We start from the raw sequence: 144179 nt of genomic DNA, 5'->3' as shown, positions 1-144179 counted from the left end.
TCTTTTTCATTCAAGGTAGCCTGCAATTTGGAGGAGAGAGAAAATGGGTTAAATTTTGACTCAGTATAGTGTCAGCCAACCTATTGGGATTCCCATCTGAACCCCATTATTTACCAATATCAAAAAGGACATTATCATGTCCACCTGTCTAGCTCCAATGTCTGACTCTCTGTTCCATCTTAGGCCACAACGAGATAATATTAGGTGGTGACCCTCTAATATTAACCAATCATACACCCATATACTTTGTACTCAATGAAACTAAGCACAGCTCCCCTTCTGTCTGGACAAGAGAGCACATTAGTGCTGTTTCTTCCCATTGGCCACTAAGAGGCACTGTGGCCTCGCTGTCTATCTAGAGTCCAGAGGGACTGAACAAGCAACTTGGAAGGAGAGGGTTTAAGGGTTAAACCCTGGGGCTGGGTTTAGATTCAGGGAGCTGTAGCTGCCTTGAATGATGGCTGAGAATGAAGGAATTAAAGACCAAGACTTCTTCCTCTATTTTGTGGAGATGTTTTTGCTCTGAACCAGATTCTGAATGGCAGGTATGTTCGTAGTGGTTTGCTGAAGGTGTGGGAGCTCACAGAGCTGGGGCTAGTGAGGCTTACACGTTCTGAGCTAGGGAAAGCTGAGTGTCAGAGAAATCTTATCCAGCCTGACCCAAACCAGTCCCAGCCAGCCCACCTGCTCTGTGGTTCCACAGAGGGTAAAGCAAGGAGACCTGCAGATGTTACCTTGGACCACATCAGAGTGACTCTGGCCCCAGGGAGCTGGCAATCACAGGGACACCACCCATAAATCTACTTTCCAAGCAGGGACTGGGGTGGACCAGAACAACAGAATTTCTCCCCAAAGTCTTCTGTTCTCACCAGGAAGATGCCACAATGTACTTTTGCTTTGCCATTTGCTCCAGACTCCCATGTACCCCCAGAAGCGATGATGTCTGGGGATAAGAGATAAGAAGGTTTGGGGGCACCTGGGTGGCTCAGTCCATTAAGTGTCTGCCTTTGGCTCAGGTCATGATCCCAGGGCCCTGAGATCGAGCCCACATTGGGCTCCCTGCTTAGCAGGGGAGTCTGCTTCTCCCTCTGCCTCTACCCCTCCCCACTTCTGTTCTCTCTTGCTCACTCTCTCTCTTTCAAATAAATAAATAAACACAATCTTTAAAAGAGAGAGAGAGAAAGAAGGTTTTGCTTGGACTTCCTTTGTCCTGACTTCAAGTTCTTTCTATGTGACTGTGTCTCTCTCCCACAACCTTAGCTTGTATCCAGCTACTGCCTCTTCTGCCCGAGTCCCCTGGATACTGTAATTTATTCAATGCCTATTGCTGCTCTAACAAATTACCACATGTTTTGTGACTTAGAAGAATTCAGATCTATTATCCTACAGTTCTGAAAGTCAGAAGTCCAAAATGAATCTACTTGGGTTAAAACCAAGGTGTTAGCAGGGTTCTAGAGGCTCTAGGGACACTGTGTCCCTAGTGTCTTCCAAGCCCGTGATGACTGGTCAAGTCCGTTCTCAGGCTGTATCACTCTGACTCTGACTCTTCTTCCTCCTTCTTCCACATATTGGGACCCTTTTGATTATACTGTCCCCGTGTGCAAATTTCAGTATGCATTCTCTATATTAAGTTCCACTGATCAGCAGCCTTAATTCCAATTGGAACTTTCATTCCCCCTTGTTATGTAATGTAACACACCCACAATTCCAGGGATGAGACATGGACATCTTTGGGGGGCCATCATTCTGTCTCCCACACCTAAGTACAAGGAAGTAGTAAGTAACCTTACCTAAGTAACAAGGTAACCTAAGGTAAGTAACCTTACCTAGTAACAATGTTACCTAAGTAACAAGGAAGGAACAAACAATGATATTTTTAGAAATAGAATAATGCTCAGAGATTTACACTCTGGACCCACTAGAAACCAATAGACCCCACAAGGGAAGCAGGTACCTCAGGTAGCATAATCCAGTCTGAAAAATATCTGCTCTTTAAAATTAGCATGTGGGGGCACCTGGGTGGCTCAGTCAGTTAAGTGGCTACCTTCGACTCAGGTCATGAACCTGGGGTCCTGGGATCAAGCCCCACATCGGGATCCTTGTTCTGTGGGGAGCTTGCTTCTCTCTCTCCCTCTGCCTCCTGCTGCTCTCTCTATCTCTCACTATCTCTCTCTCTCTGTGTCAAATAAATAAATCAATAAATCTTAAAAAATAAAATTAAATAAAATTAAACTAGCATGTGTCGGGGTACCTGGGTGACTCAGTCAGTTAAGTATCTGCCTTCAGCTCAGGTCATAATCCCAGGGTCTTGGAATTGAGCCCCAAGTCTGGCTCCCTGCTCAGCAGGCAGTCTGTTTCTCCCTCTCCCTCTGCCCCTCCCTGCTTATGCTTGTTCTCTCTCTCTCTCTCTCTCTCTCTCTCTCAAATAAATAAATGAAATATTTTTTAAAAATTAAAAAATAATGAAATTAACATGTGGTCCTCAGGTTCAGAGGACTCAGCAGTGTCTCTATACTAACCACAAAATATGTACTTGAGCTGGTCCTTCTTCTTGATTAACTTAACTGACCAACCCAAAAAATAGGTTTCTCTCTGCTCTCCATAACCTCTACCATGAGTGGAAGTGCATTTCTGGCATCAGACCCCTTTTAGAGGGAAAGACTCAGTGTTACTGATTTAAAAACAATGAGTTTTTCTAAGAGTAAGAATAATATTTAAATCTGCTCGAGAATTTTATGTGCCAATCTTCAAGAATGAGAAAATCCCCCACTTACTTCATGTTGAAGATAGAGAAGTGTAGGAGATTCTGTCATATGGGCTTTGAGAATTTAATAAAGCTCAGAGATAAGTAAACTCTGAGAGGTTTTTCACTGCAAGTAAGGGTTTTCGAATTTAATCAGTTCTCAGGGCATCAGTTCAGCTCCTGGAGCCCTAACGGTGCTGTTGGTATTCTTGTTTTCCCTGGAGAGCTAGCTCAGAGCTCCTAACTAACCGATGGATGGTTTTGACCATGTGTATAGGACCAGGAGCATTTAGCCACCAGTGAGGGGAGTATGAGATCTTGTAGAGAAGCTAGCTTGTAGGGAGACATGAAGTTATCTATAAATACTTGGGAATTTAGGTTCAAATGGGATAGTTGGCTGGCTCTGGTTGTGTAAATTTGAATCTCAGGGCAATTGTAATTGGGTTTAGTTGTGCCTGATTCATCTCTCAGAGATGCAGCCACCTCCCAGAGAGCTCCTGAGTTGGGGTTGGTGGCTTATTTAGTGATGTCACTGACAGACACATCTCCTGGAGATAGGGTGTCCCTGAACTCACAACTCTGCTCATGCTCACAAGGGCCGTGGTCTGGGCTGTTCCACATCTGCCTTCACCCTGCGATGGGCACCCCGGCCCTCTGTCTCTTAGGGGTCCTTTGTCTCCTATGGGTAGGTGAATCCCCAGAATTTGTAGCCTTCTCATTCTGGGTTTCCCTGTTGTGACTCCAATATTTTTCTTATTGTCCCCACATTCTGTCCCCTCCACAGAGTTTACAGATGCTGGAGTCATCCAGACACCCAGGCACAAGGTGACAAAGATGGGACAAGAAGTAACCCTGAAATGCCAGCCTATTTCTGGTCATGAAGGCCTTTACTGGTATAGTCAGACCTCAGTGCAGGGACTGAAGCTGCTGATCTACTTCAACAATCAATCTCCTATAGATGACTCGGGGATGCCCAAGGAACAGTTCTCAGCAGAGATGTCTAAAAAAATCATTGTCCACCCTGAAGATCAAGCCCACAGAACCCCAGGACTCAGCCACATACCTGTGTGCCAGCAGTGTAGACACAGAGCTGCATAGTCACCCTCTCCCTGTACAGAAACCCTCAAGCTTCCCATTCTGCCTCAAACCCCCAGTTGTCCTGAGTAAAAGTCTTCCCTGCTCCTTCACCAAGAGAAATGAGTGGGTTTGGGGGCCTGACAAGGACAGAAAATGATAAGGTATCAACATAGAAAATCAACATAGAAAATTTCCTCATAGAGGAAATAACTTAGGAAATGGATTTCAGGGTTTCCTCCCAAGCTGTGAGCTCAGAACTCATCCCGGGTCAGATACACTTTAATGACCTGCTCTGTAGATTTTCCTGCCTTCTGCATTTGCCACCCCCACCTGTATGGTAGGTGCTCCTGATAACCAATGTCTTCAGACTCCTCTGTCCTCTTCATTCTCTTCTAACACTAGGTGTTAACAGAATTTCCCCACCCACCACACATTTTCCTGATTATAACAGAAGGCTCTTCACTGTGATTGTGGGCATTCCTTTCTAATATTAATGTAACTTGACATTTATGGGGGGCCTTTTCATTACATTGAATGAACATCTCAGATACAGGTAAAGCGAACAGTTTAGTCCATGAGCTACAAGCTACCACTTCTGGAATCTTGCGGTTTAGCAGTCTCTGTCCTGCCTGAGGACAGACAGCAGAGGCCAGTGCCAGCCGAGGGCTGTGTGACACTCAGTGCTGATGGGTCCTCTTCAGCTGCCTACTCTAGGACAATAAATACGGGCTCCACACTGAATATCTACACATGTGCAGACCTATACACACTTACTTTGCCCTCCTTCTTCCTGATCCTATGTCATGAACCAGTGTTTTTCCTCTGATTTGTTCTAGACACTTCCATTCTATTCTGCAATCCATTCTGAACGGTCATAATTACTCTCTTCTATGGTCTTATTTAAGGCACTGATCCCTTCTCAGTGCTTATTGGAGCATCTCTGGCAACTGGTGCAGAGATGCCTGAATTCTGACTGCCCAGGGCGATTCAGGTTCAATGAGTTCTGCCATACCCCCAAATTATTATAATTATCCCACTTTTTGCCATTCCGGGGTCCTGACTTTCAAGAGGGAAATGGCGAAAAATCAGATTCAGTTTCTGTTCTGCTTACACTGGGGCAGAACCTGCTTTCATGTCTGATTTCAGTGTGTTCTTTGTCCTTCTGGCTCTTCCCTGCTGTTTCTAGACCCTTTTCCTTGCCTGATCTAAAATCTGGCTTCTTGACACATATGATGTCAGAATATGACCCTTCAGTGTTGCACTTCTTTCTTCCTTTCCCTACACTTCTCCCCACCACAAATCCTGCCATCAGTCTTGGTGATGTAATTATCACATAGACAGTTTATACATTTATTAAATATGTCACCATGGCACAATTACTTCATCTCTCATCTTTTCAATTTTCTCATCTTTAAGGCGGGAATAATCATTACAAGTGCCTCGTGGTACTTTTTTAGAGATAAATTAATCCATGGAAAGTACATAAAAGCTTTTAACACATAGCCGTGTATTTTGACTGTGGTTGTGGGTAAAACCCATACGCAAACAAAAGTGTAAAAGCAAAAGCAGGAGATAGATTTGCTGACCCCAAAATTATGCTCATATATCACAGAGGCAAAGAACCAAAAGGGGGTGGTAAAGAGGAGCTTAACTTTATTTTCCATAATTTGTCTCTATTTAAATAATCTAAAAGTAAGTGTCCAAATGTTGCAATGTGTTCAATGTCAGTGATCAGAGCTATATCTCATTAGGAGTTGAACAGACCATGGTCTCTTACTTACCTCCTGCTTACGTATCAAATCTTATGAACTGTTGAGTATTTCTGAGTCATACCCAAGTGTGGTCATTGGATTTTACTGAGACTAATTCACCACCTATCCTTGGTTATTCATGGATACATAATTACAAATTCAACAATAGTCCTTTCTGAAAAGTGTAATGCAGAGATCTACTTGGCTTCATGTGTAGAAAGGACATGTCTTTTTAATCTTCCATGTAGATTATTTGAATTATGTATCTACAACATCCAACAGATTTATTTGTGTTTAGGAATAGACCTCTTCCCATCCCTATGCCTCAATTAAAGTGCAGAATATGTATTTTGGATGATACGACTGTAGGCGTGGGCTCTCCATTATACAGAGAGCTATAAAATGGCAGCTACTCTTGTCTGGATATTTTTTGAAATCCTGGTTGATGACAGCCTTCCTAGTTACTGTTAAGAGATTAAAAATACGAGGTCAAATCTAATACTGAGTCTTTCAGACAGTGAGAACATACCTATTGAAAAAGTCTCATTATGTGGCTTGTCATGGGAGAATTTATATTTCTAAGACTCTTCTTGAAAGTCAGAAAGTGTGAACTATCAGTAATTGGTGAACTCCCAGACAGAAATAATTTATTGTATGTGATAGCAAGCATAAACTGGCCAGACCCTCTCTCTTGAAGAAAAAGTAATTAGGAGGACTCTCAGGGAAAAATAAGTTAGATCATGTATACACAAAGACCCAAAATCAATCAACATAATTATTACAAAAGCTGAGAGGACAAATGAAAGAGCGCTTGTGCCTGGAACAAAGTGTCACAGTGAGTTTCATGGGCTAAAAGCATGGATGAAACATTACATGCTGCCCTTCCTCTTTGCCATCATGATAGGAACAAAGGAAAACTATTTATAGTGGAAAGTTCTTATATGGTTTTTACTATATATTCAGCATCCTGTTAGAAGCCAAAAACATTCAATTAGTACTCCATTCTACAGACAGGGAAATTGAAGAAGAAATGTATGTAATTTTCCAAAAGTCATATAGCCAAGAAATGATGGAAATGGGATTCAAACACAAGAAATTTGGGACCAGATTCTTTTTAACCATTTACAAACTACTGCAAACAAAATTAAAAATACAGATTTACTCAATTGGAGGAGGAAGGAGATTTCCTTGGGAGAAGTGCTAAAATCTTAGGAGACTTTGTGTTCTCATGTGAAAGGAAAAAGGTATCCTGAGGTCCAGGAAAGACAGATTTAAAGGGAAGAGGAAAAGCACTGGGTTCAGTTGCTTTCAGAGGAGTTATTAGAGAAGAGAGAAGTTTTCTTGATACAAAGGTAGATCAGGTAACTGGGTCCCAAGAAGTCTAAAAGAGGAACCATGCAGGATCTTAGAGGACTCATTCCATTGGAATGCCTCCTCAAAGGTGAGAGTGGCTTTCAGAACCATACCTATAAGCATGGCTACGTATAATCTAGACAGTTTTGACTGAGGAATTCCTAAAAAGATCCGTGAAAATACTCAAACTATTCTGAGTATCAGCTATAGCCTGTGCCTCGAAAGAGCATGCCTATTACAGATACAATATATAAATATATTTATAAAATTATGAATCTTAGGGGGTGCCTGGGTGGTTCAGTGGGTTAAGCCTCTGCCTTTGGCTCAGGTCATGATCCCAGGGTCCTGGGATCAAGCCTCACATTGGGCTCTCTTCTCAGCAGGGAGCTTGCTCCCTCCTTTCTCTCTGCCTTCCTCTCTGCCTGCTTGTGATCTCGGTCTGTCAAATAAATAAATAAAATCTTTAAAAAAAATGTGAATCATAGAAACAGCTTAGGGAAAATGGGGCATATTATAGGGGAAGCAGGCAAAACAATGAGAATACCTTGTAGATGGGATTACTCAGCAGAGGAAATCAAAGATATGCAATATTTGCTTTAATAGTGCTTTTCTGAGAAGACCCAGATGTCATTAATGTCACATCTCTCACTAGGGAGGATTGTAGAGATAACATTGAGACTATATTAGAAGGATTGATGACTTGGATCAGGATGCAAACATAAAATTTAAAAATTTAGTTCCAGTGATTATTACTAACATCCCTGTGTTTGGGAAGGAACAGGATGAATTTCAACTTTTGGAAATTCAACCTAATCTTTCTTAAAGGATTAAGCAAGAGCAAAGGGAAATAAAATGATTACATTTGCATCATTCTTGTAGAACTAAAAAGCTATAGTAGGAACAAATATGATTCAAGACCTGCAGCATTCCATATTTGAGCAGAGAGAGTCAGTTGATGAAAAAAAGAAATGGAATTGGACTTTCTTGGGCCCTTACTAAAATTTTTATAAAGAGAGTAAAACACATTTAGATTCAGGGCATCTCTGGGTGTTGGCATTTGATTATTGGTAGTTCATTATGATGTCATTTCATCGTGGCACTGGTCCTCGATTTTGTCATCGTGGGAAATATGGCAGGACAGATTGGGGAGGGAAAGGAAGATAGCTATTCTCAGTTTTTCAGCCAATGTGGACTTGGAGTTAACTACTATACTGTTCTGAATCATTTCATATCTTCTGAGACCCTGCTTAATTGCACAGCTGTGGTTCTGGGGGTGTCCAAAGGAGCAGTAATGATTTTGGAGGTGGTGCCTCCTGGAGGGAGCAGAACTGTCCTCACAGATGCTTACCTCCTGCTGCTAACATGTGAAATGCTTGCATAGAGCACCATTCACCGCTCTGTCTCATGAGGGCGGGTCTCCAGAGCAGTGTCCCCAGCCACCTCCCCTCCCCTGGCTCTTCTCTGCGGCAGGAGACCAGAGTGAGCTGTTGGTGACTTTTGAAAGGAAGGAACCAAACAGGCTCTGATCACACCCTCGAGCTTGTATCTTTGTGTTTTTCTTCCTGTGGAGAAGACACTTTCTGTTCTCCTGCCTTGAAACTGCAGTAAAATCAGTACGCAGAGTCTCGTCAGTAGGGAAGTCAGAAGGGTTGGCCATTCCGTTCAGAGGAATGTTAGCCAGCCCCTGGAGCTGCCCCGTGAAGCCCCACCTTTACCAGCACCAAAGCTTCCATTTAGATTCCAGCTTCTCTGACTCCAATCTCTCTCTTTCTCTCAAATGTTTTCAGTCTTAGCAACAGGGGTTATCATTTGTGAACCCCTAAAACACCAACATCTGCAGCTCCCCTTTGCACCTGTACCCGTATAACACAGTATAGGGCAATTTGGGTCTTGACAAATAAAGGTTCATTTCCCTTTCTGGCTCCTGTCCCACTGGCCACCAGGAGACACTGTGGTTTCATTACCATCCAGCAGCTCTGGGGAGGAGCTGGGAGAGCCGCCTGGCCGTGGGCTTTAGTGAGAAGCTCTGGCGTGGCGGCTGAGTCATGATCCTGATTTGCAGACACAGGGTAAGTGCTGGAGAGAGAAGGGAAGCACCCAAGACTTCTATCCTTGTGCCAATAGGCTAAGCCCCAGAGGGAGCAGGAAACTGCAGGCAAGCCTAGAATGGTTGCCAGGAAAAGGGGCCACACATACATAACACAGTAGTACCATCAGTCTGAATTAGAAAAATTTTTTTGTGTGTGTTTTTGGAAAAACAGACACGTGGAGAAGCGAACAAGCACACATGAATCCCATCCCCTCCATCCCCCAGCCTAAGTCCCATGAACACACAGAAGCATGTGTTTAGGTGGGTCAAAGATGGACTGCAGAGATCATGGCCAGATTTCTATGGCGTGGACCCCCAGCCTGCACAGGGAAAGGAGGGTGGGGTGGGGCACGTTTCTGTGACGACGTAATAGTGGAAGCCCCTTCCCCGTAGAAATGCCTTGATAGAAAAGAGGATCTTGGTGTTCTCCAAGTTAATATAGATCATTGAGCCAACTTTCTGCTAAGTTGCTGAGAAGATTTGGGAAATGAGCCCCCAAGGCCATCTGTCTATGCTCTGCAAGCACCTCTGAGCAAGCACAGGAGTTTGGGGGCCAGGAGCTGCCTGGATCAAACTGTGTGTCCGCATAGAAGCAAAACAAACTAGCTACTGAGCCAGGAACATCAGAGAAGCTGTTGGAATTCCAACCTGGTCCCAACCTACTGCAGGGGAAGGGGTTGGGCAGGGGGATAAGGCCGAGCCCTGAGGACAGCCAGACTATGTTCTAAGTCAGAGCAGCTCTGAACCTTCAGAAGTCCATTAATACATTAACATCACCAGGGCCTACAGTGACTTTAAGTCTGACTTCTGTCTCCACTAAAGATCAGGGCACCGAGGAAGGAGTTAGCCCACTTACTTTCTGAACTCATTATGTGTTTGAAGCCTGTCTGTCTTAGGATCTTGTGTATTGTATCCTAGAGGTGATAGAGCCTGGGCAGGGTACAAAAATCCATATTGGAACACTATGCCCTGATTTCAGGGTGCTTTCCATGTATCTGTGTTAATATTGTGTCTCCTAAGCTCTGTATGCCGCTCTGGTTGTGGGATGCTGCCTTGAAACAGATAAACACAGGACCAGGGAATAAGCACTGCTGATTAGCTACTGTTAAGAAAGTGTTACTATCAGGCTCCTGGGTGGCTCAGTCAGTTGAGTGGCTGCCTTCAGCTCAGGTCACGATCCTAGGGACTTGGGATGGTGTCCCACATCGGGCTCCCTGCTCAGCGGGGAGTCTGCTTCTCCCTCTCCTCTTGGTAGTGCTCTCTGTTTCTATCTCTCTCTCAAATTAGTAAATAAAATCTTAAAAAAAAAAGAAATGTTACTATCATAACTTCCAAGTGGCTAATCGTATCTTTCTCTCACCTTGAGAGACTCCCTGTTAGGGAAGCTGGAGGAGTATATAAGTCTGTACTAACAGCAGAAACCTGGAGCTCATGTGTTCCATTTTCTCTATGGAAAAAAATCTCATTACTATTCATACCCCAAGAACCAGGGGATTTTCCAGATTTCCAGCAAGAGTTTGTGGATATTAGTTACCTTAGTAGAGGGGTAAAGTTAGGTTTTAATCACTGAAGAAATTTTTAGAGGTAAGCTAGGCATGAGAAGATTAGGATTAACTGGAGAGTACTTCACTGTGGATCTTCAAGGAGAGCTAAACCTCTCATTAATCATACACAATCCGTACCAGTGCCTGAAGGATTAATGTCATATTGATTGAGCTCACCATAGAGAAGTAAAATTCCCTACGTATAGAAATGCAGCTACAGGAAGTGCGCTGTGCTGTGGGCTAGGGGGAATCACACAGCACAAGGGCTTTGGTCTCTAGCCTTCACTAGGAATAACATCATCACAATCCTGTCTCTTCCCAGGGCTTCCATTTAGGTCCCTTCCCAGCACAGTGGCCAAGTCAAAATACTTCTGAAAGAAATCTGAGGCAAAGCCCTAATTAAAAAATGAGTTATTTTGATTTTGTGTCTGGGAGGTAGAGATTGCCCATGAGAGGAATAATGAAAGTCTTGAGATTTGAAAAGTAATTTATTGATGTCAGAATTTGTAGTGCTGTTGACACACCCAAGTGGAAATGTCCAGCAGGCAGTGGACATGGGATTCATCAAGAAGGCAGAAAGCTGGAGGCTCAGGGCTGTGACAGGTACAATTGAGGAAGGTGCTTTGAATGAGGCAAACACATCCTATAGCAGTTATGATCTAATCCAGTCAATCTTCTGTGGAGAATTAATGCTCACTTTTGGAAGGAGGTCCCATGAGCAGGGACACAGAGCAATACCACTGTTGGGCCACTCTCCACCTTGTGGAACCAAGAGGAACTAGGATGCCCCGCCCCTCTGTTCATGCCCTCAAGGGCCTCATCCTAGTGAAGCCTCCTCTTGGCCACCCTGCCATGGCCACCAGGCTCCTCTGCTGTGTGGCCCTTTGTCTCCTGGGAAAAGGTGAGTGCCCAGAAATAAACAAACAATCAGCATTTTTAGATATTTCCAGTTATAAGTCCATTAATTTTCTTCATTCTGTCCCCACTTTCTGTCCCTTTCCACAGAGTTTACAGATGCTGGAGTCATCCAGACACCCAGGCACAAGGTGACAAAGATGGGACAAGAAGTAACCCTGAAATGCCAGCCTATTTCTGGTCATGCAGCCCTTTACTGGTACAGTCAGACCTCAGTGCAGGGACCGAAGCTACTGATCTACTTCAACAATCAATCTCCAAAAATGACTCGGGGATGCCCAAGGAACGGTTCTCAGCAGAGATGTCTAAAAAATCATTATCCACTCTGAAGATCAAGCCCACAGAACCCCAGGACTCAGCCACATACCTGTGTGCCAGCAGTGTAGACACAGAGCTGCATAGTCACTCCTTCCCTGTACAGAAACCCTCAAGCTTCCCATTCTCCCTCTAGCCCACAGCTGTCCTCAGCAGTCTTTTGAAGGTTCTCCCCTGTCAGTACAAGGATATGGGTCTAGTGTTCTCTATGTCTCTGGGGAAGGCTAGAACAGATACTTCCCAAGTATCACAGTAGAAAACTTTTGGTAGGAAGACAATAGGGGGTTGGCTCTGGAGTTCTTCACAAATTCTCACAGAGGGTGACTGAGTCCAAGACTGATGGTGAATGTCACCCACTGGGCTTTCGAGTGATTAAGTGAACCCAAAACCGTGCTGTCACAAAGCCTTACATAGCCCGAGTTCTCTTGAGTTAGTGGTCAGTGCTCCCTCCCACCTTTGCCTTCATCAGAATAGTTACAGGGGCGTGATCGTCTCCCCAGACCCACCCTGCCCTTCCCATTTCTTCCAACCCTCCTTGTTCCTGGTTTTCTATAACAGTCTTCCTTAATTGCAGCACAATTATTTTCCACACTCCCATTTTTTTAAACTTTTCATTTAAAAATCACTGTAGTTTCACAGGAAATTGCACAGCAGAACAAAGGAGCCCAGTCACCCATCATGCGGTTTCCACCCATGGTCACATCTTATATAATCATACTCAAGATATCAAGACCATGAAGTTGACATTGGCCATGAGGAGTATGGAAGCAGTTCTACATAATTTCTGTCACACATATAGGTTCACACAGTCACCACCACAGTCAAAATGCAGAGCTGTTGCAACACCCCAAAATCTCCCATTATAATGTCACACACACGTGTGTGCACGCAATCACGCACATCGCCCCTATCCTCTGGGAACCACTGATCAACTCTCTATATCTATAATGTTGTCATTTTGAGACTGTTTTATGAATGGAATCCTATAGTAGGTGACCTCTTGAGATGGGCTTTTTCTCCTCACCATATTGCCCTTGAGATTCAGCCAAGTTGCTGCATTTATCCAGAGTTCATTTCTTTTATTGCCGAGTTGTGTTTCAGCACATGGATGTACCAGAATTTGTTTAGCTGTTTACCTCCGGTGGGACATTTTGGTTGTTTCTAATTTTTGACTATGACAGATAAAGCTAGTAGGTATAAACATTTGTGCCCAGGGTTCTGGGTGGACATACGTTCCCATTTCTCTGGGATACATTTATGCCTAGGAGTGAGACTACTGGGTTACCTGGTGAGTGTGTTTTTACCTTTGAAAGACACAACCAGATTATTTTCCAGAGTGGCCGTACCATTTGATACTCCAAGATATTGTTTATTTGTTTGTTTATGGGAGAGAACACATGCGCACACACACGTGAGGGGGCTGAGGGAGAGAAAGAAACAGATTCCCAGCAGAGCAGGGAGCCCGACATGATGCTGGATCCCAGGACCCTGAGATCATGACCTGAGCTGAAGGCAGAAACCCCAAGATTCATTTTTTAATACTAGTAATTTCAATTTCCATGTAACATTCCACATTCCATTTCCATATCACACATGCAAAGAACTAAAAGGATAGAAAAGCGAACATGGTAGACCCAAATACTCTTTTCTTTGGATGAGTCTGTACTCTTCAGAGATATTTGAATTCTTTCTGTCCTTATCACCTGGGGGTCTGCCTCTTTAATCTACTCATCACTGGTTGCTGCTGCCTGATGCACGTCAGCCATTCAGAAAGCTGAGAATCCACTGCCAGGTGCCTGGTTCATGAAAAACAGAGTTCCCAAATGATGTCTCCCCCGAGATACTTTGTTCAACCAGTTCCAAATGCACACCCTGACTTCTCTGGGTATGTCCTTGTTGGATCCAGGACCACAAACTCTTCCCTGGATTTTGTCAGAAATTCATAGACATCATCTCGCAATTCATCCTGGTTGTGGTAATTCTCAAATTCTGCAGTTTTCTTTTTCACAGCTATTTCAATGGCAACCCACGTGCATACATGTAAGATTGTAATGCAGTCAGCAATGCTTCAGTGGCATTTGGCTCTAAGAGGTCTGTGTTTTAAGTTTCATTGGATATTCAAGATCATGTGACTATTGTTCTATAACCCAAAATCTATGTCATAATCCTAGATTTGCTGTTCCCAGATCCTGACTTCCCAGTGGAAGTGGAATGGTAAGGAATTGAGTTCCTCTTACTGGCATTAATTAGTGGTATTTTTGGTTTCTGTGAGTGACCCTCATAGGCACTGGTGTCCCTTTACTTTTCATTATTGCTTCTCAAGCATTTCTCATCTCTCCTACCTTAAAACCCCCAACATCTTAGATGGCATGCAAAATGGCCTAGATGATGATTGGGCTTCTCAGTGTGTTCATTTGCTCACTTCAATGATCATTTCCCCCAAGGCATCTCAGATACATCCACTCTTTATATTCTAGACCTGTAATCACAAATAGCTTGAACCACCTCCCAAATCACTCTCTCAAACATCCTACTCTCTCCCACAACTTCCTCTCCTTCCATCCCTGGTACTACCTAGCAGCAACTCTTCAACCCCATTAGAAACTATAATACTTTATATTTGACTTTTCCTCTTCTCCTTCTACTGTATTAGTACTTTTCGTATCTGGGCATGGGGGAAAAGGAATGATGTCTACTCTCTGCCTCTTTGAGTGGCACAGAGAATCTATAATGTTTCTGACTCACATCAAGAAGCATTACAATCATAGACTATGTCTTGAGGTCCTTAAGGCCATCTCAACTAGGAGGCCTGTCAACTTTTCCTTTATTAAAAGAGTTGGTGTTTTTTTATTGCTTGTTAGTTTCAACCATCAATCACATAGCTAAGGTTTTTGTTTGTTTGTTTTTTTAAGTAGGCTCCACGTTGGGTGAGTTCAGTGCAGGGCTTGAGCTCATGACTCTGAGATCAAGAACTGAGCTGGGATCAAAAGTCAGATGCTTAACCCACTGAGATACCCAGGTGCCCCTAATTGTAGTTAAATTCTTGATGACTAAAAAAGCACCAAAAAAAAAAAAAGTATGTTCCAGAATGTCTAGAATGTATGATCTGATCTCATTGATGTGTAGAGTGCTTCATTTCACAGGCATGAAAAAGTTAAAAGAAAACCAAACATGTTTGCTTGTTTTGTAGAGATGATCAGGAAAAACTGTCAAGGGGAACATGATTTGTATGGTTTATAAAGTCATTTAAGAAAAATTAGATTAGTAGGGGCTGCTGGGTGGCTCAGTTGGTTTAGCATCCAACTCTTGACTTTGGCTCAGCTCATGATCTCAGGATCATGAGATCGAGCCCCTGCAAGGGGCTGCCCATTTAGTGGGGAATCTACTTGGGATTATCTCTCTCCCTCTCTCTCTGTCCTTCTCCCAACTCCTGCACACTCTCACTCTCTCTCAAATAAAGAAATAAATCTTAAAAAAAAGAAAAAAATTAAATCAGTAGAATTCCCTATTTAATTTTAATACACTTGCATATATTTGTACAAAGGAAGGAGGAAGTTGTAAAATGTACCTCTGATTATTTAGGATGAAACTACAGAGGAAGAACAGGAAGAAGATAGTTACCCTTGTCTTTGTCCATTTTTCTTTCTAAATTTGAAATACCGCTCACCTACTACACAAAATATAGGTAATCTACAAAGAAAAAGAAATTCACCAGTTAGAAGAAAAAAAGAGAATTTATAGGCAGAGCAAAGAAGAACCAAAGCTATGGGAACCTACCAGGTTTCAGTCCAAATCTAGGCCTCACAGTTGAGGCTGGCTTTTAGTGCCCATATGATAGAGATGACACAGGACCTATAATGACATCTCCTGCATTCATCCTGAAGCTTCCAAATTGTCACAGGCTTTATAGACCAAAAGTTATTATAACACAAAGACCCTGAAATCTGGCTAGAAAAGTGAGTGTTTGGTCAGGACTTTAAGTGCTAGATAAAACGGAAAAGTTAACAGAGAGAAACTGAAATTCTAGACTATGTCTTTTAAGTTTGTGGAACAAAATATTACCCTTCCTGTGTGGTGGAAACCATATGTCCAGAAACTGACAAAAAGGTCTATAACCACTGAAACTCTTGGGGACCCAACAGGAAGAAATTCATACGGTCCTGGGTGTGGACTTCTGCTTCCACCCAAGATGGATCAACATAAGTCGATTTAACCTCCTACTTGAAACAGCTAAAACAAGCAAACATAATATATGAAACAACAGTTTTCAAAACATTATGAATCGAGCAAGAAGGTATGGTGATCCCTAAGAGATGGGAAAGGACTGGGCTGAGGACTATGGCCATCTACCTTGCTACCTGGAGTAGGAACACTATGGGTCCCAGGAGGGGAAACACAGGTGGAACCTGGAGAGCACCCTGAGTTCAGAGTCGGAGTTGAAAATACAGGGACTGAAGGAGAGATGCTTCTAGACGCTTTTCTATTGGCCACAAGGAGGCATTATGGTGTCACTGATAGCAGAGAGTGGTAGAGAATGTCCTTGATACTCTCTGCAGTGTGGGTATAAATAGAGGAATTGCAGGGCTTGACTTCTATATTAAGGTGGGAATCATTTGCAGCCATCAGTCATCCATCTCTGATGCCAACAGCAAGACACAAAGACATTCTCTCAAGAGGTTCATAAATAATAGTTTAGCAAAAGCTCTTCCTGTGTTGAGGAACCTTTGACCTGCCTTACAGGGTGTAAGAAATGAGGAGCGAAAGGCCCAGATGAGCATGGGGCAGATATAGGAAGAGAGGCAACATGAGGAAGCACCACCTCTGCTCCACACGTGATCTGGCCAAGCCCGGGTTCTGCTGCCAAGCCAGAAGCTGTATGTAAGATCACAACAAGGAGTGACCTTTGCCTTGGTGAAGCCAACAGCAGTCATCGCAGGCAGATCTACCTGTCAGGGACCAGAGAGACTGCACCCCCATCTCTCCACCCAGAGATCAGAGTCTGGAGCAGACAGAAGCTCCATTCCTGTTGGTCCTGCCATGGCTCCCGGGCTGCTCCACTGTGTGGCCTTTTGTCTCCTTGGAGCAGGTGAGTCCTGGTCAGAAAATACGTCTTTTGACTAGAGCTATCTTGTCCTCAGTTTTGTACCTTTCTTTCATGGCAGCAATAGCAATCTCCTTCTTCACTCTGTCTCTATATTTTCTTTCTCCCTCTGCAGGTCCCATGGGTGCCATGGTCATCCAGAGCTCAAAATACCAGGTTACAAGGGTGGGGAAACCAGTGAATCTGAGCTGTTCTCAGAATATGAATCATGACAGCATGTATTGGTACCAACAGAAGCTGAACCAAGGCCCAAAGCTGCTCCTCTACTTCTATGATACAGACCTTAACAAAGAAGTAGACACCTCTGATAACTTCCAGGCCAGCTGGCCCAAAACTTCTTTCTGTTCTCTCAACATCCTCTCGCCAGGCTTGGGGGACTCAGCAGTGTATCTCTGTGCCAGCAGTAAAGACACAGAGCTGTAGTGTTACCTCTCCCCTGTGCATAAACCTCTCTTTTTCCCTGATCCAAGATCCTCCTCTAGATCAACCCACCTGCCCATCCTACAACAACAGTAGGAAGTGGGTTTATGGTGGTCATCCCTTCGTTTGTAGAGAAGCTGGGCAGAAACCTACGGAAACCACTGACAGTTAGGCCAAGAGTGGAAAAGTGGTTACACTCACCCAGCGTTCAGTTTGTGGTATTTCCCCAGGATCACCTTAGCCACTCATTCTGTTCTCTTTGGTACATAAATAGGAACTTTTTAAAGACTGTTTTGTGGGATGCCTGGGTGGCTCAGTAGCCTCTACCTTGATCTCAGGGTCCTGGGATCGAGCCCCGCATTGGGCTCTCTGCTCAGGGGGAGACTGCTTCTCTCTCTCTCTCTCTCTCTGCCTGCCTCTCTGCCTACTTATGATCTCTGTCTGTCAAATAAATAAATAAAGTCTTTAAAAAAAATAAAAGCTGTTTTGTTTTTTAAGCATAAGAGACTCTTAATCTCACAAAACAAACTAAGGGTTGCCGGCGGGAGGGGGCTAGGGAGACAGTGGTTGGGTTATGGACATCGGGGAGGGCATGTGCTATGGTGAGTGTTGTGAAGTGTATAAACATGGCGATTCACAGACCTGCCCCCTTGGGGCTAATAATACATTATATGTTTATAACAAAATTTAAAAAATTATTAAAAAAATAAAGATCAAGTGATATGATCAATGGAAAAAGAACGGTTTTGTTTTTTAATATAAGTTGGAGACCTGGAACTATGAAAAAGGGCAGGCCTGCCCAGACAAGAGGTGGCCCCACTCTCATGAATCCTTGCTCTAAGGGGAGGAAAGTGCCCTCAGAGACCCTGCTGTAGTCTCCTGGTTTTCTGGTCAAGTAGGGAAAATTCAAACTGCTACAAATTTATGCCAGACATGAAGCTGAATGAACTGCCTGGCACATGTGTTATTCACAGTGTATTTAACTATGGTGCATGATATAAATTTGCTTATGAAGCATTTAAGTGGCAGGTATTTAAGTGGGGTCTTTACTACTGGGTATTTACCCCAAAGATACAAATGTAGTGAAAAGAAGGGCCATCTGTACCCCAACGTTCATAGCAGCAATGGCCACAGACACCAAACTGTGGAAAGAACCAAGATGCTCTTCGATGGATGGATGGATAAAGAAGATGTGGTCCATATATACGATGGAATATTACGCAGCCATCAGAAAGGATGAATACCCAACTTTTGTATCAACATGGGACTGGAGGAGATTATGCTGAGTGAAATAAGTCAAGCAGAGAAAGTCAATTATCATATGATTTCACTTACTTGTGGAGCATAAGGAATAACATGGAGGACATCAGGAGAAGGAAGGGAAAAGTGAATTGGGGGAAACTGGAGGAGGAGATGAACCATGAGATACTACGGACTCCAGGAAACAAACTGAGGGTTTTTGAGAGGAGGAAGTGGGGGGATGGGTGAGCCTGGTGGTGGGTATTAAGGAGGGCACATATTGCATGGAGCACTGGGTATGGTGCATAAAAATGAATCTTGGAACACTGAAAAAATTAAATAAAATTTTTAAAATATATCAAAACAATAGATGTGGTACTCTAAAAGAAATATTAAAATGACTAGATTTTGCCCTACATTTTTAATATTATTAGAAAATATCAAATACCGCAGCTTGTTTGAAATAAAAGGGGTTTCTGGAATGTATTAGAACAGCTTTCTGAAAGCCAGTATGTGTCTTATGGCCTTTAAGAGACTGAAATACTTATTTTTTTTGACAGGTAGAGATCACAAGTAGGCAGAGAGGCAGGCAGAGAGAGAGAGAGAGAGAGAGAGGAGGAGGAGGAGGAAGCAGGCTTCCTGCTGAGCAGAGACCCCCCAATGTGGGGCTCAATCCCAGGACCCTGGGATTATGATCTGAGCTGAAGGCAGAGGTTTTAACCCACTGAGCCACCCAGACACCTTGAGACTGAAATACTTATGATGGCCGATCGAATAAATACATATATCATCATTTCAGAAAACAAAAAGCAGAGCTGTAGGATGCTTTCTTCAGAGGTTGGAACTGTGTCCTCATCTTAATTCTGAAGAACACACAGATATTCCTACTAGGCAGTGGCTCGCCACATCGCCTCGTATGGTCATCAACAGCATCATATGCTTCCAACTCTTTAATCAAGAGGCCAAGAAGTACTACCCAAGATCTGATTTGGTAACTAAGTAAAATTCAGAGAAGCTAAATGCTGTCATCTGAGCCACCCACCATCACTACAGCCATCTGTTTTCCTTTCTTTTGCTCACTGTATGTCCACACCTCTTTCCTTACAAACAGTGAAGGCTGTGTCCCTATGCTTCTGCCTGTTTCAGAATCTTCTGTCAAAGGAGATGTTGGGGCTAATGTCTCAGAGCCCCTTCCCTCATTTGTGATTCCATGACAAGATTTAGGAAATTGATGTATCTTGAGCTAAATGGCAAAAGAATTCAACCAGGGGACAGATTAGACATTCTTTAGGTGATGTGAACACTTGACATCCTCTTGAGGAAAGAGGGGAAAGAAGTGAAGAGCAAAGATTCAGTTCATTCCAGGCCCAGATGAAGCATGAGGCCCGGAGCTGGAGATGCAGATGCTCTGGGTTCCTTGTGACCAGATTGATTCTTACTGCCCAGATGAGGGAGGAGGGAGGAGGAAGGCGGTGGATTTGCTGTAGCCAAGCAGAGCAGTAGAGAACTGTCTCGTTCTCTAGTAGGTATGGTCCGTAAAAGTGTGAGAACACACCTAGGGAAGGAGGAAATTAAAATCTTAGGAGAGGGGATGCCTGGGTGTCTCAGTCGGTTAAGCGGTTGCCTTTGGCTCAGGTCATGATCTCAGGGTCCTGGGATCAAGTCCCACATCGGGCTTCTTGCTCTGCAGGGAGCCTGCTTCTCCCTCTGCCTCTACCTGCCACTCTGCCTGCCTGTACTCTCTCTACCTCTCTGACAAATAAATAAATAAAATCTTTAAAAAAATAAAATGAAGTCTTAGGAAAATCTGATAGAAAAAGCTACAAAACACACACAAAACCACAGTGTTGGATGCTCTAGGAGTTTGAAGAGAGTTGGGGAGCAAGCGTGAGTGATATCTGTATTGTATTGTATTGTATTGTATTGTATTGTATTGTATTGTATTGCATTGTTTTATTTTACTTATATTTTATCGTGGCCAGAACACTTAGCATGAGATCTACCCTCTTAAAATTTTCCACCATATAGTATATACATACAATGGCATGTTATTTAGTCTTGAAAGAGAAGGAAATCCTGCAATACATGATGACATGAATGACCTTGAGAACATTCTGCTGAATGACCTAAGCCAGTCACAAGAAGACAGGTGCTGCACGATTCCACTTACATGGTAAGGAGTGGCTTCCTTCTGGATGATGTCTCATCCCAGCTGCAGCCTCTCCTGATCTCTCCCATTTATGCTCAGGGCTTTCATTTCCCAGCAGCCAAAAGAGAACGTTTTGTAAGAATAGAACCTCCATGAAGGTCCAGGGCCATCAGATGGATTTATAGACACCAATTATTTTCTGGAACTGACAGTTACTTCAGTAGAACTTACTACAGACTGTGACCCCTATGGAGGACCCAAACCAACCTAAGAAAGAACCATTACTTCAGACCCTCCAAGAAGTAGATGCCAAGCTTGAGTCAATCATGCAGGGCATTTAGCTGAGAAAATGGGAAGAAAGCTGAAGGAAGCTGGGAGACCATCATGCCGTGATGCAGATCTGACATCTGTAAGGAGAGAGGGAAGGAAGAGGGAGGAAAGGAAGAAAAAGGGACGAGGGAGGCTATGTAGGAAGAAAAGTAGGTCGTGGGCTGCAGTACAATTCCAAGAGAATCTCAGCAAGAATGGCAGGTCGTTAGGTCAAAGCAGAGCTATGCGACTCCCTGTCCCTGGGGCCTGCCTCTCTCCATGGGCAGAATCTCTGCACCATGGCTCCAGAGATGGGGGTGGGGACGCTGGCCCTCTCTTGCAGTGAGACCCCTCTTCTCTCAGGGTGGGGAGGTAGGCCCTACGCTTTTTGACTTATGTCTCCCAGTGTGGAACCTCCATGCTATGAGCAAAGCAGAATGAGAAAGATCGGGGACTGCACTCTTGGCCTGCTGTTTCTGGAATGGGGGTCCACCCTATGTGTGAGCACTGGGTGGAGAAAGGGAGCTCAGACCCCTGGGCTGCACTTGCTAGGAGTAGAGTTTCTACATCACAGAGCTGGTGGGGTTGAAACGAGCTGGTAGTCTGTGCCGGGAGAAACTGAGGGAACCCTGTGTCCTCAGCCACACACACAAAGACTAGAGCTTCCACCACACTGAGCTTGGGGGTGGGAGGAGTGCAGGAGGCAGGGAGACATGGCTCAAATGCCCCAAAGTCTCACTGCTGTGACTGAGAATTAGATTTTCTTAAATAAGTGGCTCCTCATTTGCTGTATATTTTGGGAATAATCTTCAAAGACTTTCAGTGGTGGCTCCTAAGTGTCCAGCAGTTTGGTTTCTATCTCTGGGAAGACGGTATCCTAATCTCCTTGTGTGGCCTTTCCAGAAGTGCCTCTCACCCCAGTAAAACTGTACACAAGCAGGGGCCAGCCCTGAGCTGTCATTTATCACCTCTTGCTCTGGCGTGATTTTGTCCCACTGAGAAAGGATGGCTACTCTGGGGAGGCTGGTGAATCTTTTCAGTTTCATCCTATACAGACACTGATTCCTCCTTAGACAAAAATTCACTATGGTCCCTCTGAACATAAGCATATTCTACCTCCCCGGTAGTCTTCCTTACTGATTCCCGCTGCTGTGTTCCCTCAAACTCAAAACCTCTGTCTCCTTGACTAGGAAAATGTGTCCTGCTCTGTGTCTCCCCCTCACCGTGTCTGGACACGGCCCCATTTTTTTCTTGCTTTAGAATAATCACAGACACTAATGACTGCGTATGATTGTTTCCTATATTCTACTTGTTTGTTCTGTTTTTTACTTGTATAGAGCAACAAGCACAGCAAAGACTGTTGGTTTCTGTGAAGTGACCACGTCACAGAGTAGCTGGTTCTGGGGGGGGGGAAGGGGTGTGAAAAGCTTCAGAGAAAGCTTCCTGCCTCTTTTCTCTCCCTAACACCATCATGTGCCCAGTATTCATTTGCTCCGTGGTCCTTTGGCTCTTGAATGCAGGTAACCCCCGTTCTGAACTTGTCAGCCCCCAGCTCTAAGCCTTTCCTTCCTGTCACCAGACTCCATCAGGGACTAAGCCTCCAACTTCCGTCTGCTTTCTTCCCAGGTGCCCTCCATGCAAAAGTCACCCAGACTCCAGGACACCTGGTCAAAGGAAAAGGACAGAAAGCATTGTGTCCCAATAAAAGGACACAGTTTTGTTTACTGGTATCAGCAGATCCCAGCAAAAGAGTTCAAGTTCTTGATTTCTTTCCAGAAAGATGCCATCTTTGATAAAACAGGAATGCCCGAGAAGAGATTTTCAGCTGCGTGTCCCCAAAACGCATCCTGTAGCCTCGAGATCGAGCCTACAGAGCTGCAAGATATAGCCGTGTATTTCTGTGCCAGCAGTGAATCCACAGTGTGAAGTATTAGCTAATCTTAATACACAAACTTTGTGGGTCTGGCTCAGGAAGCAGCTGTCATACTAGATTGGAAGGAAATAATAGAAACTAAATAGAGCTAGCTTAAGCCAAATGGGAATTTATTGCAAGGTTATATGTATGTCCCATAGAACCCCCAAAACAAGAACACAGGAATTTCTCAGGAGCGAAGTAGAATAAAGTCCTGGAACCATGACAGGACTGATTTGATGGCTCTTACTTCTTTTTCCACCTTGTTGGTCCCATTGTTCTCCCCATTATTATAAATTGTCTTTCCCAGTTTTTAGGTCTCCTAGCAAACAGAAATCACAGATTCCAATGTCTGTCCCCCCTGCCATGTTGCAAAGGACCAACTTGACTTTCTCTCATGTAAGGTCACAAATCCAGAAAACAGAGAACAATTTGATCCTGTTTTACTCAAGAGCATATTCTTGGAAAATTCAGCTTTAGCCAAGGGGTTTGGATTATTTCAAACAACACAGCAGCTGGAGGCCTGTCACTTTGACCTTACGGATCACTGATTTTGAAGACAGGAATCTTCTAGATAGGGGCCAGTACACCTAGTACCAGTATACCTAGTAGGTATCCATTACAGGGGAGGAGTACTAGATACAGAGAACATAGGGAAAAAAGAAGTAATTAGAAAGGGGATCGAGATCCCTAGTTTTTAGAATAATGTCAGATCAAGTAAGACTCTGGTTAATTTCTTTTCAAGGAGTTAAATCCAGATAATACAAAAAGCATGTTAATTTTCAGTGTGATAACTTCACACCCTACTAAGTCAGTAATTAGTTTCTATGGAGCTAAGGAAACAGACAGATTAATGTGCCCTCGGTGGAAAAATACCTGATGTGCAGACAATTGAAAACTGATGTGCAGACAATTGAAAACTGATGTGCAGACAATTGAAAAATCCTCTGGTATGTGATCCAAATTATAATGATGGACAAGGCATTCGACATCAATAGAAGGGAAAGAGGTACTCCTGCATTAACTCTAGCTGGGGAAGTCACTGCAATTACATAGAACAGACACAGAATTCAAACTACCTCTGTTAAGATTTAATGATCCATCCTGTTTATAAAACTGTTCATTTCAGGACGCCTGGATGGCTCAGTCAGTTGAGCATCTGATTCTTGATTTCGGCTCAGGTCATGATCTCAGGGTTGTGGGATTGAGCCCCACATCAGGCACCACACTCAGTGGGGAGTCTGTTTAGGATTCTCTCTTCCTCTGTCCCTCCCCCTTGTCTCTCTCTCTATGGGATGAATAAATAAATCTTTAAAAAAATACTTAAAAAAAACCTGTTCATTTCTACACCACCCACCACTCAGCTTTAGACAAGTTTATATATTCTCTCTAGTCACTTCTGTTCTTATCTCAATATAAGTGGAACCTGGTTGTCTTACCCCCACAAGTCCAAATTTACTTCATTTCTCGGGCAAAATTTCATTCTGACCTCTTGAAACATAAGCTCTCACTTTCCTGGTCTACCTCATGTTATGGCTATTTATTTCAGCTTCCTTTTCCAGCACTCAAAAGTGAGTCTTCTCGAGTGTCCATTTCTGTTCCTTTCCAAGTAACAATGCACAGTTAGTGACCCACACTTTCGCTTTCATTTCAGAGGAATTTATTCCTCTGGGTGCCGTCTTCAGCTTTTTTGTGGAATATTTCCATTCTTACAAAACTATTCTCCTGAATCTTAAAATTTTAAACTTGCTGGACCAAATGCTGTTCCTTTCTCCTCCTACTTGACCTCTTTGAAGCATTCCATAGTATTGACTTTACCCCAAAGCCTGGAAACTTCTCTTTCCTTAGCTTCACTTACCTCATTTTCAATTAGGGTTCTTATTTCCCATCTATTCTCTTTTGCAAATGTAGCTTCCAGAACTTAAATCTATCCACCAATTACTCTCATTCCTAGAAAAATGTTTCTTGTTCCTTAAATTTTAATTATCTAATGTAACGCATTAAGTGGTCTTCTCTTTTGTTAGTTTGGTCTATTAAAAATCTCCATTGAAACTGTTGTCTGAAATAACTTCCTTCCTCAGTATCACTTAAGGGACAAATTAAACAGATTCTAGGACAGGATCAGAATTTCAGAGTCAGAATTTCTGGAAGTGGATTATAGGAACACATCTACTTTTACCAAGCCTCTGGTGGGGCTTGCTCATGGTGAAGTTTGAGAACTACTGCCAATCTTTCTAAGATGGGTAAAAGCCCTCTAGCACACTCTACCATCTTCTTCTTGCTCTTGTTATTCTCACTCTTTTCCTCTTTTCCACCTTCTCTTGTGTCTTCCTTAAAACTTCATTTTTCCTGAGAGCGCTCAATTGTGTTTGGAACCTGTTTACATCATCCATGTAACAAAATAAACAGGAGGTCACACATTTGGACCAAGGCTCCCCCTTTCCCGTGGAAGGTGTCTTGAGATGGTGGGTATTCCCAGGGACTGTGGCTTCACAGCTAGATTCCACCTTGTGGAGCCAAATAAACCCAAAACATCCATTCCTCTCTGCTGTTGTGCATCAATAACCATTGCTGGAGAGCTTCATCCTGCTAGTGATCTTGCCTTGGACACTCGGTTCCTCTGCTGGGTGACTCTCTTTCACCTGGGGGGTAAACGAGCTTGGGAGTGCTTGGGAATTTGTGTCGATGCTTTCCTAGGTGCATTTTCTATGGCTTCTTTCTTCTCCCACAGGACACACAGACTCTCTAGTCAGCCAGATCCAGATCCCCAGCCACAGGATCACCAAGATGGGACAGAGGAGGAATCTGAGATGCGATCCAATTTCCAATCACATATTGGCTTACTGGTGCCCACAGAATCTTGAGGCAGGAAATGGAGTTTCTAATTTTCTTCCAAAATGAAAACATGGCAGCTGAGTTGGGATCCCCAAGGAATGGCTCTCAGCTGAAAGACCTAATGGAACGTCTTCCACCCTAAAACCCATCCCTCGGAGATGCGGGACTCAGCTGTGATCTCTGTGATGGTGGCCTTGGCAAGGTGCGATTGAGCCAGTTCCTTCCAGGGCAAAAACTCACTGGCTCCTCTCCTCTCCCCTGAGCTCTAGGGAGATGTTTGAAAAGGCCACTTCCCAGTCTTCTGCCTCAGAAGAAACAAAGAAGTAGGTTGATTGTGTGGTTCCAGCTGCAAGTAGGGGAGGGCAAGACTATAAATTAGCTCTTAAATTATAGGGTGGTCATGCTTTGCGACCTGGGCTTCTGAAACTCTAAAAAAAATGCAGAATTAGGTAGTCAGTAGATTACAAATTTGGAAATAAACCTCCCCCGCAAAAAAAGGTTTTGACTACAGAGACCTGATATCTGATATTGGTATCATCTTACCAAAAATCTAAGAAATCCTACTGATTTTCCCTCAAACATGACTCCTCTATAGACTCTTTCCCTCCACAGAGGCCAATGACTCCCTTATTTGTGGAACAATAGAATGTTGACCACTACAGGTTTATTATAATCCATTATTATAGTCCACAAGACTGACCGTCTCTCAAGGTCAGTGATTTAATGGAAATAACATTGAGGGAACAGCAATCACAACCCTCTTGAGGGGAAAGAAGCAGAAGAAACACTGATTAGTATTCCCCACTCAGAGACTCTTTCAGGAAATTCAAGTCTCAAATCCAGGGGAGCATTGAGTTTGACTCTATGATTTCCCAAATTTTATGGTTCTCTTCTCTCTTGAGATCTTGGATCCACAGAGAGTGGAATTGGAGTCAGGATACCTGCTTCCTAATCTAAACTCTGGCTTTTTTTTTTTTTTTTTTTTTTTTTTTTTTTTAGCTGCAGGATGTTGGAAAGAGCCCTCACCCCTCTATGACTCAGAATTCTCCTCTTTAAAATTAGAAACTTGCACAACTTGCTCTCCAAGATTTGACATGAGGATGACTCAGGATATATCTCCATGTTTCCCACACATGGGACCACTAGGGACTGCTGTGGAAGATATATTGCTACCATCTGGCAATTATTGAGCAAACTGGCAACGTTGATAACACACAACCAGGAAAGATCCGGTTGGAAGCGGCAGTCTGGATCAGGCACAATGCTGTGTGCCTCAGCATTGACGCAGACTGGAAATTCGGTCATGGCAAAGAAAATGGTATCTATTTGCCGCCATCTCCCCCACTGTTATCAGATGTCAGTAAAGGAGTGCGTCAGAGAGTCGACCATGTAGAGCGGTCAGATGCTCTGGTTTATCTTGGCAGCCCTGGTTCAGAGCTGTTATCCTGGGAAAATTATTAATAGCACACTCTTTCGCATATTAAAGGTTCCCAGTTCAGACAGTAAGCTAAGAAAGCCATTGTAGATTATGACACAAACTATAGCATCTCTCTGTTAAAAGTAAATCACTTATTAATATTGTACTGAATTTGGTTAAAGGAAATTTTATTCAGACATTTGTTAAAATGATAAGGCAGACTTCACTTGAAAGAAACGCAGCAGTGGAGTGCTGCCTTAGGGAGAGAGAGCGGGCTCAACTCCAGCTCCAAACAGGAAAAATGAGAGTTTATAGCCAAGAAGCAGGGAGAGGGAGGGGAAGTGGATGGACAGTTACCCAGAGGAGACAGCAGGGTACGGGAGGTTTCTGGGTATACTGAGCTAGAAGGACTCTAGCTGAAGGCACACCCGGATGCTCAGACATCACCTGGCGGACAGTCTCTGGAGACAAAAATTTGATCCTATATCAAGGGTACTCATATACTGAGGGTAGGAAATTCTGACTAACCACCTCAGCAAGACTCTTGCTTGAACACTTGAGGATTGCCCAAGAATGGGACCTAACTGAAAAAGAGGAGAATGGGCTCTTGAGATACAGAATGGACAAAATTTTAACACTTACTTGTTGTGAGAGGTGAGGGAGATGAAAGGCATGAAGATACCCTTAGGTTTCAAGAATAACAAGATGGTCAACAAATCTAGGAATAAAAATGAAAAAGAACTTTTAATAAAAGGTCATTTTGAAATTGAAGAACACTTGAGACACCCACTTGGATATTCTTATTACTAAAAGAAACTCCCTTTCTTTTCTTTCCATGGCCAATAGCCTTTCCCACTGCCACCCCACACTCCAAGGCTCACACACATGTGCTTGTGCAAACACATGCATACACCCGCTAAGATGTCCAAGAAGAGGCACACACCTGCTTTTCCTCCCCTCACTCCTCCCTAGCAGAGGGCACTACTGGATCTAAAAAGCAGTGTAATCTATTTTATTTTCACTAACAATTTTGTTTTAATACTGCCTCCACTTACCTGGATCTTGTTATATATAACAAGAATACTCTTCTAGAGAAGTAAAAACTAATCCATATTTCCACTTTTACTACTAAGGGGCAGATAATTGCCAATTAGAGTTTCTCAGGGAGACAATGCATCAAAATAATTAAATATCTAGGCATAAATAGAACAAAAGAAATGAAAAAGTTGTACACGGAAAGTGCAAAACGTTGCTTAAAAGAAATTAAAGACATAAATAAATGGAAAGATATCCCATGATCATAGATTGAAAGATTTAATACTTCTGAGATGGCAAAACTCCCCCAAATTGATCTACAGAATCAATTAGATCTCTGTCAAATTTCAAGATTCCAGCTATCTCTCCTCCCCTAGAAACAGACAAGTCTTCTTTTTAAAAAGAAGAAAAATGTTAGACAAGTCATATTTTCCCATCTCAAAACTTACTATGAAAGTATAGAAATCAAGACTGTGTTTGTTGTATTGGAAGAGAATACACAAATAGATCAATGGAACAGAATTAAGAGTTTTCAAATAAACCCATACTTTTTTTGGGAATTGATTTTTGATAAGAGAGCCAGAACCATTAAATTGAGAAAGAACAGACTTTTTTTACCAATGGTACTGAGAAAACTGGATATTCATGTGTGGAAGAATTAATTTGCAGGCCTTCCTCATACCATATACAAAAATTAACTCAACATTGATCAAAGACCTAAATATAAGAGCTAAAAATACAATATTCTTAGAAGAAAACATAGGTGTAGATCTTTAAGACCATGGAATAGACAATGATTTCTTAAATATGCCACCAACAGACAACCAAGATCAATTGGACTTCTTCAAACTTAAAAAATATTTGAACTTCAAAGGACACTCTCAAGAGAGGCAAAGATACCCCTCAAAATAAGAGAAATATTTGCAAATCATATAACCTCTCAAGGGACTTGCATTTAGAATATATATAGAAAACCTTGAAAATTCTCTGTATATTTTGGATACAAGTCCCTTATTCGGGTATTATTCATAATCTCCAAGAAAGGGAAAGAATTCAAATGTTCCTCAACTGATTGATGAATTAACAAGGTCTGGTGTATTCATACAATGGAATATTATTCAGTCATAAAAGGAAAAGAAGTTCTGATACATGCTGTAACATAGATGAACCTTAAGAAAACATGCTAAGTGAAAGAAGCCAGGCACAAAAGGGCACATAGTATGTGATTCCATTTATATAAAAATCCAGAATAGGCAAACCTCAGGGACAAAAAGTAGAGTAATGGTTGCCAAAGGCTGCAGAGAGGAGTGGATGCAGAGTGACTTCTAATTGGTACAGAGTTTCTTTTGGGATGATTACAACGTTCTATAACTCTATAGTATTGTTGTTTACAGAGGTTTATAAATACTAAAACCCACTGAATTGTACAATTTGAAATGGTGAATTTTATGGTACGTGAATTATTATCTTAACTTCAAAAACAATCTGGAAATTTAAAAAGATTCAAATACTGTAGCTTGAATTTCAGAAAAATAGAGCCTATTTTCATATGATACCATTGTGAATAAGGGAATGGGTAGTATAATTTGTATAATGTATCAACTTTATTGATGAACTTGACAATCTTCTAAAAATGTAAAACATTTTATAAACTTCTCAGTAAATGCACTCTTTAAGTGGCCTGCGTAGTTAATGATGATGATGTATGTAATAATATAGAGGAGTCTCAAAGTACAGTGTTGGAAATAAGACACAAGCAAATGCATACTATTCTGTTCCATTTATATGAGGATCTACAAAATGCAAGCAACCCTTTATTGACAGAAAGCAGATCGGTAGGGATGGGATAGGTGTGGGAAGTGCTGGGAGGGAAGTCTTACAACTGGACAGAAAGAAACTTTTTGGGGTGATGGATACATTCACTATCTCGACTGTGGTAATGCCTCCGTGTTTGCATACATACATCAAAACTTTTTAAATGTGTGCAGTTTGTTTCTATGTCAGTTATACCTCAATAAAACTGTTTTTATATTGGGATGTAATTGACGTGCAACACTTAAGCTTAAGATGTGAATTATTTTGATTTGATACATCTGTATATCACAACATGATCACCACTGTTGTATTACTTAACACTTCTATCACATAACCATTATTTCTTTCTGTGGTGTGAAAACCATTAAGATCTAGTGACTTAGCGTACTTTGAAGTTTATAATGCTAATAAATAGTGGAAAGGAAATCCAAAAGTGTGTGATGAAGTGTCTAAGTGAATAACTTACTTGGTGGGAGACAGACAAGTGAAACAAAATATTTTCTATTCTGCTTATCTCCTAAATTTACTCAGTATTTCCCAAATTAATTTTTAGTATTGATCTGTTTGTAGCCTAGACAATTTTTACCCTGCTGAGAAGTTTTTCCTCAGTTGAAGGATGGGGACATGTGACAGGGGCTTTAAATTAGAAAGGATGAGGGGAATGGTGGGGCTTTGTTCTAAGGCTTCAGCACTGGGATGACTCTTTAGCCTTTGTGTGCTCAAAGTGGAGGGAAGATACCTATAGTTTTGTGAGAAGAGCCACATTTGAAGGTCTGAAAATGGAAGTTGGGCCAGGTAAGTTCCAGGTAGCAAGGGCAATTATGTACATTATAGGAATCCTCCCACTGCCTTTTGAATTGCCAGCTTAGAGTGTCTGGCACTAGCAGCATGGACCAGATCCTCACCGTCAGTCTTCAGGACATCTGCATCTTAACTCCTGCCGTTCAAGCACATAATTCATTGCTTGCCCCTGTTGACAATCATCACGATAGCTGATCAGTAGCTAAGACCAGAGGGAAAAGGTTTGGCTTGGAACACAGAGTAATAAGCAGGAGAGAGTAAAAGGAACAGTAAGCCACCAGCTCCTTATCTAACCCCTTCTACTGGGTTTGAGGCCAGAGAGAGGGAAGACTGGTAACCTGAGCTGATGGAACCATTCACAAACTCCTTGGTGAGATTCTACACGTAAATAGAGTTTGCTTTGGGTAAAGTAACAAGGATACCTCAGCGATGAGGAGGAGACCTCTCATTCCCCCCACCTGTGCAAACTCCAGCACAGCCCTAGCAGCCTGAGGATTCGTGTGACTAACAGCATCCAGGCAGAGTCCCTGTGGGCTGGGTGTGGGGGTTCAGTGATAGGCACCTTCATCAGCAGCATTGATGAACAGCTGGAGTATCTCCAAGAGAAATAACAGATGATTCTAAGTGGTGATGGCAGCTTCAAGTGTACATTCTGGGAGCCTGCTAAACACTTGCCAAAATAATAAAGACCCTTTCAGACAGACCTTGGGATCCTGCTATTAATAAGAGAAGGCCAGGAGCACCTGCGTGGCTCAGTGGCTTAAGCCTCTGCCTTGGTTCAGGTCATGATCTCAGGGTGCTGGGATGGAATCCCGCATCGGGCTCTCTGCTCAGGGGGAACCTGCTTCTCCCTCTCTCTGCCTGCCTCTCTGCCTCCTTGTGATCTCTCTCTTTCTCTCTCTCTGTCAAATAAATAAATAAAATCTTTTAAGAGAGAGAGAGAGAGAGGCCATGAGCCACTGTTATTTGGACACTAAAAATTAACGTGATCTTTTTTATTAATCAAAGGCTGGAGTATCTTGGTATTCAGATTACATCTCCCAGGGACTCTGTAAATTCTAATATGGTGAGACTGTGTCTTACTCCCCCTTGTATCTTCCTTTCACTATGCCTAGAGCAAAGGAGGCTTTCACAAAATTTTTATTCAACACTACAGGTTAGGAAAGAAAGACAGAGAATGGAAGGAAGGAAGAGCCCTCAAATACAGGTATCCCATCCATGATTAAAGAGAACAGTACAGGAGCACCAGGGTGACTCAGTTGGTTAAGCATCCGACTCTTGATATCAACTCAGGTCATGACCTCAGGGTCATGGATGAGGCCCTGCATCAGGCTCTGCGTCAAGCATGGAACCTGCTTGGGATTCTCTCTCTCCTCCTTCCTCTCCCTCTGCCCCTTCCCCAGTCACTTGTGCAGGCATGCATGAGCTGTCTCACCCTCTCTCTCTCTCTCTCTCAATCTCTAAAAGAAACGAAAAAATAAAGTAGTGCAGACAGATAAATAAACATTGAAGGTGCAAGATGAGAAGAAGAGTTTGCAGTTTTTCTAATGGCTTTTTAAAAATTATTATTCAAAGAATAATGATAATTATTTTTCTTTGAATTACTTAGATCAAAAATTCAGGTAGAATAACAAAAGGCAAAAAAAGTGAGTTATAAGCCATAAAATAAGTTTCCCTCAAGATGCTTGAATCCATTGCTTAGCTGAGGAGGAGGAAGGAAGAAGGAAACAGAATCAAATCATTCCCTGTCTCTGATTTTTTCACTAGCAACCCTGGTTTAAAATTCCCTATTTCTCATTGTATGTACCTAGACATCACACCTCGTCACTGACTCTATTCAGCAACAGAAAATGGGAAGATAATCTGAGCCAATGTAAGGAAAATAAAAGAACAAAAGATGAGAAGAAGTAGAGAAGGGAGTGGGAAAAATTAATATTTCAGAAAGCCAGGACACATCATGAAGGTCATTTGTTGCTCCGCAGGGCTGCACAGCACTGTCCCTGTGGTAATATATATGGGACCAGAATATGTTTACAGGAAAGAAAAAAAAGATGTGCATTCGACGGATGTACGAGATGAGGCCTAGAGACAACAGCACCCCCTGGAAATGTGACCTCACAGGAAGATCCGCCTCAGAGGAGACGGCTTTGAGGTCTAGCTCCCTGAGCTACTGCCATGAGCACCCCTCCTGGGCCCTGCCTCTGGGTCCTTTTCATGCCCTCCCTGCCATGGGCACCAGAATCCTCTGCTGGGTGGTCCTCTGGCTCCTGGGAGCAGGTGAGTTCTGGGTTAACAGATCATTATCACTGGGCTTTGTCTGTGTCCTAGAGTTGACAGTCTCAGGACTTGGATCTTCAGGTTGCCCAGTGATTTTCTGAAAGTCATTGACACTTAAATGAGAATGGATAATTGCATCATGGAGTGAAAGCAAAATTCATGTAAATTTTTACATGAACATGAATTTACATGAATTTTTACATGAAAAGATATTTGAGCTCACCTTGGTTGCTGCATCGTAAGGCACTCCTTCCCTCTGCCATTATGACTCTGTCTCACATAATCTCTTCTCCTCTGAGGTCCCATGAATGCTGGCGTCACCCAGAACCCGAGACACTTGGTGATAAGGACGGGACAAGAGGCAACATTGAAATGCCGCCCTGAGAAAGGACATGATTATTTTTACTGCTATCAGCAGCCTCGGGGGAAAAGCCTGAAATTCATGGTTTACCTCCAGAATAAAAATACCATAGATGACTCAGGAATGTCAAAAGAACGCTTTTCTACTAATTTTTCCAAAGACGGACAGAGCATCTTAAAGATCCAGACAGCAGAGTTGGGAGACTCTGCAGTGTACTTCTGCGCCAGCTCCTTATCCACATCAACACAGAGTCCCATCCTCCCAATGCACAAACGTCCTCCAGGCTCCACCTCAGAAACAGCATGGGCTGGGGGACGGGAGGGGACATGTTTGACTAGCGAACGAATTAGCTAGAAAGCATTTGCAGGGTGAGCATGGAAATAAGGGAGGGCTGTAGAGTTTCATGGAACATCCCAGCCCACACTCAGGAGCTCAGACTGTCACCAGAAAAAGGTAAAGTGTTTTAAAACAGGACATCATTCGTCAGGTTAAATATTTATTGAGGAGAATTCTCTTTGTTTCACTTATTTCAAGTTCTCTATTACTACTTTCTTTTTTTAAAAACTATTTTAAACTATTTTTATTTTTTAATTTTTTTATAAACATATAATGTATTATTAGCCACAGGGGTACAGGTCTGTGAATTGCCAGGTTTACACACTTCACAGCACTCACCATAGCACATACCCTCTCCCTACCCCCCTCCCCCTGGACCCCCCTCAGTTTGTTTTGTGACATTAAGAGTCTCTGATGGTTTGTCTCCCTCCCGATTCCATCTTGTTTCATTTTCTATTACTACTTTCAATGTAGAATATCATTTAATCATTTATGATGATCAAGCAAAGGAAATACTTTCTTCATTTTTGACATGAGCAAAAGCAAATACGGTTCCAGGAGTTCACTTTCCTTTCTCAAACTCAGAGAGAGAGAAAAAGAGAATACAAACCCAGGTTTGCCTGGCTCAAATACTTGTGTGTTTTATACCAAGCTGCACTGCTTCTTATTCTTTCTGGAATAATCCTGGCTTTGTCCCTTACCCCATGCCTCTGCAGGCAAGTATGGATGCCAGGATGAAGAGCCCTGCTATAGGATCCCTGGAGGTGGTAGAAATGAGTTGGATAGATTTATCTGGAATTTAGGAGAAAGATGTGATCCCAAAATATATTTAATTAGAAACATATCACCTGGGGGCACCTGGGTGGCTCAATCAGTTAAGCATCCATCTCTTGATCCCAGCTCAGGGCTTGATCTCAGGGTCATGAGTTCAAGCCCCGCATACCACTCCACTCTGTGTCTGGAGTCTACTTAGAAATAAAGAAAGAAAAGAAACATATTGGGTGCCCAGGTGGCTCAGTGGTTTAAGCCTCTGCCTTCTGCTCAGATCATGATCTCAGGGTCCTGGGATGGAGCCCCACATCAGGCTCTCTGCTCAGCAGGGAGCCTGCTTCCTCCTCTCTCTCTGCCTGCCTCTGCCTACTTGCGATCTCTCTCTCTCTCATTCAAATAAATAAATAAATAAATAAAATCTTTAAGGAAAAAAAAGAAACATATCGCTTTAACTTTTTGTTTCTCAGTGAATTTTTTTTTAATTCTCATCACTCAACAAACATTGGGAACCTACAGAAAAGTGTTGCCCCTCACCAGGATGGAGTATAAACCATGTCACTGCACTGTGTTTCCTGTTTCTGCCTTTCAATTTTCTGAAATTATTCCACATACTCTGGTTCCTCCCTTCCCTGGTAGGATGGAGGACAATAATGGCTGGGAGCCAGCAGGGAAGTGGGGAGACACCCCTGAGCAGGACTGCAGGAAGCTTCAAGAGCACACCCCATGTGAAGCACCAGGCACATAACGTAAAGTGTAGTCTTCCAAAAGTACAGCTTCTGAGGGAGGGAAAAAAAAAGCCAAAAGAAAAGAAAAAGTTTCTTTGGCAATATGGTAATGACGGGAAAAAAGAAGAAAAAGTTTCTAAGAGAACTTGGAGTTTTCCTGCAAAACAAAAAAGAGTCACCAAGTGAGGGGACTTTCCCTACCCCCACCATGAACATCAACCAACCCATGGTACCAAACCAACCAACCCAACCCGGGCCTTGCGAGAACAGGGGGAAAGGACGCCATTAAGCTGGGCAGTGTGTGAAACACCCCAACATCATAAAAATGAACAAGAGGAAAGTAAAATCCATAGAATAGAGAAAATCCCACAGACTTGCCTTTCACAGACTCCCTCCCACCAAAATGATCATGAGTCAGAAGAAAATATAAGTCTACACTCCAAAGGGAATTAAATACACTCAAGCAAGCAGATAGCGATAGGAAAACCCATCTGTAACCATAAGTTAAGAGACAAATGAAGGGAAAAGTTGATTAAACTCTGTGAAGAAATGAAAGAAAAAGACAAAATTATCTAAGAAATGGAGAATAACTGAAAAGATACCCAAGTTAGAATAAACTCAAATAGAAAATTAGTAAGGGAGTTGAAGAAAGTCATAGGGACGTGAAAGTGAATGAAAATGACAGAGAGAAACCAAACCAGTAGGGGAGAAGGGGTTCAGTGAAAGTCAGAGCTTGGCATGCACGCAGGATGAATGAGAGTGGGGAGCTATGTACCCCGCGATGGGATTAAAGATGGATTCTAGGTTCTTGTATGACCCGTGTCTATAGGCGGTCCCAGAGTAATGGAACCATACAGTAACTGAGAAGGTCAAAGCAGTGGCCAATCAGAGAGAGACTCTGGCCTGAAACTGCCCACCCACTCAGCCCAGGGGGAGGCAGTTTGGAAAGGGAGGCCCAAGAGTGTCCAAGTGCTTCAGCTCTCCTGTCCATCTCCTCATCCCCAAAGTTACGGAGCCCTTCTGGGATACTGCTGGGATCCTTTCCAACTATCCATTCCATCTTTTGGACAAGTTCTGCCTATTAAGCCAGGGGATCCCCAGAGCTAAGTTTCTTTTCTTATTTGTCTTCCAGAAAGTGCTTAGAGCTGCAAGGAGCCCCCTTACCGTTATGGGTAATCAGGTGATTTGCTGTGTGGCTCTTTGTCTCCTCAGAGCAGGTGAGTCCTGGAGTTGGGGAGCAAATTCCTGTCCAAAGGGTGCAAAGCTCCAGATCTAAGCCTTGCCCCCATGACATAAGCAGTCAGCACCTTCCCAGGCTGTTTTTCTAGACCCTCTCTTTCTTCTATAGGCACAACAGATGGTGGAATCACTCAGACTCCAAAATACTTGTTCAGAGAAGAAGGACGAGAGGTGACTCTGAAATGTGAACAGGATTTTAATCATGACTGTATGTACTGGTACCGACAGGACCCAGGGCAAGGGCTGAGACTGATCTACTACTCGTTGCTAAAAGATGATGTTCAGAGAGGAGACATACCTGAAGGCTACATTGCCTCGTGGAGGAAGAAGACAATCTTCTCTCTCGCTGTGATGTCGACACGAAAGAACCACACAGCTCTATATCTCTGTGCCAGTAGTAGAGACACAGTGAAGCACAGCCACATCCCCTCCATGCGGAAATGTGTCTTGAGCCCTGCTTCCCCATGAGGTGGCAGGGTTTTGCTGTGTTCAGGGCCCCGATCTGCCTGCTTTCCTCCACCTCAACCAGACCCCTAAAGCAGTGGCTGCCATCAACGTGCTTTGTGGAATGACACAACACCTTGGCGATCCACTACGCTGGTTTTAAGAATTACATCTATAACTATCTACATCAGAGAGAGGGAGAGACAGAGAGAGAGGAAGAAGGAGGAGGAGAAAGAAGGGATGGAGGAGGGGGAGGGAGGGAGTGGAGGAAGAGGAGGGGGTGTAGGAGGAGGAGGGTGGAGGAGGAGGGGGGTGGAGGAGGAAAGAGAATAGACAAAGGAAAATACGAATTTTACATCCTAGCTCTTCTTACCAAATACTGGAAAACCAAAATGAACAAAAAATGGTCCCTTTCTTCAGAATAATAAAAGCCAAGGAGGAAGAAAAATGTGTAGAAGACAAATATGGTGATCGGGTTTCCTATTAATGTGTGCTTTGATGAGAGATGTTAACGGGCCATAGGAAATAACGTGGCAGGTTCTGTCTGGTGGCATCAGGAGAGGCTTCAAAGAGAAAGCAAAAGCATAAGATGAAACTCAAATAATGCATGAGATTTCACCAGGTGGACAAGCAGTGATACAGCTTAAGGAACTAGCAGGAAGGAGTGATGAGATAAAATCAGGAATGAAGACGGTCACCTCTGTCCCCGGAATATGACGACAGGAGACAATTTGGAAGAATGAGTGGAGCGAGATTATTGAATTCAATTGAGTTTCTGGTTCTAGTGGACCTTCCTTGGATATCTGCATTGAAATACCTAGTAGGGGAGTGCCTGGCTGGCTCAGTCAGAAGAGTGTGGGACTCTTGATCTTGGGTCATGAGTTCAAGCCCCGCGCTGAGTATAGAGATTACTAAAACTAAATAAATAAAAACTGAAAGAAAAGAAAAGGAACACTCAGTAGGATTGCTTGGTGCTTAAGAGAGAGAGTTGGGCTTGAGAGAAACATTTGCATGATTAATCAGCAGACAAAGGATCAGTATTATTTTACAAATGCTCATTTTTCTGTATGGTTTCTCCCTCTGTGGTCTGACACCTATCTATCAAATTAAGGCAAGTGGTGTTAATTCTTGGGATTTCATTTGTTTGAAAATATGTATTTGCAGAAATGAATGACTGTCTATATTATTCAGACTATCTCTCCCACTGCATACACACAAAAATGCTGAATTAAATGTATTCTTAAATATTCTTGGAAGCATTTAAGAACCTCAGCCTATTCTCCTGTATGACCCTGTGTTTCCCAGGACAAGCAATTCTTGGGAAAATATGGGGAGTCCCCAACCATTACATATAAGCCCGGGCTTCCTGCATTTTATTTGGATTCCTTTCCAAATTGTTAGCTTTGGATTTCTTCTCCCATGTATTGCATGGAAGCTTGACTCACACAGAGACCAAAGGACTGAGTAACAGAAATGAGCAAGAGACACTAATCTACAGCCCTGAAATGTGGTATGATGAGCACTAGCCCTCACTGCCACCAATGTCATCTGACAATAGTAAAGAACCCATTAGGAATGGGATGGATCTAAGATGCTTTACTTTGTCCAGACCATGTTCATTGATACCTACAGATCAAATGTTTCCTAAGCCAGCCAATAGTCATGGGCCAGTGGGAGACACAGCCCCAAGAGTTTTCTGCTCCCTGGGTACAAGCCATATTCCAGAGATAATGGGATGGGGTGAGGCTATCCGCCCAGGAAGAGGGAGGAAATTAAGGAAGCACAGTAAGAGACAGACAATTTCATTTTTCTTTATTATCTTGGACATAAATTGAAGGGATACAGATTTCCTTTCAGTTGACGAATTTAAAAACAAAGAAAATGGACTTTACATGATTTTTTAAACATCCATTCTAAAAAATATTGAGTCATTTACTTTTTCAGAGTGGGCTTAATATTAGGAAGGACTTTTTAGCTGTGAAATTCATAATAACCTCCACTCTCATGACCAAGTTATAAAAAGTAATTGTATGAAATGAAAGTACGAAAAGTCAAAATATCACCAAATCTTCCCTTAGCAAGCTTTGAGGAGCCATTCTAGCTATTAATGAGGAAAAGCAATTTATAGAAAAATATTGTCAAAGAGCTATAATATTTCTTGGCTACAGTAAAAATAATTTCTGAATTCAAAATTACACTGGAAGCAATCAGTAGTAAATTAGACAAGTCAGAAAACCAATTTGCTAATCGTATGCAAACTCAGGGAATATTCCAGGATTCTGAGGAAATAGAAAAAGATGTGTGAGAAAAATAATCTCAAAACAACTTTATTCATGATGGCCTCAAAAGGGAAAATGCCAAATGTCCATCAACAATACAATAGACAAATAGCATTATATTTATATAATAGAATAAAATATAGCAAAAAATCAAATATTATTTGCAAAATTATGGTGAATCCCATAGACGTGTTATTGAATAGAGAAGCCAGACACAAGGGGACATACTGTATGAAGTTAGAGCAGTGACTGCATGTGCAGGTATTTTTAATTTACTTGGAGGGAGTAGGAGAGAGATTTCTGGCGTTCTGATAATGTCCTCTGTCTTGATCTGGGTGTTGGTTACCTGCCTAAGTGCATTCATTTGTGAAAATTCGCTCAGCTGTACACTTAAGATTTGTGTGGTCTATTATGTGTATTTTATATTTCCCTTTAAAAGCTTAGAAAAACAACTACCACCACCACCATCCCAAAATACAATGACTAAAAATAAAAATGTATTCTCTCTCATGGTTCTGTGGGTTGAATGGGCAGTTAGTAGGCAGTTCCTGCTTGGGGTCTCTCATGTAATGACAGACAGGTAGTCGCCAAACCTGGAGATATCTGAAGGTTCAACTGGGCTGGACATCCCAGGTGACTTCTTTATACATGTATCTGATGCCTCACCTGGGATGACCGGCACATCTGCAGACCAGCCCCGCATGTCCTTCTCCACATAACCCTTCCATGTGGTTAGGTGGGTTTCCTCGCAGCATGGTGGCCTCAGAATAGTTCAAATTATTATATACTGGCTTGCTTCCCCAAGAGTCAGCATTCAAGAGACCCAGCTGGAATGTGCAAGGCCACATATGAAAATCATACAGTGCCCGTTCCATCACATTCAAGTCAGCCCCGATCCTTGTAGGACTGTGAATGCTAGGAAGTATGGTGATTCATCCAGGTGCCATCTCTGAGGAGTAGCTACCATTATATAATAAATTGGTGCTACTGATCTCATCCCTCACCTCCTTAGACCAATGATGACTTCAGAGCAGAATGACATCTGTTTCATGTGCAAAATTTTTCTTGAGATCAATTCTAATCGAGAGCTATATACCACAAAGAAAGTTCTAAGAAATGTAATTCTTCCTTAGTTGACAATGAATATGAAACACTGTAGGTGGATATATAATGTGTGTGTGTGTGTGTGTGTGTGTGTGTGTGTATACATAAAATGGCTGGTTGTCTGCAGAAAAAGTAGAAAGACTTTCTTCTGATCCAGGAACTGCCAGACACTTCATCCCATATACGTCATCATGTTGTGGAGAAGTGATATGTTGCAGGCACATTCACCTACTCTTGGCAGAGGAAAAATAGAGTTGTGGTGGGAAGTGACCTTGTCATAACGTGGTCTTCCCCCACCATGAAAAAAATACAGTCACAGGAACATATCAGATGCGCTTGGATATACATATCTGTATTGTGCATATGGTAATATTTAGTACACAATATTATATTTGCTATGATAAAAATCTATGTCACTATAGTACAAACATAATTTGATGGATCAGGTCCAATCTCGCCTTGCTGCGATACTCACTCCAGACAGAAAGAACTAAATACGAATGAAGCACAACAGGGAGGTTGTTGTAAAAATGAAGTATAATGCTTTGGAGAAAACTCTTCAGCCTCTTTGAAACTGCTATACATTTCTGAGCGTGAGCCATTTAAATAAATATTCCAGCATGTTCAAAGTTAAATAATCCCCCAAATCTCCTAGAACTTATTGCCACTGGCCAGTACTTGGCTTATGACCTCTATCTTGGTGATAGAGCTCCTAGCTTCCACAGTGACTCACGCAGAGATATACAGACTATGATAAATAGCTATGCTTAGTATTAAGTCCATCAAGATGAGGGAGACTGGCATGAGATAGTCACGAAATACATATTTCATTTAGAAGATGAGACATCGTCTTTATCAGTATGAAGACACATTGAACTTAGAGCCTAGGATTTCTTAGGTTCACATGCTCCCAACTCATAACTTGTCTTAGTTACTCTGATACACGTTACAGAAGTAAAGGACTGGCTATAATTCCATTGGCTACACAAGTATATAAACTTTTTCTTGAATAAAGCTAAGAAACTTGTTTAAATCATTTCAATGATCTGGGTCTTAGTGCATGTTCTATAGGGTTAAGAGTAGAATTAGAGGTATCATGCTTAGCGATATAAGTCAATCCGAGAAAGACAACTATCATATGATCTCCCTGATATGAGGGAGAGGAGATGCAACATGGGGGTTAAGGGGATAGGAGAAGAGTAAATGAAACAAGATGGGATTGGGAGGGAGACAAACCATAAGTGACTCTTAATCTCACAAAACAAACTGAGGGTTGATGGGGTGAGGGGGGTTGGTGCGGGGGCTGGGGTTATGGACATTGGGGAGGGTATGTGCTATGGTGAGTGCTGTGAAGTGTGTAAACCTGGCGATTCACAGACCTGTACCCCTGGGGATAAAAATATATTATATGTTTATAAAAAATAAAATTTAAAAAAATTTAAAAAAAAAGAGTAGAATTAGAACCTCTGAGGCCCTTTTCGGTCCAGTATCTATGGCTCTTTGATAAACAGTGATGATTCCGCACCACTGGCCAAAAATATCACCACCAGGGGGCGGTCGGGAGCACCGTCAGGATTACGTAAGTCGTGGTCGGTCTTCCCAGCCCCGGCTAAGGGCAGAAGGAAGAGCGGGATCCTGAGCGAGGCGCGGTAGGAGGCCAACACCTGACATGCTGCTGCTCCTGCTGCTCCTGGGGCCCAGTATGAACCGTGTTATCTGAGGAGTTGGGGCGTGTGTGTGTGTGCATTGGCTTGCATGGAGTGGGGGCCGGAGGCTGTGGATTTTTTTGTGCTGCCCACAATGAGGAGGGACGTGCTCGCTCTCTGGAGGTCCGAAGGGTAGGGTGAGGCGTCCCCAGTCAGGGCAGATGCGGGGTTACGGCCGGAGGGCATCTAGCAGGGAGATTTCACGGAGCAGCAGGGATCCCTGGGAGCTGGGCGGAAGGCAAGGGCGTGTGTCAGTTGGCCTCCTGGGGTGGCGTCCGAGGGTCTTCTGGCCTAGGTCACCGCCTTGACCTCTGTTTTGGCAGGCTCCGGGCTGGGTGCTCGGGTCTCCCAGGATCCAAGCACCGCGATCTGCAAGAGCGGCGCCTCCGTGCAGATCGAGTGCCGAGCGGTGGACTTGCAGGCCCAGACCGTGTTTTGGTATCGTCAGCTCCCGAAGCAGGGCCTCACGCTGATGGCGACTTCAAACGTGGGCTCCAGCACCACGCACGAGCCAGATTTCCCCGAGGCCAAGTTTCCTATTAGCCATCCAAACCTCACATTTTTCTCTCTGACGGTGACGAGTGCGAGTCCTGAGGACAGCAGCCTCTACCTCTGCAGGGCCTAGTGGCACAGCGCTGGGCCCGGATCCGAGACCCAGACAAGAACCTGGAAACAGCCCCCTCGGCCCCACCTTACCCAACCCTCGGAGCCCCGTGGAGGGAGGTGTGGGGAGAGAAAAACCACAGACTGAGACATCTGTGTGTGTGTGTGAGAGAGAGAGAGAAAGAGAACACCTGAATACAGAGTGTGGAAGAGGTAGAGTGTTTGAAAACCAGTAAGATGGTAATGGAGGGGGCCCTAGGAAGTGGCAAACTGACATGAAAATATCATGATAAATTATAAATTCTAGTTTTTTTCCTGACTGCCCAACACACACACCTAGGTCATGGGGAGAATTCCACAGGTTCCTAGGAAGTCAGGTCCTTTAAGTCCCCCATATGCTTGGATATGCCCATTCTGCGTGTCATTTCTTACCTCACACGGGAGAAATCTGCAAAGGCTGTGAGTCCACTGGAACTGTAATTCAGTGTTGCACAAAAGTAATTTTCAAGACTAGCTTACAGGAGTCTCAACCCGGTTGCCATGGTACCTACCCAAACTCAGGCAGCCATGGTGAGTGTTGGCTTGGTGCCATCACAACCTCCTACCCCTGCAGAAGTTTTTCCATTCTAGAATATGGAAATCCATCTGACTACTTCGGACTGACCAACAGTCAATTTAAAATACTCTCTAAAATCTGAGTGCCTCGACTCTCTGGTACTGTTTTTCAAAATCAATTAAGTTTCTCTTGTTTTCTCTAACAAAAATGGATTCTGGCTAATTTAGGTGACTCTTGATCAAATATTCCCTTGAGAATTTGAAGCCCCTGATATTATGTATTTAATGATTATCCTCCTTTTAAGAAAAGGTATAAGAGAGGCGCCTAGGTGGCTCAGCAGGTTAAAGCGTCTGCCTTCAGCTCAGGTCATGATCCCACGAGCCCCGCATCGGGCTCTCTGCTCCGCGGGGAGCCTGCTTTACCTCTCTCTCTGCCTGCCTCTCTGCCTACTTTTGATCTCTGTCAAATAAATAAATAAAAATCTTTTTTAAAAAATAATAATAATAAAAGAGAAGATATAAGAAAAAACATTGAGTATTATTCCTAAATACCTTATATCAAGATCCGTGTGTCCTTTTAACCAGAGATGTTATTTTCTCCTTATAACAAAATATAGGACAAAAAATGTTTTACAAGATCCTTTGAAAGATCTCAATCCAAATTATTTTTTGAGGGAATGATTTGTAGTCCCATGAAAGAACAGAGTCATAAAATAAAACCACTTCAAATAACTAATGACATTATGATTAGATGCCATCTTTGTCATTTTTCCTTGCTCCAGAAATGTTCATGAAAACAATCAAAGTAACATCTACCTTTGAAGCAGGTACTTGATTGTGAGTAAACCCTCTGGGTTCACTATCCTCAAAGAGGTGGAGGTAGAGATGGCTCAGGCTTTTGAAATATTCCCTCTTACAAGCAGAGGGCTGAAGCCAGGAGAAGCTACAAGTGAATGTTACTATGTCTTCATTAGAAGCTGAAAAGTCAGTAGAAAATCTCTTAGGCAGTTTTAAGTTTCTTAGTGGCATAAAACTTCCAATTCACTGTTTAAAAGGAAAGCAAACATTTTATTCTGATGTAGTCCCACTTGTTTATTTTCGTTTTTGTTATCAGTGCTTTATTGTTTCAGGTCTTTTTAAGTTTTGATTAATTTTAAGTTGAGTTTCATGAATGGCACAAGATGGCGTCCATATTCATTCATTTGCATGTGGCTCTCCAGTTTTCCCAACACCATTTATTGGAGAGACTGGCCTTTCCCCTTGAGGCACCCTTCTGGAAGGTCAGTTAACCATGTATACCTGGGTTTATTTCTGGGTTCTCTATTCTGTTCCACTGGTCTATATGTCTATGTTTATGCTGGTACCATACTCTTTAATTATTGTAGCTTTGTATGGAATTGGAGAAAGTATTTGCAAACCACATACCTAATAAGATGTTAATATCTAAAAATATATAAGAAACTCACACAACTCAATACCAAGTAGAAATAATAACCTAATTTAAAAATTACCAAAGGATTTGAATAAACATTTCATGGAAAGAAGACATGTAAATGGACAACAGTTATATGGAAATGTGCTTGAGACCACGCATCATCAGGAAATGCAAATCAAAACCAAAATAAGCTATCACTTCACAAGACTATTTTTAAAGAAACAAAAGATATATATTGGGGAGGATGCAAAGAAATTGGAACCTTTGTACACAATGGGTGGTGTAGCTGCTATGGAAAACAATATGGAGGTTCCACAAAAAAATTAAAAAAAAAATAGAACTACCACCCAGCAATCCCACTTCTGGGTATATGTCTAAAAGAATTGAAATCGGGATCTTGAAGAGATATCTGCACTCCCCTGTTTGTTGCAGTATTATTCATAACAGCAAAAATATGGAAGCAACTCAAATGAACATCAGTAGGTAAATGGATAAAGAAAATGTGGTATATACATATAATAGGACACTATTATAGGAAATCTTGCCATTTGCAACAACATGGATGAAGCCGGAAAACATGCTAAGTGAAATAAGCCAGTCAGAGAGACACAAATTAAACATGATCCCAGTTCCATGAAGTAGCCAAAGGAGTCAAAGTCATAGAAGCAGAAAGTAAAATGGTGAGTGCCAAGGTCTATGAGAAGAAGGAAATAGGGACTTGGACTGATATAAGGTTCAGTTATGCAAGATAAAGACTTGCTTGAGATCTGCCAAACATCAGAGTGGTAAACGTGGTAGCTACAGTTAACAATACTGTACTGTGCACTTCAGATTTTGTTAAGAAGGTAGGTCTCATGGGGCATCTGGGTGGCTCAGTGGGTTAAAGCCTCTGCCTTTGGCTCAGGTCATGATCCCGGGGTCCTGGGATCAAGCCCCGCATCGCGCTCTCTGCTCAGCAGGGAGCCTGCTTCCCTTCCTCTCTCTCTGGCTGCCTCTCCGCCTACCTGTGATCTCTGTCAAATAAATAAATAAAATCTTAAAAAAAAAAAAAAAAAGAAGAAGATAGGTCTCATGTTAAGTGTCCCTGCCACAAAACCAAAACCAAAAACAAACAAACAAAAAAAAAAAATGAAGGGACAGAAGAAAATTTTTGGAGGCGAGAAGTATGTCTATTAGTTTGACTGTGGTGTTGGTTTCATGGGTGTGTGCCTGTCCCCAAACTCATTAAACTCTATTAACTCATTAAACTCTATAAATCAAATATGTGCAGATTTCATCCATCAGTTATATCTCAATAAAGCTGTTAAAAAATAAATAAAAAGAAAGTAAATCTGATACAGGAGGAAAAGGCCTCTAAAACATTATCTTTCATGTTCAAGGGAATTGGTTGCCTGGATGCCAGATGAGCTCAGAGGGATGAGAAAAGAGACAACTGACCAGTTTAATGAGAACAGAAACCTTAGCCCTGTGTTCCTAAGCAACGGGAGCTCATACATCTTCTTTCTGAAAGATAGGCAAAAAAAAAAAAAAAAAAAAAAGCCTCAGCAACCACTACCTTTGGTCTCTAGGTCTCTGTTAAAGTTTCAAAGTCATGGGGGAAAATGGTCTCTGCCCTTGTATCCATCGGGCTACATGGATAGCCTGATGTAGTTCCACTTGTAGGGTATTGTGTGGGCTGGGTATGGTGTGGAGGCAGCTGCCTCTGCCTATGACACAGGGGGACCTAACAAAGAGCAGGTTCTTAGAGGAAGTCATGTTTAAGATGGCATCTTAAAGATGAACTGGAGGTAATTATGTGGGACTGGCGATAACGAACTAACAGGCATGGCCCAAAGATCCAGTGCAACATTTCTCAGGCAGGAAAGAAATTGGTGTGTTTAATGAACGGGGTAGTTAATAAGGTGGCATGAGCAAAGAGGGAAGAAACTGGCAAGTACAAGGTGAGACCAGAGAGACCCGAAAAGTCAAGACATTCAGCATGACTGGAAGAATGAAAGAGCATATGATCCCTCAATGGGACATAGCAAGAGAAGAGCAGAGAATCTAGGAGAGAAATTTGAGAAGTACACTCGAACGGTGGCTAGAAAAGGTTGAGAAGGCAAATTATACTGACAAACCATCCAACAATATTAGGTTAATAACTGAGCAAATGTGTAACAAATACTAGTAGCAATTCTATGTGATGTGGAGTCACATACCACACTGAGAGCTGGTTGTTCTCCCATCTGGCTCTGATACAAGGTGCCTGGCTACTTCTTCACAATGTGGGACTGGCAACCCCCACTCACCTCCAAGGCAAGTGATGGCAGTATCAGAGGGCGGCTGGTGAATTTGCCCCTTTAACCACTAGGAGGTGATGTGGGTCTTTCTATAAAACACCTCTGGTGCAAAAGAGCAAGCTTAGACCCTCCTTGTTCTGGGAGGTGGTCACATACCTTGTGAGCTATTTAGCTGCTGGTTGGGAGAATGACTTGCAGATATCTCGGAATGCTGATAGGCTCTTGAAATAGTGGGATCCAATAGTATTTACCACATCCGGTTCCTATAGTTGTCCAAAGCACACATAATTGGTAAGTAAGCGAATAAATGCCATCATCATTTCTGTTCAATGTTGTGTTGAATCTCCAGCCAATGGAAGAAGAAAAATAGAGTGAGAATGAGAAAGGAAGAAGAAAAGGTGGTTATGGACAGATGACGAGTTTAATGGAAGACTCAGAGGCAACTGACTGGGTGGCTCAGTTGGTTAAGTGTCTGACTCTCGATTTTTTTTTAAATTTTCTTTTATGTTTTTATAAACATATAATGTATTATTAGCCCCAGGGGTACAGGTCTGTGAATCGCCAGGTTTACACACTTCACAGCACTCACCATGACTCTTGATTTTGACTCAGGTCATGATCTCATGGTCATAAGATCAAGTCCAGCATCAGGCTCCACACCCAGTGTGGAATCTGTTTAAGATTCTCTCTCTACCACCCCTCACCCCACTCTCTCTCTTTCTCTCTTTCTCAAAGAAAAAAAGAAAGACCTAAAGGAATCTAAAGAATCATTGTATTGTAATAATAAAATCTAATAAGTTTTCAGTTTTCTGAATTCAAAATAAATATAAAAAATCAGTTTTCTTCACCTACTAGCGACAGTTAAAAGCTATATTTTTTTTTAAAGAGAGACCATTTATAAATAGTAACATAAGATGTAAAACAGTAGAGAACAAATCTATTAATAGCAACACCTTGGGGCGCCTGGGTGGCTCAGTGGGTTAAAGCCTCTGCCTTCGGCTCAGGTCATGATCCCAGGGTCCTGGGATAGAGCCCCACATCAGGCTCTCTGCTCAGCAGGGAGCCTGCTTCTCCTCTCTCTCTTTGCCTGCCTCTCTGCCTGCTTGTGATCTGTCTGTCAAATAAATAAATAAAATCTTTAAAAAAAAATAGCAACACCTTAATACACTTTTTTAAATTTTAGAAGTAGACAATGTAAAAATCTGAAATAAGTGGAGATACATACCATGAAAATGAATAAGTGAACCCAAAAGTAAGAGTATTCCTGTTTCTGCAATATCATCTGTGTATTCAATGCAGCACTAATTAAAATTGTCCTACAAATCATGCAATTATTTTATAACTTAAGGTAATAGAAAAGGCATAAATAAAGAGACAAATGGAAAATAATACTAACATTAAAAATAACCCCATGCAGGAGGAGTCAAGATGGCGGAGAAGTAGCAGCTGAGACTACTTCAGGTTGCGGGAGATCAGCTAGATAGCTTATCTAAAGATTGCAAACACCTACAAATCCAATGGGAGATCGAAGAGAAGAAGAACAGCAATTCTAGAAACAGAAAATCAACCACTTGCTGAAAGGTAGGACTGGCGGAGAAGTGAATCCAAAGGGACGGGAAGACAGACCCCGGGGGGAGGGGCCGGCTCCCGGCAAGCAGCGGAGCAACGGAGCATAAAATCAGGACTTTTAAAAGTCTGTTCCGCTGAGGGACATCGCTCCAGAGGCTTAACTGGGGTGAAGCCCACGCGGGGCCAGTGTGGCCTCAGGTCCCGCAGGGTCACAGAAGGATCGGGGTGTCTGAGTGTCGCAGAGCTCGCAGGTATTAGAACAGGGAAGCCGGCTACAGAGACGGAGCCGAGGAGTGAGCTCACAGCTCGGGCTTACCTTGAACCGGTCGCAGGCTCGGTGAGCTCGGAGCGCGGCCGGAGGCCAGGCAGACGGGAGTAATTGGACGCTGTTCCCTGAGGGCACACTGAGGAGTGGGACCCCTAGCTCTCGGCTCCTCCGGGCCGGAGACTGGGAGGCCGCCATCTTCCTTCCCGTCCTCCGGACTCTACGGAAAGCGCTCAGGGAACAAAAGCTCCCGAAAGCAAACCCGAGCGGATTACTCAGCCCGGCCCCTGGTAAGGGCGGTGCAACTCCGCCTGTGGCAAAGACACTTGAGAATCACTACAACAGGCCCCTCCCCCAGAAGATCCACAAGAAACCCAGCCAGGACCAAGTTCACTTACGAGGAGTGCGGTTTCAATACCAAGGAGAGCAGCGGAATTCCAGAGGAGGAGAAAGCAAAGCACGGAACTCATGGCTTTCTCCCCATGATTCTTTAGCCTTGCAGTTAATTTAATTTTTTTTTCTTTTTCAATTTTTTTCTCTTCTTCTGCTAAATTTTTTTAAACTTTTACCCTTTTCTTTTTTAACATTTTTTAACTAGTTTATCCAATATATATATATTTTTTCCTTTTTATATTTTTTTCATTATTGGTTTTCTTTTTTTTATTTGTTTCTTTTTTCTTTTTTATTTTATTTTTTTTTCTTTCTGAACCTCTTTTTATCCCCTCCCCCCCCCCCCCCCCCCTTCGGCTTCTTTTCTCATTTGGCTAAAGCATATTTTCCTGGGGTTGTTGCCACCCTTTTAGTATTTTACTTACTCCTTCATATACTCTTATCTGGACAAAATGACAAGGCGGAAAAATTCACCACAAAAAAAAGAACAAGAGGCAGTACCAAAGGCTAAGGACCTAATCAATACAGACATTGGTAATATGTCAGATTTAGAGCTCAGAATGACGATTCTCAAGGTTCTAGCTGGGCTCGAAAAAGGCATGGAAGATATTAGAGAAACCCTCTCGGGAGATATAAAAGCCCTTTCTGGAGAAATAAAAGAACTAAAATCTAATCAAGTTGAAATAAAAAAAGCTATTAATGAGGTGCAATCAAAAATGGAGGCTCTCACTGCTAGGATAAATGAGGCAGAAGAAAGAATTAGCGATATAGAAGACCAAATGACAGAGAATAAGGAAGCTGAACAAAAGAGGGACAAACAACTACTGGACCACGAGAGCAGAATTCGAGAGATAAGTGACACCATAAGACGAAACAACATTAGAATAATTGGGATTCCAGAAGAAGAAGAAAGAGAGAGGGGAGCAGAAGGTATATTGGAGAGAATTATTGGAGAGAATTTCCCCAATATGGCAAAGGGAACAAACATCAAAATCCAGGAGGCTCAGAGAACCCCACTCAAAATCAATAAGAATAGGTCCACACCCCGTCACCTAATAGTCAAATTTACAAGTCTTAGTGACAAAGAGAAAATCCTGAAAGCAGCCCGGGAGAAGAAGTCTGTAACATACAATGGTAAAAATATTAGATTGGCAGCAGACTTATCCACAGAGACCTGGCAGGCCAGAAAGAGCTGGCATGATATATTCAGAGTACTAAACGAGAAAAACATGCAGCCAAGAATACTATATCCAGCTAGGCTATCATTGAAAATAGAAGGAGAGATTAAAAGCTTCCAGGACAAACAAAAACTGAAAGAATTTGCAAACACCAAGCCAGCTCTACAGGAAATATTGAAAGGGGTCCTCTAAGCAAAGAGAGAACCTAAAAGTAGTAGATCAGAAAGGAACAGAAACAATATACAATAGCAGTCACCTTACAGGCAATACAATGGCACTAAATTCATATCTCTCAATAGTTACCCTGAATGTTAATGGGCTAAATGCCCCAATCAAAAGACACAGGGTATCAGAATGGATAAAAAAACAAAACCCATCTATATGTTGCCTACAAGAAACTCATTTTAAACCCGAAGACACTTTCAGATTTAAAGTGAGGGGGTGGAAAAGAATTTACCATGCTAATGGACATCAGAAGAAAGCAGGAGTGGCAATCCTTAGATCACTTAGATTTTAAACCAAAGACTATAATAAGAGATGAAGATGGACACTATATCATACTCAAAGGATCTGTCCAACAAGAAGATCTAACAATTGTAAATATCTATGCCCCTAACGTGGGAGCAGCCAACTATATAAACCAATTAATAACAAAATCAAAGAAACACATCGACAATCATACAATAATAGTAGGGGACTTTAACACTCCCCTCACTGAAATGGACAGATCATCCAAGCAAAAGATCAACAAGGAAATAAAGGCCTTAAATGACACACTGGACCAGATGGACATCACAGATATATTCAGAACATTTCATCCCAAAGCAACAGAATACACATTCTTCTCTAGTGCACATGGAACATTCTCCAGAATAGATCACATCCTTGGTTCTAAATCAGGTCTTAACTGTTATCAAAAAATTGGGATCATTCCCTGCATATTTTCAGACCACAATGCTCTGAAGCTAGAACTCAATCGCAAGAGGAAATTTGGAAAGAACCCAAATATATGGCGACTAAACAGCATCCTTCTAAAGAATGAATGGGTCAACCAGGAAATTAAAGAAGAATTGAAAAAATTCATGGAAACAAATGATAATGAAAATACAACAGTTCAAAATCTGTGGGACACAACAAAGGCAGTCCTGAGAGGAAAATATATAGCGGTACAAGCCTTTCTCAAACAAGAAAGGTCTCAGGTACACAACCTAACCCTACACCTAAAGGAGCTGGAGAAAGAACAAGAAAGAAACCCTAAACCCAGCAGGAGAAGAGAAATCATAAAGATCAGAGCAGAAATCAATGAAATAGAAACCAAAAAAAACAATAGAACAAATCAACGAAACTAGGAGCTGGTTCTTTGAAAGAATTAATAAGATTGATAAGCCCCTGGCCAGACTTATCAAAAAGAGAAGAGAAAGGACCCAAATAAATAAAATCATGAATGAAAGAGGAGAGATCACAACTAACACCAAAGAAATACAGACAATTATAAGAACATATTATGAGCAACACTATGCCAACAAATTTGACAATATGGAAGAAATGGATGCATTCCTAGAGACATATAAACTACCACAACTGAACCTGGAAGAAATAGAAAGCCTGAACAGACCCATAACCAGTAAGGAGATTGAAACAGTCATCAAAAATCTCCAAACAAACAAAAGCCCAGGGCCAGACGGCTTCCCGGGGGAATTCTACCAAACATTTAAAGAAGAACTAATTCCTATTCTCCTGAGACTGTTCCAAAAAATAGAAATGGAAGGAAAACTTCCAAACTCATTTTATGAGGCCAGCCTCACCTTGATCCCAAAACCAGACAAGGATCCCATCAAAAAAGAGAACTACAGACCAATATCCTTGATGAACACAGATGCAAAAATTCTCACCAAAATACTAGCCAATAGGATTCAACAGTACATTAAAAGGATTATTCACCACGACCAAGTGGGATTTATTCCAGGGCTGCAAGGTTGGTTCAACATCCGCAAATCAATCAATGTGATACAACACATTAATAAAAGAAAAAACAGGAACCATATGATACTCTCCATAGATGCTGAAAAAGCATTTGACAAAGTACAGCATCCCTTCCTGATCAAAACTCTTCAAAGTGTAGGGATAGAGGGCACATACCTCAATATTATCAAAGCCATCTATGAAAAACCCATCGCAAATATCATTCTCAATGGAGAAAAACTGAAAGCTTTTCCGCTAAGGTCAGGAACACGGCAGGGATGTCCGTTATCACCACTGCTATTCAACATAGTACTAGAAGTCCTAGCCTCAGCAATCAGACAACAAAAAGAAATTAAAGGCATCCAAATCGGCAAAGAAGAAGTCAAACTATCACTCTTCGCAGATGATATGATACTCTATGTGGAAAACCCAAAAGACTCCACTCCAAAACTGCTAGAACTTGTACAGGAATTCAGTAATGTGTCAGGATATAAAATCAATGCACAGAAATCAGTCGCATTTCTCTACACCAACAATAAGACAGAAGAAAGAGAAATTAAGGAGTCCATCCCATTTACAATTGCACCCAAAACTATAAGATACCTAGGAATAAACCTAACCAAAGAGACTAAGAATCTATACACAGAAAACTATAAAGTACTCATGAAAGAAATTGAGGAAGACACAAAGAAATGGAAAAATGTTCCATGCTCCTGGATTGGAAGAATAAATATTGTGAAAATGTCTATGCTACCTAAAGCAATCTACACATTTAATGCAATTCCTATCAAAGTACCATCCATTTTTTTCAAAGAAATGGAACAAATAATCCTAAAATTTATATGGAACCAGAAAAGACCGCGAATAGCCAAAGGAATATTGAAAAAGAAAGCCAGAGTTGGTGGCATCACAATTCCGGACTTCAAGCTCTATTACAAAGCTGTCATCATCAAGACAGCATGGTACTGGCACAAAAACAGACACATAGATCAATGGAACAGAATAGAGAGCCCAGAAATAGACCCTCAACTCTATGGTCAACTAATCTTCGACAAAGCAGGAAAGAATGTCCAATGGAAAAAAGACAGCCTCTTCAATAAATGGTGTTGGGAAAATTGGACAGCCACATGCAGAAAAATGAAATTGGATCATTTCCTTACACCACACACGAAAATAGACTCAAAATGGATGAAGGACCTCAATGTGAGAAAGGAATCCATCAACATCCTTGAGGAGAACACAGGCAGCAACCTCTTCGACCTCAGCCGCAGCAACATCTTCCTAGGAACATCGCCAAAGGCAAGGGAAGCAAGGGCAAAAATGAACTATTGGGATTTCATCAAGATCAAAAGCTTTTGCACAGCAAAGGAAACAGTTAACAAAACCAAAAGACAACTGACAGAATGGGAGAAGATATTTGCAAACGACATATCAGATAAAGGGCTAGTGTCCAGAATCTATAAAGAACTTAGCAAACTCAACACCCAAAGAACAAATAATCCCATCAAGAAATGGGCAGAAGACATGAACAGACATTTCTGCAAAGAAGACATCCAGATGGCCAACAGACACATGAAAAAGTGCTCCATATCACTCGGCATCAGGGAAATACAAATCAAAACCACAATGAGATACCACCTCACACCAGTCAGAATGGCTAAAATTAACAAGTCCGGAAATGACAGATGCTGGCGAGGATGCGGAGAGAGGGGAACCCTCCTACATTGTTGGTGGGAATGCAAGCTGGTGCAACCACTCTGGAAAACAGCATGGAGGTTCCTCAAAATGTTGAAAATAGAACTACCCTATGACCCAGCAATTGCACTGCTGGGTATTTACCCTAAAGATACAAACGTAGTGATCCGAAGGGGCACGTGCACCCGAATGTTTATAGCAGCAATGTCTACAATAGCCAAACTATGGAAAGAACCTAGATGTCCATCAACAGACGAATGGATAAAGAAGATGTGGTATATATTACACAATGGAATACTATGCAGCCATCAAAAGAAATGAAATCTTGCCATTTGCAACAACATGGATGGAACTAGAGGGTATCATGCTTAGCGAAATAAGTCAATCGGAGAAAGACAACTATCATATGATCTCCCTGATATGAGGGAGAGGAGATGCAACATGGGGGGTTAATGTGGTAGGAGAAGAGTAAATGAAACAAGTTGGGATTGGGAGGGAGACAAACCATAAGTGACTCTTAATCTCACAAAACAAACTGAGGGTTGCTGGGCAGAGGGGGGTTGGGGGGGGGTTATGGACATTGGGTAGGGTATGTGCTATGGTGAGTGCTGTGAAGTTTGTAAACGTGGAGATTCACAGACCTGTACCCCTGGGGGAAAAAAAATATATATATATATGTTTATAAAAAATAAAATTATAAAAAAAAAAGAATCGAACCAATAATTTAACAGGGAATGAGAAGATATGAGTAGAAAAAAATTCATGTAAATTTGGAAAAAAATAATACTTTGAAAAAGTGTTTAAGAACAGTTAAAAAATGAATTATGTTATCTAGTTTGATAAGGAGCCCTGTCAGAAGGTTACTCTTATAAACTACTTATGATAGTGTCAGCTTGACAATGAGGATTAGAACCTTAAAAGTCCAATAAAGATCATCATAATTATATAACTATAATAAGCATAATAGGAATTTGGAGGCACCTGGGTGGCTCAGTCGGTTAAGCGTCTGCCTTTGTCTCAGGTCATGATCTGGGGGTCCTGAGATCAAGCCCCAAATCGGGCTCCCTGCTCAGGAAGTCTGCTGCTTCATCTACCCTTCACCCTGCTTGTGCTCTCTCCCCGCTCTCTCTCTCTCAAATAAATAAAATCTTTTTAAAAAATAACAGGCATTTGGCTTCAAGTCAAATGGAAGTTGTTATTGTACTTGCCTACATGTATAAGCCATTGTTAAGTCTGATAGAAGTTTTTAAGGCAGCAGTTCTCAGGCATTAGACAGCAGGCAGTAGAGGGTTGAGGAAAGGGGCTTCACATTTGCTCCGGGTCCCTTCCTTAGAACTGCTTCTGGACTGTAGCACGGGAGTCTTGCACAGAGCAAGTGGCTTCGATGCGACAGGAAGAAAGCAGAGGTCAGGGCTATGCAAGTGGCTGCTGTTTGTAGGGGGAAGTTTCTGGAGAGAAGGAAACTGTGCAGAAAATTGCTCCCAATATGGCATGGGGGTCAAACACTGAACAGCAGACACGTACAGAGCCTCCTGAAGACTGACAGCAGGAATGGGCATTCTGGGGGCCACACAGTCCTGAAGGACATATGAATCCTGACCAGCCAGAGTGGAGAGAGGTTGCTGAAGCCCCTGGGAAAATATACTTGGCACCCCAAGGCGGGGGTGGGGGCGGAGGGATCATACCTCAGTCCTAGAATTAAAGCCACTCTACAAGTGCCCTAACAAAATTCCACAAGCTTCCAAGGGATCTGGGTGATCCACCAGTAAGTTAACTGTCTTTTAGAGAAAACTATCACAGCATTCTATAAATAAAAGCAGGAAGAAAGAAAGAAAGAAAGAGGAAAAGAAAGAAAAAGGAAGGAAGGGAGGGATGGATTCACAAAGGGAAATTTAAAAAAAATATTAAAAATGGAAAGATTTATCATGTTTATGGATTGGAAATTTCAAGGCATTAAGATAGCAGTTTTCTTGACAAATAATGTTGGAATAACTAGATGATCATGTGAAAAGAAACATATTTTACTGATTACCTCATACTGTAAACAAAAGTCAATTTGAGATGGGTCATAGACCTAAGTATAAAAGCTATAATTACAACTCTTCTAGAAGAAAACAGGAAAACATCTTTGTGAGTTTTTCTTATGACACAGAAAGCACTAACCGGTACTAAAACTCTTGTGTGCCTGAGGACATGTATTACACAGATCAATGACTCACAAATGAGACGACAACTTTGTGTTGCTGGGATCACACCCATGAACACACAGCACACAGGGAAAACCAGGGTTTGGGGGGAGACTGGGCAGTTTGTGTTCTGCCTGTGGTGGGGGATGCATCAGAGGAATGGGTTGTAAACAAGATTTGGGAAAAATAAAATAAGACAAAATCAGAAAGGGAGACAAACCATAAGAGACTCTTCCCTCCAGGAAATAAACTGAGGATTGGTGGAGGAAGGGGGGGTAGGAAGATGGAGTAACTGGGTGATGGGCATTAAGGAGGACATGTGATGTAATGAGCAATGAGTTCTTATATGCAACTTACAGATCACTAAACTCTACCTCTGAAACTAATAATACACTATATGGCAATCTATTGAATTTAAGTAAAATAAAATTTAAAAAGAAGATTTGAGTGATAAGGCACAAGCCATCCCAGAGGAGGGGGAATACTGGTCCATGACATCAAGGACCCTCTGGGTTGTCCAGAATTGGAGTGTCTCTCTCAATTCCATGCCCATCCAACTATGTGTCTCCTCCGTTGCTTCCTCGGATAATGGTCGCTCAGTCCTCCTTTGGTATAGATTCTGCTCCCAGGATGATGTATGCTTCTCCTGCCCTTGCTGTGCACCTACAGACTTATACGGTAGGACTCCACTGGACCTCAGCAGAGAACACCCCTGATAATAGTTCATATTCACCTCCCAACTCTCTCTTCCACTCCAGTCACTGCCTACAGCAGGGGACAGAAAACAGCATGTTTGCGTTAAGAACTGCAAATGAAGGACAAACTCAGATGGCAATCTACCTTATAATTATCCTGTTTGTATTAATTAAGCCCCTGAATAAGCAGTTTACTGGGGGGAAAAAATAATCCCAGTTTCTACTGGTGGGATTAATGAACCATTCTGTCCAGAGAGAAGGGAGAATTACACTGGAATGTCATACAGAAGTTATACACTGGCTGTGAAATGTGCCAAAATAAAGCAATGAGTGTGCAAAATAACACGAGGGGGAGAGAGAGAGAGAGAAAAAGGGAGAGAAATAGTGCAGAATGAACAAGAGAGGCCATGAGTTGGTAATTATTGGAGCCAGGTCATGTGGGGACATGGAGGCTCATTATATTACTACATCTACTTTATATATGCTGTAAATTTTCCCAATCAAAAGAAAAACTCTTAAAAAGAAGACTTTCCCAAAGAGATCTATGGCTGGATTGATTAGTGTAGGATATTCAAGGTTGAGGAAGAGGCAGGACAAGCACAGACTTGGAGGGCAAAGTGGACAGATTTATGATACCAATGTTTCATACTATCTTTGTGGTTGTCCTGTATTTGTCCTTTGTTACATTGAAATACTGAAGACTTTTCCTCCTAAAATCAGCAACAATTTATGTTATACTAAAATCACCTCTTTAATGAACAAGTTCCGGTTCATTCAAAATAGGAAAGAAAATATTAAGTATTTCGTTAAGAGAATGTATTCTGAATGAAACTTTTTCATTACCCACATTAAGAGAATACCTTCCTACAATTAGCCTGTACTTTCGGTAAAGATCTGCACCCAGGAAACATTGACCAGAAAAGCAATGTCCATTAAAGAACAATAGAAATTTGGAACAAAGGTAGTAGTGCTGGTCCCTTAGGAAAAGACAAAACTAAACAAAACTCTCGAACTTGACAGTGAATAGATTGAAATTTCATGGCTTACCTAGACCTGAGTTAGGAAAAAAAAGGAATCAATGAAGAAAAAAGAGAAATGTTACAGTGGCACAGTCTTCCATGGGGACTAGTTTCTCTGTATTTGAAAAGATTCTGAATTTACTGCCTCGCTTATTTCACTGGGGCGAGGGTATGGCCTTGAAGGACTGTAGTAGATAAGATGCGGGAAGAGGAAGAGAGACCGCTGTCCGGTGGGTGGCAGAGAAGAACCAGAAAGAGGAGAGGAGGGAGTTGAAGACTCTGCATCTTTGACAGGATGCACGGAAACTAAACCAAGGCACTGTCTGCCTGAGTAAAGAGGGAGTGAAGGTTAGGCTCTGGGGGAAAAGGGGTGTGGGTGTATCTTTCTCGGAGCCTTGGTACACTGTAATGGACAACATCACTGACCGAGTATTTCCCATTTCCTATTTCTATGCCCTGTTTCCCCAGTGCTCAGAGTTGGAAGCCTCTACCCTGCCTTTCCCTACCATGGGCTTCTTGCTCCTCTGCTGTGTGGCCTTTTGTCTCTTGAGAACAGGTGAGTTTGGGAAACATGGGGAAGCCTTGCCTTGAAATTTTCCTGGTCCTGGCTGAAGCTTCTCCCTTGAGCCTGTGGCAAGAGGACCCGTCCTAGGCTCTGTCTACAGTTTCTGTCTTGTTTCCCAACAGGCTCCATGGATGCTGGCATTACCCAGACCCCAAGGCATGGGATTATAAAGACAGGAAAGAGCATTTTACTGAAGTGTTCTCAGACTAAGGGTCATAACTATATGTACTGTTATCGACAAGACCCAGGACTGGGGCTACGGCTGATCTACTACGCCTACGTCAGTGATATTAATGAAGGAGAGGTCTCCAGTGGGTACAAGGCCTCTCGAGAGGGGCTGGCAAAATTCTCCCTGTCCCTAGGGGCTGCCGTCCCCAACCAAATAGCTCTCTACTTCTGTGCCAGCAGTGATTAACACAGTGCTTTTTGGCCACCTGCTCTCCATACAGAAAGACAGGCACATTTGCTCAGATGGGCACACAAGGCTTCCTCCATGTGGGACATGGGGATCCTTAGGGGTCTGAATAGTTCTACGCTGTGTGAGTCTCAGTCTGAGCTTAGGGCTATGTAGGGTCGATGCCCCCAGGCCATGTGGTGACTGAAACCACAGGCTGGACTGAACCTATCTTCTCGGTTGATTGACACTCTTTCTCTCTTCTAATGGGGCTAACCTAGTAGTGTCCTTCTAGGAGAATGAACCTGACATTTGGCAATACCACGGTTTTCAAAAAGAACATTTCTTAGGAGCTCTGACACAATGTGGTTTTTCAGGGTTCTTTTGCCTCTGTCTGCCACCCACTTTGTAATGTACTCCACTCCATTCTGGTCCTATTGACAGTCCCTTTATCCTGCTGTCCCCTTCTCAGTCCTGGTTCCTCCAAGCATCACGCACTGTTCAGCTCTGTATTCGGGTGCCTTTCTACCAGGAACAAACTGACTACCTTGTTTCCTAAAACTTCATCCTAAGTAAATTTTTTTTGCTTTATTTTTAAGATTTTATTTATTTATTTGAGAGAGACCATGAGAGAGAGCATGAGAGGGGAGAGGTCAGAGGGAGAAGAAGACTCCCCACGGAGCTGGGAGCCCGACACAGGACTCGATCCTGGGACTCCGGGATCATGACCTGAGCCGAAGGCAGTTGCCTAACCAACTGAGCCACCCAGGCGACCCTAAGTAAATTTTTTTTAAAGATTTTATTTATTTGACAGACAGATCACAAGTAGGCAGAGAGGCAGGCAGAAGTGGCGGGGGGTGGGGGAGAGCAGGCTCCCTGCTGAGCAGAGAGCCCGCTGTGGGACTCAATCCCAAGAACCTGAGATCATGACCTGAGCCGAAGGCAGAGGCTTAACCCACTGAGCCCCCAGGTGCCCCAGTAAATTTAATTAGTATTTAAATCTGACTCAGAAGATGAAGTTTATCTAGTACTAGAGATTATGATCTATAAAAGTTACCTTTCATCTACAGCCCCACACTCGGATCTCTGCTGAGAATAATCTTAACCTGCAGGAGCAGAGAGACTGTGTCATATCTGGAGGTACTGGCTTCAAAAAAAAAAAAAAAGAAAGAAATGCCAATTGCCTGCTCCCCAGCATGGAGCCAAAGCTCAGAGCTTGGAGATTCCTCTTTCGATTGAGGCGTGGGAATAAGCCCCTCAGTTCCCCTGCAGAGAGGACCCTCCTGGGAGGCACAAAAATACTCAATCAAGGGATGCCATAGCCTGATGTAAAACCTGCCTAAGAGTCAAACTGAAGGCTTTCTTATGTGCTTTGTCTTTGCACCCCATGGGCCTCAATTATTTCAACAAAAGAATCCATGATGCAGTGACAGTTCACCCAAAGAATGCAACTTATTTCATTTTCTACCTGTTCTGATCTGAAAAGAATGTCACACTTTTTTTAATCTCCTGTATGAGTTCTATCTCATCTTTCCCTTTAAAAAGTCGGTTTTCTAGACTTTTGCTCCCTGCTTTCTATGCACACTTCACCAAAGTCTCATCTGTAATAATCATTCTTCTGTCATAAGCTATTAACCGTTCTCTTTAATTATTTATTGGACATTTCCAGTAGATTTTTCTGGACTTTCCTTCTACCTTATTTTTGCCCTTAGTATAAATATTCTTCCTTAATCTTCCCATCCATGATCACAACAATTTCTTTCATAAGTTCCAAACTGGTAGACTCACCTGTCTCCTAGACACTTCCAGCTGGATGCTCTACAGTTCAAACTCAAGTGATTTATTGCCGAATTTATTGTCCCCTAACCCTGAATGTACCCCTCTGGCCCATACACAGTATCTCTTCTCAGTGACTGAAACCATCATTCTAGATTCCTCTTTCTATAAGCCCTCACATTAAGTCCATTTGCAAATCGATTACTTCTGAGGTACAAATGCGATCTGAAGGGGCACCTGTACCCCAATGTTCATAGCAGTAATGTTCACAATGACCAGACTATGGAAAGAGCTAAGATGTCCATCGACAGATGAATGGATAAAGAAGATGTGATTCATATATACAATGGAATATTACTCAGCCATCAAAAAAGATGAATACTTAACCATTTGCATCAACATGGATGGAACTGGAGGGTATTATGCTGAGTGAAATAAGTCAATCAGAGAGAGACAATTATCATATGGTTTTGCTCATATGTGGAATATAAGAAACAACACAGAGGATCATAGGGGAAAGAGGGAAAAACTGAACAGGAAATAATCTGAGATGGAACAAACCATGAGAGACTCTTAACTCTAGGAAACAAACTGAGGGCTGCTGGAGAGGTGCAGGGGGCCATGGGGTAACTGGGTGATGGGCATTAAAGAGGGCACATGATGTGATGAGCACTCAGTTATATGCAACTGATGAATTATTGAACTCTGCATATAAAACCAATGATGTACTATATGTTGGCTAACTGAACTTAAATGAAAGAAAAAAAATCTATTATTTCCATATACCATATTTCCATAGGTTTGGTTTTCTAGGAAGCCAACTTCTCAGGGGAGATTAGTGTTCAGTGTGTTATTAGAAAGTGTCATTTTCAGCCAACATGGGTAGAATGGAAAGAAACAAGAAGGAGAGGCTGAGAAAGAAGCTGAGCTGTCCTACAGCCTTAACAAAAGCCCTCGCTGAGCCACGGGGAGCCTTGAAGCCATGATGGCCTTTAGAATGACCCAAAGTTGAGGTAAGCAGACTAGCTTTTATATAAACTTTCCTTGCAACCATGCCAGTGTGATGGGTCGCCCTGAGAAAGGGCATACCTTAGAAGGTGGTGATGGCTAAAGAGACAGGGCAATTCACAAAGAGAGCTGTTTATCAGCAGCATTCCTAGCAGAAAGGGAAACTGTCCTTCTTGCCTGAAGGGAGATGTGGATGACCCATCACAGTTTACAATACTCGTGTTTATCTGATTCAACAGCTCCCTCCCTTCCCTTCCTTCTATGTTAAGGCAGACTCCCAACATCCATTCCCTAGAAAAAAATGCATTGCCTTTCTCATGGGTCTACTAGCCTCTTCCTTTATCTGCTTTACTTGGCCTTAGACATTGCCAGTAGCCAGAATGCATCTGGCATTCTTCACTTGGCACACAAAGCCCTTCGTGAACAGATCGCTGTCTAAAAATATGGCCAGATCTTCCATGCTCCCTTCAGCCCTTTAGACTGTAGTTCAGCTGAATGTTTTATGTTTATGTTTCCCTGAATAGACCAAGCCAGCCTAGTTGCACAACTACAACTTTGCAAATGATTTTTCTCATTAGAAATGGGCTACTACTTCTTTGCTACCTGGCTTGCTCTTGCATAGGCTTCAATTCTTAGCTTAGAGATTAGTTTAACTATAAAGGCTTTTGTGGGGCACCTGGGTGGCTCAGTCAGTTAAGTGTCTGCCTTCGGCTCAGGTCAGGATCTTGGGGTCCTGGGATCAATCACCTTGTCGGGTTCCCTGCTCAGCGGTAAGTCTGCTTCTCCCTCTGCCTCTCCTCCTCCCCCTTCACTCATGCTCGCTCTCTCTTTCCAATAAGTAGTCTAAAAACAAAAAATAAAAATAAATAAAGGCGTTCGTGATTCCCACAGATAGAGGACTCAATTTTTATTCATTCCAAATACTATAGTTATCGTATTCTTTATGTGGTCTTCTGGAGACTATATATTCTTTAGTTTAAGAGTGATATCCCTCCAATTTTATATTCCTAGAACTGAGTACAATGTCTGACTTAGTAAAGGAAAGATGGAAGAAAGGAAGGAAGGGAAGGAGGAAAGGAAAAAATGCTTTTCAAGTAGTTCCTCAGGATTTTCTTCCAAGTAACATGTTTTCTGAGTTCTGGTGCATGTTTATTTAAGTCCTCCTCACCCCCCACCTACAAGTCCTTTTAAAAGAAAGAAAATATGTTTGGTTAGGCATAATTCTATAAGAAGACTAAGAACATTAGAAAATGAGAGAGGATGTTTCACTGGACCAAACGTGTGGAGACATATGTAACGATTATTTTTGATAATTGCTGTGTCCTTAATTGTTGACATTGAGAAATTCTCAGCAGCTGCTCCAAACACTTTCCAACTATATCAGAAGGTGGCCATGTGTAACTCATTCCTGCCCTGGCAACAAGGGTTGGAGAGTCATTTCTGCCTTCAAGCACCCCTTCATCCGAGTGGGACCTGAGCCTCTCATATCTCCTCCCAATCCAACATCCACCCCTTGGGTTCTTCCCTCTCTTTAACCCCTTCTACCATGAGAATCAGATTTTGCATCCAATTACTGCTGGGAACTGTTATCAGCTCATCATTCATCCTTAAATCTTCTCATACCTGGACCTATTTGGGGCTTCTCCCCTTCCTATTTCTTTAAAATTCATCAGAAAGACCCTTCTCAAATCTCTAAGTGTCTGTTCATCCTTTCCACATTTTTTTCAGCAGGGGGCAGTAAAATTTCATTATTATTTTTTCTTCTTGGGTGCCACCTATTAAGGTAAGGCCAGCTTTCAAAGGAAGAGCAAGGAACAAATGTCATTCCATTTTCATGATTAGCCTTGTCTTAAAGAAGTCTTAAATGAGACAAGAATATCTCAAAGTATGGCAAGTCAAAATTGTTATATTCTTTTGGGACATAGGAGAGAGCAAGAGTGAGCAGGACCCTGCAGTTCTCATATATAAAATACATAAAAGTGATCTTCAAAGAGTGGAGCCAAACAGTCAAATCCAAACCCCCAGGTCAGCAGCAGCTCAGCAAGAATTTGACTGAATGTCAACTGTGGATCCCAGCAAACCAGGGCAAAGGGAGCAGAGGAAGGGGGAAGGGATCCAGGGATTCATCTTTGTGATTCATGACTAAAGGAAGCTAAAGACTTCAGTTGAAAAGCAATAGAGGAGAGAGGGTAGGTTTTGGCTTGGAGGTTGTTTACTGCAGCATTACCCAAAATATTTTAGGCAGCTTACGGAAGCATGTATTGGAAAGAACCACAGGTTTGAATTTTCTATTTTGTCATGATTGATGGTGCACTTAACAGAAAGATGAACTGAATGTAAAGGAGCCTAAGTTGATAAAGCTGGTGAAATCTGAACCCTGAGTTAATGAGAAACAAGATAGAAAAGGTGGCCTAATTATCATACAATAAGAACAATAACTTTTCTGAGAACTCAACAACTGTCAGTTCCTGCCCTAAGCCCTTCACACACGTTATCTAAATGGGTACCCCCATGTGATCCTCTCAACGTGGACTCTCATGCCAGTCTGACGGAGCCACCCTGGTCACCGCGTCCTTCTTTTGAGCTCTTCTCTCACAGCTTTGCGGAGGAGCTCGTTCCAACTCAACCTTCAGGACCCACCTCAAACATCACTTCCTTTCCTGACCTTCCAGATTCGGTCAGATCTTCCTGTTACGGCCTCCCGAAGCTCTGCAGTCCTCATTTTCACAGCTTATAAAACAGCTGCAATTTAACGTGTGGCAAAAAGAGTAGAAGTTGAGTTAAAACAAATAAGCAAAGATCTAGCCTACTTTGGATGAGAGAAATAAACAAAAATATTAGTCCTTTAATGAGTAAAGGGATAGAGATGACCCTGTATCAACAGGATGGCTGTGGGGCCCACATAGTTTGCAGGGACTATGTTGTCACACAATGACTTCATCAAGAGCCCATCCCACTTCCCCAGAACTGGGAGATCCCTTTCTGGCCCTAACTGTGCTATGGCTGTCAGGCTCCTCTGCTATGTGGCCCTTTATCTTCTGGAGGCAGGTAAGTCTTGGACACAGATTTCTCTAAAATTAGAAAGGAACACTTTCCCTTGTTCTGGTTCTGCACCTGGTTCCAACATCAAGGCCTCTGTTGTTAATTTTTGCCTCCTTTTCTCAGGCCTCGTGGATGCTGGTATCACCCAGAACCCGAGATACTGTGTTTCAGGGATAGGAAAGAAGATTGTTCTGGAATGCTCTCAAACTATGGGCTATGAGAACATGTACTGGTATCGCCAAGACCCAGGAAAGGCATTACAGTTGATCCATTATTCGTATGGTGTTAATACCACAGAGAAGGAAGAGCTCTCCTCTGGATCAACTGTCTCCAGATTAAAGAAGGAGCACTTTCCCCTGACCCTAGAGTCTGCCAGCCCCTCACAGACATCTCTGTACCTCTGTGCCAGCAGTGAATACACAGTGCCACACAGGCACCTACAGCCTGCATAAAAAGCATAGTCACAAAGGTGAGGAAGCCCCACCTAACCTCATCAGAAACTACAAAAGCCACTGCGAATCTCCCCAGACTCATCAGCTCTGAGAAGGCAGTGTGCTCTGAGCAAGAGTCTGGGTGCAAAACTGATCCTGGGTCTGTCTCTACCACACTGGGGAATGGCCCAGTCCATGGTCAGGTACTGATTTCAACCCAGCATCTTTGTTCAGTCTAACTAGAGTTCATTAGTTCTGCAGATGGTTTCCAGAAAGCAACCTTAAGCTCCACCATGGATTTCTATTTGATTGATTCCAAATTTGATCTTTATTATTCCTTCCTTATTCTTATTTTTTGTTCACTTTTTGCTTCTCTTTACAGTTTCTGAAGGTGGAAATTTAGATTATAATGCAGAACTTTGTTTTTTTTTTTTTTCTCTCTCCTGTAGTCATTTAAGGCTATAAATATCCCCTTAGTCCCTACTGCATTCCATGTGATTTGATATATTTCTGCCTTCATTTGGTTAAAAATATAATTTTCCTTGAGATTTCTTCTGTAATTCATGATTCATTTAAGAGTATGTTGTCAAATTTGCAAGTATTGTGGCATTCCCCAAATTTCCTTCTGTTGTGTATTTTTAAATCGTTTGATCAGAGAAGATACTTTGCATTTTCTCAGTTTTTTAATATATGCTGAAATTGTTTTATGGCACAATAGGTGGTCTATTTGGAAAACATTCTATGTTCCTGAAAACAATGTGTTCTGTTGTTGTAGAGTAGAGTGTTCAAAAACCATCAGTTAGGTCAACTTAGTTAATAGTGTTTTTCAAGTCTATTTACCCTGACTTGTTCTCTATCTAGTTGGTATGATCAGTTTTTGAAGGTGGACTATTGAAACCACTAAGTATATTTTGATATGTTCATTTCTTCTGTCATTCCTGTCTGTTTCTACTTTATGTATTTTGGAACTCTATTGGTTTGTGTCAGGAGATCCCCCCAGAGTGCTCTTCAGGCAAATGCTTTCTACACAAAAATGAACTAAATTTAGAGATTTGTGGAATGCCACCAAGTTTACCAATTATGCAAAATGGGAGTAAATGACTCATCGTGTGTGGGGGATTGGCAACATGGCTGACTCCTGACTTTTCATCAGAAATGATGGAGGTAAGAAGATAGTGTGGAATGCAGCAAGAAACAAACAAAAGTCATCAAGAATTCTATACCTAACAAAGCTATTCTTTGAAAATAAAGATGAAATAAAGACATTCCCAGATAAGCAAAAACTAAGAGATTTCATAGTTAGCAAACTTGCCTTACAGAAAAATATTAAAGTCATCAGCTTAAAAGAGAATGACACTGACAGTTCCTTGAATCCACAAGAAGAAATGAAAAGCATCTGAAAGAGTAAATATAAAAGGAATAATAGATAGATAAACATAAAAGCAAAAGTTAATGAGATAGCAAATTTTGAAACAGTGAAATTAAGAAATAAATAAGCTAATTTCTTAGGAAAAGGAGAAAATTGAGTGCCAACTAAAAGAACAAATACACTGAGTAAGAAATGACAAGAGGAAATAGAGTACATTTTTTAAAACAGTATTTTGTACAATTTTCTACAAGTAACTTCCAAGCCTAAGTGGATCACATTTTTGGAAAATACAGTTTCACAAATTTGGAAAATACAGTTTCACAAAACTGACTCTAATGCAGATAGAAAGTCTCAGCAGAACAATGTCTAATGGCTATAAGAGAAATACATTCACTGCCACCATTCCAGCAATCATCCCAGCAGCAATGAAACCGAAAGGTGGGAAGAGAGTTTATGGTGCATTTGACAGAATGTACATTCCCAGAATCACATTCCCTAAAATCATCTCCTTTACTGGAAGCAAACTGGTAGTCAAAAGAACAGAAAAAGCTAAAACAAAAATATGCTCAGTTGGATGAAATAACTTGCTATAAACAGAAATGTTTACATGAAGACCAAATTCTTCAGAATTCTCTCCTAATTCTCATAATAAGAGACCAACCTTGTTACAAGGATGATTCCAAGTGTTAAGAAAGTAAAAGGAATCACTTAAGACTTGCTGAATGCTAAAGGACATTTGTTCAGAAATAAGAAATAGGACAACTAAAGGACAGAACCTGGACATGGATAGCAACAGACCTATAGAAAAGAAATCCTCCAAGAATTTAGAATTTAGAATTCAGAAAAAAAGGGGGGGGCTTGAGTCAGCTACCTGCTAAAAGTATGTTCATGGTTTTCGACAAGAATAGAGAGATCTAGCCTAGGACACCTGAGAGTAAAGGATATTTTGCATTTCAGGCAGATGGGGGATGACATGCCAAGTGTGGTTTTAGATTTAGAAGTTAGAGTAAATTGAAAAATAATTCCTGCAAGAATAAGTCTCCCATCAAACTCTTAAAGGAGAGAGAGGAAGAATCTTCAAGAAATTCATTATTCGTTGTTGAAAATACAGGTTTTGGAATTAGACGTATGTGGTCACTTTCTAGTTTTGCCAAGTTACTAAACCTCTCTAAAGATAACTTCCTTCCCTATAAAATGGAATCAGTAATATATGGATGGCTCCCAGAGGTTTCTTTAGTCGAGAAAATATATGTAGATTGCCTAACAAAATCCCCAGCATAGAAATTAGACTCAGTAATAAATAATGTCATCAGTAACAGTAGTATTAGTGCAGTGCTACTAGTTAACCATTTTGAGAGCTACATCTTAAGGAGTGGTTACTATATACTAGGCATTGTTACAGCCACTTCTCATTTTAACTCATTTGATCATCACCACTCCATCAGGTGCACACTTGGATTGGCACAAATCGGTGATAGTAAAACTGAAGCACTAAATAGTTCATTTACTTGCATAAGATGAGAGTAAGCGGCAGAACCAGTGTTCAAATCCAGGCACTTTCCTTCTAGAGGCTCCATGTTGACAGCTAACCTAGTGGCAATAGTGGTTGTTAAAGGATGTTGTAGATGAAAAACTAAGTCTGACTCAGAAAGAATGCAAAGGGAGAGCATGTATAAACCCAAAAGGATTGTTTCTGAATTGCCCAGGGAAGTCAAGCCTAGCCGAGTAATGCTCTGTGAAGGGGAGGAGGGACTCCATTTCTGCAGGATCCAGGACTGTGGGCGTGGGCGGACCCCTTGACATCACAGGCAAACCTCCTACTGGCCAACAAGAGCTGGAAGAAGACCTGCTCTTTCTCCGGTCCTGCCTTGGGTATCAGGCCCCTCTGAAGACAGCAGCAGGTGAGAACATAGAGCACACGGAACAGTCATATACTGGGATTTCTAGGCTCTAGCACAGGCCTTTTCATCTCCCTACTATCTACAACTTCTACACCCTCTCCCACAGGTCACTTGGGTATTAGAGTAATCCAGAATCTAGATATAAAACAGAATGGGACAGGGGAGAAACTTTTGCTTGAATGTCTTTAGGGCTTTGTTCGTAACAGAATGTTGTGGTGTGACAAAGTCCCAGCGTTGGGGTGACCGCTGATCCACTGCTCGCTTATTGCCGGCAGGACTGAAAAAGTGTCCCTGATGTGAGGAGGCTTTCTTCAGGCCCTGGAGACACCTTCACACTTGTACTAGCAGCTTATCTACGGCGATCTACAGCCACATCCTCAGGTGGCCTAGAATTTGAGGAAAAAAGATCTTCCTAGAAATAATGTTACCTGGCAAAAAGCCACATCTATGACGTTTGAACTTCAGTTTGTCCGTGGCCACTCACAGCTCACAATTTCCCAAAAATGCTTTTTCCCCCTCAAGCAAGCAGTTTTGAGAGCAATTACTAAATCACTCAAAGGCGTCAGTAGCTACAAGTTCCTGCATAGTATTTGCCCACACCCAGTTCTATCTAGTGGAACCTCCGGTAAGAGGAGTTCCTACACCAGACCCAAATCACCTGCGAGCATGTTCTAGGCACCTCCCAGATTTTCCTGGGTTTGTGTATATTTAATGGCTCCATTCTCTTCACCACACCTGTTCAGTCCCTTACGAGGCAGCCCACAGAAAGAGAAGGGACACAAGCATTACATGGAAAGCATGCTGAGACTGTATAGCAGAAATTCATGAAAATGAATAACATTAAGCCGGCTAAAGATGAGAGTGCTTTTAGAGAAAAACTTCAAGTTGGGTAGAGGGATAAAATGGGAGAGAATTTCCAGAGAAATGTTTGGAGAAAACCCTCGAGGGTCCATGCAACAGGACTCAACTTACCGTAAGAGTCTACTAAGAATTCAAGACACAAACCCACCATGTCGCAAAGGATATATCACACAAGAGAAATTAGAATTCATAGAGGTAAAAAGCTGTCATGCAAATTCTATAAGAGAACATCACGAACAATTACATGACCTGGAAAAATGAAACTGGCCACATTCTGTTACCTCTCTGAGGCTTTTGGTTCTTTTTTGAAGCAGCAAGGGAGGAGGGTGTGGTCTCTGGCCAGGAAGTAGGTGAAAAGCCTTGGCCTCAGACTAAATGCATCACAACACCGGCCAGCATTCTTCATCAGATGCTGCCATGAACAACAGGGTCCTTTGCTGTGTTGTCATTTATCTCATCAGAGTTGGTCAGTTCTGGACACCTGTCAAGGGCTTCCCAGGCTCCAACTATAGGATGTTTCTTCAGGATGGTAGGATCAGTCTCCCCTTCCCAGGCTCTGTCTTTATTTGACCACTTTTTTTTTTTCTGCCACAGGCCTCAAGGGTGCTTTGGTCACACAGTTCCCAAGACAAAGGATCGTGGGGACAGAAAAGGAATTAACCCTACAGTGTTTGCAGGATATGAACTATGTCTTGATGTACTGGTATCGCCAAGACCCAGGATCTGGACTGCGGCTGATCGACTACTCAACTGGTGCCAGAAACTTTGAAAAAGGAGATGTCCCTCGGGGGTATCGTGTCTCTCGAAAAGAGTTGCAATCTTTTTCCCTGACCCTGGAATCTGCCAGCACCAACCAGACGTCTGTGTACCTCTGCACCAGCAGTGAGCCACAGCGTTGCAAAGACCTATCTTCTCTGCACAAGAAAGGGGCAAGCCAAGGAGGAAGGGGACCTCGCCTTCAAGAGTCCTGACCCAAATTAGGACAAATTTTAAAGCCATGCCTTGACTGTAATATTCCTTACTTTTTTCCCATTCTTGTCCCTCCAAGACATCTCTCCTGTCTTAATCCAAGGGTTCACCCCTGGCTAACATTGCACTAAGACTAGAAGGCATTAACCCAAAGTGACTATTTCCTAAGACAAACTTCATTTCTGAGATGCAGATGTGGGGAAATTTTGTGATAAAACTGAATTCTGAACAAGTAAAGACAAAATGAAAAGACAAAAAGATTTACAAAGATCCTTCAAAGATTCCACGATGGTATCTCTCGATGACTAATGGACTCGTACGGGAAAATCAGCAGGGTAGTGGGGCTTCCTCAGGTGAGTAACAGAGGGTGTGGTAGGTCAAGACCAGTTTTCAGACAACTCGTGGACTCAGGATGACCGAGAAGGAGGAAAAACTTAGTGGAGGGGAGAGGGGTTGGTAATAAGAGACATGAAATATGTTTGTTCTCAGGGATTGTTAGGGAGCAGAACTTCACCTGGGTAGATGCAGGTGTAATTTTTTTTAAATCAAAACTTGTGGTGCTGAACAGACAGATCAGAGATGCAACAGGATCACGGTGTAGTTTCCCAAAGGGAAATGTTGCAGATAACGAACTGTATTCATTTTCTGTTGCTGCCATAACAAATAGTGCAAATGAGAGGCAGGTTACAGGTTCCTGTTTCCTTGGTGGTCACTGGGGTCTGCCTGCAGGTCCTTGCAGTCTCGCTCTGGTCGCCTCCATCTTCAAGGACAGAAATGCACATCAAATCCTTTAGGATGCTTTAGGAAGCTCTGTGACCTCCCATTCTGCTTACCAGCTGGAGAAAACTGTGCCTTGAAGGGCTCATGTGATTGCATCAGGACAGGTTCAGCTGGATAATATCCCTTTTGCCAAATAATGTAACACAGTCACAGGAGCAAGATTTCATTATATTTATAGGTACCTCCTACACTTATAGGGGAAGGGACCATACACAGGAGAGGGTCACTGTTGGTTGCTCTTAGAATTCTGTCTACCACACCAAAGGAGACCAAATGCCAAGAATATCGGGACAGAAAATTCAGAGAACATGCAATCAAATACACTGAATTAGAATTCAGAACTACTTGAGAGATGTTTCTGAGTCCTGGCCACACAATAGATCAAGTTTTCTTCCAACTGTTTTATCAAGGACACAGTATAAAAGTAGAGTGGCATGGCCTTTGGTAAAGGGAGCAAAAGGAAGCTATGAAGGAAGGCTAAGGAGGAAAGATCTAGCTCCTACTGGAAGGACACCAAGGCCTCAGGATAAGGAACCAAATTGTTTTGGTCTCTGGACTGAGAAAATGGATGAGAGATGAGACCAGGGAAAGGGATGGAATGAAGGTTGAGAGAATTTTTTTGAAGAGAATAAAACTGGTTGGCAGAGGGAACACAACCTATAATGAGCTTCATTCTTGTGAATTTTGAGGTAAGCTACCATAGAAATATCTTATCAGTTGATTGATTATTTGAGGAGGTAGCATAATTCTTCAAAATTCCAATGAATTGGGAAATGAAAAACCTCAAGGCAGAACCTCCAGAAAACAACAAATTTCAGGATCCAGTGAACAGGATGATATCTAGTATGATTTTAGTTTTGTTACCAGCCAATTTGTGAAAGTTTCCTAGAGAAATTGGGGGGCCATCTGGATACAGATCCGTGTCTCAGGTGGCAAACTGTCCATCTCGTGAATTGGTTTACCCTTCCAAGATTAGACAACAGAGCCCTCATCAGGGTAGCCTAAGCTAATTAGTTAAGTTAATGAGTTAAGTAGGACTGAATTGCCACCTGCTGCCGTAGTTGGAGAGTGTGATAACTAGAAGAGAGAAAAGGTACTTTTTTGGAGAGAAAAGGTACTCTCTGAGATGGCATCAGTCTTGTCTTTCTCTACAAGCTGGCTACTGTCCACTATCCCAAGATGGGGAACACAAGAATCCCACTTCGTGGTTAATGAGTCCTGGATCTGTCCTCTCCACCCTGATTCTTAATTTGAACTTAAGTCCATCCAGGACTTCTCCCACTGGAGTTGAAACACAACATGTCATCTTTGCCCTAAAAACTACCCTCTTATTTCCTGATTTGATGAATTCAAGTTTGAGTCATTTACTTGCATGAGATTGAGGTTGTGCTATGTTTCTTTTCCTCCTTGACCCTGGACATTCGACCTGTATTTAAGAGCTTTGATTGCTAACGCCTTCAGAACTTTTTTCTTTATCCATTCTCTCAGTACAACCACTGTCATGTTTATGCTCTTATCAGCTCTGCAGGTAAATTTAGTAGCCTCTTTATCCACATCTTGGGCTCCAGCCTCCCCCATCGAATGCAGGTTAGCATTCCAGTGCCAAGTGCAATCTTGCTTATTGCAAAACTCTGGCCAGGTCACTCTCTTCCCCTGCATCTATCATTGGCCCTCTGTGGTCTAACAAACATAAAATCTAAACTTACTATCATGGAAAGAAACGTACGATGATTCCTTTAATATTTTGAAAGAAAGGAAATTAAATCCCTTACCAAAAAGACATCTTTGTATTAGAATGTCAAGTTCTCATTAGAGTCTAGGATAATGATAAAGAACTGTTTATTTTTCCTTCTTGAGTTACGGATCTCTTTCTCCATTAAGTCTGTCATAGTTGGGCATGGGGAAGACATACCCATGTGCTGTGAGTAGCTAGAGTGGGCCAGTGCTTCAGACATTTCAGGCCTTCTCATAGGAGGAGGAAAAACAAATGACTTGAACAGATCCAGCCTGATTGACACACAAGATAATTATCCCTCTGTCTCCCTATGTTTACCAGTTCTTAAAGCATGTGTATACTATGCTGACAGGTTCTCTTTTTCCTTCAGTCTACCAAATCCCAAGCTTTACACAGACCAGCAGAGCCCTGAGTATGGTGGTGGGTTTGGGACGAGACATAAATAAACGACCCGGGACAGAGGCGTGTGGCAGTGGACAACATTTCCTGCATATTTAAGGTACAATGACAACCCTACAAGAAAATCCAGCCACACCTTCTAGCACTCACGTTCTCACACGCTCTACTCCAGCAACACTGAACTCGAGCCATTTCCAAACACAGAGCACATATTTCCCTCGAATGGCCCATCTGACAAACTCATTTTGCTCTTCAAAATATTACTTAAAATAGCAACATCTGAAATGTGTTCTGTTTTCCCAAGATCGTGGGCTCCTTCCTCAGTACTCCCACCACACCTTACACAATTCTTCCTTTCTGCAGATGCCAAATTAAAATGATTACTGGGACGGCTAACTTCCCTTTGGACTACTTTAAGAAGATATGTGTTTCCATCATTCCTTCCCCAGAATCTTGCCCCGTGCATGGCACACAGGCTCAGTGACTGATCCGTGTTCAAGATTATCAGCATGGAGACAAGAATGTTGTCTTTTTTGTTCATGTCTGTGTTCCCATAGTCTAAAGCAGCGCCTGCCACATAATTGATACTCATTTTATGTCTATTAAAGGAAAGGATAGAATGGTTCAGCAATGTCTACAATGACTGGACCCTAAGCTTGCCTGCTCACCTCCCCCTAAAAATTGCATGTCTTAAGTTTAATCAGTTCCCAGACTTACCTTCCTTTTCTGGCGAAGGGTTCCTGACAGGACAAGTAATGCACCCCCCAAAATATTCGTTTGCTAATCCTCAGAATCTATGAATATATTGCCTTACAACATGGCAAAAGAGAATTTTGTTTGTAGGTAGAGTAAAAATTGGGAATCAGTTGACCTTGAGATAGATAGTGAGATTATTCTGGATTACCCAGGTGGGCCCAATTAAAAACATGGGTCCTTACAGAGTGATGTGGGAGGGATCCCACCCACTGGGGCTCTATTTGAAGATGGAGAAAGCAAAGAAAGGGATTGTCCCCAGGGCCTCCAGAAGAGTACATAGCCCCACCGCACCTTGATCTCTACCCAGTGAGACTCATGTCAAACCTCTAACCTACAGTAAGATAATAAATTTCTGTGGTCCTAAGCCACTGAGTTTGTGGTACTGTGTCATAGCAGTGATAGAAAATTAACACAGAGCCCTGTTCCTGAGCCCTTGAAAGAAGGCTGCTGCTGAAGAAAGCCACTCTGCGAGAAGCCGAAGAAGAGGCAAAGGGATAATAAGGACAAGCGTTTGAATCAGATGATGCTGTTTTGGAAGGAGGATGCTGCCAATTTCTGCTGTTGGCATGCTCCATTTCTGCAAATACCTCCTCTGCACAGGCTTAGGATCAGAATGTTCCGGCAGGTGTCACTGACAGCCTCAGAGGGCCTGTTCTCCCGGGAAAAATCCTGCCTTTGGTATGACCGTCAGGGGCTAGCACCGTGGGCATGGCCTCTGCTAAGCAGCACAGAGCCAGTGAGTTTCTGCTGCTGGCGCAGGGGGCAGCTTGTGACCCAGGATACAGGAAGTCACTTTCCAAATAGCAGGGAATTAAAATTTGTGTTTATTGTGAGTATCAACAGAAGCCCACTCCCTTTGCTGCTTCCATCCCCTTGCAAGAGGACCACACAGGTGGCTCAAGCACGCAGAGGGAGAAAGAGGGAGGGAGAGGGAGACAGAGGAGAGAGAAAGAAGAAGAATGATCTCCCCTTGACCCTTAAATGTTCCAGCAGTAAGCAGATGCCCCAGTCCCACAGTTTATCAATGCAGCTGCATCCTCTGGACAAAAATGTCAAACCCAAGGCAGTCAGTGCTCTGCCCTCATGAGCCCAAGCCCCACCCTTAGACACCATGCCCCACCCAGTTAGTAGCTTTTCCTTTGCTCTTTCCTATCGTAACGGCTGTCATACTGCATCTTGCCATGGATTTTTTAGTCTTGGTGGTTGGATGTTTTCTGCAATAACAAGTTACCACACACTCAAGTGGCTTAAAACAACACAAATCTTTGATTTTCCAGTTCTGGAGGTGAGAAGTCCAATAGCGATCTCATTCAGCCAAAACCAGTGCACTGGCAGCACTAAATTTCTTTCTGAAGCCTCTAGGAGAGACGCAAATACCCTTGCCTCATGATCACCTTCCTCTGTCTTCACAACCAGGAACATTCCATCTCCCCAGCCCTTCCTTCACACTTACGCCTCCCTCCAAACACAGCTGGGAAAAGTTACCTGCTTTTAAAGACGCAGGTAATTAGGGCCCTCTGGGGGGCTCAGTGGGTTAAGACTCTGCCTTCAGCTCAGGTCATGATCCCAAAGTCCTGGGATGGAGCCCCACATCAAGCTCCCTGCTCAGTGGGGAGCCTGCATCTCCCTCTCCCCCTGCCCGTCAAATAAATAAAATCTTAAAAAAAAAAAAGACCCATGTGATTAGACTGGGCTTCCCTAGCTCAAGGTCAGCTGATTAGTACCCTTAATTGTATCCATCACCTTAATTCCCTTTTTAATGGATTCTAAACATTCACAATTGGTGGGGATTAAAATGAGAGCAACTTTACGGCTCTTTTTCTGCCTATTGCAGCAAAATGTCACTAGAGGGCACTAACAGTCCTTATTATAAAGGTTACGTTTCTGATCACGATAAAAGAGAAAATTTGATAACATTGAACACTCTACCACCAATTAAAAGATAACTCAGTATACAAATATCTCTTATGAGGTCTTTCAAAGGTTGATCATATAACAGGAAAATACAGAGGGTAGAGCAACTTCCTCAGGACCAGCATAAGTAAACTAGGGTATGAAGTACGGTGAACGTTCTATAGGGATTCTGCCATAGGAAAAATATTGCTGTGCATTTAAAAGGATAAACATGTTCTTCTACAGTGGTTTTTAAGAAAGGGCTCCTCAGTGGAGAAGAGGCAAGTGTGAATATTGGTATCCAGAGACCATTATCCAAGAAGGTTGGGTGGGCGAGGCAGCAGATTTACTGATGGTACCTCTGAGGAGGGGGCTGAGAGCAGACACCGAAGGTGGCCTGGGAGAGACAGGGACAGATGGACAGCACAGAATGAAGCACATTACATTAAAGGACAAAGGCGGAGGGAGATGTTTTGGGGCTCCTGGCCATCTACAGGTTTCTCTTTTCTTCTAGTCCCACTGTTAGTGACACAGAAGCCTGCCCCTCATTGAGGAAATGTTGCCAAACTCTGGAATGTGGTGGTAGCCTTGGGAGGACAGATCAGAAGGAAGGTTCTGGGAGGGAAGGGTGGGAAGGTTCAGCAACTGGCTTGTGATCTGAGGATATCAGGGACATTGCTTTAGTGTCCTGATTGATGGAGAGAAAGAGAGAAGAGACCAGAGCAGCCTCACTGTCCATGGGATGGGGAGGAGGTGAGTACCATGTGTCTGAGGAGAGCAAAGTAGCTCCTGGGGGGCAGGGCCACTGACTCAGATGCCTCCTGAATCTTGGATTAATCTAATATGGAGAATGTCTGAGATAAACTATGTGTCTTTGAGTTGTAATTATCCACTTCCATGGTATTGGAAGCACCGTAGAACCTGGGAAAATCCACTGGACAGGGGTGTAAATAGATAGTGGGTTCAGCTTTGCAGAGGCAGGTAAACTGTGAAAGATGTCTAGAGATGAAATTCAGGATGACAAGCTTTACTAAGCAGTAAGGAAATTGTTGGCTTGAGGAAGGTTCTTGAGAATGAAAACTGCTTTCTTTTCCCCAGAGAACACCTGTCCCACAGCTAGAATATGGAGAACTCCCAGGACAACAGGAAAACACCAAGGGCCAGAGTGGAGGAAAGGGGAGTTAAGCCGACTCTCCCTCCCCCCATGCTTTTCCTGAAAGGAACCACAGGGGTAGTGACATATGAAGAGAGAACATGCCTCCTTAGAGCAGAGTTTCTGTCCTGAGAGCAAGCATGTCTCTCTCACTGGCCTGGAATGGGGGTGGTTGGAGCTGCATCTCCAGCATGAAAGGGACTGGAAGCAAGAAAGCCATCTCTGAGGTTTGAGTGCTGCTCCAAGACTGGGATGAGGGCCCCCTTCTTGCCTGGAGATGACAATGATTTGAAAAAATAGAGAAGGACTCGGTGAAGCCCTAGCTGTGGTTGGAAACTCCCCTATCCTTCCCCCCTCTACCTCACAAGAATACTCTGGCTCCAAAAATCTCACAGAACAAACTCAAAGCTGTCCAAGATGGGAGATACTCTGGGCAACCCTAGGAAAGTCACCTCAGCGCAGGAAGAACACAGTTCCCCAGAAAAGGGAACAGTATGGCAGCTAGAACTCAGAAGAGACACCCTGATGCCCCAAGCCCCATACAGAATTCCCCGAGATGGGATCCACAGCCCAGCTGCCCATCAGCATCAGGGGACGTAGCCATGCTGCCATGGGGCACGGCCTGTGGAGACTGCAAGAAAGAGCAGACAAAGAAACCATGTTGGCTGGTTAAAAAAAAAAAAGTGAGGTGGTTGAAGTAAGCAGTGTCATCCCTGCCTGTAGACAGAGAGAGAAGAGGAGAAGGAAGAAAGATACACCCAACACCAACCTGGAGGAAAGCAGCTACTAACTAGCTCCCACGACTACGTATAATCTGCAAACAAGGAAAGAGTCTGCACCTAATATTTTAAACTGGCTACAGAACAATAAAATAATCCACACCGTGGACCTGGCTGAATTTATACTCATTAGCTCATGGCTGGAAAACATATCAGGGATAAACAAGGAGAGATATACTTGTAATTTCTTCTGCAGAGTGGACAGGAGGACTATGAAAGTATAAACGTGCACTTGTGATCAAGTGTAAGTTACATGTTCTCGCATTTCTAAGTGATTATAACATTATACCAGTTTTCATCATGAGGATTCAAAATACACAAATATTTGCCAAGTTTGACAGGAGTGTACTGGTGAGACCTTGTCCAGGGTACAGAAAGGAGCAGCCTTGAAGGAGAGCAAGGGAAAGGCTGGGGAATCACCACGCTTGCCAGCCCACAGGGGCCACTACTGAGTGTCTGTGTCTCTCCTCAGCCCTGTGAGGAAAGGGGAGGGGCTTCCCTCCTGAAAAGGAGAGCCAAGTAGCTGCAGAGATGGAGATATTAACGGAAACTACTAGAGCCCAGCCCCAGGGCCAGCGGACCCCCATGTCCCACTGCCATGTCTTTCAGGCTCTTGGGCTGTGTGGTGCTGTGTCTCCTGGGAGCAGGTGAGTTTCAGGATACGTGAGCAACTTGGCCACAGATCGCAGGTCTCAGCTCAAGTCCTTTTCTAGAGGCTGTGCCCTTCTTGGCTGTCTCTAGCTCTGTTTCCATCCCTTACAGGCCCAGTGGAAGCTGGAGTGACCCAGACCCCGAGACATTTCATCACAAGGACAGGAAGGCAGTTGACACTGTATTGTTCTCAAGATATGGACCATGATGCAATGTACTGGTATCGACAAGACCCAGGAGTGGGTCTGAAGCTGATCTACTTTTCAAGAAACGTTGACTTTATTGAAGATGGAGATGTCCCGGATGGGTACAGTGTCTTGCGGAAAGAGAAGAAGGACTTCCCCTTGACCCTAAAGTCCACAGGCACGAACCAGACCTCTTTGTACCTCTGTGCCAGTAGTGTATCCACAGCGCTGCTCAGCCAGCTGCTCTCTGCACAAAAAGAACACCACAAGAGCAAGGAGACTCCTTGCCAGGCAAGAGGAAAACTCCCTCCACCATCAGTGCCCTAGAAGTCCTTCCCTGATTCCCCAACTCCAGGGACTCTGAGCAAGGGAGCTCCCCTGCAGTGCGCTGTTCTCATGGGACCTCTCCTGACTGAGGTGCTTGTCAAAGTCAAGGCAGGACAAGCCTACTGTTAGGTCTAGTGCCAGGGGTAAGCGAAGCTTCTCCTAAAAAAGCAACTTTAAGCATACTGCAATCCTTTCTCCTTACTGGGCTTCATTGTTGCCCAAACCAAACACCCCACTTTCGGTCCAATCCCTCAACAAAATTTTGACCCATATCCCATGTCCTATTCCTGGAGGTTTGCACCCTGGGGGAAGAGCACACTCTGGGTTGTTTACAAAATCTGACGTCCCTCATCTCCTCATCTCGGCAAATGGTCCTGCCATCTGGCCAAATGCCCACGCCAGGAACGGAGGGGTCATCTCTGCCATCTCTCAGATACTATCTTTCCTCACCTAATCTGTTATTCCCCCCACCCTGCATATTTCTAGATGTTACATCCTTTGCAAATTTTACTCATGTTTCTAACGTCACTGACAACACCGTCGCCCAGCAAACGTCTCTCACCTAGGTTCCTTCACCACCTTCCAAGTAGTCACCCCCCTCTTCCTAGTTTGCTGTCTGCCTCCATCCACAAAACACTCTCTCGGGCTCGAAAGCCATCAGTGTCTTTCCTGAACCTTACTAAAGTCTCAAGTATAAACTTGAGACTTTGTAAGGCTCTCCATGATGTGGTCTTTGAGCACTTACCTACCTTCTTAACACGAACATCCTCATTGCTTCAGCTACAACTACCAGACATATCCCACCTCTCACAGGTCCCCACGGGTGTCCTCGACTGACTCACTGCCGGGTAGTCACCAATAATGCTCACTCACCCTAGAGCAACCTTCTTTTCCCTACCTACCTGGTCACCAGACTGATCATTCCTCTGGATACTAACTCAGAAGTCATTTCCTCCAGAAAGATTTCCTTGAGTCCCTGGCTGGATTAGTTCCTCTGCCACGTGATCTTATGACAGCACGAAATTCTATCCTTATGGTCATCAACACACTTAATTGTTCACTGTTTAACATTTAGGCTACTAAATATTAAGGTTAAAGAGAATAAGGATCATGCATTTCTATTTTACTTTTTTATCTCCATACTTACCAGCATGCCTGAAGGCCGTAGTGTTAAATGAATGCATGACTCAGTCTTCTCTCAGATCCTCTTTCCAGCACCCATCTGACAAGTCCAGTCAAAGGGTCCCCTGTAAGGTCCTTTCCTACACATAGTTTGGGGAGATTCTAGGGTTTTCCATATGTGTATAGAAGCTAGGCAAATCATGAGGTCTAATAGAGATTTATTCTTCTACTCTAGCCCCTTGTCTATGTACTCTAGGTCAGCCTGAGGAGGATGTTGCCTCTCTGGGTACCACTGTTTCTATGGAATACTTTTCTTTTTCTAATTGGTCCTAAACTACCTGCTAGCCACTGCTGATGGTTCTGCTCTGTACCATGTCATTCACTTAGCACTATAGTACAGCAGACTCTATTGTACCTGCCAGTGGGCCCCAACGACCCTCCCAGGTAGAGTTCCCAACAGAGTGACACCTCTATTAATGAAGCAGAAGAGGAAAACTTTTGCCCAAGGTTTTCCTTTCCCTTCTTTGTATGGGAAGAGCAAAACTACAGTTTTGTATCTTGATTTCCAATCGCTTACACAGACTTGAGCACAAAGGCTCATTCAATTACATACATTTCTCATCAACCATTAAAATAGTAGTTATAGGGGTGCCTGGGTGGCTCAGTGGGTTAAAGCCTCTGCCTTCGGCTCAGGTCATGATCTCAGGGTCCTGGGATCAAGCCCCACATCGGGCTCTCTGCTCAGCGGGGAGCCTGCTTCCCTCTCTCTCTGCCTGCCTCTCTGCCTACTTGTGATCTGTCTGTCAAATAAATAAATAAAAAATCTTAAAAAAAATAGTAGTTATATCCTAGAATAAGAGAATGGAGAAGACCTCATCCAAGATGCAAAAACCCAGCTAAGCTCAGAATCCACTCATTCCTCCAAGAACTATGGCTGTATTACTGGGTCAGTCCACTTGCCCAGCTCCTTGCCCTTATTTCAGGATGAGCTCCCTCTAGGTGGCACTTTACGCTGTTACACAGGGGTTCCCAGTGTACCAATCTCTCCTTTTTGAAAGACTTGCCCAGACATTTCTGGACTACAAAAAATGGTGTTTCTTGGGTCTAAGCTGAGTTTCCGTTACACCTTATAACACATCCCCAGTATACACAGAATTACACTAATTAAATCAGAGATGGAAGTAGAGATTATAAGACCAAAAACTGTTCCCTGTGAAATGGATCTATATTCTAATGACTTATTCATATTTCCTGGAAGTCATCTCAAGTGACCTCCTATTGCATGGGAGCCCATGGGATAATGATATAGGCAGACACCATCCTACTTCTGTATAATCCCACACACCCAGCCCTCTGTCATAGGATATAGAGATCAGAAGTAGGATGCCCTGATTCTTGATTTGGACCTGCCTCATGCACAGGTTACCCTGCTTGTTACCCTTGTTTCCTAGGACCAGCAAAGCTCTGGCTCTGCATCTTTCCTTAGAGTCATGCATCCTCACTCTGCTTTATAGAATCTACTTCCTCACACCTCAACCAATCTGTCATGCTAAAGAAATATCTACAAGATTTGAGAAGTACCTGGGTGCCTCTCTGCACAGAAGGGGTTGTCATAAGGGGAGAGGTGGTGCCCCCAGGAGACAGTGGTGCGGGACAGCCCCTGTGAATGGGCTACCACAGTCCTCTGTCCTGCACTTCCCTTCGGGGTTGGCACAGGGCTCCTGCAGCCTAGGCCACCTTAGAGAATTCACCTGGTACCAATCAGCTCCCTGGTGCCACTTGCTGGAGGGAGTGGGTCTTCAGGGACTGTGACCAGGACTGTGGGCCATCCAGCCCCGCGCATTGCCCTGCTCCCCATCACCCACGTTCAAAGCAACTCTCCCACTCCACCTCTAGACAAACTGCCTTTCTAATTTCAGGTCTTGGCCTCTAGATTTCATTGCCCCAGGGCTCAATATCCTATTTGGCGTTATTTTATAACCGCATGTCAGCTATCCCTGCCACCTATGTACCACAGTAACTTCTGACTGCATCTGTGCATTACATTGCCAGGCCCACTTAGCAACCTCATTCTTACTCTCCCAACCTCATGATTGCTTCCCATGTTCCCCAGAATGTCTCTGGCCATTTCCTGAATACAAGCACCTTCTATGCCTCTCAGTTCTACAATGGTCTTATTATGGTGTTGTTCTTTGCTCTAAGTTTCTTTTTGGGACCATATGTTCTCTGATTTAGGTAATGTATCTTCCCATGTTTGTATCACCAAACCACCACTGTGCCTGATACAGCAGATGGTGAATGGAATAGAAGCTCTGTGAGGCATGGAGAGTGTCTCTGTGGTCCGTGACTGTGTTCCCAGTACCTGGCACGTAGCAAGTGTTCAAGAAATATCAATGCAAGAATTCTAAGAGGACTTCAAGAATTTAAATTAGGATTTGTCTTCCTTATCTCTCTTTCCCAGCTAAGAGCCCTTTTAATAAGCCACTGAGATAAAAAGCTTACGAATAAATTCTTTAAGAGACAAGATTTGTGCTTGTATGATGCTATTATGAAACATAGATGTTGCCAGTTTCTGCTCTAGACATGCCCCATTTCTGCGATACCCTCACCATCATGGGTGCAGAGGCAGACTTTTCTAGTCATAGACTCCACAATCAGCTCCAGCCCCAGAGAGAAGCTATGGTGACCTGGGGTAAGGGAGGCACATTCTCCTGGGGAGAGGCCACTCATGTGAACTGCCGGAGTCACTGAACTCAGAGCAGGTGGGCAGGGGACCCTCAGCCACCAAACTGCTCCTGTGAGGACAGGAAGAAGATTGTGACAAAGGGATGCTGTAGAAGTGACCTTTACCTGAGTACCCCTCAGTTTGGAATTTTACATCTCCATAGCAAATAACAGAAAAGGCCATAATCCTCTGCCTCCTGCCAATGGTGTATCATCTATCTGGCTGCCAGAGCAAATAATATTTTAGCATCCCCTCCTCTATGCAACAATAGTACTTGTATTAACAGTCGTGTATGTAGTAATGAATCTCAGTCTGCATCAAAATCACCCATTGAGGATTTGTTTTGTTTTGTTGTGGTTGTTTTTTAAAATTGTGTGTATGTGTGATAAGAACACTTAACATGAGGTCCCTTTTAACAAATGTTTAAACATACAGTCCAGTCTCCTTAACTCCAGGCACAATGTTGTAAGACAGATGTGATCACCTTGCAAGCCTGGAGCTTTGTGTGTGTTCAACAGCAACTTCCATTTCCCCTCCCCCAACCCCTGGCAACTGCCATTCTTCTCTCTGCTTCTAGATATTTAATCCCGTGCTAAGTGAATTAAGGCAGTCACCAAAGGACGGATATTACACAGAAGGAATCTTTCATCACCGAACTTGTTTAGAATTTCTGGCACAAGATAACACAAGAAGAACAACTTTTCCTAATAATGTCCTTTATAACAAGAAGGGAAACAGATTCTGGTCTCTAATCCAATTCAGAAGTACATTTTGCATTTAGTTGTCATTTCTCTTTACTCTGGAAAGCTCCTTAGTCTGTCCTTTGTAATTCAATACCTTTGAAGAGTATAAACCAGTTACTTTATAGAAGATGGTACTTAATTTAATATTGTGGTAAAGGATGTTGAAGGTGAAGCGTTAGATGAAAATAACTTATAACTTCCATGTTTCTCTTGGTATAACATTTTCCAGCTTTTTATTAAGAAAAATGTCAATCACAGAAGCAGAGAGAATAATACAATGAGCCCTATCGCCCAGATCCAATAATGAACACTTGCCACCTTTCTGTCTTCCATTCCCCCAGCATTTTTGGTTGATATATTCTGAAGCAATTTCCCAGACATCATAATATTTTATTTCAGATTTTAGTAAGCTCTACAAAATAATATTTTGTTATATAATCATATTACAGTATCTAACAAAATTATTTGTAATTCCTTAATGTTATACACTGTCAGAATTTCATTTAAATTTATCCTATTACCTTGAAAATGCTCTTTTAAATGTTTGATTTTGCATTTGATTGTCATGTTTCCTAAATTCTTCTACTGTCCCTTCTCCCTCCCCCCCCTTCCTCTTCTTCCTTTTCTCCTTCTTCTCTTCCTCCTTCTTCTTCTTCTCCTCTTCTTCCAATTCTCTGTAGACATTGCACCCCTAGTGATTGTACCCCACCATTGGTCCCACACTCTCTCCACTACATCACCAAGTGGACAAGCACATGTGGGCAACATTGTGTCTCTATTGTGTCTCTACCACCAGCACAACAGACAGAAAAGGCAAGTGTTTTATAAACACAATTAGCCTACTGCTCATGGGAAAAATCACATCTCTCTATGCATCTACATCTATGGAGGCAAATCAGTAACAATTAGAACAGAAATAGCTACATCTACATACTTTCAGCACACTAAATGTGTACTTAAGGACAGACAGGTAAGAAATGAGAACTGAGGGATTGGTAATCCTTTGCAATACGAGATGCCACCTGGATACAAAGATGTGCTCAGGCTGGCAGGGGTTACAACAATCTTATAAAATCCCCTAAATGCTAACGCTAATCATTTCAAAAGCAGAGAACAGCACAACAGGAAGACAGACTTTGAGCCAGAACATAAAGTCAGGAATATTTTTTCTGACTGCTTGTGGTTATGAGCTCCACCAGAAATTCAGAGGAAAGAGATCAATGATCTCTTCAGAATCAAAATTACTCTGGACTTTGTATCTTTTCCTTCCAAGTAGGTGAGTAGGATCTGATGCTGTCTGGGTGAGGTTCCTATTACAGAAGTATCAGGAAGCTTAAAGAAGGGACAACAGGAATGATATAGGACACTTGGTAATAAACCATAGTTTACTGTCCATGCTACTGAAGAGGGCGTATCTAGGGTGCTTTCAGTTTTGCTGATTTGAATTCATTGAAAAACAACAGAAACACCCTTATGCTCTCTCCCTGTCTTGAGGACGCGCGCCTTCCCCATCAAGGAAAATGCAGAGCCTGAGTGCCATGGCCCTGTGCAGGGAGCCTGTTACAGACTCAGCATCCCAGCCATTTCTGGCAGCTAGTATGATGGGTTGAATTGTGTCCCCTCAAAATTCATATGTTGAAGTCCTACCTCTCAGTACCTCAGGATGTGTCTGTATTGGCAGGTGAGTTCTTTAAAGAGATAATTCATATTGAATGATGTCATGGGGGTGGCCCTTTCCCAGTATGACTGGTGTCCTTATGAGAAGAAGGGATTAGGACATAGACACACACAAAGGCAAGACTGTGTGAAGACAGAGGGAGAAGAAGGCTGCCTACAAGCAACACCTTGATTTTGGACTTTTAGCTTGGATTTCTGTTGGATTAGCCACACAGTCTGTAGTACATTATGGCAGCACCAGGAAAGCCACAGAGCTGACCCCACAGGCACTCTCTGCTTAACATATACCCGAATTCCAGACTTGAAGAAGTAAAGTATTGTTTAGCATACAATACATTGTGCTAGGAGTCTAGACAAAATGAACTGCACTTACCAGTTACTCAGTGGTGGGAACACTCCCCAAATCCAAATTCCCAGATGCCAGCCAGCCGAGAGCCTACATTGCCAGAGCCAGTCCTTGAGGACAGTCACTTCAGGTCTACTGTGTTAGCTGTTTTCTACACATGCGTACACACATGTGCACACATACACACATGCGCACACATGCGTGTGCAAACACACACACACACTGACATGTGGGATAGCGATGGCTTTCACTCTGGCAACTCTAAACTCTCTAGACTCTAGAGGATGACTAAGGGGTTATGAGCATGGGCAGGGACAGTGACATCACAGACAAGCAGCTTCTAGCCAAGCCTGAGAGAAGAACCACTCCTGCCCCAGCCCACCATGGGGATCAGAGTCCTCTGCAGTGTGGCTGCTTGCTTCCTGGGAGAAGGTGAGTCCGGGAGTTAGCAGCAAACCCCAGTGCTGTTACCTCTAGGCCCTGCTGTGGGGCTTTTCCCTCCTCAGGCTTCCTGGCCTCTGGTTTCAGCTCAGCTGTCTTTCTCTCATAGTCCTTGTGAGTGTACAAGTAACCCAAACCCCGAGACATCTCATCAAACAAGTGGAGCGAAAGTTTTGATGGAATGTTCCCAGAATAAGGACCACGAAAGAATGTTCTGGTATCGACAAGACCCAGGTCTGGGGCTGCAGCTGCTCCACTGGTCATATGGTGTTGACAATATTCAGCAAGGAGTCATCCCTTTTGGGTACAAGGTCTCTAGGAAGAAGAAGAAGGCCTTCCCCCTGACCTTGGAACCTGCCAGCACCAACCAGGCATCTGTGTACTTCTGCGCCAGCAGTTAGCCACAGCTGTGCACAGCCACATCCTCTCTGCACAAAAAGGGCAGGTATAAGGGGGGAGTGACCCTAACTCAGGGATGAGCTGTGCCGGCTCCTATGGCACATTTGTGACAGTTAGAAGGCCGTCTCCAAGGAGGAAACAAGGCCCCAGGCACACATGTCGGCCAAGAGAGCATGGATATTTTTGAGGCCCCACTCTCCTCTCCAAGTCAGGGGCCCTTCTGAACTGAACCCACCCAAACTTCCGTGTCATCCCCAGCCTAAGTTCATGAGACCTCACCTCAACGAGGAGATGTCTCTCATGTATTCACATTGGGCACTCCCTGCTCTACGACTGTTTATCCATCTTTCCTCTCCAATTCTATCCTCGTCCTTCTGTTCGCTACTTTGCCCCCGTCTTTGCTCTTGACTGACATTTTGCTAGAGGGCACTTGCACATTCTAAACTCTTCCTTTAGATCAGTTTTATCATCCACGTGCTGATTCAAGAGAAAGTTTGTGGAGTTTGAATTCTGTTTATTCCACTGAAAAAGAGAAAAACACCAATAAAAACAAATCTTTTTGAGGTCCTCAAAATGGTCAATAATGTTTTGTTGGAACATTCTGATAAGGAAAGGAGTACACTGTGACACAGAAGGTAGTAAGAATGAGTCGGGCTATATCTGTAATCACAATCATCTGGAGAAAGTATCCGTTTGTTTATTTTAGGAATGAGACAGACATACACTATCCTGTCAGTAAATATTAATTGAGCCTATTCTGCTTTGGGAATACAAAAGAAATGTAAAGGACATTGGGAAATCCCAAATGTTGGGGAATTTGCAAAAGTAGTAATGAGACAAAACAGTTATATAAAATGCTTTTATTCGGTGCTAATTTTTATGTTGTAGAATTCAGAGAAAAGAGTAAATCACGGTGTATTACAATAGTCAGGATTAAATTCACATGAGACATAGGACTTGAGCTGATTTTAGATCAAAATAAAGGCAAGAGGAAGTGTCAAAAGAAAGAAATATCCTGCAATGTTTTTGTGAGAGATCCCACTGGAATGAAAAAGTGAATTCTTTCTCTGAGAAAAAGCAGGGATCATAGGTCTCCCAGCTGAGGCCAATGTCTAGAACAGAGAAAATGCACCTTCCCAGAATAATGTTAAATGACAGAACACATCTACGAACATCTATTTTCAGTGGGCTCTCAGGGTGTCTAGGAGTCCTGTGATTTCCAATAAGGTTTTTATTTCCCACCACAAGCATTTTACCACCACAGAAGATGAACCTCAAGAGAGGAGAACAGTTACAAGCACTGTGGCTTCACTCCTGGTGCTTCCTGGGACCATTTCCCACCTCAATGGAGACCCCTGTAGACAGAGAGCCAAACCCAGACCCAGTTTTTGTCCTAACACAGTGGCACTACTAAGGAGCTGTTGCCTAAGCAGAGAGGTGGAACACGTGAACTAAGTGGAAAATATGCAGACACTGAATATCATAGATCCAGTGAATTATACAAGACATCTAAAGAGGCTGAAAGGATTATAGATTGGGGTAGGAGGTTTAAGTTTAGAAATAAATTGGATGAAGTGTTCTAAGGAGAGTTCACAGAATATGCTCTCAAAAGCACATAAAATATTAACTAATGTTTACCATAAGAGCACAAGGCAACATTCAGAAAATGTAAACCATTATTTTGGATAAAGAGACATCACATTAGGATACTGAAAAATTCATAGAAGGAAAAAATGCTATCCTAAATCTTCAAGAAAGCAAGGCTTAAAATTCTGTGACTACAGTAAATATAACAAATTCTTCTGTGTTAAATGAAAATATAAAAAGGCTTTACTTGGACATGATGGGGAAGAGGAGATGGCTTCTTAAGAAGCAGGGACAGTGAAAGGGAAGGAAAGAATATTTCCTTTTTTTTAGAAGAGAACTGAAATAATAAACAAGGTCAATGCTAAGAAGAGAAACATCTCTCCCTTTTTTAGACAAGAGTGAGATCTCCCTGAGTAATTATCTTAACATACACTTGTGACATACAAGGATTATTATCTACCAATTATAAATGAAGAACTTAAATTTATTTCTTTATTTTGTTTTGTTTTATTTATTTATCTGTTTATTTTTTTAATTTTATATTATTTTTTCAGTGTTCCAAAATTCATTGTTTATGTATCACATCCAGTGCTCCATGCAATATGTGCCCTCCTTAATACCCACTAACCCACGGAATGGGAGAAGATATTTGCAAATGACACTACAGAGAAAGGGCCGATATCCAAGATCTATAAAGAACTCCTCAAACTCAACACTCAAAAAACAGATAATCACATCAAAAAATGGACAGAAGACATAAACAGACACTTCTCCAAAGAAGACATACAAATGGCTAACAGACACATGAAAAGTGTTCATCATCGTTAACCATCAGGGAGGTTCAAATCAAAACCATATTGAGATACCACCTTACATCAGTTAGAATGGCAAAATTAACAAGAAAGGAAACAACAAGTGTTGGAGAGGATGTGGAGAAAGGGGAACCCTCTTACACTGTTGGTGGGAATGCAAGTTGGTGCAGCCACTTTGGAAAATAGTGTGGAGATTCCTTAAGATATTAAAAATAGAGCTACCCTTTGATCCTAAAATTGCACTACTGGGTATTTACCCCAAAGATACAGATGTAGTGAAAAGAAGGGCCATCTGTATCCCAATGTTCATATGGGCAATGGCCACAGTTGCCAAACTGTGGAAAGAACCAAGATGCCCTTCAACGGATGAATGGATAAAGAAGATATGGTCGATATATACTACGGAGTATTATGCCTCCATCAGAAAGGATGAATCCCCAACTTTTGCATCAACATGGACGGGACAGGAAGAGATTATGCTGAGTGAAATAATCCTGGTGGGGCACCTGGGTGCCTCGGCCTCTCCGAAGGCCTCTGCCTTCGGCTCGCATCGTGGTCTTGGGGTCCTGGGATCAAGTCCCGCATCGGGCTCTCTGCTGGCAGGGAGCCTGCTTCCCCTTCTCTCTCTGCCGGCCTCTCTGCCTACTTGTGATCTCTCTCTCTCTGTCAGATAAATAAATAAAATCTTTAAAAAAAAAAAAAAAAGAACCCTGGTGCAGGAACCTAAATTTAAATAGCTTGCCTAAAGCCCTATAGTTGGTAAGTTAATGGCAGAAGTCATTGTTCCTATACAGTTTCTGCAATGATCAGATAATCGAGTTCAAGATGGGTAAATTTCTATGCTCAGCTGAGTGGGTCTCAAAACCAACCATTAGTATAAAGATATAATTTATACAACCAGAGATTTGGGTCTGTTATGTCTATACCAGCAGCATATCCAGAACCAAAGACATTTTTTCCTGATGTAGCATAAACTTTCAATATTTCCCTTTCAATCATCCTATCCATGGACAAGTAGAGACAGCCATAAAAAAGGCCAGTTGTGTTTTTAAGGAACAAAAATCAACTGAAACTAAGGCATATTTTCATTCAATTTCAGAACAGTGTGGATAAAATGATCTTAAAGTGATGCAAGGCAAAGAAAAATGCTAAATACTAAAACAAGCTATAAATAAAGAAATGAGAAACAGAATGGCTCTCATTTCTCAGTAGCAACACTGAATGCCAGAAAACAATGGTATAAAAAATAAGTATGAAATCCTGATAGAAAATAATTTTCAGCCTGCATTTCTCAACTAACCCAAGCTATCCAAAAAAAAAAAAAAATGCAATTTTCATTTTTGTGAGGATCTGAAACCTAAATAAATTTCCATTTATTTAGAAAGTGCCTGGAATATGTGTCTCAACAAACTGCAGGAATACACCAAAAAGAGAAGAAATCATAGGATTCAGGAAATAGGGAATCCAATTCAGAATAACAACAAAGAAAAGCCCCAAGATAAGAACTGAGCAGAACTGGTTAGCAATCAGTCCAGATGAAAGCAGGGAGATTCCAGGGAATACTGTCAAATATTGTCACAAACATACACTGTGATATGCTAAATGAGAAACTCCTTGCTCAGGTCATGATTTCTAGGTCCTGGGATAGAGCCCCATGTCAGGTTCCCTGCTCAAGGAGAAGTCTGCTTTTCCCGCTCCCTCTACCTTTCCCCTGTACATGCTATCTCTCTCTCTTTCTCTCTCTCTCGCAAATAAATGAAATCTTAAAAAAAAGAAGAAGAAGAAGAAGAAGAAGAAGAAGAAACTTGGATTTTGAGGGGTGCCTGGGTGGCTCAGTTGGTTAAGCATCCAACTCTTGGTTTCGGCTTAGGTCACGATCTCAGGGTGGTGAGATGGAGCTCCATGATAGAAGCCCCATGTGGAGCCTACTTAAGATTTTCTCTCTCCTCTCCTTCCGTCCCTCCCCTTGCTCACATTCGTGCTCTCTCTCTCTCAAATAAATAAATAAATCTTAAAAAAAAAAGAAACTTGGGTTTTGAGGTGGAAATGAAGAGCACAAAAATGGTGAAATGTGGATAGATATTAGATTTTTTCTTAAATTCTTTGTAATATGTAGGATTAGTGAAAGAAAAATTTCAGCACTGTCTTGTAAGTCATGTAGCAGAAATGCATGATAAAGATGACAATAATAATGTTAAGGATAAGGATAGAGAAAACAGACACATTTAGTTGCAAAGTTCTATATTTTAAATGATTCTTTTCCGTATGAATTATAAGTAAACTGTAAAAAGGCTTAAGTGAATATGATAATTTTTAGAGAAATCACTAAAAAAATTAAAGAGGTCTATCTAAAGTGTCAAGAGTTAACAAGAAACTAGAAACAAAAAATTTTTTTCAAACAATTATACAGCATCTATCCCAGGAATAAGTTTGGTCTGACATTCAAAAATCAGTCATTATAATTTACCTTACTAACACATGTGTAAACACTATACACTTAATATTAGAGATAGAAAAACCATTTGACAAAATTCCATACCCATTGACGCTAAAAACACTCAGAGAATTGGGAACAAAACAGAACTTCGTCAGTCTAGTGAAAAACATCTGCAAGAAGCCAACAGCTAACATCATACTTAATGGCAGAAATATTAAATATTTGAGCTCTAAGATGATAAACAAGTCAATAATGTTCTCTCACACCACTTCTATTCCACATTATTGGAGGTGCTATGCAGCACATTAAGACAAGAAAAAGATGAAAAGTCTGAAAAGTAAATGATAAAGTAAAACCTTTTAAAAGATGAAATCACTGTTTACAATTATATATCAAAAGAAACCTATAAAATTATAAAATTAATAACTGAATTTCTTTTTTTTAAAGATTTTATTTATTTATTAGAGAGAGAGAGAGAGCACAAGCAGGCAGAGGCAGAGAGAGAAGCAGGCTCCGCACTGAGCAAGGAGCCCGATGCGGGACTTGATCCCACGATGCTGGGATCATGACCTGAGCCAAAGGCAGCGGCTTAACCAACTGAGCCACCCAGGTGCCCCCATAACTGAATTTCTTAAGAGCATGGGTTATGATATTAACATGCAAAAATCGATGATATATCTTATATACTTTGGCAAACAATGGGATAATTAAATTTTAAAACTTGCGTTTAAAAGAATGTAAGAAACCCAAAATATTTGAACAAATTTAACAAAAGACACGTGAGAGCTGTAAGTTGAAGACTAAAAAGTGATACTAAGAAATGGAAGATAAATTTACCAAGTGGAGATATGGGTCATGTTCATGAATTGGAAGAGTGAATATTGTTAAAATGAGTATTCTCCCCAAATTGATCTATAGATTTAATAAAATCCCAATTTTTGTCTCAATTGGATTATTATTATTATTTTTTTAAGAAACTAGAAAGTGTATTCTAAAATGTATATGAAATGCAAAGGTTCAATGAGGAGGCGGGATCTGGTTGAAGCCTATGCATGATCTTTCAGGCCTCCTCATTGGCAATTGACCCAGAGCGTGCTCAATGATAGATGGGGAGATGACAGATAAATGGCGGACACAAGAAGTTGCTAGCTTGTGATGCCTTGTGAACGAAGATCTGTCCTAAGGGAAGGGCCACACAGCTCCACTAGGGGGCAGGTGACTTTTTCTCCACATTCTGCAGAAGCTCATCTTCCTGCTAAGGGAGAACAGAAATGCAGTAGGGAAGGAAGTACAGGGAGGAAAGAGGAACTTGGGTTTGCCTTCTTCGTGCTTTTTTCTCAAGGAAGGTGAGGGACTATCACCTAGCGATGCTGCCTTGTCTGCTACTTCTCCTGGGACAAGGTACGAGGCTAATCCCATGGGGAAGTTTGGGGTTAATGTTGATGTAGAGTGGAGGGACAGAGGGTCTGAGGCCATCCATCAGAGGATGAGGGAAATGGATTAGTAGATTCTCACCCAATACTAGTTGGAAAAACAAAATGGAAGCCGTGCCAGGGGTTCTTTGGGATCCGAGGTGACACTGAAGCAAAGAGTGAAGAGACCTTCCTGCATGGGGGTCAAGCTTATCAGCTATTATCAGCTAGCGCTCTCTCTCTCTCTCTCTCTCTCTCATTGAAACCAGGCTCTGTGTTCGGCACTCTCCTCTCTCAAGAGCCACCCAGGGACATCTGTCAGCGCGGGACCTCCATGACGATCCAGTGTGAGGCTGATACCCAACTCTCCTTAATGTACTGGTACCGTCAGCTCCCAGGACAGAGCCTGATACTGATTGCAACTGCAAACCAGGGCATGGAGGCCACTTATGAAAGTGGATTTACCAAAGAGAAATTTCCCATCAGCCGCCCAACCTTAACGTTCTCCAATCTGACCGTGAACAACATGAGCTTCGAAGATAGCAGCTTTTACCTCTGCAGTGCTGGAGACACAGTGCCTGGCACAGATCAAAGATCTGAGCAAGAACCTCAGCTAGCTCCCTCCTCCCCAGCTCCCACCCAGATGAGCCCAAGGCCCAGACAAGGCAGGACGGTGGGGGAAACCACAGCTCCAGCTGTTCGTGTGTTTGTCCGTGGCCTAAGTGTGAATGGGTCCACTAGCCATGGGGAGAGAACCTGCAGGACAGACTGCAGGACAGACTGCAGGATGAACTACAGGAAGCATGGCCACCAGGAGGCTGACGATAAAATTTCTTCCACCAGAGTGTTGAGAAGTACTTGGTAAAGACCATTGGATATAGTTTGCCTTTAAGTGGCAGGGTCAGAAATGACCTTTAACTATTTTATCTCAAGGTTCTATTTAGCTTGCTTTCCATCAGTATAGTTCAGAAGGCTCTTGGTCACTTTGATATCATACTGGTTCATTACACCGATGGCATTATGCTGGATGTTCTCAGGGAGAAGGAAATAGCAGTTGTGATGCCTCAGTGTGATGTATGCATGCCAGACCAGTGTAAAGTCTGCAAAAGTTCAGGGAGCTGCCACATCGATGAGCTTTTGAGTAGCCTAAGATCTGGGACATATTGGATTAAACCCCCTAAAGTGAGAGATGAGCTGCTGAACCTCACACCGTCTGCCAAGGAGAAAGAGCTGCAATGCTTAGTGAGCTTTCTGGACTTTGGAGTTACCACACACTACGCTGTGGTCCATTTTATGTGTCATCTCTAAGGCTAGGGCACTGTGAGAGGGCGTTCTGTAGCAGAACAAGGCATGATTAAAGCTGCCCTGGGCCATGCACCAAGCATGTCCAGGGGTTCTCCAAGTGCCTGTGGCTGATGAGGATCTCTAAGGAGCCCCTGACATTCCCTAATAAGAGAATCACTAAGCATATGCAAAGAGTTTTAGTGCAAAGCCACACTCCTCTGTCAACAACTTTATTTCCTTTGAAGAGCGGCCCCTAGGTCTTGCTTTAAAGCCTCATCGTGGCATTCAGGACTGTGTGTTAGCTGACCCTCAGATCTATAAAGCTGGTCGTGCACAGAGAATTCTGTTATTAATTAGTAAATATGTAAGCCCGGACTCAAGCACAGTGGGAGGAAGGCAGTATTCCATTTCAAGAGCAAGTGAGAGTCTCATGGTACATGCTTGGACCCACACAGCTTCACTGTCGATCCATACCCAATCCCCATACATGGGGATTTCCTCTTTCCAGGTGAAAAAGCACCAGCCTGTTTTCTGGATCGGGTTGCATGTTATTCTGGAATCATCCATAGAGTCTAACACAAGTGTGGTTTTGAAAGGGAATGGTGAAGGAAATCATCTCACGGGCTACAACTTCAGTCTGTGACTCTGGATGTTCACATTTTATAGGAAGGATGATGGCCTGGGGTCCTCTAGACATCTGTCACACAGTCATCGAGACCGTTCGCTCACATTTTCCCTCTCTTTGCTTCTGTGCTGCATTCTGGGTCCTTTCTTTGGAACTGTAGGCCAGTTGCCTAATTCACCTCAGTTCCAATAAGCCATTCAATGCTTTAATCAACTTTGTTCATTTAAATTATATTTTCATTTCTGGTAAATCTATTTGGCTCTTTTACAAATATGGGCAGTCATTTTAGAAAGCATCTTGCTCCTTGTGTATTTTTAAATTATTTTCTTTAAGGATATTAAGAACCTGCTTGGAATTTTTATCTGTTAATGCCAACATTTGATGATGTTTTGTGTCTTTTGTTTGTTTGTTTGTAGTTTCTGCTGGCTGTCACTCAGAGTGGTTTATTTTTTTATGTATTATATAATTTGATGTTGTGCATTATATAATTCATCTTTGGGAATTCCTTAAAACCTGGGCAAAAGGGATGTTTTCCAGGAAATATTTACTTTTGTTTCTGTCAAGCAATTGGGTTGCAACAGACCCAATATGGGTTTTTTTTAAGGTTTTATTTATTTATTTGACAGACAGAGAGAGAGAGAGAGAGAGCATAAGCAAACAGAGCAGCAGGCAAAGAGAGAGGGAGAAATAGACTCCCCTCTGAGAGGGAGCCTGGTGACTCCGGGCTCAATCCCAGGGCCCTGGGATCATGACCTTAGATGAAGGCAGTTGCTTAACCAACTGAGTCACCAGGTGCCCTCCCCCCAGAGGGTTTTATTTTCTAATTCTCATTATATATCTTATCAATACAGTGTCTGTCCCAAACCCCAAATACAGCGTCTGTCCCAAATTTGGAAAATGTGCCAAAGAAATGACTTATTCAGTGCCCATAAATATTCAGAGAAAAGTTTTTGTTTGTTTTTTTTTTTTTTTTTGATTCTCCTCCCAAAGCTAAGACCTAGATAAATAATACTCCTTGTTAACTGACTGTGGGATTTTTTTTTTTTTTTTTTTTTTTGCCCATTCATTAGGTATATAACTCTTCCTGTGTTCTGGCTTCTTATGCCCATCTCACTCCTGGTCCTCTACAAGGTCGGGTGGCTACTGCCCAGATTCTCTGATTCTCTGATTCTCTTGGCCACAGGGATCCAGTAATCCATGGGGCGTGGGCTAGCTTACCTTCCTGCCTCACGTTCCCATTTCCCTGAGAAGGCTGCAGATTCACCTACAGATAAGCCTCAGCTTGCCAGCATCTGATACTGCAGAAGAATGGTCTCTTAAGAACCAGTAAAGTATTGTGGGAGGAACGTGGTCTCTGTCATCTGGCAGACCTGAGTTTAAAACTCGGCTCTGCTGGGGCGCTTGGGTGGTTCAGTTGGTTAAGTGGCCAGCTCTTGGTTTTGGCTCAGGTCATGATGCCAAGGTCCTGGGATTGAGCCTCAAGTCCAGCTCTGAGTTCAGCAAGAAGTCTGCTTGCGGATGTTCTCTCTTCCTCTCCCTCCCCCCATCCTCTCTCTCTCTCTCTGTCTCAAATAAATAAATAAATCTTTAAAAACAACAACATCAACGAAAAACAAACCTTTGCTCTAGTGCTTTACCACTGGGTGTCACCTTGAACAAGCTGAACAGATTCATTACATTTATTCTCACATATAAAATGAGGATAATTGTGAAATAAAAAATGAGGAAAGAGAAATTGTTTTAAGGATGAGATGTAATCATCCACATAAGACACATAAGACTGTACTGCAGACAGAACACACAATTAGTTTAGTACTGCCTAAATTTCTTTCTCACTGTAATATATGAAATTTTATCACTAGCAATTTCTTCCTCAAGGCGAGGTATTGCCCTCTCTGGGAAAATTTCATTTATTGTTGTCATTGTTTCTCTTTCTTTCAGCTATTTTAATTACAAAATCAATGCGTATTATTGTAAAAGTTGAGATCATTCATTTAAATAAAGTTAGATCATATGATACATACTGTTTTATCATTTATTCTCTCAACCCGAGAATATCTCATAAATACCATTTCATGTCAAAAATGTACTTTACGGCTGCCTGAGTGCCTCAGTCTGTTAAATGTCTGCCTTCCGCTCAGGGTTCTGGGATCAAGCCCCGTGTCACGCTCCAGCCCCGTGTTGGGCTCCCTGCTCAGCGGGGCATCTGCTTCTCCCTCTCCCTCTGCTCCTCCCCCTGCTCTCGCACTCTCTCTCTCTCTCTGTTAAATAAATTACATCTTTAACAAAAAATATTTTAAATATATACTTTAACTTTTATGACTATTTCAATATATTAATGACTATCCTTTTTATGAATTTTACTATCAAAACTAAAGGCAAGGTAAATATTATATGTTAGAGGACAGGGTTGTTTAATTTAAAAGCAATGGCGTATGTTTTGATTTATTTCTGTTACAGACTCAGCAGGGAATATGAAAGCCCTCCCTTTACACGACTGGCCCCTTCTTAGCTAGGTCTCAGCTTGGAAACCATCTCCCCAAAGAGATCTTTCCTTATATCTTAGTTAATAGAGCACTTGTCAACCCGGCAGTCACTCACACCTATTACCATTGTATCCTATTTTAATAATACCTAACCACCTCAGTCTGATACAAATGTATATACTATATATACATAATATATATATTCTTATTTATTGTCTGCTTCCTATCACTATGCCTCCTCACATGCATGTAGATACACACAAAGATACATATAAATGTCATGAAAGCAAGGACATTTCCCATCTTCTTCATTGCTGTTTCCTTAAAGCCTAGAAAAACTGTAGAGACATTACAGGAATTCAGCCAGTATTTACCGACGATTACAGACTGCATTGCACTCCACCAAAATTCATACAATTACAGTCATAAGCCCTACTATTTTAAGATGTGATTGTATTTGGAGATTTGGGCTTTAAAGATCTAATTAACTTAAAAACAAGGCCATTAGAGTGGCCCTAATCCAAACTGACCAGTATTCTTTTCAGAAGAGAGGAGGACATCCTAGGAAAGCCACCAGGGCTATGCCCACAGAGGAAAGACCACATGAGGACAGCGTGAGAAGGCCATTGCAAGCCAAGGAGAGAGTCCTCAGGAGAAACCAACCCTGGTGACACCTTGATCTTAGAGCTCTAGCTCTCAGAGCCAGAGAAAGTCGATTTCTATTGTTTAAGACACCTGGCCTGTGTTACTTTGTTATGGTAACACCAGCAAACTAGTACATTGAGTAAATGTAAATGATTCAAAAGAAAAGAGGAAAATTTGCCAAGCAGTATAGATTTTCTTGGAGAAAAAGTCTACAAAATATTTACTTTAAACAAAGTAAGCCCCTAACCAAATGAACTGAGTTGTCCTAACAGGGACAGAACAGGTGCTTTAACTTATGTTTGAACAGAAATGTGGCCCAACAATGTGCCAGCTCCCTCTGCTACATTCCCATGGCTGGGGAAGAGAACAGATGTTATGGGTTCTAGAGACCTAAGCCCAGAACCTGCTCAAACACAGTGGCCCTGCCATGGAGGGTCCTCAAATTGGAATGGTATTGGTGCTTGTGTAGACTGAGCATTCAATGCTGAGCCTTGGAAGCCATTGGAGATCCTCCGGGACAGGTTGGCCAATAGGAATCCTTCCATATGGACAACACATTCTAGAGTTTTTAGAAGCCAAATGAGTGGAGAGAGGCCAGTGGACTAATTGGACTTATTACTGAACTTGGCTTATGGAGCTCTGGATCTAATATGATTTAGAAAAATAAATACACATGTCATTTATTAAACTCTGAGTATCATGGAATAAATCAGGGCTACTACAATAATTACAGTCCACATGGATATTGCTCTTGGACTCTCTCCTGCCTTTCTTCCACTAACTACCTTCCAGAAGATCCTGGGGCCACTTAAGCAGATCTAATAGGCCCAGGGAATGGGACAAGGAGTGATGGAGATGTGGACAGAAAGACCGTTACATTACGAGAACCAGTCTTTCGTCAGAGAACGTTAAAGCCTCTATTGCCAGACACTTCCCACTCACTCCTCAAGTCTGAGGCATAGATAAAATATGCAAATGGAACTTTGCACTGGGCACAAAATTGCCTGTCTTCTTTGACTTCAAGCTGGGGAGCAGGATGACGGGGAGAGGAAGGGCAGATGCCCCCATTTAGTCAATCAGCCATGGCCCAGCTACATGCCCACACCTCTGTCTCAGTGTTTGTGGGTTTTGGACCACACAAATCCAAGCTTCACTATTCAGAGTCAGTGACTCCAAGGCTCAGATAGACAAGAAAGCAGTTCCTACTGGACAAGAAGAAATTGTACCATGGGGAAAACATGTAGTTTAGGGGAAAAAAAAATAATGGAGGAAAGAAGTTGGAAGTTTGGAGAAAATACAGCTTGGAATTTGACAATGTGATTGAAGAGCTGTGAAGAACACTGGGGCCCAAAGTGGAGCTGACTGAGTGAAGGAGAAATAGAGCTGGGGGTGGGGTGGGGTGGAGTGGGGGTTTGGGGAAAAATTGTTTAAAAAAAAAAAAAGACAAGTAATTTGGAATCTGACCAAAATCTACTTTTTAGACCACTGAGAGATCCCAAAGCCCCCAGTGTGGAGCAACACGGTGGGGAACGAACTTAGCTTAAGTACGGAAAGGGTCTCGTGTCAACTCCACGTTCATCAGCCAGGTGACCCGGGAGAAGTCACTTAACCTCTGAGCTTCAGAATCTTTCTTTGCTTGCTTCAAGTTTTTTTTTTTTAAAGATTTTATTTATTTATTTGCCAGAGAGAGAGAGAGGGAGAGCGAGCACAGGCAGACAGAATGGCAGGCAGAGGCAGAGGGAGAAGCAGGCTCCCTGCCGAGCAAGGAGCCCGATGTGGGACTCGATCCCAGGACGCTGGGATCATGACCTGAGCCGAAGGCAGCTGCTTAACCAACTGAGCCACCCAGGCGTCCCTTGCTTCAAGTTTTTATTTACATTCTAGTTAGTTAACATAGTAGGATAATATTGGTTTCAGGAGTAGAATTTAGTGATTCCTCACTTACGTACAACACACCAGGCTCATCACAAGTGCCTGAGATAGCGTGGTCTGCTGCCTCCCTCATGGGGCTGCCCGGGGGATCAAACAGAAGAAGGGAAGCTGAGTGTTCTCTGATAGAAAGCAGGCAGGCTCTAGAGTCAACGATCATGCTGAAATCTCATCTCTACTACTTACTGGCTATGTGACCTTGAGCAAGTTACTCCACCTCTACAAGGCTCATTTTGTCATCTGTGAAATGGACAACCTCATGGGTGATTGTTAAAATATAAGTGAAAAAAGATCCAGGAAAGACTTGGCAATGTTCGGTATAGTAAGCATGAAGAAACCGTTCACTATTATCATAATTAAAAACTGGTGGTGGGGCGCCTGGGTGGCTCAGTCTGTTAAGCAGCCGACTCTTGATTTCAGCTCATGATCTCAGAGTGCTGGGATTGAGCCCCGAGTCTGGCTCTGCTCTCAGTGAAAGTGTCTGCTCCCTCTTCTTCAGGCCCTCCTCTCGCTCTCTCTCTTTCTCTCTCTCTCACTCACTTTCAAATAAATAAATAAGTAAATAAATAAATAAATATTTTTTTAAAAACCCAGTGGTTTGATAGGCTAATTTTTAATGAACTACGAGAATGTCTTGAGAAATGGTTCAGAACGACGATCATAAGAGCTGCAGAGACTTACCCCGTTGAACTTGGGAAAAGGTAGAACTGAATCCACCCTGAATGTCTGAGCCTAAAACATGACGTCATCATCTCACTTAGAGCTATTTTCTCTGCCTCTAAAGTGATTCCTGCTGCATTCAAGAAAACTGACTTCACACTATGTTGTGGGTATAATAGTTTGTTCTGAGGAGGAGCACAAAATATCAGGCCAAAGCTAGTCTTCAGGCTTTAGACACAGAAAACCCTCAAGCTCTTGGGTGTTCCCTTTTAGACAGGGTCAAAACCACAAACACCTATCCAAAAATTTCCTCCCTATTCCCCAGTTTCCTATCTTCTACCAAGGATCACCTCCTCATATGCTCCCAGGGTAACTGCCCAGGGAACTCTGCTATGTGTTCCTCTCATCTGCTACCACAGGACTTCTTAGGACTACCCCATGACAATGGGGCAAATCTAAGTACCATATCTAGTGACATTACAGGGAAAGCCTCTATTATGAAGACTCTACAACCTGAGTCAGCTACCCCTGAGTACAGAGAGACATGTCATCTGTTCCTTGGTTGTAGCCTAGAGTAGAACAGGGCCATGGCAAAGTCAAGTTCTGAGACCAGGTACCAAGTGGAAGATTCATTCCATCTTCTATTCTGTCAGGGGGCCAAGCATCAGGAGGGACCAGGAGGTACATTTTGTTCTCTGGGAACCTCTGGCTTGATCCCAAATAAACCTTCTCTTATATGGCACCTGTACCAATTCCCAAACTTCCAATGCTGTCCATGTCTTCCGGTAGCCTTGAGGCCACCTCTGCCATTTTTAGATCTGTATTCGTGACCAAGACAGAACCTTGCTGGTTCTCAGTCTCTTCCTCTATAAATGGAAATAATTTCGCTCTGCATGTCTCACAATTAAAACACTTGTGAACAGTTAAATTTGAAACTCAATGCCAATGAAGATCAGCATACCACTGTTTGTGTGTATGAGGGCTCGTTAAAGGCTGTCAGGGACGGTACAAATATAGCACCTTCCCCTGGAGGTGTGAGCCCATCAGGATGAGAGGAGGTGCCATTGGAGAGGCCAGAGCTCTGAGCAGTAGCTGTTCGGTTGTGAGGACACCAGCCTCCAGCCATGCCAGGCACTGGAAGAAGACGTCCTATGGGCCCCTCCCAACCCCATGAGCCCCACAGTGGCATTTTCCCCAGCTTCTGCTAGTTTCCATTTACTTCATTCACCCAGCTTACTTCCTGTCTCATAGCCAGACTTCTGAGCCTCTTTCACTTTGTTCATCACCTCCAGAACTTGTACTCATTTCTACCTTTCAGAGAATTCAAAGGTAGACTGTGCCCTCTGGCCCTTCACCACCCTGGAACTCAGAGTTGCTGGGAAGGAGAAGCAAGACATAGACACTCGCCCCACCTCTGTTTCCCTCTGGCCCAGTCGTCCCTCAATAAATTACAGGGTTGTGTCTTGGTGGGTCCCAAATTAAGGTCATTTCTGGGAAGATTAACTCTGTTCTGAGCCCAGCACAATAGACTTACTGCACCTAAAATAGAAAATTCCAGAATTCCCCCCTTTCGTTGTTCTGAACGATCACCAAATACTCCACGCTTTCACTATGTGCTACTCTCTCTACTTACGGCTGGTTCTCTGATCAGAACCTAAATTTTCCATTTTCCAGACCCTTTCTAATATGTGGTCTGAGCATACAATAAGAGCTCGGGCTGTCAGCGCTTAGCAGGTGGGGGCAATTGAATCACCACTGGGGCAGACTCCCAGGGCAACAAGGAAGCTGCTTAAAAAAGAACCCAGAACATGGCTCAGTGGGTTAAGCCTCTGCCTTCGGCTCGGGTCATGAACTCAGGGTCCTGGGATCGAGCCCCGCTTCGGGGTCTCTGCTCAGCAGGGAGCCTGCTTCCCTTCCTCTCTCTCTCTGCCTGTCTCTCTGCCTACTTGTGATCTCTCTGTCATATGAATAAATAAAATCTTTAAAAAAAAAAAAAAGAATCCAGAACAGTGCGAGTGACGAGAAAGATGAATATCCTAAGAGAGGAAGGATATAGTTTGGGGGCTTCCAACCTCCAAATGTATCAGGTAAATGTCCACTTAACTTCTCTTTCCAAGGGCTCCTGTCCACAAGAGTTGGTGGGAAGGAAAGCCAGCTGAAAGGCCAGACTCCCATGAAACTCTGCTTCTCCCTTCTTGTCACCTCTTGACAGTGGGGTCCTGGTTCCCCCAAAGCCTTAGATGTGACCTTCTTGCCCAGTGGTTTCTACTTGGGAGGAGGGTCTTCATGCTTACAGATACAAGACTTCTCTCCCTTCGTGGGAGAGCAGCCAAGTTCTAAGCCCTTACTTAGAGTGAGTTAAATAAATCCTGTCACAGGGCCCAAGCTGTTCCTCCTCTTCTCGTCTCAGGCTAAGAAGGTCCAGCTGTGACATGCGGGGGCTTGGCTTTTCCCCCGCACCCCAGAGTCCTCCCAGGAGTCAGCTGGTCTTCCTCTCTGCTCTCACAAGGTACGTTTTCTTATCACTTGTCGTTCACGAATCCACAGACGACCAAACACAGCAGAGCTGATACAAGGCTGAGGGAAGGGAAAGCTACAGGTGTATTTGTCTGGGAGGAGCAGTGACCCTCCACCCTCACGTTCACCCTCTCCCTCACCTTGAGAGCTATAAAGGCTCTCCACCAGCCACTCAACTTACATACTTCTGCCATCATGAATCCACTCCTGATTCTTGCTTTTGTGGGAGCTGCTGGTAAGTTCATGCATGACTTTGGACCACACATGACCCCCACTCCCCCCGACCGAGATCCCTGCTCCACTCTTGCTGCTCTTCTGTGTTTACCTGGGCTCTGAGAGTCTGTCTCTCCTGTCCGGCAGCGCTCCTTCCCATTCTTGGGCTCTCTGTAAGCCTCACTCCTCCCACGTTGTGCTGACCCCAATCCCGACCCTGACATTCATCCATTTATTTTGAGACGTTGTTGGGAGAGGCTATAAAGGGAGAGCAGGTGCAGGCGGTCCATGAAATGAACCAGGGGTCTTGAGGCTCAGTTCCAGCAGTGCTGGGATAGCTCCCCTACAGGTGTTCTCAAGCCCAGGTACACCTAGGGAAGCTGAAAGAACACTCATGCCGGAGTCCTAGCCCTAGAAATTCTGATTTCATCGGCCTGGGGTGTGACCAGTGCATTGAATTTTTAAGTTCCCCAAATGATTTTAGGGTCCCCACGTGGGCAGCCAAGGTTGCGAATCACCATTCCTTTGGCCCATGAGTTGGCCTACCTTTGTCCTGCCTAATGCGTCTGGGGGCTCCTGTCCCCAGGCTCACCCTGCAGATTTTTAGTGATTGGAAAAACTGGGTACAGCCAGGGCTACTTAGCCAGATTTTCCTAGCTAGGCCAATCCATCCTGACAATCTGGGGTTCAAATAGCCACGAGGAGTACACCAGTGGAAAAAGAGAAGCACTGAGTGAATGACAAAACCATATTCGGACCCATGTCACACTGAGTGCACTGTGAGGGCATTGTCTGTGTCCTCGCCCTGGTGCCACCAGTAGAGGTCTGTGACTGAGCCCCAGGGGGCACGTGGCCATGTGCCCTGCAAACATACCAAGAGACTCAGGAGAGCTCTGTGCTGTGACACCTGCTGGGGATGGAATGCTCCCTGCCAGATAATCTGCCGCCTCTGTGCTTATTGAAGACTTCTAACCCACATGCTCCAGCCAGGGGACTCTGGGCTCCACCCGCCCACACCTGCTGAAATGTTTTTTTCCTTCCTGTCTCCATTCAAGTTGCTTTCCCCACTGACGATGATGACAAGATCGTCGGTGGCTACACCTGCGAAGAGAATTCCATCCCCTACCAGGTGTCCTTGAACTCGGGCTACCACTTCTGTGGCGGCTCCCTCATCAGTGACCAGTGGGTGGTGTCTGCAGCTCACTGCTACAAGTCGTAAGTGCCATGTCCTCTGGAACCCTCTCTGAGAGCTGGGGTCAGCCCGGGGGTGCAGAGGTTGGGGAAAATGGCTGGGTGGGGACAAGAATTTGTCTCCGGCCACCCAGGAATGAAGGCACAAAGAGGAGCATTCAACAGAAAGCCACTCGCATCCAAAAATCAATAGATAAAACAGCAAAGGCTGTTTCAGAAAAGGGTCAGAAAAGCAAGTAGGGACTCTTTTGGGGTGGTGAGGTCCAAAAAGGAAAGCAGCAAAGACCTCACATGAGTAACCTTGCCAGTTGGATACACACCAAAACTATGTAAGATATGTTAAAAAGAAATACTGTTGCCTGGCTTCTATCCCAGGGCACTTAGAATTTTCAAGAAGAGGGGTCTGACTATTGGTGATTTTTTAATGCTTTCCACCTCTGGTGACTGGACTCTGTAGCAGAGCTGAGACTCACTGCCTAGACCAAGGGTTCTCAAACCTGAGTGGGCATCGGAATCACCTGCAAGGCTTGCTAAACTGCAGACCACTGGGTCCCACACCAGAATTCAGCAGGTCTGGGGTGAGAACTAAGACTTCGTACATCTAACAAGTTCCTGGGGGGTGCTAAGGCTGCAGGTCCCAGGGCAAGACCTTGAGAACCACTGGAGTAGATCATACAGAATGATGGCTCTCACCAGACCCAGACGAGAAGGAGTAGAAGTCTCTGCATGTTGCTAGGCAAACTACAGAGGATGAGGAATATATGGGGAACTTCAAGGTGGTCATTTATGCCTGTGGCACTAGGTGCAGGGATTGGGGGAGGGGTTGTGGGGAAGGCAGCTGGAGAAACAGGTTGAGGAGCAAGCCCCATGTCATCTCCCTCCATGACCACCTACCTCTGAAGGAGAAAGTTCTTGGTCTCACCCCTGTACTGACCCACTACCCCTCTCCTGCCAGGTGATTCTGCCACACTCCCACTCATGAGTAGGGTGCTCAAGAACCCTAGAGAAAAGCGGGCATATAGAAAAAAAGGGTTTCCCCATGCTTGTCTTCCCAACAGCCGCATCCAGGTGAGGCTCGGAGAGTACAACATCGAGGTCAAGGAGGGGAATGAGCAGTTCATCAACTCAGCCAAGGTCATCCGCCACCCCAAATATAGCAGCTGGTCCCTGGACAATGACATCATGCTCATCAAGCTGTCCTCGCCTGCTGTCCTCAATTCGCGGGTGTCCACCATATCTCTGCCCTCCGCCTGTGCAGCCGCTGGCACCCAGTGCCTCATCTCCGGCTGGGGCAACACCCTGAGCTCTGGCAGTGAGTGGAACCCTCCATAACCCATCCTCCAACTTCCCCACCTATCCCAGAACCAGGCTTGCCCCTGAGCTTGAACCCCACTACATGCAGGCCTGGGTCTTCGAAGGAGGCAAAGCTTTAAGGAGTTAACCCCCTAGAATCCAAATAGGGGACAAATATAGCACTTGTTATTGTCCCATCTAGGGAGGGGTTCAGAAGGAATCAGTCTGGAAAAAAACCCATAGTTCCTTGCTGAAGCTTTTACGTTCTTGGTTATCCTTGGTGTTCAGCCCTGGATTGTTGTCCCCCACCCTGGCCTGACTCCCATTTCTCCTTTCCTCCATCTCTCCCTGCTCCTCAAAGCCAACTACCCTGAGCTGCTGCAGTGCCTGGACGCCCCACTCCTGAGTCAGGCCCAGTGCAAAGCCTCCTACCCCGGCCAGATCACGGAGAACATGGTTTGCGCTGGCTTCCTCGAGGGAGGCAAGGACTCCTGCCAGGTGACTTGACTCCTCCCATGCTGAGACCCCTGCCCATACACATGGCCTCCTGGGGAGCAGGATTTGAACACCTGTGCTGTGGGGCTGGTGCAGGAGGGCTTCAGGCCGTGGACTTCTACAGAAGCGAGGAAGGCTAGGCTGCGTGGCAGTTACCCCCTTCATGAGAATGAGCCACCATGGGAGACCTTCAGAGCCACAGAGCTGAGCGCAATGCAATCTTTAAAAGTTCAGATGATATAGGGTTCTGTTTGCCCTTTATGCCTTCTTTATAAAACTTGTCACATCTTCTTCCTTCCCAGGGTGACTCTGGTGGCCCTGTGGTCTGCAATGGAGAGCTCCAGGGAATTGTCTCCTGGGGCTATGGCTGCGCCCAGAAGAACAAGCCTGGAGTTTACACCAAGGTGTGCAACTTTGTAGACTGGATTAAGACGACCATAGCTGCCAACAGCTAAAGCACCCCCAGTCCTTCTGCCATCACTATGCTAATTAAATGCACCTGTTACAACTGTCTGCGTCTGTGCCTGCTCCCTCCCGCCGCTACCCCCTGGGAACATCCTCCCAGCTGAGGTCAGACAGGGCTCTATCCCTTAAAGATGAACAGAGTGCCCCAGCTCCCAAAATGTGTCCCATGGAATACTAGATTAGCAGTGTGTGAAGAGACGTAATCAAAAAAAAATAATAAGCAGGGGTTCATGGGGACTATTTTCAGGGGAAAAAAAAGACATTTTAGAAGGCTGCATTAAAAAGGTTCCTTGACCTTGGAACTTCCCTGGGGTCTAGAGTGCAGTGCCCATGTGCGCCCACCCAAGGCACAGCTTGCATGACCTCATCACCTCCTGTGGCTGCCACCCTGAGCTTAATCATTTTGGAGACACTCATGCTGATCCCTTTGGCCTCTGCTGAGCCCCCCTGTACCTGTACCCTTTCTAGCCCAGTGTGTGCTCCCTCCCAGCATCCCGCCCTGTGCCCTCTTTCCCACAACCTGCTCATATGTCTGAGGGAGACAACCCAGCAACCTGGGTCTCTATCCGTTATACTCCTTTGAAATCTGCCCCTTATTCATCCCATATAATGATATCAATGCGTGTCTACCACACTGAGCACTTTCTAGACATTTTCGCATTTAGTTCCTTCACCCTCTGAAATGGTTACTATTCCAGCAGTACAGGCAAGAAAGCAGAGTCTCAGAGAAGGCAGTTAGCTTACCAGATCCCTCATCCAGCGGATAGTAAACCTGCGGTCTGGCTCTTCACTAGCCTGACCCCAAAGCCGGCAACCTCTTTGCCCACCCCCCATTCCTCTTGCTGCAGCAGTGGCTGGAGATGCTGCCCAGCCTTCAGCTCTGCTCCTCTATGGCTCTCCAGGCCATTCTCTGCCTCCCTGCAGTTCATACGGGCTCTGCTCGCTGGCCATCTTCCAGCTCTGTCCTCAGAGAGATGCTACACGTTTCATCAATTCCTGATTAATACTTTGCCTGACCTCCCACCACTCCCAAAACAGAACCTGAGCTCCTTATCCTGCAGATGAAAGGCTCTTCCTTGTCTGCCCCTCCTTCTCTGCAGTCCTCCCCTCTCTGTCTCTGCTCCAGTGCTTGGAAATCCCAGGGGCTCCTCCAACCAGCCATGAACCTCACACCTTTAGCCCTGGGCATTACTGGTCCATCTGGCTTGACCCCCTTCCCACCTGCTCCTTCAGCCTCTTCAGAAGAGTCATTTCTGATTCCTTCTGCCCTGGGCTCCTCCTCCCCACCCCCACGCTGGCCCTGTTGGCCCCGTGGTCCGAGTGAGGAACCCTCCTCTTGAGGGTGCTCACTGCTGCCACAGTCCTGCTCCTGCTGCCCAGTAACTATGGATGCAATGCTGAGCTCCTTAGGCAAGAAATCTTGTCTTGCTCATCCTGGCATAGCTAGTGATTAAACAATGCCTACAATATAATAGGCAGTAGTGCAATGATTGAATTATTAAAGTATGAGCTAGGACCGGAGGGAAATGTATGGAAGACAGAAAGTACCTTCCGGAACACCGGTTCTCCAAGTGTGGACCCTGGCCTGAGGGACACCAGAATCACCTGGGAATTTAGGAGCAGTGCCAGTTCCGGCGCCCCCCCAGACCTATTGAATCGGAAATTCTGAGATGGAGCCCGGCCACTTGCATTTTCCAAGAATTCCACATCATTCTGATGCACACGGAAGCTTGAGAGCCATTGTAGTGGGCATGTCCCTCCCCAGCGCTCTCTGTGGAAGCAGCAGCTACTCACATTTTCACTGTTTTCAGGCACCACAATGAAGCTTCATGTGTACTCTCTGATTTAGATCTCTCAATAACTCCCTAAGGTAGGCGGTTTTGTTATTAAAGGGACATAGCAGCTTGCCCTGGGCTTCACTGACTGGACTGGAGGACCCCGCAATCTGGCTCAGGGAGGTGGGCCTCCCTGAGGGGCGGGGCCTCGGTGACCCCAGTAGAGCCCCGGACTTAAACACCAAGGGCCAGGTGCTGGTTCCAGCTCTGTCACCTCATCACTCATGACTGGGACAACCAGCTTCTTCAGGTTGCGGTTTCATCTGAGGAAACTAGGAGACAAATTTGGGATTTACATGAATCTATGAATGTGCTCCAAAAGTTTCAAGAAGGGGCACCTGGGGGTCTTGGTTAAGTCTCCGACTGGTGGTTTCACTCAGGTCATGATCTCAGGATCCAGAGATGGAGCCGGGGTGGGGTTCCACGCTCAGCAGAGAGTCGGCTTCCCCTTTGCCCCTCCCCGCCACATACACATTCTCTCTCTCTCAAATAAATTTTAACATCTTAAAAAGAAAAAATAGTTGCAAGAATTACAGACATGTGAGATGCAATTTGTGTATGTCCTTCCCACGTCTCAGCCTCCGGAAAGGCAGGCAGGTAACACGCTTACCCCTGCCGAGTGAGGCGGGGCAGGGGTGGGGGTGTGGGGGTGTGGGGGTGGGGGATGGGGGCTGGGAGAGGTTCCCTCCAGCACCAACCACATTCTTCTCACGCCTTCAAGTGGCAACCCCGAGATGGCAACAATTTAGGTCTAAAATAAGTTAGGAAAGGCTGCCCCCTGCTGCCCAAGATGATGAAGATATTGAATGAAGATGATGAATGATTCCCACCTCACACCTGCCTAACTCCTACAGGGGATAAGAGAAAAGCTGTGTGTGCTCCTGGGCACATGGACAGTGTGAGTAGCAAAGATAGGACAAACTCCAAAACTCCAACAGGATTGAAAGTAGCCGTGACACCAAGGGGCGCCTCGGTGGCTCAGTGGGTTAAGCCTCTGCCTTCAGCTCAGGTCATGATCTCAGGGTCCTGGGATGGAGCCCTGCATTGGGCTCTCTGCTCAGCGGGGAGCCTGCTTCCCCCCCCCTCCACCTTTCTCTGCCTGCCTCTCTGCCTACTTGTGATCTCTGTCAAATAAATAAATAAATAAAATCTTTAAAAGAAAGAAAGAAAGAATGAAAGAAAGAAAGAAAAGAAAAGAAAAAGAAAGAAGCTGTGACACCAAAACAGAGTGGTATTCTTTTAAGGCCAGCTGGGTTGAGGGTCCCCAGCGAGATGGTCAAAAGGAAACTTACTTAGAGAGCAAATTACTGATAAACAAAGGGGTAAATGCCACAGGAAAATATATGCAAACAGATAAAAATAAATCATTGCATTGAAGAAAGTGTTCTTCAAGGTGGGAATGGACAAAAGAGCAAGCTTGTCACTTTCCAGTTGGTGAAAGCAATTGATGACCCTTTATCCAAGCAATGGCAGATTGTTGGAGGATCCCCACTCTTCCTGAGTAAAATGCACAGACTTTTTCTTTTTTCCCTAAATTCTAAGAGCCACGTTGTTGCACCCAACTCATGACACCACCAGATTGCACTCTGACGTTCCCCACAGCTGACACCTGTTGCGGGGTGAGGGGATGGCAAGCAGTGGGTCCCATGTGGAAATGGAAATACCCAGGGTAATTTTGTGCTTGATTATTTATTTAAATGCATATCAATAAACCCACTACTAGAGATTTTTAACACAAAAGATCTTGAGGACTACTCAGAAGTATGCATTTTTCACAAGCTTCCTGAGTGATTGGAGACCAGATAAGCAAAGTCAGGACCATAACACATCTTGCATGAACTGATCTTTTTTTGGAAAAATAATGACTTTGTGAATTAAACAAGTAGATTTTTAAAATAACACATTTCAAAGTATTACTTCAAACAACACTTTGTTGGTATTTTCTTGAAAATTTTTATTAACTTTAAGTTTAATTTTACATAGATAATATATGGCTTAAAAATTGAAACAATATAATAGAGACTAAAACTATTTTTACTTCCGCCTTCTTTCTACCTCCTCCACTCAGTCTTAGTAAGCAATCATTTTGATTAAGTTCTTTTGTACCCTTCTAGTGTGTCTTTGTACAGAACCAAGCAAACAAATGCATAATTCTTATGTTCCCCTTTTACTGGACAAAAGATGGTATATGGAAATGCTGACAGGCAACTTGTTTTTTTTTTTCCCCCAGTTAACAGTATATATCTTAGCTTTCTAGAGCAGGAAAACATTTGTATTCTTTTTTAGCATTGAATAATATTCCATTTTGTGGATGTATCCCAGGCTATTTATCCAGACCTTTCCTGATGGGCATTTGAGTTTTCCTGATCTTCTTGCTACCCTAGATAATGCAAGTATTTTACAAACATTTTTTATTTGTATGCAAGAATGATTATAATTATATAATAATATAATATAATGTAATATAATATCATATAATATAATATATAATAATTATAGAATAAACACCCAGATGAGGGATTCCAGGTGAAAAGGTAAATGCATGTGTAATTTTCATAGATATTTCCAAGTTAGTCTCCACTTAGGTTGTTATCATTTTTTGTGAAGTGCATATTCCACTACACACTAGCTAATGGTCTTCTTTAATTCGATGTTGTCAGTCAGGTTGGTGAACAGAGGTATTTCGATGCAGTTTTCATTTGCAAGATTTTTTTCCCTATGGTGAAACACCATTTGCATTTCTTTTTCTCTGAACCATCTGTTCTTTGCCACTTTCATTGTGCTGCTGGATTATTTTCTTCCTGATTTCTAGGAGTTCATCATATACTGGGGAGATCAGCCCTCATGATGAGGATTACAGATGTTCTTTCCATATTGTCGTTTCTCTTTTGATTCTGTGTATATTTTTCCCTGAAAGTGTGTCATCATTATGTAACGAAGTTTATTATTTTTTTTTCCCTCCTAGATTTTAAGTCACAGTTTGAAAGGCAATAAAAGGAAGCACTATTGAGTAAATGAGATCTAGGCCATTCAACTGGAGGTTACATTTCAGGGTCATCTTGTGCAGGAAAATAAAACACTGACAGCAACTTAAATGTACCTGCCCCTCAGGGAAAAGATGGGAAGGCAGTGACTACGATCACATTTCAACCTGCCTGTGACTTTATGTATGCAGCTCTCCACGTCCACTTCCCCAGCTCCCTTTTCCTAACCTTGTTGTCTGAAGTCCACAAGCAGAGAGACAGGCTGACAACACACCAGTGCTCCCACACCAGCACCCGCTTGGAAATACTCTGAGCTCTCAGCTGTCGTTTTGTCTCGCGTAAGGAGCCCTACCCCTGGATAGCTCATGTCAGTTCCCCTCCAGACCACCCTAGAGATTCAGAGTTGGCCAGAGGGACGGTCTGAGTATTGAAGGATCCCATTCCCAGATGAAAGTTGTGGTCTCTGGGTGACAGTCTCAGGGGCAGGCCCTGGGTAGAAAGGGGGACGGTGCTTCTTGGGAAGGTGTCTCCCCACAATGAGTGACGAGTTTACAGAAGGGCGGGTCCTGAGGAAACCAGCCCCTGTGGCAGCAGCCTCACAAAGACACACAGCTCTGGGGAGCCAAGAGTGTCCTGAAGAAAGGGCATGGGGGTGAGGAGGGGGCCCCTCTCCCAGCTTCGTCTGTACCCTGCCACCACCTTGCAACATGGGGAGTGATGTCACCAACCTGCCCTCCAATGCCCTGGAAGGAGCACCTGCTCGGGTGGTTTCTTCCAGGCTCTGATGGGCAGAACCATGGGAGGGGGTGTTTTTTGTACAAAGATGTAACATTGTGGGGACAGGGGGCCACGGTGATTCAACTCTATGGGAAAGCTTTACAAAAACCTTTCTGCCTGTCCCCAACCCCAATTTCTCCACTTTTCTCCTGGGTCATGGGCCTGAGGGTGGTGTGAGTCAGAATGCTCCACCCCACCCCTGTTCACCGGTCAAGCCAACACCATGAACAAGGACGGGCTTGGATCAGGACTGATGCTTACAGGCAGAGAGCCCAGATGGAAGAAGAAAGCCTCACTGGCACCGCCGGTGAAGGACTCCGGGAGAATCCTTCATCCCAAACCCCACAGAACTCAGGGCAAGGTCAGTGGGAAGGTACATGGGAGGTGACCCATCCTATAGAGGAAGAAGCCAGAAATATCCCGGCCCTTCATGGATCTGGCCACTGGCTCCAGGACCCTGCCCTCCTTTCCAGACACACACCTTTTGGGTGGGCCCTCAGAAGGAGTTGAGAAGGTAGTGTGGGGCCTGCTGGATAGGCGCTGGCCGTGTTCTGTGGCCCCAAGAGTCAGCTGGAAATGTTCTGTGCAGTAGGAGGGGCTTTCTTATACCAGAGTCCTCCAGACACCAACCAGGGCTCCATCTTCTTTCCATGCCTCAGATTTGTTTGTTTCCCTGCCCCACATCACTGTGTGAACACTGAACTTTTCTTTGGAGAAGGCACCAGGCTCACAGTTATAGGTAAGACATGCTCTGGGTCTTTCCAGGTCCCTTGTAGGTGAAAGCAGGTCCCAAGTGTCCATTTTAGAGTGGCCATATGCTGATGTGCTATGATTTTACCTTCGGCCCAGGGACCAAGCTGACAGTTGTCGGTAAGGTTGGGGGGCTCTTTAGACTGGGTGTGATGGGGATGATTCTATCCCGGGAAATGGGCGAGGGAAGGGATCACCCAGGTCTTGGGTCCCGGTCCCAAGATGTCATCCCAAGATGTCTGGAGATGTCATCTCCACCTTTGGGAACCAATAACCAGGAGGGTCCTGGTCTGGGCAAATCCACCCAGCCACCGGGGATGGAGGGTCTTCTGTAAACTCAAAACTGAGCCTCAGTGGTTAAGACAGAGGAGAGAAAGGAGATGGTACTGCTCCTCTGAGTAGTTATATAACAGAGGGAAGCCTAGAGAAAGCCCAGAAGGAAATGAATGAGTGTTGACTTTGGTCTGTCTCCTTCACTGACTTGCGCTCTCTGTAGCGGCTTCATATCTTTCCTTGCTCTGAACTTCGTAGAAGGCCACACTGTGGCTCCTTGTTTCTGACTGTCCAGGGACCTGGGCAAGCTCTGGAAGGGAGTGGGGGAAAATATGAAGCAGGGCCGGTGGCTCTGGGAGGGAAGAGGTCCACAAACGCACCAATCTGTCCCCGAATCCCGCTGAACTTGGCAGATGGTGGGGGGGGGGGGGGTCTGAAGTGGATCTGGGAGGCTGTGTTTTTGAAACACCCTACATTTTGGGGAGGGGACCCGGCTCACTGTTGTAGGTAAGTGCATCAGGGCAGAGGGCCGGGAACCCACAAGGAGGGACAGGGGTCCAGGTGGAGCATCCTTCTTGGAGGTTTAGGTTAAAGCACATTTTATCAGCAAGCTCTGAATTCTTGTCTTGATGCGGGCAGGCGGGGACAGCCTCCATCTCCAGTAATTTCATGGACAGGCTATGCTAGGTTTGTGTTCCCCTACTGGGAGGCAGGTAGTCTCCTCTTGGGGTCTCCTTGTCCATCTCCTGTCTCCTTGGAGGATGCCCCATCATGGCCTTGTAAATGGGAAGCCTCTCGCCTCAGAGCTGCCTTACTCCTGCTGTTTCCCTCCCTGGCTCAGAAAGGAGAGGGACCGGGAGAAAGGGCTGGGGGACACACACCTGAATCGGTCCTCTGACTTGGCATTGCACACTGCACACTAGTCCCCCCTCCACACCTCCCAGAGCAAAATTCTGCTAAGGAAAGGGAGAGGAGAGCAGGCAGGTGTACTTGGGAGGGCAGGAATTGGATGCAGCCAAGGGAAGTTTTCCTACCAGTCTGCAGTGTTGTGTAACAATGAAAAACTGTATTTTGCAAGTGGAACCAAGCTGTCTGTCCTGGGTAAGTAAGAGGCTTCCTGGGGGGCAGTGTGTTGCAAGAATGAAGTCCCAGGAGGACTCCTGGGACACAGCAGGGAAAAGGCTCAGGGAGTGTGGACGAGCAGAGGAGGTGCTGGAAGTTCTGGTGGACACTAGCTTCTGGAAGGAAAGGCCCCCGAGAGCAATTCCGGGGTTTGTCACACCCTTGCTGTGCTGTGGAGCAACCAGGCCCAGAACTTTGGAGATGGTACTCAACTCTTGGTCCTCGGTAAGGAGCAGGACAGGGGTGTAGGGCCATTGTCCCTTGGACGTAGGGTCCCCGTCTCTCCTCCCAGCCCTGGTTGCTGGGGGTCAAGTCAACTCTCTTGTCCCTGGGGGAGCTTCCAAAGAGCTGTGGCGGCCACTCCTCTTGGTGCAGCTTGGCGGGTCCCTCTATTTCTCTTCCCTGAGTCTCCAGTCCTTAATATTTTCTCCTTACTCTTTCCTTGGTTCATCCTTCCTTCTCATGTGTGTGCGCGTGTGTGTGTCATTCTAAGCCTGCTCCTCTTTCCCCATAGTATGCTTGGACCTTTCTCCTAACGGACCCCTCAGGTCCAGAGCCACGGTGGAGCCTGGTCCTTGGGAGCGAGGACTTGCCCTCTGGCAGGAGCCCTCCATGGGTTTTACCACGGCTGCCTGCAGCTGTGTTCCTATAACTCGCCGCTCTACTTTGGGATGGGCACCAGGCTCACCGTGACAGGTATGGGGCCGCACTCCTGGCTGGGGTTGTCTGTGTGTGATTGGTCAGTCCAGGAGTGCGGGTGGCAGGGAACAGGGGTGTAAAGGCAGGGCTCAGAGCCACCCCTTCCCCCCTGGAGGTTTGCGGACCCTCGGGTATAGGGCTCCAGATTAGCTCTTTGGGCTTTTTGTGTTCTCACTCTGCTTCTCTTTATTCTCTGGGACTCCTCTCATCTCTCCTGTTTTAAGGGTGTGTTGTTTGACTTTTCTCTCATTCTCTCTCTCTTTTTTTTTTTTTTTTTTGATTTGGATCTTCTCCATTTTCCCTCCTATTCTATCTCCAAGTCTTCACCGTTGACTCCATTTTGGTGAGTTGTTCTGTCTTCTATGTTAAAGTCCTTCTAATATCTACCACCCGCCCAGAACTCTGTGCTAGCCTTTGTCGTCCTCCTTCTCCATCTCGACTAGCTTCCAAAGATCCATATGTGTCTTCCTGAAGTGATCTAGGGCTCAGGAGGCAGCAGAGGGCCAGATTGGTGAGACTGGGCTGATTTGAGGGGTGTTTCTGAGCCCTGAGGGTAGAAGTCCGTGTCACAGTATACTGAGGGCTGCAATGGGTGTCTGGGAGACAGAGTGCTAGGCAAGATCAGAGGAGATACAATTGGAAACTTTTGCCAACTTAGTAATAGATAATAAATAAGGTATAAAGAAGAGAAAATAGGGAGGAGACCCCATTTTCTCAAACCTCAGGATCCATGCTGGGCTGGTAGAGTAAGGAGCCCATCACAAAACACTAATACACCTTTAGTGTGCTTGGGGAGGAAGCAGACAGGTGGAGGACGGGGAATGGTGGGATGGATCTGTGCTGGGCATAGAGACAAGGCCAGAGGAATGGGGTACCTGGTCCTACCAGACTGGCTGGCTGGAGCAGAGTTTGTCCTGCAGATGGAGGCTCATGACAGTAAGTGTGATAACAATTAGAAAATACAAATTACTGGGGTCTGTAATACCCAGAATCTTGGGGCTCATAGGACAGGCTGGGGGATGCCAAGCAATTGGAAAGTGGAAATCTCAGAATCTCTGAGATGTAGAAAATGGGGATAATAGCACCAGCCCCTTAGGGTGTTAAATTGTTAGGGGCTAACTTTTACACAAGTCTTTGTAAAAGGCTCGGCTTATTGGGGCCATCCTTTCCATTTGTGTGTTTATCAGCACTGTCCCAGCCTTTGGCCTTTTTCCAAAACTGCATCTCAATCTTCTCATTTGAAACACGTCCCAAAATGTGGTTAAAGTGAAGACATGTGGGTTTCCCATACTTCTGCTCCAAAAAGCCATTCCTCTGGTCAATATGGAGCCAAATAGAGGGCACAGTCCATTCTGGCAAAAAGACGGGAACATGGGAAAGAGATGTGCTTTCTCTCATCCCTCTGTGTCTTCCCAGGGGCCCTGCCTTCCAACTACTCCAGAAATTCTCCCCCGTGTCACGCATGAAAAGGGCCCAGGGCTTTGCAACGTGAGTTCTCTGACGACACGGCCCTTAGACTTTGAAATTCGTTCATACCCAGCAAATATGACCTGAACTAGGATTTCCAAAGCTGGCAGGGAGGCTTGCTGGGCACTGGAAGGAAAAAAGGGTTGGACCCATGGACAGTATCTTTTATGGGATTATAGCCACCCTGGGCAAGCTACCGCATACCCCGCGTGCCCCAGTATAAATGGAATAAAGGTGAAACATCGGATACATTATACCCAGAGGATTCTAGGCTCCTCAAAGCAGGTTACATGTTTAACTTACACATACACACACACACAGGAAAGAAAAGGGAAAAAAAAGTGAGTCAGGAAAAGCATTTAGAAAAAAGTATAGTCAGATACAACGGGACAGTGTCTCCTCCAGGCAGCAAAAGCTAGTTCTCCTATGTGCTGTCACAAGAACAGACACGCAGACACTTTGTACAAAAGGAAAGTGATAATTAGAAAAGGTTGATTTGGTTCCTGGGATCGTGCTGCTGGAGAGAATCATCAGCCTCAAATCCCAAGCTCATTCAGCTGTACCATAGGAAGAACCGATAAGTCACCCACTGAAGAGGGCTTTGAACAAGGAAGAGAAACAGACTCTCCTGATAGAAATGGAACAAGGCCTTGAGAAAGCCAAGAAAGCCAAGGAAATCAGGACACACTGCTACCTTAGGGGATGGAAGAGACAGTCGGCAGTGTGCACCCATGGGGTAACCGGGAGGAGTGGCAAGGCTGAGTGAGAACCAAACGAGACAGGACCTACTACTATATAATTTTGCTTTAGGATGACTCCATTTCCAGCTCTCTCTGTCTTTCTTTATTTCTGTCACTATCCCAACCCCAGTCAGCTGTCAGACCAGTCCTGGTCCCAAATCCTTTTCCCTTGCAGACAATGTGGAAAAGGTCAAACCTCCCACGGTCACAGTGTTTGAACCATCGGAAGCAGAGACCTCCCGAACCCAGAAGGCCACACTCGTGTGCCTGGCCACCGGCTTCTACCCCGACCACGTGGAGCTGAGCTGGTGGGTGAATGGGAAGGAGGTCCAGAATGGGGTCAGCACGGACCCTCAGCCCTACAGGGAGCGGCTGGATGAGAATGACTCCAGCTACTGTCTGAGCAGCCGGCTGAGGGTGTCCTCTACCTTCTGGCACAACCCTCRTAACCACTTTCGCTGCCAAGTCCAGTTCCACGGGCTCGGGGACGATGACGAGTGGCCCAACGACAAACGGACCAAACCCGTCACCCAGATCGTCAGTGCCGAGGCCTGGGGCAGAGCAGGTGAGCGGGTCTGGGGGCTGGGCAGAGAGTGAGCTGAGCACAGAAAGGGGGTGCCCAGGCAGACACAGGACAGGGCGGGAAGACCAAAGCCCAGCATGAGGGTGAATGGGGACCCCGGGGCTAATTCCTCCCCCAGATCCTCAGCCCAGCAGAGCCCTGCAGCTGCGCCCCCTTCACTGTGTGAGCCTGTGTGGCTCAGCACCGACGGGGGTGCCCCCAGCCCCTCTGTGCCACCACGTTCCACAGAGTTCCAGGATGGCATGGCTCCACGGGCACAGCACCAGAAAGACAGTCTAGGTGTCTAGTCTAGTCTCTTCTGTGTCTAGTCTCTTCTGTGAGAAGCCCAGTCGGAGCCTGGGGTCCGTGCTGACCAGAAGGCTGACTTGCTGCGTTAGCATTTGTGTTTGGCTCGTTCTTAATGGAAGCACAGCTTCCAAATAGTTTTGCATTAGCTTCAGGTGCGCCCAACTTGGCAACTTTCCGTCTGCTTTAGAAGATGGGGTCTCTCACCCATTCCCTCCCCCTTCTCTCTTTCAGACTGTGGCTTCACTTCGGGTAAGTGACCGTCTCCTCTGCTTGCTCTGCGTCTCCCATGGTTTTGTCCCAGAAGCCGAGCATGGAGAACCATGGACCCCAGGGTGGGGGTGGAGAGGCCAGAGACACGTGCTCACAGGTCCCTGTGTGCTCTCCTTTCCTACCCGCAGTGTCCTATCAGCAGGGCATCCTGTCTGCCACCATCCTCTATGAGATCCTGCTGGGGAAGGCCACCCTGTATGCTGTGCTGGTCAGTGCCCTGGTGCTGATGGCCAAGGTAAGGAGGTAGGCAGTATGGGGCAGGCAGGTTGAACATCACACATGGAACATGAGGGGATCTCAGAGGTGACTCAGCCCTGATGTATCCTCTATCTCAAGGAAATTATAATGGGATGACCAGACTGGAGAGAAAGTATGGGGATCATTATGGGATGCTACACCAGACGATGGGGAGAGTCAACCAGCTGTACCAAAATCAGCTCGAGCGTCAGGATCCCTGAGCCCCCTCCTGCTGTTCATGGCCCTTGGGAATTTAATCATGCCCTCTCTTCCTCAGGTCAAGAGAAAGGGTTCCTGAGACCAGCTCAGAAAATGCACCCTGAATTGCTCATCATCCTCCCTGAGATTCTCCCTAACGTGCTCTAGTCTGCATTTCTAGAAGTTAATCTCTCTCCACCTCTTATCTCCTTCTTGCTGGGATATCTGTCCCTTCTCTCTGCTTTCCTGCAGACTGAGTTCCTCAACCCTGAAACGGAAATAGACTAAAACAATAAAAGTGTCCTGCCAGGCCATGCTGTGTCTCCGGGGTATCTATGAAGTTCTGTCCTTTAAAGATTTAAGGAAGGCCCCACCCCTGCCACATACGGAGGGACTGACTCTTCTTTCTAAGCAAGGCTTCTGGCTCCTGTTCATCCTGATTGAGGATGGGCTCCACCATCCATACCCAGGCATTCTGGGCTCCTAGAGTGTAGGGTTGGTCCAAAGGGCAAGGAGCAGGGGACACCCGTGTAAGGATGGGCAGAGGCGAGCCCTAACCCCACCTCAGGACAGGGCCCAGGATAGGGCAGCCTATGGTGTTGAATGCTTGGTCATTTTTCAATTCCAGACTCAAGTTTCATTTGTCACGTGTTTGGGTTTTATCTGTGTCTGTTCTGAATGCCCCCATCTCATCTTGTTTTGAGATTTCAGAAGATACAGCTCTATTCTGCATCCCTAGGTTAGAATCCTAAAGAAGGCACAGAGTTGGAGCTACCAATAAGTGAAGCCCAGTGAAGGGAGCATCCCTTCCGGCCCTGGGGGAGGCATGGGGAAGGGGCTGAGGTATTGTACCTGAGCAGCCCTTCCCTTGGAGGGGTAGAGAGCAGGCCACCCCAAATGCAGCATGTCAGGCACACCCGCCAGGGGCAGTGACAGTTACCTTACTGGGGTAAACTCTCCAATCCAGTCACATTCACTGCAGTAGAACCCTGAGAGGAGAGGGGAGAGGGGGTGGAGAAGGGATGCAATCAGGGGAAAGAAGACACAGACCCACAGACCGGTGAGAGAGGCCAAAGATAGGTTCGTGTAGGCAGGAAGTTAGGGGTGAGAAAGAAGTTTGACACCCAAGAAGGGAGGGGTAAGGTGGAGTCCCTTATTGGTGGCCTGCTTTGTTCCCAGTTTGGGGCTGGGCATTGGCACCAGTGTTGTCCCCATTCATCCCCAGCATGTCCCTGGACGCAGGTGTCCTCCCTCCTCGGCGGGTGAAGAAGCCACAGTTCATAGATTGAATGACTGGTGAGCAGTGACACGTGGCACATTCTCTTGAAGATGGAAACCCAGGAAGTTTGTTCCAAGTAATAGCCAGAATGGTGTGACTGTCACCGGGTGACCATGGAGTAGCCTCACCCCATTTCCAGCGTAGGACCCCAGGAACAGACCAAAGGGCGTGTTTGTTTCTTAGCAGTGTAGTAACAAAGGATCCCAAACTTGATGGTTTAAAGCAGTAGGAATTTATTCTCTCCTAGTTCTGGAAGCCACAAGTGCAAATTCAAGGTGCCCATAGGAACGCACTCCCTTCAACAGGTCTAGGGGAGAATCTTCTCTGTTTCTCCCCACCTCTGGCATCTTCGTAGTCCTTGGCTGTGGCGGCATCTCTCTGACCTTATGCCTGCTTCCACATCACCTTCCCATGTCCCTATGCCTGGATTTCTCCCTTATTTTTTTTTTGTATCAAGATGGGAGTCATTGGATTTAGGACACACCCTGAATTCAGAAGGATTTCATCCTGACACATCCTGACACATGCACCTACAAAGACCTTGTTTCTGAGGTTCCGGGTGGGCATGAAGTCTCGGGGGACACTATTCATCTGAAAGCACCGAGTGTCCAGGAACTAGAGGGGAGGATTCTCCAGACTCAGCTCCCACAGGCCAGGAAAGGACACAGCACAGGGCGGAGGTGGCCTGGGGAACCCTTCACATGCCTGTAACTTCCCATCAGTCATAATTATTTCTAGATGTCTCAAACTGCAGCTCAGTTTTTTTCTTGTTGCTTATTTGTTTTTATAATGACTTAAAAGCCCCAAAACAGGGGACAGAGTTTAGGCGCTAGACCAGCACCTGCAAGAGCCGTGCCTCCCATGATTTAGACACACATGGTGCCTCCTCACAAGGCTGGGACTGGGAGAGGAGCAGCTGAAAGGACAAGTAAGCTCCTCAGAGAAAAGAGGGCGTTATATGGACCAGAGAGGGTGGCCTGGGACAGGTGTTTGTGGGTGCGGAGCAGTGAGGGGGGTAAGCAGGAGCAGGACAGACATGGAGGGGGAGGTGAGGAGAAGAAAACCCCACACAGGAGGAAAACGGGCTCTACAGGCTTGGTGATCCTCACTGGGGTGTGCTGAGCAGCGGCATTAGCAGCTGGGTGGATGTGGGCGGAGATGCCTATGGGCACCTGGGGTTTGCCAATGTGAGGGACATGAAGAATGAAGGAATGTCCTCAGGCGGATGAATGACCCCCACCCTCCTGCTCCTGGATACATAACGGAGCTGGAGAGTTACAAACATCATCTGGTCCCCACTGTACACCCTGTTTGACCCAAGGAGAGTCCCCTTCCCCATATCCTTACATCTGTTTTCTTGTCTCCCTCAGACAGCAATCCCCAGCCTCCCCAATATTCAACTCACAGCATTAGGATGTTAACCTCTTCTGCCTCTGCCCCTCTCTCTGGAATCCAAGTAGGTCCTTCTGGACCAATTCTGGGCATCTGTCCATCCTTCCCCAGGTGAAAGTGAGCAACGACAGGTTAGATGCGAGGTGATCATATCATTTAGTGCACAAATAGGGACACTACTGAGGGTGAGAGATAGGATTCTGGGACAAAAGAAATGAATTAGCAGTTACCTGGGTGGCTCAGTAGGTTAAGCAGCTGCCTTTAGCTCAGGTCATGATCTCAGGGTCCTGGAATTGAGCCCCATGTAGAGCTCCCTTCTCAGTGGGGAGTCTGCTTCTCCCTCTGCCCCTCCCCCTCGCTCATGCGTGTACCCTGTCTCTCAAATAAAGTAATAAAATCTTAAAAAAAAAAAAAAGAAGTGAATCAGGATTATCCCAGCAAATTGGGACACACTCCCATTCCAATTAAAGATTCCAAATTCCAAGGAATTTCTGGGTCCAGAGAATGGGAAGCACTGAAGCGATCCCTCATGGGCCTAGGCCTGTCTGCCTGTTCTAGTCTCAAGGCTCATCTAAACTTCATACCATCCAAAAAACCTGTGAGCAGAAGGTAGCCCAGGGGCAGGCTCCACAAGTGAGACCAGTACAGGGCAAGGCATGCTTCTTGACTGATGAGACTTAGAAGCCAGCTTTCTCTAGGATGCCTGGGGTCCCCAAGTTCTCACCATTCTCCACCTTGGGGACTCACCTTGGGCAGACTCTAGGAGAGGAACCTCAACCCTGTGACCCTTAGAGATTTACTTAGAAACTAAGAGGCAAAGGGGAGCCTCCAACTGGTTGCATCATCAGGAGACCATCCTGGTAGGGAGGGAGGTTCCTGTGGGGAAGGTCTACTCAAGCCACAGTCGCTTGCCCAGAAAAATTTTCCTATCAGCACTAAGTATCTGTGAAAGACTCACATGCCTTCCTCCTGCAGGGCTCATGGCCAGGCTACACAGGCTGGGCAGTGGGGATGGGGGCGGAAGGTGCTGGGACCATCCAAGAGACAAAGAATTTTTTTCTCTTAAGTAAGTGATTAGGGAAGAAGGAAGGAAAGAAAACAGAAAAAAAAAAAAAGGATTTTAGAACAAGAAACGGTGGAAAACGAGCAATGGATCCTGGTAAATATTAATATCTCCCTTTCCTGCCCTGAGGCATTTCCCTATTTTTCCTCTTCCACAGGGACCCAGGGAAGGGCAGCCTGACTGATCTTAGCCTCTTACAATCAGTGTGACACACAGCCCTAAACGTCCTGTGTAGGAGGAAATCATGAGGTCACTACTTAGGGGTGGATGTGAGAACAGAGGATTGGAACTTGAAACCAAAAACACACTCAAGCTGACGTATTTTCATGTAGGGGTGCTAGGAGATGCTAATGGGGATCAGGAATGGCTAAAACCCCCAGGTCAATTCTTAGCACCACTACCGACCTACAGATGAATTGCTCTCCGGCTCACCCATTGACTTCTTCTCAACCTTCATGACCAAGTTTACTTTTACCCTGTCCATGAAATCACTCTATGCCCATATAAGAAGACTCACGGTATGGAAGGCCACCAAGCCCAGGCAACAATTTTAATTACAATTCATTCCCATTGTTTGTGGCAGTCTCCTGAAGTTACTGGAATGATGATTTCTGGGTCTTAACACCCCATAATCTGAAATGTTATCCACCCCATCTGGGGCCCAAACACAAAGAATTTCCTGCCTCAGGGTAGGGCTGGATATCCTCCCCTCTATCTTGGAGACTTTCTGTTCTCAAGCTGTGTTTATGGATCTGAGGTCCCCAGGTTCCTTAACACACCATTCCACTCTGCCTTTCCTGAGGATTTATGGTGACAGCACCTGGCCATATCCTGAATCATCTCCTTCCAACAGAGGACTTAGTTTCTGCTCACCACACACCCACAGTCTCGACTACATGGGGACTCTCCTCCATTTCTGTCCACTGTCCTTACTTTCATTGTACCTGAAGTCCAGTGGGTTAAGCCTCTGCCTTTGGTTCAGGTCATGATCTCAGGGTCCTTGGATCAGGCCCCACATCAGGCTCTCTGCTCAGCGGGGAGCCTTCTTCCCCCCACCCCCGCCCCCGCCTGTCTCTCTGCCTACTTGTGATCTCTGTCTGTCAAATAAATAAATAAAATCTTAAAAATTAAATAAAATAATAAAATAGTGGCTTGAGGGTGGTCCTGGGCTTGACCCTTTCTGCCCAAGTCCTAGGCCACTCCAGCAATTGCAGCTGGGTCCTCTGCACCCTCATTCCCATGGCGAGACTTCCTCTTGACGGGGTTTGGGAATTACACACACTCTTGCTGGTAAGGGTTCTTGTATCCCTCCAGTTATGTCTGACCTGTCCTGGGAACAGAGAGCTCTCTATCTGCCTGAGTCACCGTTTCATCACTGGATGTCTCTCACAAAGAATTCTGTCCTGTTTCCGTATCCATCGGTCACACTGTCCTATCTGTCACACCCTACATTGGCGATCACCATACTCCCAGGATAGCACATCCTGTGACAGCTAGCAAGCTCACCCAGCCGAGTCTACACATCTATGAGAGACAGAAAAAACACCTTTAAAAGCTGGAGTCTGCAGAGGAAGAAAAGCCTAGAGCAGAGACAGCACATTATGGCAACAAAGAATATGCACTTGTAAGCCAGAGAGAACCCGGTGGAAGCCTCAGATCCGCACTTATCAGCTTTGTGACCCCCTCTGAGCCTCAGCTTCCCTTCCTATGAAATGGGCTGAATCACAAGGCCAACTTCATTAGGTGGTTTCATCTTACGAAGGGACACAGCACGCAAGGCTGCTCTTACAGCCTTGATAAATATTAGCTACTATTATAAAAATTATTATCAGCCTAAAGTTTATTTTCTGGCTAAATAGTTCCAGTTCTCTCTCAATGTTTTTCTCATAGGGCCCAGTTTTGAGCGCTTCCAACACTCCACAGCTCAACCACTCTCTTCTGGAAACATTTATGTTTGTTTTCATCCTTCTGCTTTTCTAAGAGCGTGCTGTTCAGACGGAATACAGGGCCAGGTGGCTTCTGACCCACAGAGAGGAGAGAGAGAGCTTACCTCCTTAGTCTTGGTATTGTCTACACTGAGTCCCTTTGGGCAATTTTCAACATCCTATACCCACTCACACCACTCACTTTGACTCAGACCCTGGGTCTTTTTCACAGGTCCTGCTGTGAGCCATACGCTCGCTACCCTTCCTGGGTGCAAACAGTTGTTTTTCTCTTTTGGGGGGCTTGGAGATGAGGGGAGACAGAGAGTACTTGTTTAACCTTATCACATTTCTTCAGCTCATCTCTTCAACCTGTCTGGTTTCTGAAGAGTCTAATTCTGCGCGTCATCATATCGACCCCTCCATCCTCATGCCACTCAGGTCTGAGGGTTGCACCTGGAGGACTCCTCCACAAGCGGCGCATAAAATTCACAGCAAGATCACAGCTCAATATGGAGCCCATGTTCCTCTAAGCTTGGTCTGAGATCCAGGACCTGCTCAAACACAGAGAATTAGCTTCTGGTCCTGCTCTGTCCCCAGCTGCATGGCCCTTTTTCTCCTTTTGCTTCTTGGGGCTTCTATCACCTTGTCTGTGAAGGGACGAGATGGGTAAAAGGAGGTCTAAAAAGTCTGCAAACTCTGTACTTTAGATTCAGTGATTCAAAGTCTGCAGGTCCCAAATCACCATGAGGAGGAAAACTCCGGGAATCCAAGTTCTCGCCAGATGCACATTATTCACACAGTGATATAGCCTCAGGGGCTGTCTCTGGGGGGAGGAGGCTGGTGTGGACCATGGAACACCACTGTTAAGGCTCCTGGAACCCTGAAACCTGTTCCCTGGCCCTCCTGTAGGAAGGAGGCAGGGCTGGGCTGTGAAAGGGGAGAGGAAAATAGTGTTTGAAGGACAGTGGCCTTGAATCAAAGGCAGGAAGTAAAAAGGTGCAGGTTGGGGTCTTTTAGGAGACAACTGGGACAGGTTTGGGGATCTTTGAGCCCAGGGCTGGCAGCTGAGCTCTTTATCTCTGAGCAACATCACAACAGCCTCCCAGCTGCCCCTAGCTCATCTCAAGGGCTCACAACAGGATGCGGTTTGACATTTAGCAGGTCCTGCATCTGGGGGCCTGTGAAAGCCCTCCCCCCAACCCCGCTTCTGAGCATAATGAAAACCACACTCACCACATCCTGCCCCAACCCCTTCCCTGCCACTCTTTCTGCTGAGCCTCCGGTGAGCACTGTGGCAGTGGAAATAGAACCACAGAGGGAGAGGAAAGGCCCTTTAGAGGGGGATCCAGTCACCTCAGCTCCCCGTGCAGACCACCCCACCCCCAACACAACATCTGCACCTGCTGGGGTGACCCCGAGATCAGAGGCTGCAGCAGGCACCATGGAGATAGTGAAGAATGAAAACAGCTGCAAACCGCTCTGACCCACTTGGTCCCTCTTGGCCCCACATCACTTGAGCAACTCCTTCCTCCCACCTGCTCCCAAAATGTACACCCCCACCGCCTTCCCCCTCCCCAGTTGTGCCCTCCTACTTCCTTCCATTCATCTAATGAGAGGTGCTAATGAGTCACAGAAAATGCAGCCCCAGATAATCAACAGATGGAACATGGGCAGTCCCTGGGTATCTGAGCTGGCATCTATGAGCTGGACTCCCTGAGAGTCCTGCTGAGGCCTGTGAGAACTGTGTGATGGATATTTTCTATCCCAGCTGGCCAAGAGGAGGAGGGAGAACATAATGCAGAGAGAACAGAGAACCAGACAGAGAGAATCCCCTGAAGGAGGGAGTGGGAAATGATAGTCTATGTCACAGGCTAAGTAAGGGTGCTTGGGCTACACTATTCTCAATGCAAAGCATATCATCCTGGACAAAAATACGAAGCAGCCCATTTTCAGCACCACCAGCTCTCCAACACTGGGCCCTTCCTGTCTTCCTCAGCTGTTGAGAGCTCCTGGCTCATTCCCTATCAATCCCATGAGTGCCTGAGATCTAGGCAAAACAACTTGAAAGGAGCTCCTTTGGCCCCCAGCACGTGGCTTCTGGATCTTCCACGTGGCAGTGGCCTAGGAATGACATGCATGGGAACTGTGATCCTGGCATGCCTCCAAAGTCGGCCAAGAATGGGGTCCTGGAAGCTCGCCTATAAAGGAGCCAGATTCATCTGCCCCAGGCACACGTGAGCGTGATGAATTCCTAGCAGCATCTGCCATCCTGAGCTGGTTTCCTTTGTCCCCTGCAATTAAGGTGCTGGCAGATTTCTGGGTCCTGAGACATGGGGAAACCGTTAGGGATTGAGGACTCTTATTCATGAATAAGGGCAGATAACATGGAGGATGTTAACTTGTTTTGAGGAACTTGGATGGCTTTCAAGCCTCCCCTTGACAAGTCTCCCCTTACCTAGTAATGCCCTCCTGTCTCTCTGTCACTCCACTCTGTGCAACGATCAGGGTTGTCCACTCACTGCTTTTCTAGAACTCACAATATTTACTGGGCACTCCACGTTTCTCTTCAAACAGATTCTCCAGCTGAGAATGTCATTCTGCTTGTCTAAATGCTAGCCTCCTAAAAAGCTAACCGTCACTAAAACCTCTCCTTTGTGAAGTTTTCCAGAACTTCTGAATATCTTATGGGAATGAAAACCTGTCTTACCTCTCCTACCCCTTGACGAGTAGGGATTACCAGGAACAGCTCTCTGTGAAGGATTCTGAAGCTGCCTCAAACCCCACCAGAAGCCACCAGCACGTGTATGCGCTCCACACAGGGTACAAGTTTCACCAGCTTGCCATCCAAGAATATTCAGCATTTTTAAATATTTGGTACACAGCCTAAAATTTAATGTTTGGTTGTTTTTTTTTTTTAATAAGTCTTTCTTTTGGGTGAGTTGGGACCGAAATATCTTTGCAAGCTAAAAGAGGAATACAATATCTGTTGAAAATTGGACCCTGTAATAGGGCTTTCGAACACCAACATCTCATTTAATACACTGAATCCAGTGAGGGAAGTTTGACAGGTGAGGAAAAAGAGAGATGAGATAATTAGCCCAAGGTTAAAACCAACTGGTAAATTTAGACTCAAAAACCAAGGTGCCTTAAAAATACAGACAGAAAAGGTCAGGGAATGAGGAGAGAAGTGAATAAGGAAAGGCCAGGACATGTGGGCAGGTAGAATTGTTCACAGGACATTGGTATCTTTGTCAAAAACCACTGATAGGTACAGCCTAAGAAGTAACAAACGTGCCACACCAGTGTCAGAGGTTAGTAATGGGAAACCGGGGGAGCAGAGGGACAAATGTGAGAACTTGCTCCGTTATCCATCCCCTCAATGTTGAGGTGACTCTACGCCTGTTGTAAATCCTGAAGTCCACTAACTGAAAGTAGTCCGGCAGCACTCTTTCAGGGAGCGCTCCGACTCTGCTAATGTTCAACGATCAGCTAACAAACATCAGCCTGAAACGTTGTTTACTTTTAAGTGTGAACCGAACTTGAGTTGCAAACGCATCTTTACTTTTGTGGTGGTAGCACTAGGGCTTGCCTTCGTAAATTAGTATTTTCACACATGGGGGAGAAAAAAGCCAACCAAGTGCCTTGATGAAGCCACGCTGGGACCACTATGCCCTGCACCATCTTGAGTGCCCTTTGTTTTTCTTTCTGGTCCCTGTGATGGCTCAGAGTGCCCAGTGAGTGTGAGCTGCTTGATTCAGAATCAGATCCTCAAGGTACAGCAGGAGCCCTTGGGCATTTGTAAACATGGTCTTGATCACCATGCATCTGTGTCTCAGATTTCCCTCTGCAGATCATAAGGTACCGAAAATAAACAAATGTCTGAACTGTCCTAGACGAAGTGATGCCAGAACAGAGTATTTTAAGATTCTTGTGCCCCCTCGTGGAGCACAGAGGACATTAGAAAAGAAAGCTTGTTAAGAATAAGGAGGACGAGGGAGGGATGCGGAAGGAACCTCGGTTGCCAAGGGAACCGAAGCATCTCTTCCCAGCCACCCCCAGAAGCCTTTTCCTCTCCTTCATTCTCATCCAAGTAATTTCTCTTTTTTAGGGTTTTACCGTGATACATGTGTGCCCTCATCTTGTTCTCTCTTTTGTATGTCTTTGGTCACCATCTGCTTCTCTGCTCCCTTTTGCTACATGGGAAGGGATGAGACACAGTAGAATACGAATTAAAAAGCCTAAAATCCAAAACAAGAATCACAATCCCTACGTATGATTTCTGATACTAACAGGAGCTCACTTTCAGTCCGCAAGAGCCTACTTGAACACCTTGCTCCTTCCCCAACACAAAGCCTCATCCAAGCTTCCCCAAGACGTCTCTCTCTGCAGAAAGATCAACAGAAGGAGACTCTCCAGGTGAGGAAAATTAGCCACTGAAATCACCCGAGTTGGCATCCTCATCCTTGCCCACCTGTCTGTCACTACACCACATCCTGCTATTGGCCTTTCCCACCTCTGTCACTCTCCAGTGTGGACAGATAGGAATTTGGGAGAAGAGAGTGTGAGGCAAGGTCCAGCTCACTTTGAGGGTTTAAGTATAACAGCCCAGGACAGTGCGTCCATGCACTGGGAATTTGACGACGTGTACTCAATTCACAGGTCCGGCACTGAAATATCTTTTTGTTCTCCCTGAGAACTTAGTAAAGTTCTTTCGGAAGAGTCTGGCTTGATTCTCCTGTTCTCACAGTGGCTGATAATCAGGCACCCAAGTATCCTCCACCCAGCCCCAGAGTCAGGGCTGCAAGAGAGGGTGGGGTTTTTGTACAGATGTCTGCCCCACCCACCTCCGTGTGACACTCCAGGCGCAGAGATAGAAGCCAGAGTCACTGAGCAGGAGCTTCTCAGAATTCAGGATGAACTGGCCATCCGTGGGCCTGAGGGCTGTGAAGTTCTGCGGTGTCTCACGAACTATCTGGTCAACATTTACGGAGGAGAAGAGCAACTCTGGGGTCCCTCCCGGGAACTGCTGGTACCAATACAGATAAGGGACTGATGTCCCCTTCACGGTGCGTTCCAGAGCAAGCAGGCCGCCCACAGGCTGCATGCTGACAGGCGGCCATTGGTGGATGGTTGGAGCTCTGACACCTGAGGGAAGGGTAAAAGGCCATTTAGAGTGAAGAATCCCAGTTAAGCTTGCCTTCCTTCCTGACCCAGGGGTGGCTCAGGCATATGGGATCCATTGCAGGAAGTAGACTGGGAGGGCAAAGGGTACAGAAGGGCACTGAGCAAGGGGAGACCAAGAGAGCAAACTCTTTCCCAGAAGATAAGAGAAAACCAAGACTCAGCATGCCAGCCACTAGGATTAAAGTCCCATATTATACCAGAAAATGGAAGGACTGTACTAAAGGGAATCATTCCAACAGCTGAGGCTCTGGATAGGTAGGGTTGGCGTGAGGGTGAGGACTTGAGGGGAGGCATGCCAGAGAGAAGAGCACCCACCTACGAAAGTGCCCAAGAGAAGCGCAAGGAGACAGCAGGACATAGTTCAAGCCAACCTCAGCTCAGTCAGTGGGGTTGACACCTTCTTATCTGGGCCAGTGGCTGCAGGCCTCCTGCCTCTTCACGTCTGCAGCCACAGAGCAGAGGGATCATCTCCCCTCAAGCTGGGGAGGAAATGAGGCTGGTCCTTTCTTAAGTGTGTGATGAATCACTCCATCCTCCCTGGGAACCAGCTTTACCCGGCTGCCTTATCTTTGCTGAAATCCTGCTGAAGTCCTAGTATGTAAATATATCCAATGACTCATTATTTACCGGTAAACAAAAGACGACTCTCTGGCTCCCCCTGGAGACCACTGAGAGTCATCGAAACCAACAGAGAAAGTGACATGGGCTGGATGATGAAAAGGGATTATTTCTGTCTCTGAAGCTAGAAACCAGCTATAGGACATGTCACCTGGGTAGCTGGAAAGGAGATAAAAGTGGATCAGAGCTCAAGAGATTTAGGTCTTCGGGGTATTCAAAGCAAAAAAAGGCTCAGCTCTGCGGGAAGGAAGCCGTTCTGACAGCCAACCAAGGCATCTATATCCTCTTCATCCCTGGCACACAGGATCTGAGACCTGGACAGGCAGAGTCAACTACTGAACTGATCAAAGTTGGACTCTGGGTTCCATGTGCCTCTAATGACCTTCCTACATCTCATTTGTGCTCCAAATGCAACATGGGTTAGAGGAAACATCATGGGGACTTAAAATCAAATAGACCTGGGTTCAAATCACAGCTCTACTCCTTGCTGGTTTAGGAAACCCTGATCTTCAGTTTTCTCATCTGTAAGATTAAGAGAAGGATTAGAATACCTCCAAACAGTTGAAAGATGAATGTCGTCTGGTGCAGGCAACACTTACAAGTGTTGGCTGGTTTTGGACTCGAGGGAGAGCCTGCGCCTGCCACAGCCTGGGAGATTTACAGTGGGATGGGATGGACGCTGGGGGCTGAAGGAATGACACATGAGAAGCATTGCCAAGCCATCAATTCATAATAACTGAGGATGAGGATTGGCTAAGCAGCTGGTAGAACCTCATTTCTGTTGAAATGAGCCATAAGACCCCACGATGCCTGGAGGACAGCCAATGTGGCCCAGCCAACCTCCTCTTTCCTCTTCCTTTGCCATGCCATGTCCTTTGAAAGATTCATTTTCAAAACAATTATTCTCTTTGGGCTGGCTGTGATGGAGTGCTTTAAGGTGAGTACCTAGGAAAGGAAGTAGTAGAAGTGAACTAACAGGGAGAAGGAACTGGAGGCAAATCAGGCATCTGTGACCCATCACCATTTCATCGGTGTCTAATGATGTAATATCTTTGTTATTATTGCCAATGCCTCAGTAACACAATTCAAAGTTAGTGTTGGGGTTCTAGTTTCTAACAGAGTATCAGGTGCAACACTGTATTTGTGAGAGACTATCGTGGTTTTTTATCCTTTCCATGTTTAATGAATACTTTTATAATATTTAAATAATGGTAAATCAAGTGCTAAGCATAGCGTGCATTCTGTGAACATTTAGAACATATGAAAAATTGCTATCGCCAACTAGTTGTTCACTCTCAGTTTTCAAAAGTCCTTTGAGGGAACCCAAACTAAAAGGTATGCATGTCAGGATTGGAGGGAGTGAGTCCAAGGTGGACACATGCCCACAGGCACACACACAGCCTCTTTTCTCCTTTCCTTTCCCTTTCTGTCCTCCTTCATGCTTGCCCCTGGAATTTTTATTGAGCGAGGGAAGGGAGGGAGACAGGGGGTGGCCACCGATAGATACAGGGTGAAGGGGGCGTTCTTGTTGATGAAATCACGTCATCTCTCCATTTGGCTGGCAGGCTTTCACACCAGCTAAAGATGTGTGGGTCCTGCACAGTCCATGAGAGCTGACGTAACTCATTGCCTGCATTGGCTCAGTGTCATCACCACGCATGGAGAGCAACGTGGTCTTCCTCCCTAGAGATGGCACAACAGACTGGAGGGCGAACAGACATGTCATCCAGATCTGGGAAGCCAGCTGGCTCCTGACTCTCTCATGATTGTCACAATTCAGTAGCTTGGAGCAACTTCCATATGGCTCATGCCTTAGAAAAATAGCTCCTCACTCTCCGTCCCCATCTGTAATATCGCTTATTCATTTAATTCATTCAAGTCATTCATATACTGAAATGTGGATGAGAATATGATTCCTCTACTCTGTTACAGCTGAGAGAGGAACCAGACATGTCTCTGGGCGGGATGAGGAGGTGTCGGCCAGACAAGCTGAACTGAAGGCTGGCTTGAACCGTGCTCTGCTGTCTCCTTGCCCTTCTGGGCAATTTTCTTAGGTGGGTGCCCGCCTCTCTGGCAAGCCTCCCCTCCAATCCTTTCGTTACCATTTTGGGTTTCTCTCTCCACACTAGATTCTTAATGAATCACTACTGACAGGATAAAGCTTTATACATGAAGAGACTGACAATAAATTTAAGTCTTCTCTTTTTAGTTTTAATACTGAAATCTGTGCCTAAATGATGGATTTGGAAGAAGACACTTGCAGGGTCAGTCTATTCCTCTATGAATGAGCTAAAAATTGCTTTGACTAAGGGAAAGAGAGGAGAGTCAGCCAAGGAGGGGTTCCTGCATTTCCCTAATCTCTCTTTCTCTGTGTCCTGGCCTCTCCACACTGATCAGGAAAAGAAATGAGAGATAGGTATAGAATCAGAAGCTCAGAGGTTCTTGAAGAGGAGGGTTATGCTAATTTCCAGGGTGAGGAGAACCAGGTCCTGAGTCCATACATGTCACTCACAACAGACCAGTAAGTAGAAATGGCTTTTGTAAGCAGAGTAGTGCGCCTTCCAAATCATCAACATCCTAATTCCCAGAACCTGTGAGTCTGTTGGTTACATAGCAAAGGGGAATTACAGCTAAAGATGGAATTAAGGTTTCTAATACATTTTGTTTAAAATAGGGACTCTATCTTGGATTATCCAGGTGTGTTCAATGTAAGCACAAGAATCCTTAACCATAGAAGGGGAAAACAGAACAGAGTTGGAGAAAGATGTGGTGCCAGAAACAGAGTCACAGAGATGCTGTTTCTGGATTTGAAGGCAGAAGGGGGCCATGAGCCCATGGGTGTGGATGACCTCCAGCAGCTACAAGAGGCAGAGAAATGGATTCTTTCCTAGAACTTCTAGAAGGGAACACAGCCCAGCTGACACCTTGACATCACCTTAGCAAAATCTGTGTTAAACTTCTGAATTATAGAACTATAAGATAGTACATGTGTATTGTTTTAAGCCACTAGGTTTGTAGTAATTTGTTATAGCAGCGATAGAGAACAAACACATGGCTCTACCGTGCTTCTTGACAGAGATACCAGAAACAGTCTCTAGGGACCCTCTAGGCACCCAGGATAGATTTGGAATAGCCATGCTCTCATTCATGTGAAAACAGATGAAGTGAGAGAAGCCATCAAGCCTGCAGAGACCTCCTGGTTGAAATATGAAAGACATGGGGTATCCTGCATAGATCAACAGGGACTGAAGGACAGACATACCAAAGAGGCAGCAGCTGTCAGTGGGGACAGAGGTGAAAAGCAGTATGAATGAGAATTCTGAAGAAAAGATAAACAATGACCAAAGACAAAAATCACTCCCGGACAATGCCTGGACACCTTGTAAACTACCCCCCCAGAACTTAGCTACCCCCAGGAAGAAAGATAAGGAGAAAAGCACTGTCCCACAAATCTGTCTAAGAAACCCCTGAATGTACCATGTGTACCCCAATGGAATGGGAACTTAAAAAATAAAATGATCCTAATTATAGAAAATAAAACTATTTTGCCTACCCAATATCTGAAGCCACAAATTTCATATCCAACTGACATGCATGTTAAATCCAATGGTAAGTAGGACCTATGGAAAACACAAAAATAAGTAAGATGTGATACTTGCTTTCCAATAACTTATTATCCATCGAGGAAAGCAATTGGTGGGAAAATCTTTCAGATAGCAAGGCTAGAGGAGAATGGGAACTTCCACTTCCTGCCATGATGAAGAAACTGGTATCCAGTTAGTCCTCTGTCTTTGTTTCCTTGAGCTGCTGTAACAAAGTACGGCACCCTGTGTGGCTTAAAACAACAGAAATTTATTGTCCCACAGTTCTGGAGTCTAGAAGTCCAAAATGAAGGTGACAGCAGAGCCATGCTCCCTCTGAAACCTGGAGGGGAATCCTTCCTCATCTGTTGCATTTGTTGACTTGCTGGCAGTGTTTGGCACTCCTTGGTTTGTAGCTACAGAACTCCAGTGCTGCCTTGGTTGTCATGTGGTGCTCTCCTCACGTGGCTGTCTTCTTACAGGAACACCAGTCCTATCAGATTAGGAGCCCACGGGACTCCAGTATGACCTCATCCTAACCCAACTAATTAGATCTGCAATGACCCTATGTCCAGTGAAAAGATCTTTCAAAAATCTTAGAAAAACTTTAATAATTCCTCACCAGGAGACACACACTACAAGGAATGTTAAAGATTCTCTTTCAGGCAGGAATTCTTTAAAAAGTCGAGAGGGACTTGGTAAGGCAGTTGTTGGGGAGACATGGGGGGCCATGATATAAAAAGGGGGAAAAAGCTTGGACGGATAGCACTGTCCAACATTATGAACATAAACCTTTCCTCCATGGCCAGATTCAAACTGTCAACAGTTTAACAGCAAAGTGAGGATATTTCTGAATATTTAACAGTTGTGTCTTGTAAGCTGCTATAAGCCAGCTACGGAAGATTACTGATAGAATATCAATAGTAAATATGTGATAAATATAAAAATGACATTTTTAATCTTTAAAATATTTTTCAAAATAGCTGATTTTCTACTTCCAGCCAAAATGAAATGAGGGACAAAATACACAAAACAATTGTGGTTAAGATGTTAGACATCAGGCAAGGAAGGACAGGAAAAGTCAGGTGAGTTTTATAATTGCCCAAGCTGCTCCTTTGAGAGAATTTCCAGGCTGTGGTGCACAGAGGGAAACCCAGGTAGAGACCAGCAAACCCCTTGAGCTGGGAGAGGAGAGAGCTGTCCAAAGAGAATTTTAGAAATCTTTAGATCTTTAGTGTTTAGCAGAATGCTGATCAGAGCATGGATGTGAGGAAACTATCTGAGGTTGGAAAAACCACCACCCAAAAAGATCAAAGAGAACGACGACTGGATTTCACATAGGGCCAGAAATAGTGCATATTCTCACCAGACAGACTAAAAAACCTTAAAATTCACAGAGTATTGTGTAGAGTACTCGAAGTGCTTTGCCTCAGAGGGGAAGGGTAATTATCCCTAACCTAAATGTCCGTCTGGTCCCACCTAACAAATATTTAAAGCCAGACACAAAAGGATTGGATTGTTTCCAAGGAAGTTAACTGTGCTTTAAAATAGAGCCCAAGAATATTTATAGGAGTATAAAAATCCCAACACAAAAGTAAAATTCAGTGTGTGGCATGCCATAAAAAAAATTACCCGGTTTGCAAAAAAGCCGAAAAATACAATTCATAATGGGAGAAAAATGAATCCATCAAATCTGACCCAGAACTGACACAGATACGAGAATTACAGGACAAAGACCTTAGCACAGTTATTATAAGTGTATCCCATATGTCCAAGAGGCTAGAGGAGAAATGTTAAATACAGACATAGAATATATTTTTTAAAAGCCCCAAGTTGAACTTTTAGAGAGGAAAACTACAATGTCTGAAATGGAAAAAAAAAATTACTCTGGATTAGGTCCATTCTCTATCAGACAATGCAGGAAAAAACTATTCATGAACTCAAAAGCATAGCATTCAAAACAAACCAGAGTGAAATCCACAGGGAAAAGGAATTTTTGAAAAATAAACAGATCATCAGTGAGGTATAGGACAACTTCAAATGGCCTAATATACTTGTTGTTGGAGTCCCACAGGAGAAGGAGGGGGATATAAAGAAAGAAAAATATTAGAGGAAATCATGACTGAAAAATTTCCCCATTTGATAAAACTAAATCCTCAGATCCAAGAATCTTGACAAAACCCAAGCACCACATATACACTCATAAATGCACACACCCCAAAGAATACCGCAATCATATTGCTCAAAACTATTGTTGGAGAGATCTTGAACGCTGCCAGAGAATAAAGACATAGTTTGTACAGCAGAATAAGATTAAGGAGGCAGAAGATATCTTGATGAACACAACGCAAGTGGGAAGACTGTCAAGCAACACTTTGAGGGTAATAGAAAAATGGTGTCTATCTATAATTCTATATCAAGTGAAAAGCTTTATAGAATTTTTCTTAAATGTGCTTGTTCTTTTGCCAAACATCCATTCAGGATGACAACTACCTTTTTCCTCCTCTTCCCACAGCCACTCCCCTCCTCATTACTGTCCCAGACCGTTCAGGTCTTGAGGAGCGTAGCCAGCAGAACCAAACTGGATCAGCCCTGTTGGGAAGGCAGTTTCATCATCACCTCATTTTACGTAAGCGTCTTTGTTTCTGAGGTCACCCTCTCTCCTGGCCCTTTCACTGAAAGTGACTCATAAAGTAGACAAAGTAACTCTCTATCTGGGGAGAAGTCTGCTAGTTAGAAAATAAGATTCTTCTCCCTGTTTTTACCCACAAAAATTGGTAAAATTACAAAGATTGTTGGGTTGGGTGGTGATAAGTGTAATTTAGGGCTCAGATCTTGCTGTGACAGTGATCCAATTCAACGAGGGAAAGTCCAAGCAAAAGACTAGAGATTTCATGAGCTATCAGGCCTGATTTGGGAGTCCTTGACAGAGACATAAGGGTTGAAATGTTTGGAACAGAGGAGATCTCCAAAGAAATGGAAAAGAACAGGGTCCAAAACCAAGAAATGATGAAGATCCACATACTTTTTGGCAAAGGAAGGGAAAAAAGCTTGAAAAAGAAAGAAGGTAGTTCTAGAAATAAGAAGAGAAGTGGGGTGGCAGCTGGGAGCTAAGAGGAGATGGTGACCAGAAAGAGAGAGTGAGAATATTTTAAAGGTCATAAAAAGGTCTATAAAATCTGGAGTGAGTGAAATCACTGGTATCCTTGATGGGAGGCGTCGAGAGCTGCGGGTGTGGAGAGCTCCTGTGACAAGTGGGGGGTGGGGTGGAGAGACCAGAGGGGAGTTAAGGGGGGACAGCAGCATTGAGGCAAGTCTTTTTTCCCAAGGCAATTGCAATCTGGCTTGTGTTTGAAAGGCAAGAGGAGGAAATCTGCGAAGACAGGAAAATGAAAGATGCTGAAGGGAGAAGGTAATTGAGAAACAAGGGAAGCAGGAGGAAATTCATTCTTAGGCACCAAGGGAAGGGAACTTCTTCCTCTGAAATAAGAGAAAAGAAATTTTTAAAAAATGTCTCATGGATAGACCTGCAGTGAGGAAGACCAATAGACTTATTGAAAGGTGCTGACCCTCACGCGTGATCAGTAAAGGCGAATTTAAAAAAAAAACACCTTTTCACTCATCAGATTGACAAAATTAAAAGAATTAATAATCTCTGACATTGGCGAGTGTGTGGAGAAATGCATACTCAGTTTACACAGCCAGAATGGAAGTGGCAACAGTCTTTGTGGAGGGTAATTGGGCAATGTTTATTAAAAATGTACATAACATTTACTGAACAATTCTCTTCTAAGAAACAATTCCGTAAAAATACATGTACATGCAGGCAGTCAATTTTGCTAGGATTTATGTTAAGAGCATTGTTTATAAATGTAGGAAACGCATACATACCCATCAGGAAACGGGTGGAAAATAACTATCGATAACATACCATACTGGGCAGCAGTATTCTTGAATGAAATAAAGCAATTTGTGGTACCACGGAAATATCCCCAAGATATCTGCTGTTTAGTAGAAAAAACCAAGTGGCCAAATAATACGTATAAAGCAGTACGATTTATATCAAAACATATTCACAAACACATACACAAAGCAGTTTACATGTATGCGTGTGTGCACAAGCACACTCATTCATTCTACCAGTCCTCGATGAGTGCCCGCTAACCATTATCATATGGCTTATTTTAGGAAGGCATGTAAATAAAGAGAGAAAAAAGGGACTAGAAAAATGAAACCAGATTGATACTAATAGTTACTTCTGAAAAGTAAAGAAGCAAAAAATGTCAAGAGAGCCTTTGTGTGATTTGCAGTGTGTGTATTTTTGGAGCTAAATGTATTTATATAACAGTATTGAGTACCATTGACTAACCCAAGTCTCGCTCCCCTTATTTTGAGCAGGTAACTAAATGAATTAAGGTCATTAGGCTTGAACCCCATCTTCTTTTCTTCAGTCCATGCTGAATGCCTGTTGAGAAAAGCATCTAAAATGGTGCCAGAACCGTTCAGACTCACAGAAAGTCGGGAGATCCATCTGCAGATGTGTCAGTGAAAGAAACTAGGAATGGTATGAGTGAATGATCCAAGACAGAGAGAGAGAGAGTATGTGGATTGGAGATGCTGAAGGAAAAGATGCTGAGAATGAACTCTCTTGTAAGATAAAGGCACATTCAGTGCTTGGCCCCAGGGGTGCGCCATCTAAGACTTTGCAGGGTTACGTGATCTAGAGACTAGCTCCTACCTGGATGTGGGGTGGGGCAGGGGGGTCTGGAGAAAAGAGCATAGATCAGCTACTGGATCACTGTAGGATGAGATACAGGTCAGCAGGGGAACCTAAGCTGTTTCAAGAGGGGTGTGGAGTTTGAATAATGAGGAGCAGAGGAAGGGTGGGAGAAATGCCCCAAGCCCACTCAGTCCGGCCACCACCCTCCCAGCCCCTCCTGCCATTCCCAGGTTGTGCAGGTGTCAGAGAGCTCCCAGCGGGAGAGAGAAGCTGGAGGAGCAGCATTGAAAAGAGGAGAATTAGACAGGGGCAAAGGTGCCATTTCAAGAAAAAAAGCTGAGAAAAAAGGAAACTGTACCACAGAGCAGACACGAGCTTCATAAAGTCAACAGCTACCAAGAGGATAGAGGGTGGGGACCAAGTCACAAGGGCGGCAGTGGTGGAAGTGGGTGCGCTGAGCTCCGGGTGTGGCTCCTGGGATCACGAAAACCCTGGCAGGCGGCAGAAAGGATAGCCATTCAGGGGTAAGTCAGAAGGAGAACGGGGGCGTCCAATTGCTGTCACTCCCAGAGCTAGGTGTCCTAAAGAGGGAAAATGAGGCTCTGGATGGGAGAAGCCAACACACATGCACACACACTGCACACCTTCTCTCCTACACACACCCTAAGATTCCAACGCGATGAGCCCGGTGCTGAGTCACATCAACAGCACCGATGATCTGAACTGTCGGGGGCGTTTACTCCTGACTGCACTATCAGGAGCAGCGAGGATATGACAAAGCCTCACTCGCAGCTCTGCTTAGAATCTTCCAGGGCTCAGTTCGAAGGTGGGTGCTCCATTATAATGGAGTTTCTCTCGCTGGAGCAAGATGGAACAGAAGCAAATTGGGAAAATAAGGATTTACTGAAGAAAGCGTCTTATGAAAAACAATAAGCTGCATATGTAAATTGAAAAGAAATGACAGGGCACCTGGGTGGCTCAGTCATCAAGCGTCTGCCTTCAGTTCAGTTCATGATCCCAGAGTCCTGGGATCCTGTCCCGCTTTGGGCTCCGTGCTCAGCGGGAAGCCTGCTTCTCCCTCTCCCACTCCCCCTGCTTGTGTTCCCTCTCTCACTGTGTCTGTCTGTCAGATAAATAAATAAAATCTTAAAAAAAAATAAAAAAAGAAACAAAAGAAATGACAAAGAAATTCCTAAGACAAGTTTTAAAATTAGTAGATTAAAGAGATAGAAGGCATGGGCAATTTCTTTCTTCTAACAGAGAACATAGCATGAGTACCCGCTGTGTTCAGGTGCAATCTAGTTGTTTCCATGTATCATTGCCCTTAAAGTAAAGCTGCATCACCCTGTTCCATGTGACTTGCAAGGGCGTTGAGGCTTGGAGAGGCTAAATCACTTGTCCAAGGTCACACAAGGCAGGCATCATCTGGGTTCGGTCTAATGCTGACTGAGTACGGAGCTCATGTGGTTAAGCTACTACACTACATTATTCCTCACCAGAGAGCCAGAACAGCAGGGATTCACGTCATGGCTGTGCAGAGGCATGCCCTGCACACCCCCCCCCATCTATCCCTGTTTATGCTTCCCCAGGCACTGTTGTTAGCGATGAAATGTCTAACAGCTCTATCCTCACAAAGACTCCAGGGCTTTTTATCAACCCCACTCCACAGATAAGAAAGCTGAGGCACAGAATAGTTACATAATTTGCCCACCATCACAAGATTAGCGAGTACTTGAGCCAAGAGGCCATCCTGAGGTCGTCTGGCTCCGAAGCTCCAGTGATGACAGTTTGCCCTAGTGTGTCAGCGTAAATGCTTGCTACAGGGGAAAGCTCGGATGAGAGGCAAGAGATGAAATACTTTTAATTTTCCTCTTCCCAAGAGTGTTGAACAAGCAAAAGACAAAATAAGATTGAGTTTTCTTGAGTATGTACTTGCAGTGTTAAGAGTTTCAAATATTTGAAAGACAAGGGGAATTTCACAAAAATTGGGAATTTCAGGAAATGAATCTTTGAACGAAGGGTCTCCGAGAGAAGCCAAATACGTCAAAGGAAGACCGTTGTGAAGAGATCAGGAAATATGAGAAAGAGAAAAAAGTCCAAAATGAGTTGAATCAGACTACAAAAGTACTACTACTATCACTAATAAACATGCAGTGAGTACTTATTTAAGGAAGCATAAGATGCAGCTGGAAGTCAGTGAAAGATATACCCAATGCCCCAGTAGGGCCTAGGGATATGCACTGTGAGAAGAACCTTCCTCTACCTTTTTCTATTCAGCTGGAAGTCTCCTAAAGACACCATTACTTCATTTGATCACAGTAGTAAAAAAACAATAAGCATAGTAGCTAAGTGTGTTTGCAGAGCCTCACTCATGAACGTTTCTATATTCAAAACATATTTGCTTATATTTCAAATATCTCTCTACCCATAGGACATAAACATTACATTTAATATGACCCAATGATTGATGGAAGCAAGATGATCAATGAATAACCTAGGAGTTCCTGCATGGCAAGGGTATGGTCTTTGGAGGTTCAATGTTCCATCCTCCACTAAGGGGTTGAAAGGCATAGGGAGTTAAGGTGAAGAGAAGACCCATCATGGGTACATAAGGTCGTTGTCAGAAATACCGCCTTCCCCACTGCAGCTCTTGTCTCTACCACCCCTCAGGTCCTTGTGAAGAAGCTGAAGCAAGTTCTGCATTTGAAGGCTGTGTCACCATATGGGGGACACACACACACACTAAGAAAGAAAGGGAGAGCTAGCTTCTGCACCGTTCGTAATAACCTTAGGTGTGGCCACTACCTCTGGGCCTAATGAAACTATAATTAAGGAAGTGACAAACATGAAGCCGAAGCAGCCCCTATTGAGGTATTTTCACTAATAGCTGAGGTTTGTCTAGGTCAGGTGAACTCCCATATTTCTTTCGAACAATGTCCCCATGTCCAAGGAAAGTGAAGGATAAGAAGACAAAGATAAAGAAGCTGGTACAGAACAACTGGTCTATCTAGAGGACAAAGATTTCATTGGAATGAGAAACCAAGAAGAAAGGAATTAAAAGATATTTGTCCTGTGCATGTGCCATACTAAGAAATAGCACATATCCAACATTTCTATAAACTACCTATCTAATGTTGTAAGAACATGAGAATCTGTTAGAGAGACCAGAAAGCAAATAAAGAAGGTAAAGAAATTAAGTGTAGATGGAAGGAGCTTCTGAGACATTGGCTGTATTCTTAAGATGTGCTCAATATAGATAAATAAGTTAGTGACTTCTGACACACATACGACTAGATAAAATGTAGCCCGAGTGTGCCAAATACAGATAGAAAGGGATGGGGGGGGCGGGGAATGGGAAGTAAGGATGGAAGAAAGGAAGAAGGGAAGGAAGGAAGGGAGGGAAAGGACAGAAGGAGAGAGGGAAGGGAGGGAGGGAAAGAAGGAGGGCAGAAAGAAGAGATGGGGGAGGGGAGGAAGGAGCATAAAAGCAGTAGGTACAAGTGAGGCTGACCACACCAGCAGAGGGCAGAGGGAAAGTCCTTAGGAGCAGCTTCCAACTAAAGGCAGTGCAGCAGACACAGGCATACAGGCGAAGGTCTGGGGAGTAAGAGTGATTATGAGGATCTTATTAAAGGAGTGGACTGGTCAACAGGGCTTACAAGAGGGAGGGCACTGGGTTTCTAATTTGGGAAATTATCACGAAGTGTCAACTATTCTTTCCAGGATAAATAAACAAAACAATTACTGTCATTTTGAACCCTTGATTTCTGTCTGTAAAAGTAAAATCTTCTCTTTAGTTGGTTATATGGGGAACTGTTGGTTTAGGTAAGTCCACCTATGAGCCCATAGATCGTTAATTCCCATAATGGGAGGTCAAATAGTTCATTAAGGTTAATCCATTATATTTCTGGATGGAAATAAGGAGTCCTAAAGTTGTTCAGTAATTTTCATCACTTGACACCCATAGCTTGTAAGTGGTGGAGCTGGGACTTGAACCCAAGCGTTCACGGACTGAGATGGAAGAGGAGTGGATGTCAACAAGAAAAGAAAAGTATTCCTCCCTAGAAGGAATCTTTGGCTACAAAGAGGCTTATGAAGGGACTCACAAAATGTCCCAGAAGTACAGAAAGAGAGATCAGTTAGCTGGTCAGTGGTAGAAGCCAGCTTTACCCAGTTTTATGAGAGTGAAGGTTTAACTTCCTTAAAAAGCCCTGCTTGTTAGATGACAGGAAGGAAGTAATAGAGGAAGGACATCTGCAAGGAGATCTGCTTTGCTGACCACTAAACGGCTTCTCTGTGGTGCCCCACTGCTTAATGAGGACATCAGAGCCCCAGCTGCAATCCCAAGTTTTCCAACCTTGTAAATTCATACCAGCAGAGAAAAGGCAGATCAGTCTCTCATCGTCTATCCAAGTTCAAAGTTTGCTCGGTGAACTAGAATGCCAGTTTATAAATTTAAAATTCAATAATGAAAAAGAAATTTTCACAGGTTCTGGGGACATGCTCTTTAGCCAGCACATAGTTCCCTTGGGAGAAGGCCTTATAGGAAGGCAGGTGATAACTGGAAGGTCACATGGGGAGTACAGGTGGCTCAAATGGTTTATTGTATCCACTCGGTTAGTCGGGTGCCTCTACTTGAACAAGAGGAATTCTCCTGCATTAAGGACCCCTCATTCATTCATTCATCTGGCGTATAACTTTTATATTACCCACTCAGATCGCAGTGACAGCCTCTTGTCTCTCTCCTCAGTCCATAGAAGGGCCCCCCCATACTCATATTAAACAATATCACCATTTGGGAAGGGACATCTAAGCAGAGTGTGGTGGGATAGTTTTCACAGGTGAATATTTAATTTTCTTTTCCCTTCTCTTAACTGACCCCAATACTCCCACATAATTATATTATTATTTATATAAATTCTCTATTATTTATTTCTGTACCTCCAAACAATATTCACAATTGACACATCCTTACATCTTTCTTTATCCCTTAAAAATCCATACCATCTCTTGATTCCTTACTACATAATGTTACATCATAATGTACATCATAATACCAATACACCATAATACCAATGATGTCATTGGTATCCTCAATTTCATCTGTTTCTTTTCCTTCCTTCCATGAACACAATTTGTCATCTATAATTTTATTGATACAATGTCAACGTTGACACCATTTACATTCTATTTTGTAGCATGACTATTATGTGCTTTGTCTATAATGTTGACTCTAAAAGCTGAAAAGTTAAAATAGTGTTTCTATTATCATGACTTCACAAATAATTGTTTTTTGAAGTCATACAGGTATAACTGCAATTATTCTCTTGTATAACTTTTGTTGGTTTTACTGGAATTAGAATTCTGTTTTTTTTTTAATTAGTTGACAAATTATCATATTTTCAATTTATTTTCCCATGCTATCTACCAGGTAAATTATTCTATCATGGCAAAAAGTGCTAGTTGTCCCCCAATATCTGTTCTCCACTTTTCTACTCTAATAAACCAAAATTATATTTAGTCAGGCATATAGGGGATGCCTGGGTGCCTCAGTCGGTTAAGCGCCCAGTTCATGACCCTAGCTCAGGTCTTGATCTCAGACTTGTGAGTTCAAGTCCTGCATTGGGCTCCACACTGGATATGGAGACTAATTTAAAAAAAACAAAACAAAAAAAAAAAAAACTGGCAATTTTGAAATTAATGGCATATGGAAATTCTGAAATTGAAAAGGCACTTTTTCCAGATTTGCTTATGTGACTTAGGGATGTAAGCTCCAGTGTGGTATGCAACTTTCACTAGAAGTCCTAAAAGGAAGTTAATACA

General features: G+C 44.1%; 1 protein-coding gene and 10 gene segments (V, D, J or C); 10 read left to right on the top strand and 1 right to left on the bottom strand.

The window, feature by feature from the left end:
* The first annotated feature begins 461 nt into the window (after positions 1 to 461).
* On the top strand, positions 462 to 3977 carry LOC116872837. The segment is given in 2 exon segments: positions 462 to 545; positions 3528 to 3977. Coding segments are annotated over 2 exon segments (457 nt in total).
* A 7384-nt stretch (positions 3978 to 11361) lies between these two features.
* Positions 11362 to 11923, top strand: LOC116872826. The segment is given in 2 exon segments: positions 11362 to 11458; positions 11563 to 11923. Coding segments are annotated over 2 exon segments (410 nt in total).
* Positions 11924 to 16440: 4517 nt separating this feature from the next.
* Positions 16441 to 17311, top strand: LOC116872815. The segment is given in 2 exon segments: positions 16441 to 16873; positions 17004 to 17311. Coding segments are annotated over 2 exon segments (357 nt in total).
* A 15609-nt stretch (positions 17312 to 32920) lies between these two features.
* LOC116873431 lies at positions 32921 to 37092 on the top strand. The segment is given in 3 exon segments: positions 32921 to 33097; positions 36423 to 36507; positions 36639 to 37092. Coding segments are annotated over 3 exon segments (546 nt in total).
* Positions 37093 to 41977: 4885 nt separating this feature from the next.
* LOC116873480 lies at positions 41978 to 42687 on the top strand. The segment is given in 2 exon segments: positions 41978 to 42056; positions 42386 to 42687. Coding segments are annotated over 2 exon segments (333 nt in total).
* A 15544-nt stretch (positions 42688 to 58231) lies between these two features.
* LOC116873447 lies at positions 58232 to 58873 on the top strand. The segment is given in 2 exon segments: positions 58232 to 58449; positions 58581 to 58873. Coding segments are annotated over 2 exon segments (441 nt in total).
* A 5762-nt stretch (positions 58874 to 64635) lies between these two features.
* Positions 64636 to 65130, top strand: LOC116872807. The segment is given in 2 exon segments: positions 64636 to 64684; positions 64802 to 65130. Coding segments are annotated over 2 exon segments (378 nt in total).
* A 4507-nt stretch (positions 65131 to 69637) lies between these two features.
* Positions 69638 to 70211, top strand: LOC116872800. The segment is given in 2 exon segments: positions 69638 to 69706; positions 69835 to 70211. Coding segments are annotated over 2 exon segments (426 nt in total).
* An 8073-nt stretch (positions 70212 to 78284) lies between these two features.
* LOC116873419 lies at positions 78285 to 118908 on the top strand. The segment is given in 8 exon segments: positions 78285 to 78351; positions 78467 to 78764; positions 112027 to 112037; positions 112796 to 112837; positions 117194 to 117583; positions 118121 to 118138; positions 118288 to 118394; positions 118674 to 118908. Coding segments are annotated over 8 exon segments (936 nt in total).
* LOC116873424 (anionic trypsin) lies at positions 102875 to 106414 on the top strand. The gene is made up of 5 exons (XM_032867259.1): positions 102875 to 102949; positions 103983 to 104142; positions 105177 to 105430; positions 105773 to 105909; positions 106209 to 106414. The coding sequence occupies exons 1-5, from the start codon at positions 102910 to 102912 to the stop codon at positions 106359 to 106361; spliced, it is 744 nt and encodes a 247-aa protein (XP_032723150.1). The 5' UTR covers positions 102875 to 102909; the 3' UTR covers positions 106362 to 106414.
* Positions 118909 to 127482: 8574 nt separating the features above from the next.
* Positions 127483 to 129795, bottom strand: LOC116872792. The segment is given in 3 exon segments: positions 127483 to 127528; positions 129098 to 129398; positions 129753 to 129795. Coding segments are annotated over 3 exon segments (390 nt in total).
* Between the last annotated feature and the right edge of the window lie 14384 nt (positions 129796 to 144179).

This window comes from Lontra canadensis, unplaced genomic scaffold (genome assembly GCF_010015895.1).
Source record: "Lontra canadensis isolate GAN:19392208 unplaced genomic scaffold, GSC_riverotter_1.0 scaffold2, whole genome shotgun sequence".
Taxonomy (NCBI): Eukaryota; Metazoa; Chordata; class Mammalia; order Carnivora; family Mustelidae; genus Lontra; species Lontra canadensis.
The sequence above is the reverse complement of the archived record's forward strand: the minus strand, read 5'-3'. Positions and strand labels throughout refer to the sequence as shown.

Coding starts and splice junctions, on each gene's coding strand:
- LOC116873424 (XM_032867259.1), top strand. CDS start 102,910: ATGAATCCACTCCTGATTCTTGCTTTTGTGGGAGCTGCTG. Junction 104,143..105,176: donor GCAGCTCACTGCTACAAGTC/GTAAGTGCCATG, acceptor TCTTCCCAACAG/CCGCATCCAGGTGAGGCTCG. Junction 105,910..106,208: donor GAGGCAAGGACTCCTGCCAG/GTGACTTGACTC, acceptor CTTCCTTCCCAG/GGTGACTCTGGTGGCCCTGT.